The sequence below is a fragment of the Neomonachus schauinslandi genome, chromosome 8, assembly GCF_002201575.2.
Source record: "Neomonachus schauinslandi chromosome 8, ASM220157v2, whole genome shotgun sequence".
NCBI classification, from domain to species: Eukaryota; Metazoa; Chordata; class Mammalia; order Carnivora; family Phocidae; genus Neomonachus; species Neomonachus schauinslandi.
Window position 1 is genome coordinate 15,264,137 of NC_058410.1, and position 144,179 is coordinate 15,408,315.

The 144,179-nt window shown below is 41.0% G+C and overlaps 1 protein-coding gene across 1 annotated transcript; it reads right to left on the reverse strand.

Moving 5' to 3' along the window:
* Positions 1-45,805: 45,805 nt before the first annotated feature.
* Positions 45,806-102,679, reverse strand: CCDC170 (coiled-coil domain containing 170). Its single transcript, XM_021693244.2, has 11 exons — positions 102,675-102,679; positions 101,668-101,860; positions 100,082-100,338; positions 95,842-95,986; positions 89,560-89,745; positions 78,950-79,267; positions 70,551-70,751; positions 64,182-64,355; positions 61,378-61,611; positions 48,019-48,255; positions 45,806-46,006 (listed from the first exon to the last, which is right to left on the reverse strand). Exons 1-11 carry the CDS (start codon positions 102,677-102,679, stop codon positions 45,806-45,808), a joined length of 2,151 nt encoding a protein of 716 aa, XP_021548919.2.
* Positions 102,680-144,179: the final 41,500 nt, after the last annotated feature.

The window sequence follows — 144,179 nt, forward strand, 5'->3', positions numbered from 1 at the left end:
TCCTCAGGAAGCCTGCTTCTCCCTCCCCCACTCCCCCTGCTTGTGTCCCCTCTCTCGCTGTCTCTCTCTGTCGAATAAATAAATAAAATCTTAAAAAAAAAAAGAAAAGAAAAATCTTTTGGTTGTAACTAATGTCCAAATTAAGCATATTGGGAATAGACAGTTTTTTAAGAATAGAAAAGACTTAAATGGAATTTTTTAGAGATTATCTGAATAAACTCAAGACTGAGATATACAGTCTTAGAAAGATAAATCCAAAGGCCCACTACTACATGAAAGAAGTAGAGGTGCCTATCAGCTATGAACAAGAGTAACATTAATACCATGGCGTTTTAATTAGTTATGAAAAAATTGACCAAACAAGATAAAGAGGGATATTATGAATATAAAGGTACATGTTTACAAAAGAGATATAAAAGTCAATAAACTGGAGGGCCCAAACAACAGAGCAGCTAAATCTACAAAGCAAAGCTATTTAGAAGTGAAGAACTTGATTGATTAAAAAGCACTTGCAGTGGGAGATGCGAATACATCTTTTTCAGAAGTGATTCAATATTACATTCCTTTATCTACATTTAATAGTCATATAGGGATCCTGACATTTTTCAACTAGAGAATTTTTGTTCACTTATCCATCAACAATTTATAAAGTTTGATTATGAACTTGGGCACAAAGATTATGTTTAAAATGTTTGCAAAATACAGGTTTACATGACAAAAAACCTCATAAAAATCCAACACAACCTGAATAAAAAGAGATAAACAATCTTTACCTGAAAATTAGAGTATATATACCTAACTAAACTCTAAAAGTGAAGAAATCAGGGTGCCTGGGTGGCTCAGTCGGTTAAGCATCTGCCTTCGGCTTGGGTCATGATCTCAGGGTCCTGGGTTCGAACCCTATGTCAGGTTCCCTGCTCATCAGGGAACCTGTTTCTCCGTCTCCCTCTTTCCTCCCCTGCTCGTGCTTTCTCCCTCTCTCTCTCTCTCACTCTCAAAGAAATAAATAAAGTCTTTCAAAAAAATTAAAAAACTAAAATTGAAGAAATCAAAATGATATTCAAACTGCCTTGAAGGCAATGATAAAGATGCTTCAGACCAAAACCTATGGGTCACAAAAGAAACTGACTTAACTGAAGTTTTATATATATATCATGTATATGATACATATAATGATATCTAAATATCTATATAAATTATATAAATTATATAATTATAGATAATTATGTAAAATACATATGTATGAAATATATAATAATATATAATATAAAGTACAATATAATAACATAATATATGTTATATATTACACATTATACATATAATAATCCCCACATAAAACTGGGAATTCCCAGGCCTCCTCTTCAAGAACTTTCTTCTCCACTCCCTGGGGGTATAGCTGCCCCCCCAGCTTAATCTCTGTGCACCACTCCATGTCCTCTTTGATTCCTTATGACAATCTCCTGAGGGGCGCCTGGGTGGCTCAGTCGGTTAAGCATCTACCTTCGGCTCACGTCATGATCCCAGGGTCCTCGGATCGAGTCCTACATCGGGCTCCTTGCTTAGTAGGGAACCTGCTTCTCCCTCTCCCCCTGCCTGCCGCTCCCCCTACTTGTACGCTAGCTCTCTCTCTCAAATAAATAGAATCTTAAAAAAAAAAAAAAAAAAAAGATTAAAAAAAAGAAAAGACAATCTTCTGAGATCTATTCTGAGCCCAGAGCCTCAATCTCACCCCCCCTCCTTTCTTTTTAATTTTTTTTCTCCTTCCCCTGCACCGGCATGGCCCCATTTCCAGAAACTGGCACCCCAACCCAGACCTCAGTGTCATAGCTTCCACTCGGGTCCCACCCCCAGCTCCCAGCTGCCCCACCACCGCCAGAGATCCTTCAGAAGCCCAGCTACCACCAACACCCTGCTCAGATATCTGCTCTGAGCCCACATTGCCTACGGATCAAAGTCCAGGGGCCTTTAGCCTGGTCACAACCTGCCTTTCCAAAGAATTTGCCACAAGCCAGTTTCACGTAATCCCTGGAGCTGAATGAACTCCCACCATTCCCGGAAATGCCAGGTGCTTTTCCACTGGCCTTGCTTCTCTCTACTTGGAATGCCACCTCTAATCTCTAAATGCCCAAAACCTGCCAGTCTTAAAGGCCAAGCTCAAATTCCACTTCTTTTATAAGATGTGGCAGGAGGTAACATTTCTTTCCTTTTAAAGCCCTAACAAACAGGAAAGCCAAGCGGGGAGAACTGACAGAAAAATGGAATACCTGTCTTATCCCAGTTCACATCGTCTTTGCTATATTTTCAGTATGCATATGCCTTTCTTCCCCAACCAGATTTCATTATCCTTGAAGTCTGATTTATCTTCATCCCCTTAGCACTGGCCCAAGAATACAGTCAATAGTATTTTCTGACCAAATGAATATATACATACAGCAGTATATGCATATAGACTTAATTCATTGCTCTCTTCTTTTCTGGATCATTCTCTCTTATCACTCTGAAGGATCAGGCTTGTCTCTGCAGTGAACTTGCCAAAGTTCATCAACATATCTTCATGTCCACGATAGATGTATGGGCAACTCGGTCTTTCCATAGAAATGACTTGTTGCTCTCTTCCTCTCCCTGATAATAAGGACTGGTCCTACCCTCTATTTTGTACCACCACCATCCCACCCTGGCCCAGTCCAAGGTCCTGTATAAACAGTCTACCAGGCAGTCACAGTTTGTATTACAAGATCTTCAGCATCTTGGGGCACCTGGGTGGCTCAGTCCTTAAGCGTCTGCCTTCGGCTCAGGTCATGATCCCAGGGTCTTGGGATCAAGCCCCTCATCGGGCTCCCTGCAACGCGGGAGGCCTGCTTCTCCTTCTCCCACTCCCCCTGCTTGTGTTCCCTCTCTCACTGTGTCTCTTTGTCAAATAAATAAACAAAATCTTTAAAAAATAAAAATAAAAAATAAAAGATCTTCAGCATCTTTACAAACAACATCCCTGTCTTCTTGGGTACCATGTAGGTACGAAGTCATAGAAGACCAGTGCTAGGCTGGGATGTTGATTTATCAACCTGACCACCACCTTCATAGTGCAGATGAGGACCGTGCAGTCCAGAAACCTAAAATGACTTGCCCAAAATGCTAGGCTTTCAACAAATATTTAGTTACTTACTATGGACAGCAATCACTGTGCTAGGTGCTAGGGTCATCATGATAAAAAAAAAGATAGACTCTTCATGAAGTTGCTGTCTAACAGGAAAGAAACCTAACAAAAAGCAAACTTCATAAAATGTCAACAAATGTTCTGATATGCAGAGTATAGATTTCCATGAGAAAATACAGCCTCCCTGCAGAAGAAAAGATGGAAGTAAAGGGTGAACAGAGATGAGTCAGCAAAAGGGAGGCAGGAAGGTTCTAGCTAGCTAGTGAGAGCTGGGCCAGGTAGCAACTCCATGAACTTCTGTCTTTTGCACTCTGTTTTTGACTCTAGCTCTTTCCCACTCTCTAATTCTCCCCTCCTAGCTCTGCATTCCTATGGCACTTCAACTACTCTCTCATCTTTCCTCCGCCTCCCTCCCTTCCTCCTTTCCTGCCTCTCCCCCAACCCCTCCCATCCAGCCTCCATGTATTCCCAGAGCATGCAGCAATCTCTACACAAAGAGTTAAAGATCCTTTGCTGAGTTGAGGTATTCTGAGTGATAACAGAGCCTTCTTCCTCTAGCACGTGCAGTGATCACTCCACAAACACTCACTGCCAACCACGTGTCTCCTGGGGGAAGTAGACACCTCATCAGAGTGGATAGGAATCTGCCAAGTGAAGGTCGGTTTCACAGTGGCCGTCCTTCTGGCCACAGAAGTAGATGTGTGAAGACCAGGAGCCCTGGCATCTTCGAGGAACTCAGAGATCATAGAGCTAGATCAAGCTGAAGACTGCAGTAGGGCTGGCAAGTCAGCAGAGGTCTGATGGAGGAGACAGTAGCCCAGGGGCAGAGGGTGCCTCTGTCATATTCATCCACTGGGAGCCTGATTATTGCTTCCACAGGACAGCAGGAACATGCAGTTTTCTCTACAGAAATAGTTGAGATTATTAACCAAAAATGCTCTTTAAAAATACTTTTCAATATAATAACTGCTAAAGGAAGCGTGTGTCTCCCTCCACACCAGATTTGTGACTTTTTTTCTCACTTCTGAACCAAAGGGCCAGTATTTGGGATCCTCTGGGCCTGGGACTTGTTTTTTTAGTATCTCTAAACTTAAGATTTAATTTTTTTCAATGTAGCTTTTCTTCCTCTCTACAGCTTGAAATCAATTTCAAAATGTCAGTTACTTAGGGCAGATACATTTCAACAATTTTCTATGAAAAGCCCAAAGAAAGACACTGAAATTAGCCAATTTCTTCTGATCATGATAGTTGTGCTAATGGAATTCTTTTTCAATAATTTCTTAGTTTTTCAATGCAATTCTTTAGGCCCCGACAAAGTAAAATATAATTTTTAAGTGATACAAGAAAATACAGAAGGAAATAACTGTCCAAGAGATTTGGAGGAATTGAAATAAAATAACTGACATGATTTGAGAAGTAGAATGGTGCAAAATTCTTGTCTCTGTCTCTTCAGAGTGATAATTTGAGATAATGTCTCTATATCCCTAAAAGAGACTATGGATTAGAATGAAATCACTTCTTAATATGCCATTCTGATTTTGGAAATGTGATAAAACATTTTATGTTAGTAGTCTGAAGTGATTTGGAAATCATTTATTTTTCAAGTATTTGAAACCTTGAAGTCTTGCCACTGGAAAAGGGAGGGAAGAGGTATTTTTTTAAAAAGAAGAAGGTCATTTAAAAGCCACGGGGAATGGTGGAAAGACCAGAGCTGGCCTGGTGGGATGACGGGGCGGCCAGCCATCCCTGTCCCTATGACCAGCTGGCTGTCACACCTTCCCCAGCTCCCTCACCTCCAATTAGGGCATTGATAAAAAGAGCTGAACACTAGTTCAATATTTATCCAAAATCAAAGTTCACCCCGAATATAAAATAAGCTGTCAACATGTAGTCCCACCACGCTCCAGGTGGGCTGAGAGAGGAGGCAAGAGCAACCCTCAGTAAAGGTTGTGCAGAAGGGAGAAGGCCACACCGACAGCAAACCAACCTGTGGGCCCAGCCCCGGGGGCTGGAGCTGCACCTGCCTGTGCAGGTTCTGGGGCTCCCAGCTCTGGAATCCTGTGCTTCCCAGTTCAGAGCTCAGGATTCTCTAACTGCATTGTCTCTTTATGTTTTTTTTAAGATTTTTATTTATTTATTTGACAGAGAGAGACACAGCGAGAGAGGGAACACAAGCAGGGGGGCAGTGGGAGAGGGAGAAGCAGGCTTCCCGCTGAGCAGGGAGCCTGATGGGGGGGGCTCGAACCCAGGACCCCAGGATCGCGACCTGAGCTGAAGGCAGACGCTTAACGACTGAGCCACCCAGGCGCCCCTGCATTGTCTCTTTAAAACAAAATTTCTCGAAAGCCAGTTTAATGATGGCATTAACAGTGATTTATATGTCATGACAGACTCTTCTAAAAAACAAACCACTTAAAAAAAAATCAGTGGACTGGAAGACGCTTGAGTTCAAGTCCAATTCCCTGTTACCCTGCTATGTCTCTGACCACCCCGGCCCCCCACACACCTTGTTTTCTTGTTTAATAGAGGGGGCTCCCAGCCAGGAAAATGAGATCATGAAAGCAACTGTGCAGGACACAGCTGTGTGCAGGGAAGAACATTATTTCTGCTAATTCTAAACTACCCCCCCCCACACACACACAAATGGAATTTGGGGTGTTTGCAAAACTTCATTTGATTTTTATCACTGCTATTTCTGTTTATAGTAATAATAGTAAGGCTACAAAAAATATTTTAGAGACTGCAAGATATTTGGCAATTAGATCTGGCATGGTTTTTTTTACCTATTTTACAACTGAAGTCAGTAATTTGGAAAATGCTTATTACTTTGTAAACCCAAACTCTTCATAACAATAAAACAATTATGAGCATTCTCTCTTTTTTTTTTATTCTGAGACCATTTTAGAGACAATTCATTGTCTTCCTTTCCTATTTCCTTCTCAATCTAGAAATGAGAGAGTTCTGTGAGAGGTGTTTAAAAGAAAGAGTTGAAGGCAGAAAAAAGCAGGCACGTCACATTCATCTTCACTGACGCTCAGAACAACACTGGTTGGTCTCTAACGTGAAAAAAAGAAAACAAAAATTTGCATACAGGATAGAGAAATTCAGCGCATTGTTTTCCAAACTTTAAGGAAATGGTGCAATTTGGGTCGGGAAAAACAATTTCACTGTTTTTGTCAGGCAGGTGCTGTGTGTATGAACTTGTTTGGGTGTTCAGTCATTGACCTTTATCAGATGGGCTGGAGAGCAAGGATTTGGGCAGGTCATGCTGTCAAAGATAAATCTGTGCCTGGTATTTTTCTGCCTAAAGAAAAATTACCTTCTCATGTTATCTAAAGCTTTGTCCTTATCGTAACCTGCTACATTTGAAATAGTTCTTTCTTGGTAATAGTTTTCCAATAAGCTACTGGGTTTAATAGTAGATCATTTGGAAACTATGATAAGATCGGTATTACTTAAGTTCTCTAAATTAATTTACTTGAAAATATGATAATGGTGTCCTTGTTTATTTGCTCATACAGAAGGTTGACCTTCTCCCAGTAATCCGTAAAAGCAGTGTTCACTTCAGCTGGTGGTAATATGAGTTTCCAGCATGGCCTACAATCTAAAATAAATATGATTTCTCCATGGGATCTATATTTCCTCAGCTCCAAATCACCATTTTAATCTCTTTCTTTAATTGTCCTTCCAAGTATGCTTACCTTTACTCACCTATCAAGAGTGTCATGTAACCGGCATGGCATCAAAGAATCTAAACCAAAGGGCGGTGGGGAAACTGCAGAAACACACCCACGATCCTTCAGGGAAAGGACATCTCTGAAGAACAGTGTCTGTTCAAAGGGTGACAACACAGCCACCACAAAGAGAAGCCCACACCCAACAATAAGGCTTCGATGAAAACATACATGCTCTGACTTCTGTTTTAATTCATTTCACTTTTAGGTTTCAGAGTCTTATTTCTTCACAATCTGGAAGAATTGGTGATTTGTTTCAGACCATAGTCATAAAGCACACACAATCCAAACTTCCGTTATGTGTCATTCTCCTGTCTTCTGTTCTTCTTCCCTAATTGCTCCCTGTGTGAGGCTTCTTGTTCCAACAAGATTGTCATCTCCTTGAATATAAGACTGTACCTTTTCAGACCACTGTTAGCACATCACACAGGTCTAGGGACACAGTGAACGCTCTAACAGGAAATGAAAGGAATTGAATGAAGAAGTAGAACAAACATGATTTTCCTGTCAGTGATTAATAACCCAAAGAAACGGCATGAATGTTTCAATCATCATGAGCAATTAATGTGAAAAAAATTGGAAACTAAAGGCACCAACCCTTTGGAGGGATCAAAGTCTACATCTGTACTAACCTAGCTCTTACTAAATGTCCTGAGCCAAGTACTGACAGACGATTGTCCGGAACTCTCAGTCACAGCAAAAGAAAAGGTCTTGAAATAAAAGTGATGAGCGGCTAAATATGAATGGGATTTTGAAGTACCTAACCCATGTAATGATCCACAGGCCCTGAATTAATTAATTTCTAAACCAACGCCTTTCAATAGTGGAGACACAGGTTTGACCCCATGCGTCCCAGGCACTGTATAAAACACTCTCCTTTTGTTGCAACATGTCATTGAATAATCACCAAGAAGGAAACTGAGGCTCAACTATGTGAGAAAACGTGCATGCAGTCAGGTCCCCTTACCAGTAGACTAGCCCAAGCCCTGTGTTCAATGGGTGAGAATCACGAAGCTCAGGTAGTTTAAGCCACTTGGCCAGTGGCAGTGAACTAGGGACTGAACCATTCCTAACACCGGGTCTCCTGACTCACAGTTCAGGCACGCTTTCCATTACATCGAATAAACAATGACTTCATTTACTAGCTGCACGGAAGTTTAACAAGAATTTTCCAGAGAAGCATGGGAACACTCCACTTATTTTTTTAATAAACAAAAGTCTTTGTTTTCTAAATACATGCTAAACACTTCTGATTTTAAGAGAGAGAGAGAACGCGCGTGGGGCGTTTGGGGGGTGGGGGGGAGCTGTGGCCGGAGGTAGAGAGAGAGAATCTTAAGCAGCCTCTGCACTAAGCATGTAACCTGATGCGGGGCTGGATCTCACGACCCTGAGATCATGACCTGAGCTGAAACCAAGAGTCGGGGCGCTTAACTGACTACACCACCCAGGTGCTCCTTTGCTAAAGACTTTCAAATTTATTCTTTTTTTTAAATTCAATTGAGTTAACACATAATGTATTACTAGTTTCAGGGGAAGAGCCTACTTCACAACTAATTTCGAACAGAAACTGAGAAGTCGTGCCGTTGTTACTCCTTTCTACTTCCTGCACCGGGGTGGGGGGCCGAGGGCTGCTCCACAGAAGGGAGGGCAGAGCCTCCAAGCGCTTCTCCCCTTCCGGCTGCTCTGCGGCGGTCGCTCAGCATCCTGGCCTGCAGCCTTCTCTGCGTTTCGCCTCCCGGCGCCCAGATGCGCTGATGCAGACGTGAGGCGCGAGCAGCCGGGGGGGGGGGCCACCGCACTCCTGCACAGCATGGCGCCCGCTCCGAGCTCAGCCCGGGCCTCGCCCAGACCTGAGTTTGAAGTCTGCTTCTCTCCCTTCCCGACTCATGACTGGGGGCAAGTTATTTATCTGTTTCCTCCTTCTTTAAAATAATGCCTGGGCGCCTGGGTGGCTCAGTTGGTTAAGCGACTGCCTTCGGCTCAGGTCATGATCCTGGAGTCCCTGGATTGAGTCCCGCATCGGGCTCCCTGCTCGGCGGGGACCCTGCTTCTCCCTCTGACCCTCCCCCATCTCGTGCTCTCTCTCTCTGTCTCATTCTCTTTCAAGTAAATAAATAAAATCTTTAGAAAAATAAAAATAAAATAATGCTTATGCCAAAGTTTGGTGTGGGGCTGAAACGGAACGATGGGTTCTCAAGAAGTGTGAACTGTGACTATTATGTCCCCAGAACTGGAAGGAAAGCAGTGCTGTGGTCCATAAACTGTATCCTAGTGGATAAACAAAAGCAGAAAGAAAGGGTATAGAACCCGGGGTTCCGTGATAAGTGGCGGGCAGAGCTAATAAGTACCCTGTACGCACCAGGAAGGCCATGCGGGGGGTTAAAATATCAAAATATCCGCACCGGGGGTTAAAGGGCCACTAACTCAACCCCCCCCCCCCCCGGGGGCTTGCTCTTCTGTGCCACCCCAGCTGCCATGGCCCCTCCCATCTAACTCCACCCAGGAGCCCAAGGGTTTGCACCTGGCACAGGGGAAGATGAGCAGTGGGGGGAAGACACCCCAGATCCTGCTTAGGTGCCACTGGCCACATCCCTGCTGGTCGGTTGGTACTTATACTAAGCAGGCTGTACCTGTAACTATTTTGAATATTTATTTGTGTCTCAGAGAATATTTTGTGACATTCAGTAGTAGTCTTAAGCACCAAAATGAATTCGATGCCCATGGGACCTAAGTAAGCAGGCACCTTTGGAAGCTTTGTGCTAACGAGAAAAACTACTTCCTGCCCTTGGACGCAACCCCACACCAGGAGACACACGTTGGGGAGATACACTTCGGGGAGCCGGCTAGACTTTAGCCAGCACTTACCTTTCATCTAGACACCCTGTTGCAAAGCATGGTCTCATACAGCAAGTCTCCACTTGCCACCCTAATCCCCTGAATACATACTTCAAACGAGAAGCAACACTAAGCCTCAAAATCTTTGTAAGGAAGTCCAACAAAGTAATGGTTTTTCCCATGACATCTACATGGGTGCTTTTTTAAAATCTGCAATATTGAACTAGTTTAATTAGTGCCTATTGCACTAATTCTTATAAAGTAAGTCCAGTATTGGTTAATCTTAACTTCACATTAGAATCACATGGGAAGCTTTTATACAAAATGTTGATGTCTGGTCCCAGCCCCAAGTCAATTAAATCAGATTGGGGTGGAACCCGAGCATCAGTATATGGGTTAAAGCTCGTCAGGAGTATCCAATGCTCAGCCAAGATTTAAAACCACTGTCCTACAAACCACTAGAAATATAAAACAGAGTACCGGGGCTTACCAGTGTGTGTGTGTGTGTGTGCACGCGCGTGTGTATGTGTGTGTGTGTTCTAGCAGCCCCCTCAGTTGTAGTCATAAATATTTATTGTGAGTGAAATATACATACTAAATGTAAATATACATATATGTCCCACATGACATATGTCTATGTTTTTTAAAAAAAGAATACCCAAAGTACTCAACTAGTTGCGTCCACTCAACTAAAGAAATGGAACATTTCAAAATCTGTAAAGCTTATTTTTTTGTTCCCCATTTTAGTATTCTTTCTTCTCTCTGGCCAGGTAACCACTACCCAGAATTTTGCTTCTATCTTTCCCTTTTTTTCCTTTATGATTTTTTTCATAGATTTTGTACTTTCAAACAAAATATTGTTTGCTTCGGCCTGTTTTCAAATTTTTATAACTGATTCCTACTAGATACATTCTTCTGTGTCTTGTCATTTTTTTGCTCAATATTATGTTCTGACGAATTTTATACGTATTTCATTTAATGCCCCCCAACGGCCCCACAAATGAGTTTTACAGGTGAGCACACCGAGGCTTGAAAGAGCAAGTACTTTGACCAGAGTCACATTCTAATAGGAGCAGACATGGAGTCAGAACATAGATCTGTCCCTCTCAGAGCTTACCCATTGAACTATCCTGGCTAACCATTGTGCTGCACTTGACACAAAATTGTGAGGAATATGAGAAGTCAAGTCTCTGGATAACAGAGTTGAGAATTTAAAAACACAAATTACGCTATTTCACCATGCCTACACGATGCTATGTTCACCAAAATTGCCAGAGCAAGTCATAAAATCCTGTGCAGAGTCTATTGGGCATTTACAACTTCCCATATAATGGATATGTACATTTCACCTACCAGGCAAGTGTATACAACTGATGTCCATTCTGATTTCTTTGAAACTACTGAACTTTAAAGTGCTAAACTGATGACTATATAGACATGTCTATTATTAGGTGGATATATTGCATATAGATAAATGTTATCAATTCTCTTATCCTTTTTACCATATTAAATAAGGATAAGTTTTTCCCACAAGCAACTGTGAATAGTAAATGTGTTGAAGGCAAATTATGCCTAATAATTCCTTTTGTTTCCATATCTGTTGCCTCCTCAATTTGGCTTAATGATCAGCCATAATCTGCTATAAATTTCAGGGGTAAACAGTATGACTTAACGTATGTATCACGTACATTCTTTTCTGGGTTGTTGTTTTTTCGCTTTTTTGTTTTTACTTAGTTGAGATTCACACTATAAACCTTCAAACTGTTGTTTTGAATAGAAAGTTCTTGGTGAGGTTGGAGTGTTGACCAAGAAGACATTTGTTTTGATGAATTACTCCAGTCAAGGATCTAACCCGCAGACCTTGCCTACAGGTAGGGAGTGGAAGCTTCTTTCACAGGCTGGTTTACAGAGTCCTACAGATAAACCCAAATACCAACTTACTCCTTAGCCATGAGACATTCAATGATTAAAAGTCTGGTACACCTGCATCATTGGGCAAACCAAATAGGAAACCATTTCATGTTTCCTATTGCTGGCGGATTCTATGTAGGAAAGGCTTGCCACTGGGACTGAAAAAGTGTGGGGTTCTGGTCTCCCCGTTTACTGGTCAATGTTTGGCTTAGCATTTCCTGGTTGATGCTCCTTGTGCTTCCCTTTAGTAAGCCCTGAGCTGGCTATTTTCAGGAAAACCTTTTCTAGCTTAATCTATGCACATTTGAATTGTAGTATTTAAAATTGGATTCAGATGCGGGCTTGGCTGCTTTGCTAACTTTGTGATCATAGTTAGACATAAAGGCTGTAAGTCTGGGTTTCCTTATCTATAAAGCGAGAATAATATTCCTTCCTTTCAGGATTGCATGAGGATTAAATGAGATAATAACTTTAATGCACCTAGAACAGTGCCCACAACATACCAGGGTGCTTACTGTATGACATCTACTATTATTTTTAAAAACCAGTTTTTAAATAATAGATATTATTTACAAACACATATTTAATATTGGCACCTAACTTTTTCACAGAAGGGAAAACAAAGCAATGTTTTGGGCTCATTGAAATGAACAACAGTCCTTAGAATAGTGCTTTGTGCAGTACTGGCGATCACTGATTTTTATTAAATAAGGAATATTTATGGGTACAATTTTAATAAAAGAAGAAAACAACAGCACTAATTGTGTTTGTGTGTAAGGATTATAAAATACTTCTTAAATTCAGAGTTCAGAAATACAGAAAGGAAAAAGGACTGCAGAGTCAAGAGGTGCTTTTGTGGGTCATTTCATCTACATGAAAGAGAATATTTAGAGAAACTAAGAAGGTCAAACTAACCTGAACTCAAATTTTATTGACAAAAGTTTAAGCTACCTTTAGCATATGTCGTCACACCATAATCAGGGCCATCAACAAATATTTACTGAGGGCCTGCTGCACTCACAACATTTATGGTTAAGTGATTTGGAGAATTACTAAGAAGACTACAATAAGGTACCTGTCTTGAATGATTACAATCTAATTTGAGGAGACAGAGCATAACATAAAAATAAATCTGTAAAAAAAAAAAAAAGTGAAAAAAAACAGCCTGCAAAATTTTCCAATGTTGTTTTAGAATGTGCCTTTATTACTCTAATGTAGAGAAAATATTTTAAAACATAAAGCTTACGAGAGAAAGAATAAGCAGTTCTCTAGCCATCACAGATTTTTTGTCAATAACCTCACAAAAGAAAGATGTTAGATCGAATGTTATGAAAAACGCCAATTTCAGCCATTTTTTCCACATGGGCAACTAGAAGTTTTGTATGGTTCAAACTTCATTTCAGTGAGTTTTGTTTTGTTTTGTTTTTAAGTCAAACACATATTGGTCTATCCTATCCACTCTAAACTCCTGCTTATTTCTTCTGGAGCCTTTTCAGATTTGAGGGAAATTTGGGGAGGAAAAATATTACATCATGTTTAAACTCAGGGATTGAAAAACTAGCACAAAAAGTTGATCAGTGATGCAGAAAAATTTCACCCAACACATTTCATAAAGAACAAAAACTTAAATGCACAGGGTAGATCCATTCCATTAAACCATGTTAGTGCAGTGATATAATCTACCAATCAAATTGAAAATAATGTCCCTCCAAAAAGAATTCATATTGCTTAGAAGATTATGCAGATTGTTAACATTTATGGAATACAATTGCCACCCCAAATATTTAACTTCACAATAAATAGCAAATTGTTTCAATTTTCCATATAATGGAAAAAGTTTTATTTTTAAAGGTTCATATCTTCAGAAGTTGTCCAATTTGACCAATGTCCCTTTTTCCATGGTGCAGTGGGTCTTAAAATCTGAAACTCATCTATATCTTGCTATGTATTTTCAAAACGATTTTAAATTCCCACACAACATTATTTGCAACCATAAATCTAAAATCTGAATTTTTAAGAATGACAGGTGAGAACCTTACCCGAATAAAAAAAAAAATTCAAGCAAGCAAGCAAACAAAAGACATTGACTTATTTAATATAGTTAAAAAGTTGTTTGCTCTCATTCCTTGATAATCTAAAAATTCTTCTAATGTGAAAGACTGCCATCATAATTTATGAGCTCTGAAAATCTAGGAACCATGAATCAGGTCCTTAAAGACACCAACCACTGTGTCCATACATATCCCACACTCATGTCTCAGCATCACTTTATAAGAGACAAATGCTTTTTCTGCTTTATGTGATTTTAACACAATATTCAAGGCTTTGGTCTGATGACAGCTTTTCCTTGCAGCTGTAATATTAGCTTATCTGAGGTAAATTTAATAACATAGAAAAAAAATACTAAAACTTACCTTCTTTGAGAGCTAGAGAATAGACTTCCTAATCAAATGGATTGGCATCAGATTCTGAAAATATTTGAAGCTACGTGCTCATTTATCTGACTGACCAGAACCCTAGAACCTACCAAAATAAGATCTATAAGTCAAATATTTTTTTTGGACAAAGCTAACACTGTTTATTTAGGCATTGATAGCATTCCCGGGAGATTCATTTCTGCTTTTAGATAAATTTTGTTGACTAAAAGAAAGCACAGAACAACTATCTCAAAAAAACACCAGTATTTTTTTTTTTCAAAAGATGGCAAATGTGCTCTTCACAGGGAAGGGAGGTGCTGACTGCCACTAGTATTCATGGGACATACACCACAAGCTAGTGAAAAAGTGGAGTAGCAAGTAACAAGTATTTTGTATTCTGAGCCGTGGAGGTGAAAACGTGTATTGAGAAAAGAGATGCTGCAAAATACTAATTATAATGGACAATGGGTTAATATTTTTAATATATAAAGTGATCTTTAAAATCTTTTTTTTTTAGAAGATTTTACTTATCCATTGAGAGAGAGAGAGAGAGAGAGTGCGAGCAGGGGGAGGGGCAGAGGGAGAGCGAAAGAGAGGATCCCAAGCAGACTCCACGCAGAGCTGGGAGCCCAACTGCCGGCTCGATCGCCCAACCCCGAGATCATGACCCAAGCCGAATCCAAGAGTCAGACATGTAACCAACTGAAGCCACCCAGGCACCCCTGAAATCTATTTTTAAAATGGACCATGTGAACAGAAAAACTAGCAAAAGACAGAATACCAAAGGCTAATGAGCAGAATTTTTTAAAGTTCAACCCCACTGGTAATCAAAGAATTACAAATTTTTAAAGCTGTATGTGACCAGTTTTGAAATCCCATTTATGGTTTGATGATGTAGGAAATAGGCACTCTGGAACGCTACTGGCGGAAACACAAATCCTTATAGCCTTCCTAGAGAGAACTGACTTCAGCTCAAAATCTCAACACATGGAAGAAAAAAAAAGCTTTCCTATTGTCTCATCTACATTTCAAAATAATATAATTGAAAAAATACCTCATTCATGAAAGCAAAAAAAAAAAAAATCCTTTACAAACACATAAAGAAAATCTCTAAAAATATACAATGTTTTAGACTCAGAAATTTAATATTATAAATGTATTTTTATTTACAAAATGAGTTTCTAAATTAAGGCCTCCTACAGGAATAAGCATATGAGAATAGCCTAAACATATCTCAAGGAATAAAAAGAGAGTTACCCCCAAGTTACAGTCAAGCATTATTTTACAACTAAGAACTAAGATTGAGGCAGTGAAAGTTCATTAATGTGACCAAATTATAAGTGTGGGGTTCTTTTCTTTGTTTTTTAAAGTAGCCTCCACGCCCAGTTGTGGAGCCCAATGCAGGGCCTGAACTCACAACCCTGAGATCAAAACCTTGAGCTGAGATCAAGAGTCAGACACTTAACCAACTGAGGCACCCAGGTGCCCCCAAATTACAAGTTTAAAACGGAACTGTCATGGACTAAATTGTATCCCCCCAAAATTCATAAGTACGTCAGAATATTGATTTTATTTGGGGATAAACTCTTTAAATAGGTAATTACTACATCTGAAACTAATGATGTACTATATGTTGGCTAATTGAATTTAAATTTAAAAAAAGAAATTTCAAAACCCCTAAAAAATAATAATAATAAATAAATAGGTAATTAAGTTAAAAAGAGGTCATTAGGGTGGGCCCTAACCCAATAGGACTGACATCCTTATGAGAAGAGGAAATTAAGATGTAAAACCTGGCAAAACAAGAATAATGTCTATAATTCCATTAATAGCACTTTACCAATGGCAGTTTCTTTATTGTAATAATGTGCTATGGTCATATGAGATATTATTGGGGGAAACCAAATAAATGCTACACAGGAACGCTCTGTCCTATTTCTGTAACTTCTTGTAAGTCTAAATTTATTCTAAAAGAAAAATATTTTAGAAGTATACGTTGTAATAGACAATTCTGGGGTGAAGGAGGAGGCCTGCTTAGCAGCCATTCCTCCTTTCTGAAGTCACTTAATTTCCTTTTGGAGAAAAATGGTATAAATATTTCCCCACTGCATATAGACAGACAATGGAAATCTAAATCAAGGAGCTTTTATATGTCCAAGCCAAATGCATCTATATTGGCCATCACATATGACTTCAGCAGGAACACTCCTCTCAAAGCCACGGCCTAGGGACATGATCCAAGCTGGTCTAATCAGACTCTCTCCAGGGCTTTTCATCTGAATCAGTGATGTAACGAAGGAAAGACAGTCAGAGGTTATTAGTTCCTAAGTGCTCCCATGGCACTTGTCACCCTGGTCTTCCAATGTCTTGTGACCCTGTGATCTACTGAACAATCTTCCAGGATATTATTCCCTTTTGTTTGAGTTAGCTGAAGCTGGTAAACAAGGAACTATAACTAAATAAATGGTGTCTTATCCAGGCTTATTTTAAGTAAAGAGTTAAGTGAACTTGTCCTCCTGTGAATTCCACTCCATTTAGGGACAACTGGTCACCGATTCTCATTTCTTTGAATAAAAGCTCTAATTAAAATATTTCCAACTCTGCCGAAAATTAACAACAGAGTCTTACCGTTTATGTCTCCAGACTGAAACTTTCACCAAGCAGTTTTGTCTACCAGATCAATTTTTTGCATTTTTTTAAAAGATTTTATTTATTTATTTGAAACAGAGAGAATGAGAGACAGAGAGCATGAGAGGGAGGAGGGTCAGAGGGAGAAGCAGACTCCCTGCCGAGCAGGGAGCCCAATGCGGGACTCGATCCCGGGACTCCAGGATCATGACCTGAGCCGAAGGCAGTCGCTTAACCAACTGAGCCACTCAGGCGCCCTACCAGATCAATTTTTTGGTCAGACGGTCTTAAGATCATTGGTTTCACCTCAGGAAAATTCTCTACTAAAACTAAAACATTTCAAGACTTTTGCTTACAATTCTCCAGCACTTAGTTTAAGCAAAGGAAATCAATAAATTGATCGCAAGTAAGACTACAGACTTTGGAATCTGACAGACCTGACTGGAGGTTTATCAATCACCGTGTGCTGGTTTTCAGAGCTTGTGCAACAGACCTGACCTCTTGGAGCTTGTTTCCTTCTTCAGAAATGAAAGGTAATATCATTATCTTGTGGATTATCTGGAGTATTAAAGAAGAATTTCTCTAATACTCCTGAAACTATCAGGCACAAAGTAAATATTCCTTAAGCCTTTGGCTACACATCAGGCAACTTAAAGAAGAAGAGGAAGAAGAGAAGGAGGAATGAAGAAAAAAAAAAAATGCTTCTTCCTGTCCCCTAAAGACAAAAGAACTTACAATGCTTTAAGTTTTCATGTCACTTTATATACATTATCTCATTGTGTCCTTGCAACAGATACATGAAATAAAGCAAGTATTCTTTTTCCTACTATAACAGGGAGAAACTGAGGCATCATGTTGAGTGAGGGGCAGAACCAAGTCCAAAATCAAAGTTCTGACCCCACTTCTCTGATTTCCTCTGCCTGGTCCATATTTTTTTGGAGCAATTATTTTTGACACACCTGCAACCAGAAATATCCATCTCCCCATGCCAAAAATCAGGATATAACTCACTGGTATTGTGACTCAAACAATTTCTTTGGCTATGTGCGCAAAAAATAAAAAATAGTTTTATATGTGTATAAAAGCAATAGATATGAAAATTGTCCCCTAGTCTAGTCATAAAACTGGGACAGTCATATACAAAATATTTCAGATTATGTTACCTAAAGGACATAAGCCGCAATGGTACTCAATGAGGATGGCATATTCTATGATGTATCGTTCTGGGCTGCCCCAGCTGTCAAATAGGCATGGGCATTTGACTGTGTGACAGTATCAGGCTAGAACAAAATCTGACTTCTTAGTGCTCCTCTGTTAGAGGAAAGATGGCCCCGTAAAAAATTATCTCTCCATATTTTGTATTTTGTGATTTCAATAATATCCCATTTGGGGTAGGAAAAGCAGATCATTCTAGCAAATGTATCTTGCAATAAATACAGCAATGAAAGGAGACATAGACCATAGAATAGTAGCTGGCTCTCATCACGATTTCAATAATACAGTTAAGAGCCCAGAGTAATTTATCAAAATGTTTAATCTATAAATGGAGATACAATTCAAGGTAGGCTCATAAAATGTTAGATTTGAAGAAACATTAGAAATGATTACTTTACCATCATCCCCCTCCTCTATTTTTAGATCATGAAGCTGAAGATCAGAGAGGTTACATAACTTTCCAAGGTAACACAGACCCAGAGCAGTAAGATGGTGGGAAGATTTCAAGATTTGGAATCTGGAATTTGAGTTGTGTCTCTGCTTCATGCCACTTCCATCACCTTTCATGTTTCATTTAATAATCTATACATAATCTGTAATAATTTATATTTTGGCACTTGGGAGAAAATAGTCCAACTGTTTCCTCATAGCAAAATGGTATAATGATGAAAAAACACAAAAATAATACCTACATCTTAGGTTATAGTGAGAATTAACAAAAATGCCCTTCATATTATAAAGCACTTTGTAACCAATAAATTTCCATACAAATGTTGGTTATTAGTAATAGGACACTAAGTAATGGAAATTTCTGACTGTTTTCTCAACCTGTTGGATTCCACTGAGAGTTCCTGAAGAGCCAAGATTGTCTTATTCATCACTGTGTCCTGAAAACCTATCACCGTGCCTGGCATGCAGAAGGCAGTCAACAACTATTTGTCAAATCAGTATGTTATCTTTGGAAATTATGTAGTCAGATTGAGATAGAATAAATCTTGTTTCCATAATTCACATTACTAGATAATTCTCTGATGATTTTTCTTTTTGATCTCAAGGAAAATCTATGTCTGCCAGAACAGGTATTTTAATTAGGTGGGAGGGAAACAAGATGGTGGAATGAACTGCCTCTTCCCAAATACATATCCCTAAAAATGAGGGGGGAAAAAAGGTAAGGTTCAGTTCCTACTTCTTTTTTTAAAAATGTCCCATGAGCTGCATTCTGAGAAAATTCTTTGACCTGATTTTCTAGCTCACTAGCTTATTCCTCATCTGGTCTTGGATTCTGTTATTCTTCTCATCTATTGAAGTTTTTTGTTTCTCAACATCACATTTGTATTTTCTCTTTTTTTTTTTTTAAAGATTTTATTTATTTATTTGAGAGAGAGAATGAGAGACAGAGAGCGCAAGAGGGAAGAGGGCAGAGGGAGAAGCAGACTCCCCGCCGAGCAGGGAGCCCGATGCGGGACTCGATCCAGGGACTCCAGGATCATGACCTGAGCCGAAGGCAGTCGCCTAACCAACTGAGCCACCCAGGCGCCCCACATTTGTATTTTCTAAAGTCTTTATTTTTTCTCTCTTATGGACACGGTATCACTCACATCTCCCTGAAATATTTAAAGATACGTGATAGTACATGTCCTAAAGTCTGGTTCTATTTGTTCTATTAACTATTTTCTCTCTTTGTTGAGGTTGAAGCCTTTTTCCTTCCCCCCTACATGTTTAATCTTGCTCTCATACTTACCTTTTAGTTTGAGCTTTGTCATTAGTTTGTGAATGCTTTATCTTTTTACCAAAACTTCCTCCTGGAGATGTGGGAGAGTGGAATATGTTGCCACAGGTAAAGTAATTACTAGGTTTGGGTCATGATGCTCCCCATTACTCTTAGGTGATACCTGATTGCCAGGGCACTTCATGTCTATTCCAGCCAAGCATCCACATTCACAGTTTCTTCTGTAGGATGACAATTTTGTCACCTGTTACTTGGCTGTTACCTGTCTCTTCCTGGAGCTGTTCCTCAATCAGGCAGCCTCTCCTGTGTCTTCTTAGTCCCACCTTTGATTAGGGGCACATCTAGGGCCTCTTCTACCTTGCTAGCGCTCCACCCCTGTACATGTCTTGGGCAGTATTTTCCTCCTACATGTTCATCTGAGAACATCTGTTTGGTATGTCTGGGCCTTCTCATAGCACCTGACCTACCAAGGGCACCCATTCTATTTCTAGCATGGCTATTGATTAATTTTTTTATTTCACTTTTAGGCTAGATTTAAAAATTCAAGTATTTGAAAATAGGACTTCCTGAAGGAGAGAATGGAGAAAATGGAAGAGAAGAAATACTCAATGTAGTAACAGAAATATCCAGAACAAACCAAAAAACTCAAGACTGAATAAAAAAATGAATCACACCATACATTACTGTAAAAATTTCAGTATACCACATACACAGAAAATCCTGATGTCTTACAAAAAGAGAGAAAAAATAAAAACAGGTCATCAGCTAAGAAAACAGAATCGTATTGACATCAGACTTTTCTTCAGTAACTGAATGCAAGATGACAGTAAATAGACATTTCAAAGGTGGAATACAAATATTTCTAAGCCCAACCAAGATGTTAGAGCAAACAAACACATTATCAAACTTGCAAGGTCATAGAAAATTCATTAGCCACCAACTATCTTTTAAAGCATTATTGGAGATGTTTTAAAGAAAAGAAATAATCCAAGACAGAGATGTGAGACCAAAAGCCAATGATGATGAGCGTAATGAGAGACACGGATCAATAGAATAGAACTGGAAGTCCAGAAATAAACACATGCAGTTATGGTCAATTGATGTCGATAAGATTTTCAGTGAGAAAAAAAGAAGAATTTTTCAATGGGGTATTTCTAGACAGTGACATGCAAAAGAAGTTGGACAACTACCTTACTCCATATACAAAAAATTAACTCAAAATAGATAAAATACCTAAATGTAAAAGCTAAAATTATAAAACTCTCAGAAGAAATCAGAGGTGCAAATCTTCATGGCCTTGGATATGGTGTCTTAAATATGACACCAAAAGCAAACAATAAATTAAAAATGATAATTTGGACTTCACCTAAATTAAAATCTTTGGATTCAAGGATACTACCAAGACAATGAAAATAGCATAAAGAATGATAGAAGATATTTTCAAACCATATTTCTGATAAGAGACTTGTATCTAAAGAGCTACACTGGGCGTTATACGAAAACAATGAATCGTGGATCACTACATCAAAAACTAATGATGTATTGTATGATGACTAACATAATAAAATAAAATTTTTAAAAAATAATAAAAATAAAGAGTTACAACTCAATAATAAAAAGACAACCCAATTTTATAAATGGCCAAAAGCTCTGAACAGGCATATCTCTAAAGAAGATATACAAATGGCCAATGAGCAGCTGAAATGTGCTGAATATCACAAGTCTTTAGAGAAATTCAAATCAAAACCCCAATGAGATATTACTTCACACTCACTAAAGGGACTACAGTCAAAAAGATGGACAACAGCAGGCACTGGAGAGGATGTGGAGAAATTGGAAGCCTCATGCATTGCTGGTGGGAATGTATCACAAGGAAGCTGTTTGGCAGTTCCTCAAAAAGATAAACATAGAGCTACCCAATGACCCAGCAATTGCATTCCTAGGTATAGAAACAGGAGAAATGAAAACAGGTATCTACAAAAAAACTTGTACAAAATGTTATAGCAACACAACTCACAATAACCAAAAAGTTAAAATAATCCATATGTTCACCAACAGATAAACAGATTTTAAATGCATTGTATTATCCATACAATAGAATAATATTTGGCCATAAAAAGAGAGTGAAGTACTGAAGCATGCTACAACATGGATGAAACTTAAAAATGTTATACTAAGTGAAAGAAGCCAGTTATAAACGGCCACGTGTTATAGGATTGCATTTATATGAAACATCCAGAATAGGTAAAAAAAGTAGATTAGTGGTGGCTCAGGAGTGGGGAAAGTGGAAAGGAGGGAGGTAATGAGGTTTCTTTTAGGGAAGACAAAAATATTCTAAAATTAGATTGTGGCGATGGTTGTACATGCTGTGAATATGCTAAAAAATTGAATTCTACATTTTAAATGGGCAAATTGTATATCATATGAATTATATCTCAATAAAGCTGTTTTTTAAATAACTAGATAGTTACATAGATAGTATTGTGAGCATTGGTGTATGTTGAAAAGGATTACAAAAAACTATGAAGAGGGGAAAGCCAAGGGTGTGCCACTAAAGCCATATTCAGAGGAAAAGTCAGTGCCTTAAATGTATTCATTAGAAAACAAAAAAGACTAAAAAAGAAAGGAGCAAGACGGCAGAAGAGTAGGAGACCTAAATTTCTTCTGGTCGCAGGAATTCAGCTAGATAGTTATCAAACCATTCAGAACACCTACAGTCTCAACAGGAGATCGAAGAAAAGAATAGCAGCAACTCTCTGAACAGAAAAGCGACCACTTTCTGGAAGTTGTATTTTTCTTCTTTCCTTTTTCAACCAACATCTTATCAATTCCTTTTTTAAAATCTTTTTAAATTTTTCATTTTTACAGTCATATTCTATCTCTTCATTGTATTTAACCTTATTTTTGTATATGTATGTTTTTCTTTCTTTAAAATTTTGGGATCCAGTTTCTTCTAACAGACCAAAATATACCCTAAATTGTCCTCGTCTCCTGCCTGATCACATTCTCTCTCTTTTTTTTCTTTAATTTTTTTCATTCTTTTTTCAACCAACTTCTTATCTTATCAATTCCTTTTCTAAAATCCTTTTTAATTTTCATCTTTACAGTCATATTCCATCGCTTCATCATATTGAGCCTTATTTTTGTATATATACATATATACACATGTATATATATAAGTTTTTCTTTCTTTAAAATTTTGGGAGGCAATTTCTTCTAACAGACCAAAATACAACCAAAATCTAATGTGTGGCTCTGTTATATTCACCAGCCTGATCATATTCTTTTTTTGCCCCCTTTCTTTTCCCCCCCAGTTTCGGGTCTCTTCTGATTTGTTTAGTGTATATTTTTCTGGGGTTGTTGTTACACTTTTAGCATTTTTTTCTGTCATTCATCTATTCTCCTCTGGACAAAATGACAAGACGGAAAAACTCACCTCAAAAAAAAAGAACAAGAGGCAGTGCCAACTGCCAGGGACCTAATCAATATGGACATTAGTAAGATGTTGGAACTAGAGTTCAGAATGACGATTATAAAGAAACTAGCTGGGCTTGAAAAAAGTATAGACAATACTAGAGAATCCCTTTCTGGAGAAATAAAAGACCTAAAATCTAACCAAGTCGAAATCAAAAAGGCTATTAATGAGGTGCAATCAAAAATGGAGGCTCTAGGGGCGCCTGGGTGGCTCAGTCGTTAAGCGTCTGCCTTCGGCTCAGGTCATGATCTCAGGGTCCTGGGATCGAGCCCCGCATTGGGCTCCCTGCTCCATGGGAAGCCTGCTTCTCCCTCTCCCACTCCCCCTGCTTCTGTTCCCTCTCTCACTGCCTCTCTCTGTCAAATAAATAAATAAAATCTTCAAAAAAAAAAATGGAGGCTCTAACTGCTAGGATAAATGAGGCAGAAGAGAGAATTAGTGATATAGAAGACCAAATGATGGAAAATAAAGAAGCTGAGAAAAAGAGATAAACTACTGGATCATGAGGGGAGAATTCGAGAGATTAAGTGATACCATAAAGCAAAACAACATTAGAATAATTGGGATCCCAGAAGAAGAAGAAAGAGAGAGGGGGCAGAAGGTATATTGGAGCAAATTATAGCAGAGAACTTCCCTAATTTGGGGAAGGAAATGGGCATCAAAATCCAGGAGGCACAGAGAACCCCCCTCAAAATCAATAAAAATAGGTCAACACCCCAACATCTAATAGTAAAACTTACGAGTCTCAAAGACAAAGAGAAAATCCTGAAAGCAGCTCAGGAGAAGAGATCTGTAACCTACAATGGTAGAAACATTAGATTGACAGCAGACCTATCCACAGAGACCCAGCAGGCCAAAAGGACTGGCACAATATAGTCAGAGCATTAATGAGAAAAATATGCAGCCAAGAATACTATATCCAACTAGGCTGTCATTGAAAATAGAAGGAGAAATAAAAAGCTTCCAGGACAAACAAAAATTAAAAGAATTTGCAAACAGCCCTATAAGAAATGTTGAAAGGGGTCCTCTAAGCAAAGAAAGAGCCTAAAAGTAACATAGACCAGAAAGGAACACAGACAATATACAGTAACAGTCACCTTACAGGCAATACAATCGCACTAAATTTGTATCTTTCAATAATAACCCTGAATGTAAATGGGCTAAATGCCCCAATCAAAAGACACAGGGTATCAGATTGGATAAAAAAAAAAGACCCACTGATATGCTGTCTGCAAGAGACTCATTTTAGATGCAAAGACACCTCCAAATTTAAAGTGAGGGGGTGGAAAACCATTTACCATGATAATGGACATCAAAAGAAATCTGGAGTGGCAATCCTTATATCAGACAAATTAGATTTTAAACCAAAGACTATAATAGAGATGAGGAAGGACACTACATCATACTTAAAGGGTCTATCCAACAAGATCTAACAATTTTAAATATCTATGCCCCTAACATGGGAGCAGCCAATTATATAAGCCAGTTAATAACAAAATCAAAGAAACATGCTGACAACAATACAATAATAGTAGGGGACTTTAACAAACCCTTTCTGAAATGGAGAGATCATCTAAGCAAAAGATTAACAAAGAAATAAAGGCTTTAAGTGACACACTGGACCAGATGAACTTCACAGATAGATTCAGAACAGTCCACCCCAAAGCAACAGAATACACATTCTTCTCTAGGGCACATGGAACATTCTCCAGAATAGATCATATTCTGGGTCACAAATCAGGTCTCAACTGGTACCAAAAGATTGGGATCATTCCCTGCCTATTTTCAGACCACAGTGGTTTGAAACTAGAACTCAATCACAAGAGGAAATCTGGAAAGAACTCAAATACATGGAGGCTAAAGAGCATCCTACTAAAGAATGAATGGGTCAACCAGGAAATTAAAGAAGAATTAAAAAAAATTCATGGAAACAAATGAAAATGAAAACACAACTGTTCAAAATCTTTGGGATGCAGCAAAGGTGGTCCTAAGAGGAAAGTATATAGCAATACAGGCCTTTCTCAAGAAACAAGAAAGGTCTCAAATACACAACCTAACTCTACACCTAAAGGAGCTGGGAAAGAACAGCAAGTAAAGCCTAAACCCAGCAGGAGAAGAGAAATAATAAAGATCAGAGCAGAAATCAATGAAATAGAAACCAAAAGAACAGTAGAACAGATCAACAAAACTAGAAGCTGGTTCTTTGAAAGAATTAATAAGATTGATAAACCCCTGGCCAGACTTATCAAAAAGAAAGGAGAAAGGACCCAAATAAATAAAATCATGAATGAAAGAGGAGAGATCACAACCAACACCAAAGAAATACAAACAATTATAAGAACATATTATGAGCAACTCTATGCCAGCAAATTAGATAATCAGGAAGAAATGGATGCATTCCTAGAGAGGTATAAACTACCAAAACTGCACCAAGAAGAAATAGAAAACCTGAACAGACCCATAACCACTAAGGAAATTGAAGCAGTAATCAAAAATCTCCCAAGAAACAAGAGCCCAGGGCCAGATGGCTTCCCAGGGGAATTCTACCAAACATTTAAAGAAGACTTAATACCTATTCTTCTGAAGCTGTTTCAAAGAATAGAAATGGAAGGAAAACTTCCAAACTCATTTTACAAGGCCAGCATTACCTTGATCCCAAAACTAGACAAAGACCCCATCAGAAAGGAGAACTACAGACCAATATCCCTGATGAACACAGATGCAAAAATTCCCACCAAAATAGAGCCAATAGGATCCAACAGTACATTAAAAGGATTGTTCACCACGACCAAGTGGGATTTATTCCTGGGATGCAAGGGTGGTTCAACGTCTGCAAGTCAATCAATGTGATACAAGACATTAATAAAAGAAAGAACAAGAACCAAATAATCCTCTAAATAGATGCAGAAAAAGCATTTGACAAAATACAACATCCTTTCTTGATTAAAACTCTTCACAGTGTAGGGATAGAGGGTACATACCTCAATATCATAAAAGCCATCTATGAAAAACCCACAGTGAATATCATACTCAATGGGGAAAAACTGAGAGCTTTTCCCCTAAGGTCAGGAACACAGCAGGGATGTCCACTATCACCACTTCTGTTCAACATAGTACTAGAAGTCCTAGCCTCAGCAATCAGACAACAAAAAGAAATAAAGGGCATCCGAATCGGCAAAGCAGAAGTGAAACTCCCACTCTTTGCAGATGATATAATACTTTATGTGGAATACCCAAAAGACTCCACCCCAAAACTGCTAGAACTCATATAGGAATTCAGTAAAGTGGCAGGATATAAAATCAATGCACAGAAATCAATTGCATTTCTATACACCAACAACAAGAGAGCAGAAAGAGAAATTAAGAAGTCAATCTCATTTACAATTATACCCAAAACCATAAGATACCTAGGAATAAATCTAACCAAAGAGGCAAAGAATCTGTACTCAGAAAACTATAGAATATGAAAGAAATTGAGGAAGACACAAAGAAATGGGAAAACATTCTATGCTCATGGATTGGAATAACAAATATTGTGGAAATGTCTATGCTAACTAGAGCAATCTACACATTTAATGCAATCCCTATCAAAATACCATCCACTTTTTTCAAAGAAATGGAACAAATAATCCTAAAATTTGTATGGAACCAGAAAAGACCCTGAATATCCCAAGGACTGTTGAAAAAGAAAAGCAAAGCCGGTGGAATCACAATTCCGGACTTCAAGCTCTATTACAAAGCTGTCATCATCAAGACAGTATGGTACTGGCACAAAAACAGACACATAGATCAATGGAACAGAATAGAGAGCCCAGAAATGGACCCTCAACTCTGTGGTCAACTAATCTTCGACAAAGCAGGAAAGAATGTCCAATGGAAAAAAGACAGTCTCTTCAACAAATGGTGTTGGGAAAATTGGACAGCCACAAGCAGAAGAATGAAACTGGACCATTTCCTTACACCACACACAAAAATAGACTCAAAATGGATGAAAGACCTAAATGTGAGACAGGAATCCATCAAAATCCTTGAGGAGAACACAGGCAGCAACCTCTTCGACCTCAGCCACAGCAACTTCTTCCTAGAAATATCGCCAAAGGCAAGGGAAGCAAGGGCAAAAATGAACTATTGGGACTTCATCAGGATAAAAAGCTTTTGCACAGCAAAGGAAACAGTCAACAAAACCAAAAGACAACCGACAGAATGGGAGAAGATATTTGCAAATGACATATCAGATAAAGGGCTAGTATCCAAAATCTATAAAGAACTTGTCAAAACTCAACACCCAAAGAACAAATAATCCAATCAAGAAATTGGCAGAAGACATGAACAGACATTTCTGCAAAGAAGACATCCAAATGACCAACAGACACATGAAAAATTGCTCAACATCACTCGGCATCAGGGAAATCCAAATCAAAACCTCAATGAGATACCGCCTCACACCAGTCAGAATGGCTAAAATTAACAAGTCAGGAAACACAGATGTTGGTGAGGATGCAGAGAAAGGGGAACCCTCCTACACTGTTGGTGGGAATGCAAGCTGGTGCAGCCACTCTGGAAAACAGTATGGAGGTTCCTCAAAAAGTTGAAAATAGAGCTACCTTACGACCCAGCAATTGCTCTACTGGGTATTTACCCCAAAGATACAAATGTAGTGATCCGAAGGGGCACATGCACCCCAATGTTTATAGCAGCAATGTCCACAATAGCCAAACTATGGAAAGAGCCTAGATGTCCATCAACAGATGAATGTATAATGAAGATGTGGTATATATATATACAATGGCATATTATACAGTCATCAAAAATGAAATCTTGCCCTTTGCAATGATGTGGATGGAACTAGAGGGTATTATGCTAAGCAAAATAAGTCAATCAGAGAAAGACAAGTATCATATGATCTCACTGATATGAGGAATTTGAGAAACAAGACAGAGGATCATAGGGGAAGGGAGGGAAAAATGAAACAAGACGAAACCAGAGAGGGAGACAAACCATAAGAGACGCTTAATCTCAGGAAACAAACTGAGGATTGGTGGAATGGAGGGGGGTGGGAGAGATGGGGTGGCTGGGTGATGGACATTGGGGAGCATAGGTACTATGGTGAGCACTGTGAATTATGTAAGACTGATGAATCACAGACCTGTACCCCTGAAACAAATAATAAATTATATGTTAATTTAAAAAATTTTTAAAACATAAATTCACAAAATGTCAAAAAAAGACTAAAAAAGAAAGAAAGAAAACCACAAAGACTAAAAATAAATGAAGTAAGCCTTCAACTCAAGAAATCTAAAGAACAACAAAATACCCCCTCCAAAAAAAGTACAAGAAAGGCATGAATAAATAGAAAGGCAGAAATCAATAAATCTACAAATAAAACTAAATGGTTAATTTTTAGATGGCTGACCAATCAGACTTACAGCTTTTTTTTCCCCTTTGAAAAGAACAGTAAGGTCGGCATAATAATATGAGGAAGTGCTCTCTGTAGGAGTTGCTTTTCTTCTATCCTCTCTCTGCAACCCTCTCTCCAAAGCACTGTCCTCACACAATGTACCCCTCCCCCAACCCTGCAAAATCAGCATCTATGTGCTTTCACCACCACCTCCCATGATGCTGGGGGAAACCACCTCAGCCACTGGGAAAGTTCTCCCACATCACAATGTCCTGAAGGTGGTGAAAGGGCACTGCGCAGAGGGAGAGGCAAAGACGGTCAGTGGGCTGGCGGGGGCCACCCATGAGCCCTCACTGTGAGACCCCTCCGCTGAAGTTCTGAGGGCGGAGCCACAGACAGCACCTCCACCTCCAGTTTTGACGTAGTTGTGAACCGGCATTTGCTGAATTTCACAAAAGAAATTCAAAAAGCACATCAACGATTACATAAAAATCAAAGACACCCTCAAGGAAACAAAACCATATGGAGTGCAAACTTTACAAAGCAGAGCTGCAGGACGAATAATACACCAACAATAGGTAGCACTTAGCTGTACCAGACACAGTTTTAAGTTCCTTACATGCATTAACTCATGTAATTGTCACAATGTGGCCATATAAATGCTATGATGAATTCCATTTGACAAATAAGAGAACCTGGACGGCACGGGTCGTTTATTTGCACTACTTCACACCACTAGTAAATGGTAGTCAGGATTCGCATGCAAGCCCTCTGGCTCCAGAAGCAGTGCTCTTAGCCACTCTAAATATCCCCAGTAATTTAAAAAGCGACAACCGACATGAATCCAAATGGCAGTAGAACACCATAACTCAATAAAGGACTTTATTTATGAAGAGTTTTAAAAAAGAAAAATATCAACAAATTTGGCTGAGAAAATGTCATAACTGGCTCTTGCATCTCCTCATCCACAGAACATCAAGATTTAGACAAATGAATTGATATTTCACCTTGAGTTCTATACATTAATTTTGATTTATATTTGCTTGTAATTGAAGCTTTTTAAAAGATTTCATGTTGTTCATCCAAAATAAAACTTTTTTTTTTAAGATTTTATTTTTTGACAGTGAGAGAGGGAACAGAGGCAGGGGGAGTGGGAGAGGGAAAAGCAAGCTTCCTGATGAGCAGGGAGCCCGATGCGGGGCTCGATCCCAGGACCCTGGGACCATGACCTGAGCCGAAGGCAGACGCTTGACTGAGCCACCCAGATGGCATCAATTTTTAAAAAATGAAATAAAAAAGACGGTAAACATAGAGATTTTGAAAAGTAAGGGCACTTGAGGTAAAAACTGGTAGCAAGAAAAGTGAAACCTATGTATTATGGTTAAACTTCAAAAAATATGAATTATCAATATTGGTAAATAAAGTTAAACACTGCAGTAATTACAGAATAAATAAGAAAGTCAAAGTCTATCTCCTAAGAAAAACACTGGGTCTGAATTGTTTTACAGACAAGTTCTACAAAATTCTCAAGTAATGGGCACTATAAATATAAAATACCAAGCGTCCAGAAACCACAGCATAGGTTGGCTGCTTTTGTAAATAAAGTTTTATCGGAACACAGCCACACCCAGTCATTTTGCACATAGGCGAGGCTGCTTTACTGCTACAATGACAGAGGCCTAAAGTACTTACCATGTGACCCTCTACAGAAAGACCTTACCTAGAGGAAGGAAATCCAATGGTCAATAAACATGTGGTGGCCATGAAAACGCACCACTCAGATCTTCTGCTGTGGGGGGCACAGTTGACAGACATCCTGGCTGTTATGGCTGAATCCACTGCTGTGTTCACACTGGGGCCACGATTCACTTATACTGCTTCAAGCCAGTGACTAAGAAAGGCAGAGCTGCTGGGCACAGATGTCCTGCAAGGACAGGCACAGGATTCCTCTGACAGGTGACTTTGGCTCAAGGGCTCCACATCAGCTTGGGTGAAGTGTTCTTAGAACCACACTGTAGCCTGAGAGGCTGCCTCCCCCACCTTCCTTCTCCCTTGCCCTCCTCCTCTCCCTCTCGCTTTCATGGACCTAACCCTGCATGGCAGTCTGACCACATCCTTTGCTCTCTCCCCTTTTCTCCTCACAAGCATTTTCCCTAATAAACCTCTTGCACATTGAACCTAGTTTTGGTTCCTGCTTTCAGAGGACCTGAATTGGCATCGCCAGTAAAAATTGCTATCCCTGATTATTCTTGCATCAGGGAAATGCAAAATTAAACAACCACACACCGTTTTTCACTCACTCAGATTAGCAAAATCTCTAAATTTCTAAATATCAATTGTTGGTGACTGTGGAGACATGGATTTTCTCATACTCTTCTGGAAGTGAACTAGTTCAGCCACATAGGAAAGCAACTTGAGAAGTGAGTACACACGTTAACTCAGCCATTCTGCATCTCCATAACCATCCTAGAGAAACATGCACGATGAGCATGCATTAGGTGTTTCACTGCAACATTGTTGGTAATCATGAAAAACTGGGAATATCCAACAGTATCATCACACAGGTTATGAAATATCTATGTTATGAAATACCATGCAGGATACCATGGGAAGGAAGATAGATCTATACATATTGAAAGATCTCCAGGACATCGTATTAAGTGATGACAGTAAGATGTAGAGTAATAGATACTATGTAATACCATTTATGTTTACAATACATTCAAAAATCTATACCTCTCTCTTCCTCCCTCCTCCCTCTCTCTCTCTCTCTCTCTCACACACACACACACACACATTTACAAACTAGTATCAGTGATTATATTTAGGTAGAGGAATGGAACTAGGGGTGGTGAAGGAAATTTTACTTTACCTGATATTTTGTTAATATTCACAAGGAGAATCTATTCATTTATTATTTTCATGGGAAAAAAAATTTTTTTTTAAATTCAAGTGATAGCAATTCTTCTCTTCTTTCTCTCCATGGAGCACTGGGCAATATCTGAGGCTCCATAAACACTGCATGTAATGGAGTATATTAAACATGTAGGATCTAGTAACTTCTTCAAAGATCAAGGTTGCAATGAAATCACATTATCTAGGAGTTCTGTGTCTACTAATTCAACAGAAAAACACTGCATGGTTATCAGAGAAGAATCCATAGAACACCTACTTCCAGCAAACTCTATAATAGGTAAGAGGATTCATTCAAGATAAGTAGGTAGGTGGATGGATAGATAGATAGATAGATAGATAGATAGATAGATAGATAGATATAGATAGATAGATAGATAGACACATAAATGATAGCAAGAAGAAACACATATTCATAACTATCTAGATACATCAAAATATACATTACACTACTGTTTGTAATTTGTAGTCCTTGTGACCCAGGCTAAGCATCAGGTAGAAAAACCTGACAGGTCATGGGCTGTAAGAACCACTGGCTGTCTTTGAATGTGGTAAATGCTTCTGTCCTTGAGACTCATAAGTAGATAAAGCATTTGGTGAGAACAAGCCTGGAAGCACAGAACCTTACCCAGACTGGATGTCAGTTCCTTCTCTACTTAAGCGGCCTCACTTTCACGGGACTCTTTACTGAAGAGGAGATAATTTATCTGCCTGCAGTTATCCATCTGCCCCTTTTATCTCTCCAGTGAAACCTTTTAATACTACATGAGCTGCACATCAATTCCTAATAGCAGCAAAAGCACATATCTTGGCTTCCTCTGTAAAAACATCAGTAACTCTAATGGTTAACTTCTTGTCACCCTTAGCACTCTCTTCCATATTAGGCCACAGAGTAGACTATGGAGCAGGACTGAAAATCATGGAAGCAACAAGGTTTTCTTAGTGTTTGGGGTTTTATGACTGTTGATAACAAACTAAGAGATCACTGGTTATTATGAATCCATCTGAATCCCAGGGGCTGGGGACTCGGGGTCCTGTAGGAGCCTTATCGGGTCTCTAAGGACTAGTGGGTCACTGCAGGCTGGCAGTGACTTCTAGGAATGAAGTTGGCTCATAACCTTGTTCCTTTACCCACTCTTGCCCTGCCTACAGTTAGACTAAGCTTGTGCCACAGGAATCTATAAGTGCAGTGTCCTTGGCCTAAAGTCAACTACGATATAAAGAATATGAGCAGAGGGCGCCTGGGTGGCTCAGTCGGTTAAGCGACTGCCTTCGGCTCAGGTCATGATCCTGGAGTCCCGGGATCGAGTCCCGCATCGGGCTCCTTGCTCAGCGAGGAGTCTGCTTCTCCCTCTGACCCTCCCCCACTCATGCTCTCTCTCTCAAATAAATAAATAAAATCTTTAAAAAAAAAAAAAGAATATGAGCAGAAAGATATGCTCACCCAGTGCACCCTGTGCCAAAGCAAGGTGCACTCCTGCCTCGTAGCATTTTGTCTTATTCTAACTGTATTTTTGGATTCCTGTCCCTACCAGCGGTTTGCCTGCTCCTACCAGAGAGAGTTGCCATTCCTCCTTCAGCTTGTGCAAACACAATTTTATTATTGTTTATGCATCAGGTTAGTCTATTTTATTTATAATAATGACTAACATCTGAGCCCCTACCATAGGACAGGCAATTTCCGCCATTCATTCATTGCTGGTGGGGATGCAAAATGGTACAACTCCTTTGGAAGACAGATTGGCTGTTTCTTTCAAAACTAAATATGCTCTTACCATATGAGCCAACAACTATGATTTTTAGTATTTACCCAAAGGATTTGAAAACGTGTCCACACGAAAACCTGCACCCAGATGTTCATAGCACCATTATTTGTAACTGCCAAAACGTGGAGCAACCAAGATGTTCTATGAGTAGGTGAATGGATAAATAAACTGTGGTAAACCAGACAAGGGAATATTATTCAGTGCTAAAAAGAAATGAGCCTACCAAGTCATCAAAAGACATGGAAAAATCTTAAATGCATATTTCTAAGTGTAAGAAGCCAATCTGGAAAGGATACATACCATATGATTCCAACTATATGACATTCTGGGAAAAAAACTATGGAGAAAGTAAAAAAAAAAAAAGATCAATGGTTTTCAGGGGTTGAGGGGAGAGAGAGATTAATAGGTGGAACATGGAGGATTTGTAGTGCAGTGAAACTACTCTGTATGCTACTAAAATGATGGGTATGTGTCATTAGGCATCTGTCAAAACTTCATAGAATGTACAAAAGCAAGAGAGAACCCTAATGTAAGCTATGGACTTGGGTGATAATGGTGTGCCAATGTTGGTTCATTGATTATAACAAATGTACCACTCTGGAGGGAGATTTTGGTAGTCAGGGAGGCTGGGCAAGTGGGGGGAGGAGAGGGGAGGAGAGAGTATGTGAGAAATTTCTGTAACTTCCACTCAGTTTTGCTATGAACCTAAAACTCCTCCAAAAAGTAAAGTCTATTTTATTTTATTTTATTTTATTTTATTTTTAAAGATTTTATTTATTTATTTGAGAGAGAGAATGAAAGAGAGAGAGCATGAGAGGGGGGAGGGTCAGAGGGAGAAGCAGGCTTCCCGCCAAGCAGGGAGCCCGATGCGGGACTCGATCCTGGGACTCCAGGATCATGACCTGAGCCGAAGGCAGTCGCTTAACCAACTGAGCCACCCAGGCACCCAGTAAAGTCTATTTTTAAAAAAAACTGTTTATTCAAAATTTATTTTTTTTAATTTATTCTATCCTAGTCAAGGATGAAATGTATTTTTCCCCTAAGGATTTATAATCCTTTCCACTGTCCAAACCATTCAGTTCATTTCAGCTAAATACAATGAATAAGAGCAGTTCCAGAAAGGGAATCTGAGTCATTGAGACCAGTACGGTTCAGTGCATGTACCTGAGTCGGCCCATGTAGCAAGATTAAGTCGCATGTCACATCTCTTCAGGAGCCACGTACAAACAAGCTCTCATCGCTTCGAATCCAAGAACATCCAATATTATTTAGTCAACTTCTTAGAGCTCTCTGGAAATGACTGAGTCCTTACTCTACTCTTCTTACTAACCACATTGTTTTGGAAAAATACCATTAGGGTGCAATTGGCACTGATATTTTCCAAATAAAACATTTATTTCTGTTGTAAGCACTGGTTTTGTTGGCCAATGGAAATATGAGTTGCAATTATTGTGGCAAGGCAGTTGGAGTGCCTGTGGGTTTTTTTCACGGCCACAGTGATGGCTTTCCCATCAAGCAGGAGTCCTGGCAACTCCCCAGGTACCTTCTGATAGATTTCTTGGCAACAGGACATGGGCCCAGGATGCAGATGTGCTACTTTAAGTTCTTTGAAAACTCCTTCTTTCTCCATAGCCATGCATCTGCCATCGGGATGATAGTATTCGTGCTGTATTTTTATTACTACAGGTTTGGTAAACAGCCATATTTCACAGTGTTATGCACGCATCACAGAGGATGCTTCAATCATCTATTGCTGCATAACGAACCACTCCCCAAAAATCAGTGGCTTGAGACAATACCGATGTTATTTCTCATGATTTTGTGGGTTGTCTGGGAACTCCTCCTGTTCATTACTGGAGTCCACCATGTAGTTGCATTCAGCCGAAAGATTGGCTCAGGGTTGGACCCAACCAGAACACTGGGATGGCTTTGCTTCACCCTCCATGTGATCTTAGTATCTCTCTCCAAAAGACCGGCCAGATCTGGTCTTTCTTGCATGGCATCTGAGTTTCAAGAGGGCAAGCCCCAGTGTATAAGTGCTCATCAAACTTTTGTTTACACCACCCCTGCTGATGTCCCATTGTCCAAAGCAAGTCACGTGGCCAAGCCCAAGGACTATACAAGGGCATCAATCCTGGGAGGTGTGATTCATTGGTGGCCATCCATGTATCGGTCTACGCAGAGGGAGGAAAAAATAATTATCTGATTGAACGGATTTGGTTTGGGAACAAAGGCATTAAATATGAAAACATAATGATTGGACATATAAGGGCTTAATATCAATAACAACTAATATGTAAATGGACAGTTATGACACACCAGGCACTGGACTAAACATTTCACATTCATTATTCCACTTTACCCTCATACCAACTGTACAAGATTGGTACCATTACAAATCCTCATCTCATGGACAACAGAACCAATGCCCAGAAATGGAAACAAGCAGTAAAAGGTAGGGTTCAGGGTGAGAGTCCAGTGAGTACAACTCCGAAGTTCATACTCTTTACCCCCATATTATCATACTTCTAAACAGATGGTATAGAGGTCCCCACTGTAATGACAGTGGCATGTCTTTCAAAATGCACCTTCAACATTAAATTGAAGTCAATCATCCTAAGTCCCAAGCTACTGAGTCAGAATGGCCTCCTGTCAACAAAGCTCTCTGCTGAGCAGACTTCTTTTCTGCTTGTCCAATTCGCCTAGATTTCTGGCTAATACACAGGCCCAGATACCATTTCCTCTCATTTAAGGTAGAACACAACCTGGCCAGCCACCTGCCCCCCTTTCAGAGCCTGGCAACAGGCTCCTCTGTGGAGGAGGCAGAATAGCCCAGGAGGAAAACCACTGGTTAGACCACCCAGAGAATGATCTGACACCAGTTACTTAACCTCCCTTAGACTGTTTCTTCAGCTTTAAAAAGAGGCTAATAACAGTGTCTGCCTCAGAGAGTTTAGGGGAAGATTAAATTAGATAAAGCTTACAGGGAGCTCAACTGCAGCCTCTAGTACATAAATAAATGGTAACTATTGTTATTAAGATTAAGTGCTTTCCAGACCTTCTCTGGAAGCTGCCTTTTCCTTGCCAGTCATATACTTTGAGAAAAGCATCCCAGGGGCTTTATCATCTCTGTGGGGGACCTTCTAAGGACAATCAGCAGAACCATGTAGACTCTATGTTAGCTTATTCATAAGAAATAATAAGAAGAAAAGTTTTAAAGAAGCTACTTGACTTGGCCAGGAAAAAAAAAAGGCAACGTGATTCTCCAAAGTATGTGAACCATGTTTCACAAAGTCATTTATTATATATCCTGTCCGTTTGTATGTCAGCTTAACCTCTGTACTGAGGATAATAAAATCAAATCACATGGGTGAGGAATCACATTGAAATGCATTCTTTTAAATCTAACATTTTACTTAATTTTATGTATTCTTGCTAAAAGAAGAAAAATTCAAAAACAAATATTGAGTTAAAAGTCTCTTGTTTAAAGACACATAAACATTTGTAGATATTCTTTTTTCATGCATTTTACAAGGTTAGCAATCCTCACATTGCTCCAACCGTGCACAACTAGGGTTCCCCATGTTTGACCTCCATTGCACCAAAATGGAGGTGCCTAGGGTAGTGTTTTACGTCACGCACAAACTCTTCCGGTCCCTTTCAACACCACCACAAGCAAAAGGAAGCCACGGAAGATATAAAACCAGAATAATGCCCACAAATAATCTCCACAGTTCCCTGTTGCTTACGGAAATCAAGGTCCCCTAAAGACTGAAGGGTGGTTTAGGAAATTTTTAAATAAAATGGGAAACTTAAGTATCCAATCAAATGTCTCTTTGTCTAAAACAGGAAAATCTCAGTCTTCTCAATAAAGTCTGTTTTGAGTATTTTTTTTCACTTTCACACACCTGGAACAAATATGAAAGCAATAGAGACATCCTGGTACAGGAAAGAAAAGCAAGAGCTCAGTCTGCCAGAACTAAGTACAAGCTCCACATTCTTGCACTTGCTAGTTTAATGACCAAGAGTGAGCCCCATTATCTGTAAAAATGAGAACCATAATTCCTCCTTTAAGAATTAATGTGAGGATTACATGAGTCATTGTAGATGAAAATGCTTGGTACACCAGTTGGCACAGAATAGGCATTCATTAAATGTTTATTTTGTTCTGCCTTCTCAATAGGCTTTTCTTTCTTAACACCAATTACCTTCAAACCTACAGCATATTAGAAAAAAAGTCCTTATGAAAGCCTTAGTCATTGGCAAATATAAGCTTTTACCTAAAAGCTCTACATTAAGAGATTAAATTCTTTGCAAACCGTAACAGCAAAATTAACAGCCTCCTTCCAAACGTGGGGCAGGTGAACTAATCATACGGTTCATATTCAATATACACCATCATGCTTTTTAAATGAGTCATGAGATTTTACGCCTATGTGCATAACCAGGAACTTAATTAAAGCCAACTAATATTTTTTAGGAGTACAACAGTTGATGCACAAGTGCATTTGCTGCCAAGATGACCTTGTGAGTTTCATCCATCTTCTACCAAAAAAATCCCAAGATACCAATCACCCTTTCCCTCATTTTTTCCAGGTATGGGTCCGGTGGGTCATTAGCACACAGAGCTATTGCAATGCTCTCATTTACAGAAGGAGAGACAGCTGCTGGAAGGACTGGAACCCATTCTCCTGATTCTCAGTCCACTACACACTATGTCATATCACTAAGTCCCTCTATGAGCAGCCTTCAATCCTTTTTGTTAACTTAGGGGCAGGAGAGGGAACAGTATAGCATAGTGGATATTGTTGATTGGCACTCAATATCCACTCCTCCCTTCTTGTGGTCCAGTATTTTTTTTTCCAAACTGCTAGTTGCCATCCACTAGCCCATCATGAAATCAACTTAGGGGGTCAAGATTGACATTTCTTAATGAAGTGGCATAGCCTAGAGTAGCACTGAATTGCACAGCAAAGACTAGAATAGAATCTATCAGGGCATCCCATTGTCTTGTGAATCTTTTATCTCAGGTAGACGTGAATGTGACTGTGTGTATGGGTGAGTTGAATTTTAGAGTTTATCAAGTAGTTTGAAAAACATTGTATATGGCGCTCTAGTTGTTGGACCATCGACTACATTCCAGTTTCTGAGATGTATGATTGTTCCTCACTGAGTTCTGACGGTGAGGTCAAGATTCCCTGGGTAAGTTGAATTTTAGAGTTTATCAAGTAGTTTGAAAAACATTGTTCTGGCATACCTCTGACATGGAGAAGCTGAATACTATGTTTCCCAGAATACCTCCAGAAAAGATTCCAGGTGCAATTTGGGTTTTGACAGTTAGATGCCCGAGTGTGAGATCTGGAAGATGACAGTGGTCACACCTCTACTCCACAGCTATTTCTTTTTTTTTTTTTAAGATTTTATTTATTTATTTGAGAGAGAGAATGAGATAGAGAGAGCATGAGGGGGGGAGGGTCAGAGAGAGAAGCAGACTCCCTGCTGAGCAGGGAGCCTGATGTGGGACTCGATCCTGGGACTCCAGGATCATGACCTGAGCCGAAGGCAGTCGCTTAACCAACTGAGCCACCCAGGCGCCCTCCACAGCTATTTCTGTTGGCAAGCAATGTGATGGACACTTGTGGCTTTCTGTGGCATCATTGGCAGAAGACCCAGCATTCAGTCACAAGATGTTTGGATTCTGGGAGGCAAGGCACAAGGCATCCATTTCCTACTGGCCCAGATGGCAGCAGGAAAGAGAGTTAGCAGCAGGAGGGGAGGCACAGTAAAAGTGGTAGCTTCCAGATCTTGGTAGTATCAATGAGATTCTGGATCCTCTGGCTTTCTGACTACAGAAGTAGCAGCAGCAATCTTGGTCGTTTCATTCTATGGTGTGCCTTTGGGAATCGCTATGGAAAACTCAACCTCAAGTCTATTCTTCAGCCCTCACATGATTCTGCAAGCCACTTAATACCCTATAATAAATCCTTTCTTGGTTAAGCTACTTGGAGTAGTGTCTCTTCTGTACTCTACAGTGCTAAAACTAACAGGAAATGGAAAAATAGAATAAAATCTTCTTTCGGTACTCAACACTATATTGGAACCTAGTTATGTATCTCGACAGAGAATTCTGAAAAGAAAGAAAAGGCCAAATCGTTTAAGTCATAGATATTTGGGGGGTTTTTTCATTGTTGTTCTGGTTTTTGTGGGTCCTATATCACCAAGCGATCAATAAACACTTGTTCATTGATAAAACCACATGATGGAAAAACACCAAATGGCTTCATACTTTCATGACTAGTTGCAAGGAGAATGAATGAATCTGTCTAAGGTCGGAGAGACCTAAGACCCTAAAAAAAGGGTCCTGGAAAGACCCTGAGATGGGAATTTGGAGGCAGGGGTTTGTTGAATTGCACACTTAGAACAAAACCTGTAAGAAAGTAAGAAAACAAGACCGGGCAGAGGAAGCAGTTGAAGTGTGATGAAGTTGCCACAGAGGCCTTGGCTGATTTGTGGGGGGGGGGGGGGAGGGGAAAAGTGGGTGGGGGGCATAGTTCTGATTCTGACATGACCCTTCAGAGTGGTTCTGAATTAAAGAAAGAAGGTCAGGTCTTTGTACCCCCACATTGACCAGTCACTAGATACAAACTGCCTCAGGGTAAAGTCTGTGACCCAGGATGAGGTAGCTCCCTTCAGCCAAGGGCAAGTCCTTGCCAGGAACTCAGCTATGGGTTGTCAAGAGCCAACAGCTCTGGGCAGCTGAAAAGGAGTGCTTCGGTCCTAGAGGGGGGCCTGGGTAGTGAATCACAGCATCTGCTCAGAACCCAGGGAAGTCTGAGTGAGTGAGAGATAATGAGGTATAAACTACTAGTGTTCATGTGGAAGAAAGAGTAGATAGATGAGGGAGAATACAGGAGGTAGAGCAGACACCAGCTGTGGGAAGAGGGAGAGGGACAAGTCAGAGTTCCCTCCCTAAACCCAGCCTCAGACACTTGAGCAGATGCCAGGCCATTGGCTGAGGCAGGAAGCCCAGGAGAAAAGTAGGTTATTGGCAAGAAGAGGATGGAGGCAAAAATTACAAATTCAATGTTGCCTATGTTGAGTGTGAGATACCTGTAGGATATAACAACATTCACTGAGCACTTGTGACGTCCATGTTCTGAGCTACGCACCTTATATACATCGACTCATTGAATCCTTATATAAGGATTCTTCTATGAGGAAACTAGTCTTGTTATTCCTATTCTTGTCCTGAAGCACATTGGTTTTCAAAGTGGTAAATCACCTGGGCCAAGTCACTCAGCAGAGCTTATATTTGAACCCAAGTCTCTTTTGCTCAATTCCTACAGGGGTCCTCTCCACACCATCCTATAGATGAGAAGAGAAGTACAGGAATCTGATCTAGAGAGATAATTGTTCTGGGAGAAGATCAGGACAGGAACCTGATCTAGAGAGATAACAGTTGGCATCATCATTGCATAGATGATAATTAAAGCCCCAAGAATAGGTGAAACTAGTTATCGATATTTACAATAGCAATATTATTTGCTAACATGCGCCAAGTATTCCCCACATGCCAGGATATCTTCTAAATGCTCTATGTTATTTAAACCTAAGCAATCTTGTAAGATGAGGCCTAGGCTCCCAGGGCTGCGTTAACGAAGTTCCACAAACCGCATGGTTTACACAACATAAATGTCTTGTCACGCAGTTCTGAAGGCCAGGCGTCTGAGATACCAGCTGAAGCAGTAGAAGCAGAGACAGAGGGAAGTTGAGTTTTCATGGCATTAAAGGAAACCAGGATGCATGGGATAAGCAAGAGCACCCAGCCGTGAGAGCCACACTGGATCCTGTATATGGCGCTCTAGTTGTTGGACCATCGACTACATTCCGGTTTCTGAGATGTATGATTGTTCCTCACTGAGTTCTGACGGTGAGGTCAAGATTCCCACCCACGCTCATATCCACACTTATCCTTACATTAAACGCTTATTTCACTTCTGTTTCTTATAACCTTAAAATAATCTGACTCAAGAACCCAGAGAGGCAGAGGGAAAAAAATGAATTGAATGCCACATCATGGAAGCTAATGCAAAAGAATGATTTGAGAAGGAAATGGTCAACTGTATTACATGTTACAGAAAGATCAAGCAAAACAAGCACTTTAAAACTAACAGAGGTTTGCTAACAAAAAATGCAAGAGCTGGGTAAGTGGTGACCGAAGCCAGGCTGCGGCGGACAATGACAGGAATGAGAGGTAAGACCAGAAAGACAGCCATAGAAACCACACTTTCAAGTGGTTCGACTGTGAAGAAAGAGAGGGAAGTGAGGCCCTACACAGAAGTTGTTGCAGAGTAGAAGGACTGATTTAAGATGAACACATTTGAATGCAGAGGGAAAGGACCATATGAATGTGAGGTTGAAGAGAGGACAACTGATGGGATGAGGTTGCTTGGATGCAAGCAGCCGGGGGGAGGAAAGAGTCCAAGGCAGGAAGAGGGAAGGAGGCAATGAGGGGTGTGCACACATAGCAGGCTATTTTAGGATCTGATATTGAAGATATTTCCTGTAATGGCTTCTATTTCGTGGGTGAAATAGGAGACAAGATTATCTGCTGACAGTGAAGAAAGAGAAAGGTTAAGAGCCTTGAGGAAGAGAAAAAGATTTGCAAGAGTCATTTCAGAAAATGGCAGTGAGCTCTAAGCGGAACACTGTGGAGGATTACTGGTTAGTACAGAGGGCTCAGGTGAGACCAACAGACCTGAGTGTGGCATGCCCACCTGTGATTTCCCCCAGTCTCATCGGGTGGGGCAGGAAAAGCAGCAGAAACATTGTTAGTTGGGATTAATTGAAATCTGAGGGGAGAGGGGCAAGGGCACAAGGAGTTCAAGGTGTTGGGAAAAGAATGATTGAAGAAAGGAACCAGAGGATCTCTGCTGACCCCAGATGCCAAGGCTAGTAGGGAGAAAAATAGGAGAACCAAGGAGACTCAAAGAACAACTGTGTAGGGGTAAAGAGATAGAGGTCTGCAGTGGTAAGAGTTTATGGAGATTTGAAGATTTCAGAGGTGGAGAAGTTGTAGGTGATTAGAAGATTCTAAATTGGACCATGTGTCATAGACGTGTGTTGTGTGCCTGTCCAGCTTCTCTTCCTTTGGGGAGTTTTCCTTCTGTCATTACATGTGCTTTTGGTTGAACAGATCACCCTGGAACTTCATCCCACCCCGCCTCTGCTACAGGAGTTGGCATGGGATGCAGGCCAATGAGTTTATCCCCTGCCTAAAGTGCTTGGTTGAGGGATGAGTACATGACCAAGAAGAGATGATCAGACTCTTCTTTCCTGACATTCTTTCCCTGAATGTTGGAGGCAGAGTCTCTCATTTCCTCAGCTATGAGTTGTAAAGATCACATAGCTGCTTGTGGCCATCTTTCCAGCAGCATGGAGGAACCACCTCCAGAAGGAGAAAGTGAGACCAACATGCAAAGACAAGCAAATCAAGGAGAAATGAAAGACGGGTAGAAGTGAGAAGAATCCAAATAACAATTTTAAATCACTGGATCTAACCATGCTGAAGCTAGTCTACCTGAATCTTTCAAATGAGCCCCCCACCACCACCAAATTCTCTTTGGGTGAAGTTAGTCTAAATATAATTTTTTAAAGATTTTATTTATTTTTGAGAGAGAGAGCACAAACGGGGTGTGGGGGAGGAGCAGAGAGAGAAGCAGACTTCCCACTGAGCAGGGAGCCTGATGCAGGACTCAATCCCCAAACCCTGGAATCATGACCTGTGCCGAAGGCAGATGCTTAACCAACTGAGGCACCCAGGCGCCCCAACTGAAGGTAGTCTAAGTTGAATTACTATAAACTGCAATCTAAGGTTTAAGTAGCTGAAACTAAAGGAGGTAAATGTATGGGGGTCAAGAAGGCCAAGAAACTAAAGATAGGGTGTTGTATGAGTTTTCCTTATGGGCACTAAAGTCATCCAAGATGAAGGCAGTACTTAACAGGGTGAAGAAGACACCAATGAACCATCTGCAATAGTCTTAAGTAGGAAGAAAAGACAGGATGTTAGTAGGTAACTGCAATGAAGACCAGAAGAAAGTTATATATCTGTTAATAGGAGTCTCAAATGAGCGATGGTTTTTATACAAAGGTGCAGGCATAACGGTATGGAGGCTGCATAGGGGAGAGAGAAGCATCCAGACCACACTTACTGATGAGAAGCTAAGTGGAGTTGTGCAATAATGTGGATAAGATCGTTACTGCATAGAGCGGGCAGAGCCTTCCCGATTCAAGGTTATATAACCATGAAATGCTTCCCAGTGAAGAATAAACTCCACTTCTAAGTCCTAAGTATTATTACAATATAAATAATGGAGACACTGTTTAACCACTTTTCAGCCCATCACCCCTTGACCTTGAATCACTCACGTTCATCAGTAAGACAGACTACAAGGTAGAACTGAAAATTTAGATGGCTCAGGCTTCTTTTTTTTCCCTAATTGAGAATTAGGGGGAAACCCTAATTAATAAAACCCTGATCCTAATTGAGATGTTTTATGCATATACTTAAATGTCTCAATGACCAGAATAATAATCTCAAAGGCAATTATCACTCAAGTGTATTTGGTAGAAGAGTTGGTGTTAAATATTTTAAAGCCCTATTTAGAAAATCTCATCAATCTAACACATTTTATTGGACAACATAAAATATACATGGGTATTATGGAAGAACAAAAATCTAACACAAAAATGTGAGCCTGGGTTGCCAATTCTAGAATGAATGCCACAGAGGGAAAGCCAACGATCAACTGGCATTTCAACAAGGAAAGAAATGGCTTTATTAAGGGATTTGAATTTATCCGAATGACAAATAGTTACTGTGTCTTATGGACTACATATATAAACAGAACTTCTTTTTCTTATGCCGTGTGTAGTCTTTCCACCAGAAATGGAAACATATTATTATGCCAGTTCATGGTTTTAAAGTGATGCTGTTAAAAGTATCTCTGAATAGCGTCGAAAATGAAATTTACAGAGAAAATAAGTGAAGTTCACTAAAGATTGTATTTGGAGAATGAAAACAGAGGGAAGGTATAAAAACAATCCCTCCATCTCTAAACACCCTCCACCTTTCCATGGCGTGGATAAAACACAGCCACTCAGCAATTCAGTCCTCTAGAGACCCAACTGGTAAAGTCGCCTCTACCTCTCTGGGTGAGTGTGGGTCCAGACCAGTAGCCATTGCATCTTTGGAGTGTGGTGGGGGGGAGGGATCTCCAGAGACCACAGCCCTTCTGCTGGGAAAATACAAGGCCAAGTCTCCTGCCTGTTGCAGCCCTAGCTCATGTCCTCAGTCATGGCTGTGCAGGTATATTTAATCAGTCACAAATGCTTCTTCATACTGTCCTTGCACACGAGGGAGAAAGCCAGGCAACCCTGACCCATTCCCCAGGGGACATCCTCAGTCATTCTCCCTCTGTGTGATCTGTCATCCAGCCTCTAAGTGTCAAACTCCTTTTCTTTCCTCTAGAATTTACTTTTTCTCTTAATGTTTGAATGTAATCTCTTTTCCCCCCTCCTTTAATTAGACACCAATGCTTTTTTCCAGACATATTTTCATATGGCAAAAATAAGATAATCACCCAAAAAAGTAAAAGTTTTTCTCAATAAAGTTAAGAATATGGTTTCCTGAAAAACACTTGTGAAATAGAAATTTAAAAAGAAGGCAGAAAGTGATGGAAATTTGTAATAAAACCCTGATCCTAAAAAAGTACTCTTGCTGTCAGTACATGTAATATATTGGTGAGTAAACCTGGGGAGGATTTCTTCATCTTATCGGTTTCACATTAAAGGTTTCACTTTTAAAGGACTGAGACCAACCCTGTTCAAACATGAAAAATTACCACCAAATATGATCTGGCAGCAACATTTAAAACCGGTAGGTTTCTCATAGGACCTCAGACCTACGTATGTTTTATCCAAATAATTAGTTGTAATGCTTTTTAAAGAAATCATATGCGTGACACTCATGAATCTCAGTCACTTTTTGGACTTGATTGAATGTATGAATGTTTGCCCTCCTTTATGGGGGCAATTTTCACCAGGATCACAGGATTTCAGGAGAAACTGGAGGAGTGTAGAGTAGCAGAGAAGGCACCGCCTTTGATCAAGGGCCAACGTGGTAAGGCTGCTCATTCAATCACTAACCAACTACAATCTTGGGTAGGTAACACCCTCTCTGAGCCCCAGAGAGGTTGTAAAATAAAACATTAAAGCTTCTCCACATGACCATTATGAGAATTAAATTGGGTAGTAAAGCCCCTGACCCATAAAAAAAGAATCCCATAAATGTTAATCTCCTACCACCATTGCCCATTCTAGATATGCAATCTACTGGACTTCTTCTGGGTCCCAAAGTGCTAGCAAATAAAATAACAGGTGTTCTTAGTGTCAAACATTAACCTACAGCTGGCACCTCTGAGATCCTTTTTTGCAAATGACGGATTCACGCGCACAGTCATCGAAATATATGGTATTCACACACTGATCAATGTCAAAGGCTTGGGGAATTTGTGAAATTGACAGTTGTGTCCCATCTCTTAGCTCCACCTCCCCCAAGAGAGATGGTATTCAATGAAGGAGTTTTAAGTGACTCTGTGGTTGCCTATCTCCCCCGGGCATCACATCTTTGAGGCAGGCACAGGTGACAAAGTGATGCTGATGTGAATGGATCAGTCTTTCAAGACATTTGATGATTTCATAGTCTGGAAGCGCAAGACTGGTCACGTTCAAGCCCAGCATCTGGGAAACCACCTCCCTGAAGTCCACCAGCTGTAATATCAAACACACACACAAAGGGTGAGAACAAAATGTATCAACTACTGCTAGTCCAAATGCAACCAACCAACCAAACAAAAAAAACCCATGGAAAGCCCAGGTGTGCATGAGGTAGGCAAATCACTTACTGTCTTTAACCTCAGTCCTCTCACTTATAAAATAGGAAGGTGCCATCTACTAAATTACCTCTAATATGCTTTCATCCCCAACTTTCCGTGATTTCATAACCTCTTTTCTGATGAGCCAGTTAGTGTGGCATTGGCTACCAGGTCAAGAATCTCGGTTAGGCAACCATGAATGAGACCCTGACCTAAGACTCCATGTTCTCACTTCCCGGTGGGAATAACCATACACCTACTTCTCAGGGCTGTTCTGAAATTTGGATCCAATGAAACAATGACTGTGTATGTGTTCTATATACTAAGAAGTGCTTTACAAAGGTGTGGTTGTATCCATGGGTGATAAGTACTTACCCACTAGAATTTTAACTGGGCATGGAAACTTTTTTTTTAAGATTTTATTTATTTATTTATTTATTTATTTATTTATTTATTTATTTGAGAGAGAGAGTGTGTGAGTGTGTGTGTGTGTGTGTGTGAGATGGGGCGGCAGAGGGAGAGAGAATCTCCAGCAGACTCCACGATGATTGTGGAGCCCAATGTGGGGCTCGATCTCACAACCCTGAGATCATGACCTGAGCCAAAACCAACAGTCAGGCGCTTACCTGACTGAGCCACCCATGTGCCCCTGGGCATGGAAACTCTTAAGCTAAAGGAAGAACAAAGGGCAAGAAACTATGAGCTGATAAAAACAGAAGGACTACTAAAAAAATGACCAGATCACATCACATGACAGCCTCCTTCACAACCCATAACAGTAGACTCTTTGGGACTACTCTCCGTCCATCACAAAAGGAAAAATGGAGAGGTGGGGAGGTTGGAGACCATGGATGCAAATGTGCCTCAGACCCCTTAAATTCTCGTACGCTGGTTGCTGTGATTCTGTGCTAGAGCAGAAGCAGGTAAGTCAGGGCTATCTGGGAAACCGCTTGCTAGAAGTACCTTCCATTTTGGAAAGATGTGACCCAATAGATGTTGCCTCCAGGAAGAGTGCCTTCCAAACATTCTCACCCTGTCTTCCTTCACTTCCCAACCTCCTTCCCATGCTGAGTCCAGTTTGGGGGAACACAATACCCTCTCCAGCCTAGTGTCCCTGATGAAAAAGTTCCCCTCAAACTTTTCTCCCCTTTCACATATGGTCAAGTCTCTTCATTCCTGAGAGGTTTCCGTCTGCGAACACACACTTTATAGTTTGGCCTTCCTCAACGTTGCCTGACACATGAGCCAAAGCAGAGGCAGCCGAAGAGGAAAAAAAAAAGAAAATCCTAAGATCAGAGTCCACTCTCTGCCCTTTTGAGCTTCAGCAAGAGAGGGAGATGAAAGCCAAAAGCAATGGGGGTCAGGCTGCCCGGGACAGTTTCTTTATGCCTGACCTCCTGATGTGCTCACCAGATAAAACTCTCCTCCTTACAACCAGTCAGCGAGTGAGTACGGTTTATAGCTTACATCTGGGCAAGGCTGGCCATCGAGTCTGGGTGCCACTGTTTGAGAGTTGGGACAGTTTCCTGACACTGATCTCTGCTGGAGATAAGCTTTCCCTCCTGAGGTTGAAGCCTGGGATGATGCAAACTTCAGAGGCAATCAGTGAACCTAATCAAAACCTCTCCACAACCAGAACCTGGCTTTCCACAGCCTTTCCACTGCTTTGATGAGAAGGTCTTTTTCTTTCCTACGATTCGTGCCATCAAACTGTGAATTATTTTTCTTAGCAGAGTAAATCATAATGGTCATTTTAATTCCAGAAAGATGTGAGAGGGCAAGCAGATACATTGAAACGATAAAGAAAGCTTTGTAAATTGTTTTTGAAGAAACGTACGAAAAATTATCAAGCTTTTGAATTGTCCCATCTTTTCCTAAACAAGATTTCACCCCCAGATTTCTACCCACCTGCTTTTCTCTTGTTTCTGCTTCTTCCAGACATTTTTTTAGTGTCTTCATTTCGCTGGTTACCACTTCCATCATATTCCTGGCCCTCTCTTTATCCTCCTGAGCCTCGTGCTCTGCGGTATCCAGTTCTGGCTTGACAGACATTAACTTTTTCTCAGCTTTCTCCTTCATCTTCTCAAGTTTGTCTCTGGACTTATTTAGGTCTTCAGTGGCTTTGGTCTGTTCCAAAGTTTTAATCTACGAAGTCAAGAGAACGCTAATAATTTCTTTCGTATTTGTTTTGGACAATTGTATCAACAAGATAAACTAGAAGTCAATGAAATTCACTTAATAACTTTTTTATAAATAAAGAATGGAATCCATCCCAGTTATACAGACTTTGCTAAGCATACACGCTGGACAAACATGCCTTAAGGCAGTTACAGTTTATAAACATGTCAGAGTACTATTATTTGGAAAACCAATGAGACAAATGGTAGATAGCACAATTCTGGGGTTAAATATTAAAATAAAGTCTGCTGGTACCTACACACAGACTCTAATGAACTCCATAGGCAAAAGCAACTTGCACTTTGGGCCCTACAAAAGGGTCGTCCCCAGCATAGAAACACTAGGAAAAGTAAAATATCTCCTCTGTTAGTGGTCTATGACAAGGGAGCCCAACTAAAATCCCCTTAGTAAGTCTTCACTACTGCCATAAGGAAAATCTAGAACAGCAATATTTCAGAAGAAATGCCTTCTGACTTGACCAATGAGTATGGGAGGCATGAGGTGCCCATAGCATTCCACTACAAAGAAGAGGAAAGGGGCGCCTGGGTGGCTCAGTCGGTTAAGCGTCTGCCTTCGGCTCAGGTCATGATCTCAGGGTCCTGGGATCAAGTCCCACATCGGGCTCCCTGCTCAGTGGGGAGCCTGCTTCTCCCTCTCCCTCTGCTGCTTCCCCCTGCTTGTGCTCTCTCCCTGTCAAAAAAAAAAAAAAAGTCTCAAAGAAGAGGAAAGGGGTGGGGGTGCCTCTCTCTAGGAAGCAGTCCCAGGATCTTAAAGTCAACACAAAGAGCATTTTCTTTATTAGCTTAGTATTTAAAATTTTGCCAGATCTGCTTACAAAAAAGAATTTGAAATCAAAAACTAATGATGTAATGTATGGTGATTAACATAATAAAATAAAATTTTTTTTAAAAGTTTGAAATTCTGACCAATACTACAACATGGGTGAACTTTGGACATTACAACAAATAAGATAAGCCAGACACAAAAGGATAGATATTGCATAATTCCATTTATAGGAGGTACCCAAGATAGGCTAATTCATTATAGAATTCCATCCCCAAGGGAGGAATGGGGAGTTATTTAATGGGCACTGAGTTTCAGTTTAGGATGATAAAAAGTTCTGGAAATGGATGGTGGTGATGGTTGCACAATACTGTGAACGTACTTAATGCCACTGAATTGTACACTTAAAAATGGCTCAAATGGTAACTTTTATGTTATGGATATTTTACCACATTAAAAAAAAAAGAATTGGAGGTAGTTTTACATATTTGGCACAAAATTTTTAACACTGACCATTAAAAATAAATATGAACAAGCTACCATTTAACATCCTCAGGGATGGCTACAGTCAAAAAGAGAGACAGTCACAAGTGTTGACAAGGGTGTAGAGAAACTGGAACCCTCACGTGCTGCTGGTGGGAGGGCAAAATGGTGCAGCTATGAGAAACAGTTTTCCAGTTTTCAAAATGTTAAGCTCAGAGTTAACACATGAGCTAGCAATTCCACTTCTAGGTTTATATATTCCAGAGAATTGAAAACTTCTGTCACACAAAACCTGCCCACAAATGTTCACAGAAGGACTATTCATAATCACCAAAAAGTAACAACAACCCAAATATCCATCAACCAACGAGTAGATAAATGAAATGTTGTAGATCCATACAACGGAATGTTATTCGCCAATAAGAAGGAATGAAGTACTGATACATGCTATGGATGAACACTGAAAAAAACGTCTGCTAAGAGAAAAGCCAGTCATGAAAGACCACTTATTGTATTTTTCCATTCATATGAAAGATCTAAAAAAGGCTATGGACTGGTGGGAGGGGAGACTGGGGAGTAATTGCCAATGGGCTGTTTTTAGGGGTGATGAAAATGTTCTGAAATTAGATAACGGAAATTTGCTTTCCTCTACTATAACACAACCTCTGAAGAAATTTAGTTTCTTTTCCCACAGAGAGGAGGCCGATGGCAGCCATGCCTGGACAAGTTCAAAGCTTTGAACTGGCTCCATGCAGGAGAAAGGAAATCCTCGGGAAACTGACAGCTGCTGTGGGACTTGCGATCAAGAAGGCATAAAAACCACCACTGCAGGGCGCCTGGGTGGCTCAGTCCTTAAGCGTCTGCCTTCGGCTCAGGTCATGATCCCAGGGTCCTGGGATCGAGCCCCGCATCGGGCTCCCTGCTCAGCGGGAAGCCTGCTTCTCCCTCTCCCACTCCCCCTGCTTGTGTTCCTGCTCTCGCTATGTCTCTCTCTGTCAAAAAAATAAATAAAATCTTTAAAAAAAAAAAAAAAAAAAACCACCACTGCAGCTTGAGAAATCCGCGGGCGAGACAATGCCAACCACAGTTGAGGGAAGGAACCCGGAGTCAGTTTTTGAGCCAATGAAATGGCATTAGAAGACCCAGCACTTAAGCCAAGTTACTACCACCCACTAAGTGCAGGTCTGCAGAGGCTGACCTTGCGGATCATTCATGGATTCCAGGAAGGAACCCGGAGTCAGTTTTTGAGCCAATGAAATGGCATTAGAAGACCCAGCACCTGAGCCAAGTTACTGCCACCCACTAAGTGCAGGTCTGCAGAGGCTGACCTTGCGGATCATTCATGGATTCCAGGTTATCAGAACCCATACTGGAAAATGAACAGTGTATTGGATTCAGCATAAAAGAGTATTGCCTCAACGTTGCTTCCTGGGTGTGATGATATACAGGGGTCACATCAAAGAATACTCTTGCTCTTAAGAGATACCTGGTATTTAGGGGTGACGTGTCATGATGCATGTAACTTATTCCCAAATGGTTCAGCAAAAAAGAAAACCTCCTGCCCTCATTAGGCAAAACAGAGCAATTGGTAAAAATGTTAAGTTATTATGTAAATCATTATGTGAAGAATAAAATACTGTCCATTATACTATTCTTGCAACTGTTCTCTAGATTTGAAATTTTTCAAAACAAAAAGTCGGGAAAGGGAACCATCCCACGCGTGATCAATACAACGTGCATCCTCTCCGTAAACGTTTTTGAACATATATGTATACTTATTTATAAATTAGAAAAGCAGCTGCTCTGGGCGCCTGGGTGGCTCAGTTGGTTAAGCCACTGCCTTCAGCTCAGGTCATGATCCTGGAGTCCCGGGATCGAGTCCTGCATCGGGCTCCCTGCTCAACAGGGAGTCTGCTTCTCCCTCTGACCCTCCCCCTTCTCATGCTCTCTCTCTCTCTCTCTCTCTCATTCTCTCTCTCAAATAAATAAATAAAATCTTTAAAAAAAAAAAAAAAAGAAAAGCAGCTGCTCTAAATAATATAGTCTGTCGACTATCAAACATATTACAAACTGGGGGACATGACACGAATGAAATGTTTATCAATTTTAAAACAAAGGTATCTCCTTTTAAAACAAAGAGATTCCCTTCATGTGCAAATTATCACATTGCTGCAGAGAGACTATGTGGCCAAGAGGGAATTTGCTGGGATTGGGATACTGAATTCAAAAGCTTATATGAAAGGATACTTTCAGCCTTTCTGCTCAGATTGGAAAAACATTTACAGTGGGCTATCTACCAAAAGTGACGGAACACAGCTTGGAGAGCTAGAAGTCCATAAATCAGGTCCTAATGAGAAGAATTCATAGCCAAAAATTTCTGAAAAATATGAGACTTTATCACAATCCTAAAGGCTGCCTCAATTCTTGCCATCGGGGAGCAAAGGAAAGTCATGGAGCTCTGAGCCAAGCCACCAGAACAGAACTAAAAGCCAGGGGATGACAGAGACCTTGGGGTCCTAAATCAAACCCAACAAACGAGATTCCTGGAAGTGGGGTATGCCTAAGCTGGTTTCTTTCTTTTTTTTTTTTAAGATTTTATTTATTTATTTGACAGAGAGAGACACAGCGAGAGAGGGAACACAAGCAGGGGGAGTAAGAGAGGGAGAAGCAGGCTTCCCCGCGGAGCAGGGAGCCCAATGCAGGGCTCGATCCCAGGACCCTGGGATCATGACCTGAGCCGAAGGCAGACGCTTAAGGACTGAGCCACCCAGGCGCCCCCTAAGCTGGTTTCTTAATCCTCCGGAAGGAGCTTCCCGAATCCAGCCCAGAGTTCAGCAAGGGCCTGTGCTCCTAATGGTCTTCCAGTGGGGCAGAACTGGTCATCAACAAGACCAATGTCCCACCCAGACTCCAGCAGGGATAGAGAAGGCTCCGAGTGGCCTTTACGTCCAGGGAACACCCTATCTAGTGTCAGCCTCCTTGAGTGAAAAAAAGTCAAAATCTGGTAAATAATTTTCTCTCGTGTTAAAAGGGCCCAAGGCCCTGAAAGAGATGGTTATTGAACTTAAAATCTGATAGGTTGAATCCCACAGAGGATTTAAATTCTCTAACTGGAGGGCTTTTGAGAAGCCGCATTGAAAATGCAACCCTGCAGGAGCTAGGCACTGCACGCAGGAGCTAGGCACTGCACGCAGGTGCCCTGAAGACAAAGTGGGAGAGTGTCCCTGTGGCCCAAATACATGCTGCGCCCCTCCTAAAGAGAACCACAAGGATTTCAGCAGAAGGAAACTGAAGCAGAAAACAGAGGAAGGTGTTCAACTTGGCAGTGTGAGCACACCTCCACTCCCATCATTCCACAGCCCAAGAAGTTCTTCCTTGTAGGTTATGCTTGGTGCACACATTCAAAGTAGGGAGAGCTCAAACTCAATCCCAATCTACTATTGGAGATCCACTGAGCCCAAGATGGTAGGTTACAAGAAATATATATAAAGAAAGGCTGCACTGACCGGGTTGGGGAAAGTTCTGGAGTGGAGAAGGAGCATGGGGAGCAGCTGTCTTGCATGGGAGATAATCAAGAGAGGTAGCAAGAGGGAGCGACCTTTGCTGCTGGCTAAAGAATGTTATTCCTTTTAGTGTTTACTTGAGAGACTACAATGAAGATAACAATGGCTTTTCACTAATTTTTGGTTATCTGACTACTGATTTGGGGGCACAGCTCCCTACTAAAACTGGGCCATGGAGTGGCCCAGAGGTGACACTCCCTTCTTTCTTTCGTTCTTACTGCCCAGAATAGACCCATTTCTCAAGCCGACTTCATCTAAGGGAGGCCCAGGGACTAAGTTCTGGCCAATGGAGATACGAAGCATTGTACTGTTCCTGGAAAGTGCCCTGCAGGGTGTCCTCCTGCATTTCCTCCTCGCTGGTGGCTGGAATGAGGCCGGAGCCCCGGCAGCTAGCTTGTGTTAGGAAGCAGCATTGAGGATGAAAGCTATTACTAGAACAGTGAGGCAGGATTGCTGATGACCACAGAGCCATCCTGCTAAGCATGGCATGTCTTCTTTTCCGTGACAGAGGAATAAACATCTCTTCTGTCTAAGCCACTGTTACTACAGGGGTGTTCCAATATATTTAGCTGAAACTAATCATAACCGACACAGGCTGAGAAGCAACTGGTGTTAGAGGAGCTACACAAAGCATTTTCTGGATCCTCTGGAGTTCTTCCACATGATTTCAGTGCCTGTATTTGCATTTGTGCAAAGACCTACATTTGTGCCAACTAGTAGTGCTACTTTAATTATTCTAGGTTGATGAGAAAAGAGGAAAGGTGGAGTTAATACATAATACATAATAATGTGTTCATGCCAAGGGAAGGCCAAACTACGTCACATTGTGTGTACAAACAACGTATCTGCAGCATTCAGTTAAAGCACAGGGTGTCCTTAGGCGACATACACCACAGGTATGCCAGACTTCAGAAGAACCTGGGCCACAAGCAATTGATAGTATACCTTCTCATGAATGGCGACTGTAGTGAAATAACATAATCTAGCACACTGAATTAATATCGTTAATATTTTCAATTCGACTTTTACACCTCATTTCGCTTTCTCAATTGGTCTGAATTTTACAATGGTAAAAATGTAGCAAGATTGGGGCACCTGTGTGGCTCAGTCAGTTGGGCTGACTCTGGGTTTTGGCTCCGGTCATCATCTCAGGATCGTGAGATCAAGCCTCCGTCAGGCTCTGTGCTCAGTGGGGACTGTGCTTGAGATTCTCTCCCCCTCCCTTTCCTCCCTCTCTGCTCCTCCACCCCCAACTCATGTGCTCTCTCTCTCTAAAATAAATAAATAAAATTTTTTAAATGATGAAAAAAATCTGTTGATCACTTTTTAAAAAATGTAGCAAGATTAAGAAATTTTTATACAGTGTTAAGTTTGTATATATGAAAGCAATATTATACTAAAATTATTTTGACTCAACACAGGGAGGGTAATCTATAAAAGAATATTTTTCTTTCCAAAAGAGATTTTCTACAGTAATCATGTTTGCCTGCCAACTTAAAATTTAATAGTTATCTGGAAAGGTCTACACTTTCCTGGTTGAGAATTCAGGGGGAAATGTAGTGCAAGAGTCTTAAAAAGGGAGACTGGGATAACCTAGGAGTCAAGGTCTTCAAGCATGGTTTTGCAACAGACAGAGAAATGCGCATAAAAACTCCACACAAATGCTCCTAACAGCCTTGCTCATAATAGCCAAAAAGTGAAAACAATCATAATGTCCATCAAATGCTGAATGCATAAACAATGTGTGGTATATCCAAACGACGGAATATTATTAGGCATAAAAAGGAATTGCGATGGTTAATATTATGCGTCACCTGGGTTGGCCCACAGAACCCAGATATTTGGTGAAACATGGGTATTTCTGTGAGGGTGTCCTGTGGAGAGATTAACATTTAAGTTAGTGGACTTTCAGTAAAAGTAGATTTCCCTTCCATAGCGTGGGTGGGCTTCATCCAGTCCGTGGAAGGCCTGAACAGAACAAAAGTGACGCTCCCTGAGCAAGAGGGAATTCTACCAGAATCCAACCTTTAGACTAGAACTGCAACATCAGGTCGTCCCGCCAGCCAAGCCTGCAGATTTTGAACTTGCCAAATTCCATAATCACATGAGCCAATTTCTTAAAATCAATCAGTCTCCCTGTGGCCCTCCCTCTCTCTCCTCCTCCCTCCATGATATAATATATATGAAATATATATGTGCACAACATGGATGAACCCTGAAAACAGACGAAGTGAAAGAAGCCAAAGGCAAAAGGCCACATATTATACGATTCCGTTTATATGAAATGCCTAGAGGAGGAAAATCCGTAAGACAGAAAATAAATTAGTGGTTTCCAGACGTTGGGGAAGGGGAAAAAAGGGAGTAACTGGGATAGGTATGGGATTTTGGGGGGGGGGGTCCTGGAAATGTTTTAGAATTAGGAAGTGGTGATGCCTGCACAACCCCCCCCAATGTATTAAAAACAGTGAACTGTGGGGTCGGCTCAGTCGGCTAAGCGTCTGCCTTCGGCTCGGGTCGTGATCCCAGGACCCTGGAATCGAGCTCTGCGTCAGGCTCCCGGCTCAGAGGGGAGTCTGCTTCTCCCTCTCCTTCTGCCCCTCCCCCTGCCTGTGCTCTTTTTCTCTCAAATAAATAAATAAATAAATAAATAAACTCTTAAGAAAAAAGCCGGTGAACTGTACACTTTAAAAGGCTGAATTTTAGGGGTGCCTGGGTGGCTCAGTCGTTAAGCGTCTGCCTTCGGCTCAGGTCATGATCCCAGGGTCCTGGGATCGAGCCCCGCACTGGGCTCCTTGCTTGGTGGGAAGCCTGCTTCTCCCTCTCTCACTCCCCCTGCTTGTGTTCCCTCTCTCGCTGTGCCTCTCTCTGTCAAATAAATAAATAAAAATCTTAAAAAAAAAAAAAAAGGCTGAATTTTATGGCCTGAATTTTTTAAGGCAAAGAAACGTAGTTCATATTAGTATCTTTTATATCGACCTTCCATAAATGGTGAAATTAATTCTTAATTTAATAAGTGTAGTGGGTTGAACTGTGTCCCTCTCCCCCCCCAAAAAATAAATACATATCCACCCAGAACCTCAGAATGTGACCTTACTTGGAATAAGGGCCTTTGCAGGTATCATTAAGGTTAAGGATCTCACGATGAGATCATCCGGGAATAGGGTGGCCCCTAAAAGCAATGGTGGGTGTCCTTACAAGAAACAGAGAAGGAGGGACACACGAGGGGACAGTCACCTAAGGGTGGCAGCAGAGAAGAATCCCGCAGGTGCAAGCAGCAAGCAGAAGCCCAGAGAGAGGATGGAGCGGATGGGCCCTCATTCCCCAAAAGGAATCAACCTTGCCAACACTTTGCTGTCAGGCTCCTGGCCTCCAAAATTATGAGAGAAAAATTTCTATCGTATTAAGCCACCCAATTCGTGATCACTGGTTATGGCAGCCATAGAAAATGATAAAAAGGCCATCTTAGCTAACATTCAGAAATGTTATCTGATGAATAATAAAGTCAGTACGGGGATGAGCACAGGCAATGTACAAAGATAAATAGTTGATATCATTATTCTGTCTTAGACACTAATATGTCTCCAACAAAAAAATAAAAAGTCATTTGTAGCTAAAATCTCTGAAATTCATGAAGTTAGCATTCACTCTGTTAGTAAGTTAGAGAGATCTCTGTGCTCTAGTGGAAGGCAGACTTAGCATCCCATGTCCGTGGTGAAGGGCCTGAGTCATTCCTGAGTCAGTCAAATCCCACCTCTCCTATACCTTTCCTATAACCTTAGCTAGTAAAAAAAGTGGATCTCTTTACGCAAAATAAAGCTCTCCCCCCATGTTTCTGTTTCTTTTTAGTCTCTTCCCTGATGATTTCACTCTCCCGTCTGAAAGTCTGCAATGACTCCCCAGGACCCAGAAGACAAGTCCAAGCATCTTAGGAGACACACAAGGCCCTGGGTGATCTGGCCCCTGTCCGCTGCCCAGCTTCTCCCGCCACCGCCCCGTGACTCTGGACATCAGCATGGTGTCAGGAACAGCTGACCAAGCTTTTGTCCACCTGCTGATTGCATCTGGTTATCACTGGGATCATCCCCTTCTTCAGTCTATTCGTCTATACTTCAGTTTCTCCCATTCCACATCCACAATTTTTCCCATATCCACATATAACCTATGGTCATCATTTTTTTTTCTTTAACTCAACCATCTTTTGAACTTACCTGAATTTATTTCTATGAAAAGGAATTTTGTATGATTTCAGTAGAATTTGCCACAACTGGAAGATAACAATAAAGCAAACACTGTACAATGACCATGAGGAGCCCTGAGTCAGTATGGAACAGTTGATCACTATATTATACACCTGAAACTAATATAACTATGTGTTAATTCTACTAGAATTAAAATTTTTTTAAAAAGAAGAAAAAAAACCCCACTGTACAATGAAAACAAAACAGTACAACTAGGTACTATTGCTTGTACTCAGCCCTGAGCTTAAGGTTTATTCTTTATTTAAAATGTAGACTAGTATATGTTCTAGAGGCATAAAGACATAATAACCTCTAATTAAGATTTTCTCCTTGATAGTGAAGGAATTGGAAGAAAAATTAAAGGGAACCCATTTTTCACCTTATGATTGAACATTAGTGACCTGTCATGCAGCACCTAGTATTTTATGTGTCCCAAGAGCTATGTGCCCCACACCTGAAAATGTTGCTTTCCCCCATGGACACTAGAAGAAGAAACTGGTAAACCTGACATTATCACCAGAACGACACGTTGCATAATCACGTCGCCCAAAGAGCAAAACTTAATTACAAGAATCAGGCTTGCTTTGTGAAAGGTTAAGTGGAAAGACCACTTACAGACAATTATCATCATCTAGGCGAAATACGATGCAGATGTGAGGCAGATATTGTTGCGACCAAATGGGAACGTACTCCTCAGATACAGGGCTCAATTTCCACCAGCTGTTTTCCCCCTTCTGCTACAGAAAGCGTGGGCTCCTCTCTCCCCAGCACCATCTCCAGCTTATAGGGCTGTCTTGGCTAAGGGTCTCAGCACTACTCTCAATACATGTAGCCGGGAAGATGCCCTCCTCAGACCCACACCCCCAAGGTGCCATTCACCAGGAGCCGGCCCACTTCCAAAGCCACCCTTTCTCCACTCTCACCCAGCAGGTGCTGGACCCTGTTCCTGGGCGTCGCCGATGGGGAATCCCCTGTCCATCATCACCTCGTTGGCTGCTAGACTGTGAGCTGCCATGCTCCATGCAGGCCAACGTTACTCAGGCTCCGGAGGCGTGTGGTAAGTCTAAAGGCTCCTCCAGCCCCACAGTACAAACTGCCACCCTCAGCAGTGATAAAATTAGCTACAATGGCAACTAATATTTGTACCCGGCTTTATAGTATATTCATTCACCATAGTATTCTATTTTAGCTGTACGGTATCTGGCCACATGCGGAGAGCTAGCTGGGACCTGCCAGTTAATGTCCCTGAGTCCTGACAGCCCTTCGTCGGGCCCAGCCCAGGTCATTCGGAGACGGGAGCTCAGTTCTTAGAAACTGGCAAAAGCAAGGCAGGCCTCCAGTATCAGGGGAAGCAAGGGGCTTTGAGATGATAAGGGGATGGGCGGGGTAGAAAGAGCACAGCTGCAACCCAATTATGGAGAAGAGATGCTCAGCCTCGGAAGCCGTGTAGATTTCACAATGAGGTTAGCAGTGAAATAAGCAGCAAGATTGAGTCAACCCTGACTTTTTAAATTAAGCTTCTTAATTTCTCCCAAGGACAGAAAAGTACACTATATGAGAAGGGGGAAATTTGTTGGTAGGGACCAGATGTCCCCAGCCGCAGGGTGGAGGGAACGAGGGAAAAGAAGCCATGCAACTCACACGGTACCTTCCAGCACCACCGCACCTTGTTTCCGAAACACAGTGTGGTCTTATTAGGAAATGCTCCCTCAGGTCCTTCCTCTGGGATGCCATCAGGCATCATCAGGCCTCCCCAATGTCCCCCCCACTTAGTCATCCTTAGCAATCACCCAGACTGCTCCATGTCATTCTCTTCTCCTCTTCTTCTCCAGCTCGGTGTATGAAAATCCCCAGTGCTATTTACCCTTCCTTCCTATCACAGATTTCTTTGAGGAATTTGAACTATTCCATTGACACATGCTTACAATGAAACATGTCCCTTTCTTTTTTTTTTTTTTTTTTTTTTTAAAGATTTTATTTATTTATTTGAGAGAGAGAATGAGAGAGAGCACATGAGAGGGGGGAGGGTCAGAGGGAGAAGCAGACTCCCCGCGGAGCAGGGAGCCCGATGCGGGACTCGATCCCGGGACTCCAGGATCATGACCTGAGCTGAAGGCAGTCGCTTAACCAACTGAGCCACCCAGGCGCCCGAAACATGTCCCTTTCTTTATGACCGAATTTACTTCCCCGTTTTGAAATCCGAGTTCACTTTATTTATCATTCCTAGTCTATGTTTTGCTACCTGCCTATTTAACACCAATTATGGGAATTATTCTCATCTCTCCTCCCACATGAGGAAGCCAGTGAATAGAACTGATTCTTCCCAAGTCCAAGGCTATAATAGTAGTCAAGTAGTAAATAATTGTAGTAAAGACATAATAACTTCTAATTAAAATTTTCTCCTTGACAATGGGAAGAATTGGAAGAAAAAACTAAAGGGAACCCATTTTTCACTTCAGGACTGAACATTATATAATGCCCTGTCACGCACCACCTAGAAACACTTTGTATCCACCACAGGACATTTGAAAACCTGGCTTTACATCACAGATGCTGCCTCAGCACCCCGGCAGCCCCTTCCGACCAGGGTGGGAGCAGTGGCTTGTGGACCCCCACCCCAACACCCCCCCCAAAGATCAGTCTCAAGGTGTGAGGGGGTGTGCAAGGTACCTACCTCGATATTTGCTCCCCAGTTTTTGCACCCCATCAGATGCTTTCCCTTGTTTCCTGCTTTCCTTATTTTTAAATATGTTCCCTCCCCTGGCCTGTGTCTGCCCTTTTTCTCCTCGAGGGAAATAAGCCTCAACTCAGAAGGGCTTCAGGGGAAAAGAGCTAATGACTCAGAAGAAAAAAAATACAATAGGAAATATTTCCTAAAATACTGTCCCCACCATACATATTTAAGTGCTAGCTTAATGCCAGGCTCCTTTTCCCTCTTGGTCTGTTTCCAGATCCAGAAACATTCCAGAAGTCCAGTTCAGAGCGCTCATCTGCAAAGAGCCAGGACATTATTCACATCTGTATTCACAATATGCATATCTGCCAGAAGTGGTATGTGCCTGTGAAGTCACATACCCGTTCCAGGGGGCACACATACAGGACATTTAAAGATTCTGATTAAATTTGTTTAAGTTGTCATTCCTTTCTTCTCTGTCGTGATTAGAAGTGGAACACTTCATGGGGCGCCTGGGTGGCTCAGTTGGTTAAGCGACTGCCTTCGGCTCAGGTCATGATCCTGGAGTCCCGGGATCGAGTCCCGCATCGGACTCCCTGCTCGGCAGGGAGTCTGCTTCTCCCTCTCCCGCACCCCCCTCTTGTGCTCTCTCTCTCTCTCACTCTCTCTCTCAAATAAATAAATAAAATCTTTAAAAAAAAAAAAAAAAGAAGTGGAACACTTCAAATCCAGGAAGCACACTTCCCTTATCTGAGTACCTTCCTACCTTCCGGGGATAAGGCATCTCACTGAGCTCATGAAACACTGTTTCCTGCCTGACTCTTCTCAGTGAAGGGCTGTGCTCATTTGCTCACTTCTTCCTAAGCAGATTCCCACGTGATAGCTCCCTACGTGATCCCAAATACCACAGTCACCCACACTTGGAAGAAATACTTATATTTTCTCTACGTCACATCACCCCTTTTCTTTTTTTCCTTGAATTCCAGGATAGTTCATATACGGTGTTCTAGTCCTTCCACGTGTACAATATAGGGACTCTACACTTCCACATCCTACTCAGTGCTCATCACGGGAAGTGGCCTCTTCATCCCCTCCACCTACATCACCCTTTTTTGATGGAATTTTCACGCAGCAGCCATGGCTTGGGTTCAACTATCGAGGAGACTCTACAATGATCTAATATGCTGATTTGTGTAGCTTTTGCATTTCCCCCACAACTCTAGAAAACCAGAGGAAGCTTTTGTCCCTGTTTCTCTTCTTCTGTGTCTGTTGTGAGACTTCCACTCTTTCACATAAACTAAAGGGGTAACTTGCAAAAAGCAACAAGGGAACCAAGCTGAGCACTTGCCTGCAGCTCAGCCAGCTTGGCTTTGAGCTCTGTGTTCGCTTCTCGACGCGCACTCAGCTCCTTCTGCAGCCTCTCCACCCTCTTCTGCAACTTTCTTAGGGTGAGATTGGCCTCGTCCCTCTCCACAGCCAAGGCCGAACGCACCTGCTTCTCCTCCTCCAGCTGGGCGATTTTCTGCCGCAGGAGGCCCATATGTAGTTCTTTGCTCTCCAGCCTTTCTTTCTGAGTCCTGAGCTGATTTGAGACAAACAGGGATTTTTTAAAAAAATAATCACTGAACAGTCAGTAAATATAAATGAATCACTCGGATCATGTTGATCTTTATCTACACTTCAATAAGACTAATTTGTAAACCACCAAAAAAGGTTATTGGATTCCTTTTCCCGATTACATGTTTTATTCCTATTTTTCCAAGAATTAATTCTGTAGCTGCAAAGGATGAGACAAAAGAGCCACAGAAGACACAGAGAGAAGTAGGCTTTCAACATCTGATTCCCTCCCACAGTATGTACAGCATAATAGACACATAAAATTACTTTTAAAACTACTAAAATGGGCTTATCAAGATCAGAATAGGGTAGAGGGACAAAATCCTCTCCACCACACCATGGCAACTATATTACACTGGTCTTTTCTAAAGGAAGCCAGAGTGCAGGTTAGTACCAAAAACCTAGACTGGCTAATTTCAATCCCTTAGAACCAGACTGAGCAACACCAAACATGAGACTTGATCTATTTTTAAAGTAAGCTATACCAGGGAGAGTTTAGAGAAACCTTTGCTTACATGTTTAAAATCTTTAAAATAGAAGGGACATCAAGAAGGTTTTAGTTCATTGGTATCTTTATGATACGCCTGGCCTATACCATCCACAAACCAAGCAGAGAACAAGTTCTTCAAACAGCACTTATCACTCACAGTCAAACTTGATGAAGGAAATTATGGTGGTTTTTAAAAAAAGATTATGGACTCTAAGGGGGGAAAAAAAATCCTCGTAGGCTTCAAATGTCATATTTAGTGAGTGGAATATTAAGTACAGAACCCTCCTTCATCTGTTGCGAACACTGGGCATTGGAATCGTGTAGAATTCTAGAACGTTAGAGCTGAAGACTGTCGCATTTTCCCTAATTATATACTCCGCATTTGTAAAGTGTTCAGAGATGTGAAGGGCAGACTGAAACGCAGGCTTGTCTAACTATGACAGCATGGTCCATACCCAGATCCATCTTTAACAAAGCCCTTTTCGTGTTTCTCTAGCCAAATTCCCTTCCTTGAGCTTTTTCACGTCAAATTCCACTCTACTGCAAAATTACACTGGTAAGTTCTGTACACTGGTAATTTTAATAATTATACAATACCTAAGAAGGAATGGTGTTGGATAAAGAGGAAGAAATCCGTTATCTGAGGAGAACTCAAAGAACTATAGCTCAATTCAATGTCTCTGATGGTAATAGGGTTATCTGCTTTTTTTTTAATAAAATATTCCTAAAAATCCAGTAAATGGAGGTCAAATGTGAATAGACTACAGTCTATAAGCCAAGAGTTTAAACATGTATTTTATTAAAAATGAACAACCTCATGAGGAAGATGTTATCCCCATCTAAAATATGAGGAAACAGAGACAGAGAGGTATGTAATTTGTCCAAGGTCACAGAGCTTCGTGGAACCAAACTGGGATCCCAGATGTGACTCATTACACAGCCTATACGCTGTAACTCCACCACAGAATTTTCTCCTAAGAACTATTACAAGAACACATCTGTGTTTTGCTCTTTCTTTCACCAATGCCAATAATTATATAACTAATCATTATATTTTTATCCTTTTCATCCACTCATTCATTTATTTCGTCTAAACTGTTTCTCTTCTTTTGAGTGAGTGGAAAATTAGCTCTTCTCGCTTTACTATCCAATGCAAGAGAGTTTATTCAGGGGCGCCTGGGTGGCTCAGTTGGTTAAGCGTCTGCCTTCAGCTCAGGTCATGACCCCAGGGTCCTGGGATCGAGCCTTGCATCGGGCTCCCTGCTCCGACTTCTCCCACTTCTCCCTCTCCCACTGCCCCTGCTTATGTTCCCTCTCTCGCTGTGTCTCTCTCTGTCAAATAAATAAATAAAATCTTTTTTTAAAAAAGAGAGTTTATCCAGTTGGAGACTGCTACATGTTTCCCAGTTCTCCTCATCTCTCTTAAGAATAAACAGTGAGTTTCTTTGCGAGGCAAGTGGCTACCCAGAATAAAGACTACAGTTTCCAGCTTGCCTTGCAGCTAGTTTCAGCCATCAGAATCGTGGGATATAAATACAAGTTTACATAGAAAACTCTGGAAGCCTCCATCAAAAGACAGCTCACACATGCTCTTTTGCATCCCTCTTCTTCATCCCTTTCTTCTCCAAAATCTGTCTGGAACACAGACATGATGATTCTAGGTACAATTTTGAACCACCAGGATGTGGACCACCCTAGGGATGGGAGATTAATGAGCTGAAATCAGCTGGGCTCCTTGAAAACTTTACAGAGCAGACTTGCCACACTCACCCTGAGCCGCCTCCCTCCAGAAATTCATGTGAGGTGGGGGGGCCACTTCTAGCCATTTAAGTCACTTTTATTTGGGGTCTCTATTATTCACAGTCACACATAACCTTAGGTGATATACTTACCATTCCTCAGACTTGAAACAGAGACTCAAATTCTAAATACGTATTTGTATGTTTCCTAACTACAGTGGTAAATAGGAAAGAGGAGTACATTATTTTTCTATATTTAAGTCTCTCCGCAATTCCTTCTCTCAAGCAAGTTTCAATATCCCCTACCTTTCTCTGTAAATTGTGGGCAATAGTCTTGTTTTCAATGACTGCGTTGCTCTCGAGACGGACCAGCTGCTCCGTGCGAGCTAAAACTACATCCAGACGCATGTCAAAGCCAAGTTCAGCAGCCATCTGGTCCAATTTCATTTTCTCTGAGAGCTGATCCAGAAATTTAAGATACTAAACCCAAGAACAAAAATTAAAATGAGACACAAAAACAAAATTATCAGGTGATCTCACAGTATCCCAAGTTTACAGATAGGTCTCATTAAACCCAGTCTGTAGCCCAGCCCGGGACCCCAGTGCCTGGTAATGAATTCCTGAACCACCCTGCCAGTTCCATGTCCTGCTTCTTGTCCAAATTCACTTGACTCTCCTGGTCAGTGATCTTGATGTTCAGCCTAACATTAGACACTCTTCGTCACCCCACCATCGGACAAATCTGGCACCATCCTGACTACATCCGCATGTCTCCGTTTTGGCTACTTGCTGCTACCATGGTGCCCCTTCCAGGTAAATCCAACCCCTGGGATCTACCCACTCACAAAACTTCCATGGCAATTTTTCCCACCTAAGTGGGCCCTGGCCTCAAATGTAAAAAAAAAAAATGACAACAGTTACCACTCCAATCACTCCAAAATCAAAGCTCTCTCCATACAAACACACTTGGACAATGTTTTTGCTTTTTAAGTTAAAATCCTATACAAAAAACATGTCTTTAAGAGTTTTTAATGTATCATACTTTAAGGAATAACATTGTAAAATAGAGCTGTATCAAGGAAGTAAAGGTTCATATTTGAACAGGTTAGCATCACAAAACTGTTCTAGGATCTTCCTCCACTTGATTTCCTTTTTCTTTCTTCCAAGTTTTAATTTAAATTCTAGTTCGTTAACATATAGTATAATATTGGTTTCAGGAGCAGAATTTAGTGATTCATCACTTACATACAACACTCAGTGCTCATCATAAGAGGTGTCCTCCCTAATACCCATCACCCATCTAGCCCATCCCCCGCCCACCTCCCCTCCAGGAACCCTCAGTTTGTTCTCTATAATTAAGAGTCTGTTTTATGGTTTGCCTCTCTTTTTTTCCCCTTAATGTTCATTTGTTTTATTTTTTTTTTAAGATTTTATTTATTTATTTGACAGAGAGAAACACAGTGAGAGAGGGAACACAAGCAGGGGGAGTGGGAGAGGGAGAAGCAGGGAGCCCAATGTGGGGCTCGATCCCAGGACCCTGGGATCATGACCTGAGCCGAAGGCAGATGCTTAACGACTGAGCCACCCAGGTGCCCCTCATTTGTTTTATTTCTTAAATTCCACATATGAGTGAAATCATTTGGTATTTGTCTTTCTCTGACTGACTTATTTCACTTAGCATAATACACTCTAGTTCTATCCGTGTTGTTGCAAATGACAAGATTTCATTCTTTTTTATGGCTGAGTAATATTCCATAACACACACACACACACACACACACACACACACACACACCCCACATCTTCTTTATCCATTCATCAGTCAACATACATTTGGGCTCTTTCCATAATTGGGCTATTGTTAATAATGCTGCTATAAACATTGGGGTGCATGTATCCCTTTGAATCAGTATTTTTTGTATCCTCCATTTGATTTCTGTGGTTTCTGGCCATGCCAGCCAGAGTAAGGCTTCCTAAGTGCTTGCTGGATGAGTGAACCAATCAATGAGTTTTCTGCATCATCACTTCACGATTTGGGTTCTCTCTTTCAAACTAGCCTCACCTTGCAGTAAGTCCTCATCTATCTGGCATCTCTGAGGCAATTATATGTTTAAATAAGTATAATTCCCTGATGACTGAATCATGCCAGTGTGAAGCCCAGAACTATCTATACTCTCAGTCATCAAGATGAAATTGTATTTCCAAATTTTGCTGAATGGCATATCTAAAATTTAATCTCTTCTTTGGGAGGCACAGTCATGGCAAAATATTGCTTATTGGCTGTGTTACAAGACCATAGGTTGCTTTTGTTCTCACATCATCAATTTGTCACTTCTTTTGTTTTTGTTTTTTTTTTGAAGATTTTATTTATTTGACAGAGAGAGACACAGACACAGTGAGAGGAAACACAAGCAGGGGGAGTGGGAGAGGGAGAAGCAGGCTTCCCGCTGAGCAGGGAGCCGGATGCAGGGCTCGATCCCAGGACCCCAGGACCATGACCTGAGCTGAAGGCAGAAGCTTAACAACTGAGCCACCCAGGTGTCCATCAATTTGTCACTTCTTAAAGCTGTATCAGCTCTCCCCTTGGAATTACTCATTTCTTTTTTTTTTTTTTTTGAGAGAGAGTGCGTACATGAGTGAGGGGGAGGGGCAGAGGGAGAGAGAAAAACCTAAGCAGGCTCCACGCCCAGTGTGGAGCCCAACATGGGGCTCCAACTCATGACCCTGAGATCATGACCTGAGCTGAAATCAAGAGTTGGACGCTTAATAGACTGAGCCACCCAGGCGCCCCTGGAATTACTCATTTCTAACATTTGTGAATGAAAGGAAAATAACTGCTATTGTTTGTTTTGTAAATAAAATAGAATCAGTACCTTTCACGTGGAGGTATAAGGCCTCTCTTGCTATGTCTACAGGTGACCCATCCACTTAGCATGCAAAGATCTATAACAGGCATAAAGGGATAAAGACAGGACCAAGCCAACACCCCACAGAACAAGTGCACATTTCAAGGATCTTGGCTATGCCTCAGAAAGCGAGGGTTACTCGAAGGATTTACTGTACAGCTTGTTTCTTTGAGTCACAGATTAGCCTAGATATCTTCTATTCAGTGTGAACCTCAATTACCTATATCTAAATCTCAACTCTGTACAACTTAGCTTTTCTAGTTTACACGCCCATACCCCTCACTAGGATGTGCATGTTGTAGGCGGTTATCTACAGAATAGTCTACCAGGACGGAATCTGTTTACATAATTCGCTTTCATAACTGAGAGTTCTTTTGGCACAGTCTCAACGAAAATTAATGAATCATTACAACGAAAAAAAAAAGGGAAGAGACAATCTACCTAAAATTTTTGCCTTTTACTATGTTTCTTCATAATTTAAATACTATTTATTTAACTCTTCCCTAAGTGCTGGAGAAACCCAGAAAAAAAGAAAATAAAAATATCCCCTGGCCTCAGGAATCTTGGAGTTGACTGGAGAAGATGAATTAAAAACTGAAGAAAGGGGCGGGGGGGGGGGGGGCGGCGCACCTGGGTGGCTCAGTCAGGTAAGTGTCCAACTCTTGGTTTCAGCTTAGGTGGTGATCTCAGGGTCATGAGATCGAGTCCCACAACGGGCTCGATGCTGACTCTCTCTCCCTCTCCCTCTGCGCCTCCCCCATGCACACACGCTCTCTCTCAAATAAATGAATAAATCTTAAAAAAAAAAAAAAAAACCTGAAGATAATAAACCTAAGTGCTGTGACAGACACGGGCACGTGTTGCATGAAGGAAAACTAAGCCTCTAAGGGACTCCCAGAGGAAGTGACTATTGGAGCCAAGTCTTCAAGGGACAGCTACTACCAGGTGAAGGAGTTAAGGAGAACATTCTCTCAGAGAGAACAGCAATGTGCAATATGGGATGCTAAGGGGGCTCTCTCTCTCTCTCTCTTTTTTTTTTTTCCAGGTAAGTGTTTTTTTTACAAATTTGAACATGGATATCTTTGGATTCAATCCCCCCACACCCTTGCAGGGCCCTGTCGGTCCGCAGACGCCTTGAGTTTGCCACCGTGGGCTGGAGAGATGGCAGGGTAATGGGAAGCCTGGAGGGGGGGGACCTGGCCAGGTCACAGAATGCTCAGCCATGGTGAGAAGGAATCTGTAGCTGAGCCTGAGGGCCATAGAGAGCCCCTGCCCAGTTTTAAGATGGAGAAAGGTAAGACTAGACATGCCTCTTATTAAGACCTCCCCGGCACAGTGGGGAGCTGTCAGGTTGCTTCTGGAGTCCATGCAAATGACCATAATGCTCTGAGTCAAAGCACTGCCACTAAATACAGAGTTGGGGGCAGAGGGTATTTGAGATACCTTAAGGAGATGGAATCTACAGTGTTTAGGAATTGCTTAAAAAGAGGGAAGCACTGGGGCATCTAAGTGGCTTAGTCATTAAGCATCTGCCTTCGGCTCAGGTCATGATCCTGGGGTCCTGGGATCGAGCCCCACATCGGGCTCCCTGCTCAGCGGGAAGCCTGCTTCTCCCTCTCCCACTCCCCCTGCTTGTGTTCCCTCTCTGTCAAATAAATAAATAAAATCTTAAAAAAAAAAAAAAAAGAGGGAAGCATTATGGATGACTCTGGGGCTTTTGGCTTGGACACCTGGAGGCAGATGACCTCATCATCCCTGAGGCAGGAGGGGGCAAATCTGTGGAGAGATGACCATTTCCATTTGGAATATGTTTAGTGCAAGGCACACGTGGGACATCCAGGTGGACAGTCCAGCAGTCAGACTTCTTCCAATGTAACATATTGTATTCAGGTGCAACATGTCCTTTCAAACTTAAAATTTCAACAAACACACCTTTTTCAGATACCCTTCACTCTCCCCAATATCTCCAGTCTACCCCTTCATTCATAAAACCACTACTTGGTCCAAATATTTATTAGCTTCCATTCTGCACTATTCTAAGAATCCCTCAGCTGGGCTCTCTGCCTTTAAGTCTCTAGGTCCTCAGAGCCAGTCTGCTTTCAGAGACTCAAAACCCTTTCTTTCTTTTACTTTCTTTTACTCAGAAACTTTCTACGGTGTCCTGTTACCCATAGGATAAAGCCTTGGGAAATTAGCCTTCTCTATGCCAATTATTCCTACATGCTTCTAGAGCCTCCTCATGCCTCTGGCCTCACCATGCACCATGTTCAGTCTCCCCGTGCCCCACTGGCCTCCTGAGCAGCCTGGCACACCTCCGTTCCCTCCTCCTTCCTGCTGTTCCCTGTACCCTGAATCCCTTCCCCACCTCTTCTGCCTGACAAATTCCTACTCATTCTTTAAAGCCTCTCATGAATGCCACCTCCTATGTGAAAAGGGCTCATTTCCTCACACACAGAAATAGGAACTTTACCCAAGTTCCTGTTAAATTTTATACCTATCTCCATTAATTAATTATTGTGTCCTCATTTACCTGTCCCATCCACTTAGACTAGGATTTCCCACAGACCCCTTACGCATCTTTGCCTAGCCAACCCTCAATGCAGGCAAGATGTTTCCTCGGCTTTTTTAAGTACAGAAAAATGAGCATGAATGAGTCTCCAGGGTACAGATTTTTTAACCTAAGCGTGTTTTTCATGCCAAATTCCAATCCCATTCGTCTTTTTCTTCCCATGCAGACTCCTGGGACCCACAAACATGTACCTTCCCATTCCATCCAATGAAACCTTTCTTTGGTCCTCCTGCTACATGTCTCTTTTTCCCTGCTCACCAGACTTCGTAAGAATCTATTTCTACATCTCTAGCCTTCCCTTCTCACTCACCCCTCAACCCAGTGCAAACTGGTCTCTGTTCACCACTCTACTAGAAGGGGGGCCCCTCGTCTTCTCACTCCACTCTCCTCGCCCACGGGGCTAGCGCCATTAGCATTTCTGAGTCTGTCCCTACTGTAACTTCAGCTTCACGGGGACATCACGTCCTCTTTCTAAAACATCACGATGCTCAAAGTCACTTATTAGGCTCCATGTTCTACAAAGCAGAGAACAAAGAATCTTCCTAATCCAAATAAATCTAGTCTTCTCTCTTGCCACAACCCCATCAGGGGTGCAGTGTTGCAGCCAAATGGGAACAATCGCTCTGCACTCTGACCTAACGATGCACCTACAAGCTTTCATGCCCTCGCTCAACCTGTTGGCCCTACAGGATCTGCTCGCCTTCTCCACTAAAATCCGACTTCTCCTCCAAGGATGAACTGCATTATTCTCTCCCCTGTAAAAATCCTCCCCTTATCCAGAAGTTATCATTCCCTTCACTGAATTCCTACAGCATTTCATCAATCAATCCATCTCTTACAACACGTACAGCTTCACCATCATAGCAGATTACTAGAATGTCGGCCTCCTCTACTGAATGATGAGCCTTTTATGATCAAGACTTTTATGAGATTTTATGATCAAGACCTGTGTGTTATTCATACCTTAGCCCTCAAACCATCAGGGTCTCATGTATGATGAGTTTAACTGGATTAATTTGACTCAAGAAAGCCCCCAAGAATGGGAAGATCCCCCAAAACAGTATCAGTTGTTCCTTGACATTTCCTCATTCTTCAGACGTAACCATTCTACTGAAATACTATAAAATTCGGAATATTTTCAGGTAAAATTTTACACTGCAACAGATGTTTCTACCCATGGATATACCGTCAGGTTATTACTTTTTGTTTCTCAAAATTCAAGTGATCCCGCAAAACATCTCCAGAAACCAGCTCTCCCTCTAGCTGTGTCAGCTGACCCTGAAGAGTCTCCAACTTGTTTTCTGCTTTCTGGGCTCTCTGTAGAGCTTTCTGGTGAAACCCAGATTCATTTCCCAACTGTTCCACAAGCTCAGATATTCGGGCTTCAAGCTGGGAAACCATCTGGAAACAAAGAAACAGACAAGGATAAGCCTTGTTTTCAATGCAACAAAGTGTTAAAATCTAGTGCTCAGCCCAAGCAACATAACTATTTATAACACCAACTTCCAGATTCTTTGTAAAAATTAAATTAAAAAACAGGTAATTTGATAGCTGTCTTTGCCTCTCCTTGAAATAAATATGCATTCATTATCTAATAAAATATTTCTATTGGTATTTTTAATTTTTATATAATTCCTTAAACAGGTTACTCGAGAAATTTTATGGATCATACTGACTTACCCCTAAAACTGCCATTCATTTAGGACTTTCAAAGCTTAAAGCTTGAAAAAAAAAAGTTCAGACAGAAAGTGCTTTTAAACCTATGTAAGTGTCATTCTCCAGAGAAATTCTGCCACCAGATATAGTGGATTAAAGATTATACAGTGAGTTAGTTTTGATAGTAAATTTATCGGGAATTCAAGTGCATAAAGATAATTTTTCAAGCTTTTTTTAAATTTTCCATTGAATATTGGTTACTCATGCACCAAACTCCGGCGATGCTGTTTCTGTGCTGTGTACTTAAGTAGTGATGTTATCATTTTAGCATCTGAGAGGTCAAATTTAACACAGCAACTCTATGTACAAGAAGGCAGGAGAATCTGATTGCTACCTCCTCTCCTACAAAATGAAATCACAGTTTCTCCATTAAAGGCCCCACTTCCCTCCACACACCCCTCACTTGCCCAATGCTTCCATCCCTTCCTGAAGTTTCTCTCTGTCCTGATATTCCTTTAACCAAGAACATTAGTTTACCAAACACCTCAGGTACGCTCTGAGAATAATCAAATTGATTCTACCAAATCCAGTTTTCATGAAACATTGAATTCTGTAAAAACACCAAGTTTGGGGTGATAAATTTGTTTTGTTTTGATGGTTTGTTTCAGAAGAGGAAAAGAAAAAAATAGATATTTACATAATACTCAGTACCATTCTTGCAAAACTGAAATAATTTGGGGCATCTGGGGGGGTTCAGTCAGTTAAGCATCTGCCTTCGGCTCAGGTCCTGATCTCAGGGTCCTGGAATCAAGCCCCATGTCAGGCTCCCTGCTTAGAGGGGAGTCTGCTTATCCCTCCCCCTCTGCCCCTCCCCCCGCTTGTGTACGCTCTCTCTCTCTCAAATAAATAAAATAAAATCTTTAAAAATAATTTTTTTAGGGCGCCTGGGTGGCTCAGTTGGTTAAGCGACTGCCTTCAGCTCAGGTCATGATCCTGGAGTCCCGGGATCGAGTCCCGCATCGGGCTCCCTGCTCAGCGGGGAGTCTACTTCTCCCTCTGACCCTCCCCCCTCTCATGCTCTCTCTCTCTATCTCATTCTCTCTCTCAGATAAATAAATAAAATCTTTAAAAAAAAAAAGAAAATATTCTAAAAAAAATAATTTTTTTAATTGAAATAACTTGATGGTTTCAGGTTTACAATTTCAGTTAAAAAAAAAATTCTGCTTATCTATCTATAACCATTTTGTTTTGTTTTTTTAAATAGGCTCCACGCCCAATGTGGGGCTCAAACTCATGACCCTGAGATCAAGGTCCGCATGCTCTACCAACTAAGCCAGCCAGGCACTCCTATCAATAACCATTTTTAAAAGCAAGAAGACACTCAAGCCATCCTCAAATATTTTGAAAGGCTATTATATGGAAGAATAATAAGGTTTGTTCTGAGTCCTCAGAGCTTAAGGACCAACAGATATAAATCAGAGAAATAATTCCACTTCAGTATAAGGAAGAATTTCTCCTGGTCCCCATAATTACAAAGTAATACATGCCCACTATAAAAGATTCATTAAGGATTTTAAAAAGTATAAATAAGAAAAAGAAATAATCCCCACCCAGAGAGAACAACTATTAATGTTTTCAAATAGGGTACCAGGGTTGCTCAATCAGTTAAGTGTCCGACTCTTGATTTCAGCTCAGGTCATGATCTCAGGGTTGTGAGATCGAGCCTCACATTGGGTTCCATGCTGGGCATGGAGTCTGCTTAAGATTCTTTCTCTCTCTCTTTCCCACCTGCTCTATATTTAAATCTATTTTTATGCACTGTTAAAACAGAGTTGAGATACTATATTTGCAATTTTATGTCTTTGTGTTTACCTGATATTTTAAGCATCTTCCCGTGTCTGGCAGTGGATTCCTAGTCACTGGAGATGGTAAGAAATTGGCCAACCATGTGTTAACAGTGTTATGGAGTGGACTGAAGGGCTACAATCAGGAATGTTACACTATCGAATCTCTAAATGCTCTAATCCTGTGCTTCCATGGCTCTCAAGGTCCCAGGTCTGTAATTCAATTAATTCTATACTGCTATGGGTACTTGAAATCAAGTATTTGATGGCAAGCTGCTTAGCACCACATCAAAGGAATTATATTCTCCAAGGGAATTTCAAATTTAATTACAGAGTATGAGCCTCCGAGAACCTCAGGTTGTTTTTTCCTACCATCAGCACTTAACTGATAATAGGTGTGATCTTAATGCAAGAGTCTTGGTACAATACACAAAGTAACTTACAAAACAACAGCCATCAAACAACACCCCAAGATATGGCCTTGGGGGAGGGGGGTGCCGTTTACAGATAATACATTATCTGTATGTATTTCCCCGAAGAAAGCAATGCCTGCCATAGAGATTGATCAGTAAAGACTCCATTTTGAAGATGACCCCTCAGGCACCTACAGGAAGTTAAACTAAGGCAGTGTTAATGACCCTGAAGAAAGAAGAGGACATCTTGATGGAGACCAGACTGTGGCACGGGGTCTTTGGAGTCAGATAGTTCTGGTCTCGAGTGCCCACTCTACTCCTCACCAGCATGTGAACTGAAGCAAGTACTTAACCTCTCTGAAACTCAGCGTCTTTGCTTTGACGATCAGATGATAACTTAGATAATGTGAGTAGCACAGTATTGCACACCCAACTGAAGTTCAACGCACTGCATTCATTCTGATCATCAGTATTTCTACCCCAGTATGCTTTTGTCATAAAGAGTTAAAGGGGCCCTGCAGGAATTGTCCTTTGTCATGTTTCTCCAACCACTGGCAGCCCATAGAACCTGTTTTTCAACTGAAAACCTTTCTGGGAAGCACAAATACGGGACAATGTGCTAAATCAAAGGTGAAAGGGTTCCTCCTGGATCCTCACCCTGAGTGGACCCAAGAGGGTTCCACGGAACTTGAAGACTCAGCATAGTATAACTTTTTTTTTTTAAGATTTTATTTATTTATCTGACAAAGAAAGACAGAGAGAGAGGGAACACAAGCAAGGGGAGTGGGAGAGGGAGAAGCAGGCTTCCCGCTGAGCAGGGAGCCCGACGTGGGGCTCGATTCCAGGACCCTGGGATCATGACCTGAGCTGAAGGCAGACGCTTAATGACTGAGCCACCCAGGCACCCCAGCATAGTATAACTTTTAAAACCACCAGGGTGGAGATGGCTGAACCATGCAGAATCTACAAACTGCCCTGCCAAAAATTCTTGTGTCCAGAGAGGAGCAAACAGCTGAGAAGCTCTCCACATTCTAGGCGACAAAGAACTGAGCTTAGTTAGGTCTCGGTACATGTGAGAGCACCATTTTTTTCTCAGAGCTAAATGTACATAGATTTATTCAAATAAATTAACATCCCAATCTGACTCGGTTCTTGGGAACATCAAATGGGTGCCTGGGTGAATATACGTGTCTTGCCAAAACTGTAAAGATGGGTTGTATTTTTAACACCAAGAACTCCAAAGAATCAGTAAGCTTTTCTTTCTTTATTTTTTTTCTTCTTTTTCTTAGTATCATCTGTTAACATATCCCTGATATTCCGTGGGACAAAATGTGCCAGGGATTTCAACACTAGCGATGTAGGGAATGGCGGGGCGGGGGGGGGTTGGATTATAGTAAAGAAAACATACCTCATAAAACAAAAAAGGCACGGAAGTAAATTATTCTTCAACAACAAGCAGCCTGTTTTTTGGAAGTGAAGTCATAATGCCCTAAAAGAATTAATTCACTTGCGAAGGACAAGTAGTTGTTGATTTCACCAGAGAGGCACTTTTGCCCTAAGATTAAACCAAATGGAAGCACAAGAGTTCTAAACTGAGGAAGAGCCACTTGGGTCACTTAAGGACCAGTGCCTTTTGGACATAAAACTCTTTTCTCCTTATTCAAGCTATAACTTTTACTGAGGAAATATATAAACTATGTTGTCAGGAACCAGCAATAAAATATCAATCAAATTTTCTTTCCTTCTTATCAGTTTGTTTGGGCAACCTTATTGACTGGCTGTCCCCACTCCCTCCACCTTTGTGCATGTCCACTTTTGCTACAGGTTAAATTGGGTCCTCCAACAAAGAGGTATGTTCAAGTCCCCCAGTACCTCAGAATGTGCCCTTATTTGGAAATAGAGTCTTTACAGACCTGGGTCCTAATGCAACACGACTGGTGTCCTTACAAAAAAAAGGAAAAATTGGGACACAGAGACACACACAAATAGAGGGAAAATAATGTGAAGATACAGAGAGAATTCCATCCATAAGCCAAGGACTACCTGAGGCTACCAGAAGCTAGGCGAAAAACCCGAAACAGATTCTCCCTCACAGCCTCGGAAGGAACAAATCCACCATGATTTCAGACTTCTAGCCTCCAGAATTAGGAGACAACACACCTCTATTGTTTAAGCCACCAAGTTAGTGGTACTTTGTTATGGCCATCCTAGGATATCACTATACTGTGATGCTAGAAGAACCAAAATCTCTACCTTTCCACTCTCCCAGACGGCCCTGTCGCCAGGAGTGGCCATATGACATAATTTGGGGCAATGAAATGTAGTGGGAGACTGCCAAAGCTTCTAGGTAAATGTTTGATTTAGTGTATTGGAGGATTAAGAAGAGAGCAGAATGATTAGATCAGATGAGGGAGCAGGGGGGTGTGTGGAGCTCATCTCAGGTCCTTTAGGGCATCAGGCTGGATCCCCACGGCTCCCAGAGAGTCACTGAACCAAGAAACACTCCAGCAGAGGAAAGAAAGCCTTATGTGTGCCTAAAGAAGAACAAAAGAGTTGTCTAGATAAACATTTCTGAGCTTGTATGAATTGTCTTTAACTTAAGAAATGACATAGAAATCAATCATAATCATGTCCTCTCTGTACATAATGATTTCTCATCCAGATGATTAGCAGTTAGGAAACATCTAAAAGCAAGAGAAAAATGTTTGCCTTGAAATTCCACACTAAAATCTGAAAATGGGGCGCCTGGGTGGCTCAGTCGTTAAGCGTCTGCCTTCGGCTCAGGTCGTGATCCCAGGGTCCTGGGATCGAGGCCCGCATCGGGCTCCCTGCTCGGCGGGAAGCCTGCTTCTCCCTTTCCCACTCCCCCTGCTTGTGTTCCCTCTCTAGCTGTCTCTCTCTCTCTGTGTCAAATAAATAAAATCTTTAAAAAAAATAAAATAAAATAAAATAAAATCTGAAAATGTCGCAACTTTCTGTCATTGTGCAAGACATCATTATTTCAAAAACACCTGTTACAAGGGTACTGAAATTTCAAGGCTAAATAACATCTACGCTCATTTAGAATTCCTAGGAACCCAACAGTAGGGCATTCCTCTAGGAGAGCGGTTTCCAACTGGCGATAATCTTACCCTCCAGGGACATTTGTCTGGCGGCATCTTTGGTTGTTACAAATTGAGGGGAAATGGTGCAACTGGTACCTAGTGGGCAGAAGCCAGAGATGCCGCTCTATACCCTACAGTGTACAGAACGGGCCCACGACAAAGGATTATCCAGCCTGAAATGTCAATAGTGCCAAGCCTGAGAAACCCTCCTCCAAGATCTGGTAGCACTTTTAAAAAGAGAATTTGGTTTTGCTATAAGCAGAAAAGCAAGGGACAAGCAGAAATGACTTACTGAAAAAGTGCGGGTGGTGTCCTGAATTCTACAGAGGACTGCAAACACAGGAGAGTCAAAATGAACAGCAACAAGGTAAACAAGAAAAGCAAGGTTCAGAAAGTGCGAATTTGCCAGGCCCCGCCTAAACCCACCCTTGGGCCTCCCCGGGGGTATTACTCAACCGCTGAGTGTGTGTTTAACCAAGGTAACTGTCCAGGGGTGCACAGCCTCCTCAACAAACAGGTTCATCAATTTGTAAATCTCCCAATCTTCAGAAACATTTCTAAGACAATATATGAAATCCATTTTCTCCTAATTTTACTTGAAGATGAGTCACACAAGACCCCAGCTATATGCTTGATTTCAGGCTCTTAAATAGTGAGAACAGCTATTGAAAAAAATTACAGGGTAGAAGAGGCAGACAAAGGCACTAAAAAGACTCTGAATCATTCCGATTTTTATGGGGGGTTGGGGAGAGGAATAGCCAGCTTAACCAATTTACATCATTTTGCTTTAGAAAATAAACATATACATCATGCTGACAATTTTATGCCATGTTTCACATGCTGAATTAAAAGAATTTGAGGAAAACATTTGGGAAAACAGAAGAGGGAAGCAATAAAACAAAATGGTGAAGAACCATTAGCTATTGAAGTACACTGAAGTACCTGCTAGTCAAGGTAAATAACCGACTGAAGTATTTCTCAGTCCTGGAAATAATTTTCTTCTCCAATCCAGTACCAACCACGAGAAAAACTGAGTTACTCTCAGAGACCTGCACATGTCACAGGATGACCATTTTATATCCACAAAAAGAATCCTACACTTGGACAAAAGGGTCACTTGGGTTGCTCCTAAGAACACACATGAATTCTGGAGAATTTTTTTTAAGATTTATTTATTTATTTGAGAGAGAGAAAGAGTGAACGAGAACAGGGAGGGGGACAGAGGAAGAGAGAGAGAGAGCCTCAAGCAGACTCCATGCTGAGTAGGGAGCCCCCCTGGGGCCTTGATCTCACAACCCTGAGATCACGACCGAGCTGAAACCAAGAGCCGGATGCTTAACCAACTGCGCCACCCAGGCACCCTGAATTTTGGAGAACTTTTAAAGGGAACTGAAAATGTTTGATCATTAAAGGAAATTGTCAAATTCAATCGCGAACTCTGAATTAGTGATTTCTCTGGGTATGTTAGAAACATCAAAGGAGGGAAAAATACAATTTCTCCCTCGGACCAGCATGAACTCATGGAAGAAACAGATCACAATGGAATTATACCTAGAATTTGGATACTGTTCACTTTAAAACCTCATTAATAAGGACTTCAATAATTTGGATTTGATGGTAATTTAAACAGAGTCAGGCTGACGTTGACACAGCTAAGCAAAGCTATGTAGTAAAGGAGAATTATTAATAGTAGAAACAAGATAACAAAATTCAACAATCTTCAATCTCATATGTGAATTAAAACATCTTTCTCCATGTGTTAAATAAGTCCCTTAAAAGACTGTTCAGGCACCACTGTGAAGAGGAGGACAGAGAAGAAGAGAAGCAGGGACAGCAAGAGTCAATATTTATCATCATTATTGGCCAGGTAGTGTGTTAAGGACTTCATAACCATTATTTTTCATTTAATGCTTTCAGCAAACAATAACTTTTACTCTTCCAGGTCTAGGAAACCTTGTCTGCAATTCCAAAACCCAAAAGCATCTGAAAACTGATGGCTTTTCCCATCACTCACTTGCTGATAAAGCTTGACCTGACGGGATTTGGCAGCAAACCCTACCCCAAAGTGCCACGAAGCTTATGGTCCTGGTGCAGTCCATGCGATGGAGCTGCCACGGGCTTTGCTGCAGAACGATGAATGTGGTTGATTATGGGGTGCTGCCCCAGACCCCACTGAGGTGGAATGTGTAAGAGCATTCTCTCCATTACCATTCTGTGTTACTATTTTACCTTTCAAAATCCTGAAAAATTCTGAATTCAAAAATACACCAGTCCCCGGCGGGTTCAGATGAGGGATGTGGCCCCAGAGCCTTCCCTGTCCAGTGGATGAGAAAACACAATCTCAGAGGCTGTCATCTTAGGACCCTGCCCACGTCACACCTGGAGTGAGTGAGTGTGCAGTAGAGACAGGATTGAGCACACGTAGCTCTGACTCCAGAACCCACATCGTAGTCAGCTGTCACTTAAGTGACTCTCCAGGCTCCCAAAGTATGCTATATAATTGAAAGTAATAAAAGCCACATTTAAATGATCCAGCAAATTACTGTCCTCAAGAATCTTACAAGCGGCCACCTCCCACTCACCCTTTTCCTGCTCTCTTCCTGGCTGGTCATTTCTCGGATCCTTTCCACAATGGCATCCTCCGTGGGCCCCGTCGTGTCCCCGCTGCCTCTAAGCAGGGCGGCGACTGCCTCCCTAAATGAGGAGTTCTGGGTTCGTGAGGCTGCAGCCGCATCCAGACTGGCCTCCAGACTCTTCTCCAACTCACAAGATCTTTTCTTCAAGAGGCTCAGCTCCTGCTTCGAAGCATCCCAGACCCGCTGGCCAGCAAGCAGCCTTTCTTGGAGGATCCTGACTTCCCTTTCAAGAACTTCTTTGGTCTCTACAGCATGGAGCAAGTCCTGAAACAATTACAGACAGTGAAGACAGGAACCTTAGCAGCCACTGAGGGACACCCGCGTTTGCTTTTTATTTACCTTGCTTACAGACTTCATGGAGTGAGGATTAATTCTTTACATTCCCTGTTTAACTGTAAGCTCCCCACCATCTTTTCCTGCAGTTATTGAATTGTAAAGGCAATGTCAGCTAACTGTAGGGGTCTAAGAAAGAGAAGGGATGTAAAGCCAGAGCTAGGAAAAGAAGGACACTGACTGATAAGCCTTTTCTGTGTGGACCTTGAGAAAGAGTTAATAAAAACAAATTGCTGGCTAGCATGCTGGTAAAAGGCAATCCATAGATAGAAAATGTTTACAAAATTATCTGCTCTAGAGCTTGACATACATGGAAATTGATTCTGACTAAACAGTAAACTTTCAGAGTCCTACCTACTAAAAGTGTCCTATGCACTAAAAATTGTCTGAATAAAGATGCCTCCTTAATACTATTCTAAATAGAGTAGCGTTTTCATAAAAACATCACTGCATAAAGGGAAATCAGATCTTTCTTTCAACATTCATTTACTGTGTATCTCCTTGTCTCATAAAATGGATAGAACCTGAAGAAGAGAGACAGAAATATCCAGCCATTCAGTGGGTGGGAGATTTAAAGGAGAGGGAAATAAAGTACCACACTGAGAATAATAATTTGAAAGGATATAACGTGTATTGTTAGGTCCACAAAAATAAATGAAGGGCATAAGGGAGGCTACCTGTACACCTACTTCTATTTACTATAATCTAGAAGGGTCCAAAGAGGCATAAAAGGGGCATCTTTAAAAGTGATTTTAAAAAAGCAACTTGTTGACAGGGATTTCTAAAATACCCAAGTTCACATTAAATAAGAATAAGCAACTTGTTAACCAGGACTGCTACAGTACTGCAGCCTAGGTAAGTGGCAAAAAAATAAAGAAAGAAAATTTGTTATTTATTACAAATAGTATGTTAGGGTCGAAAGCAACAAAAAAGAAACACTATCTTTGAATAGCAGATTCCATGTCTAAAGAGGCCAGTAACATTTCAGGCTGTCAGTTAAAATGCACTCATCCCTTTTGCACCAGAACTGAACTTCAGAAGGAATTTATCTCCACCAACAGCTTGGAAACAAGAAAGATGTTCCTTGAAATGCTACTTCTTTTCTTTTCTTTTTAACCGATTAAATCTTTATTTTTGCAATTTCCTGTTCTTAGCACGTAGAGAGAAAGACAAATACCCTGGGTGAGAGACAGGAAGACACTAAGACAAATGATTTTATGCCTGTGCAGCTTCTCTCAAGTACACCAAGATAATCATCTGCAAAGTTTTTTTTTAAACCCTTATTTTAAAAGATGCACCCCAATTTAGGCTTGCAAAAAACAGGTTATCATTGGTTATCACATAAGCCTGCTTTTTAAAAAAAATTTTTATTAACATATAATGTATTATTTGTTTCAGGGGTACAGGTCTGTGATTCATCAGTCTTACACAGAGATTAAGAGCCTCTTATGGTTTGTCTCCCTCTCTAGTTTCATCTTGTTTCATTTTTCCTTCTCTTCTATGATCCTCTGTCTTGTTTCTCAAATCTTCATATCAATGAGATCATATGATACTTGTCTTTCTCTGATTGACTTATTTCGCTTGCATAATACCCTCTAGTTTCATCCACGTTGTTGCAAATGGGAAGGTTTCATTTTTTTTGATGGCTGCATAATATTCTAGTGTGTGTGTGTGTGTGTGTGTGTGTGTATGTATGTGTGTGTGTATATATCTATATATATATACCACAACTTCTTTATCCATTCATCTGTCGATGGACATCTTGGCTCTTTCCATAGTTTGGCTATTGTGGACATTGCTGCTATAAACATTGGGGTGCACGTGCCCCTTCGGATCACTACATGTGTATCTTTGGGGTAAATACCCAGTAGTGCAATTGCTGGGTCTACTTCTTTACTTTTTTTAAAAAAGAGAATATCTTACTTTTTTTTTCCTTCTGGTGATTTTTTTTTAAATCAAGGAAGTCCCTGGCATCAATTTGAAATAAAAAGTCATCGAGTGTGGATAGGTCATTAAAGAAAACTGGCCTTTTCAGAAAAGTAATGGCTAAACTAATTGTGGAACCTATTTCGTGAAATGCTTTGCTTCTCAAGGTCCTAGCAACAGTTTCATTTCCCCCTTCCCTTTCGATACCGGTCCTCTGTGGAGAAGCCCCACTGCTGCTAATTAAATTATGGCTCTTAGAGTCAAGGACACTTTATCACAAATACAGTATTTTAACACTTTACAGATCTCTTTTCAGATAGTAATACAATAGCTACTCAATTCAGGTAACCAGTATCAGCACTGGTGATAATAAATTAGGCCCCTACTTTACTTAGAAATGACCATCCAACACGCAATTAGAAAACTGAAGGTCCCAAATTCAATGATGTAGAGATGAAAATTAATTCTAATCCCCTCCAAGCCCTAAAGCCTTCTAGAATATTCTATGTTAACTATCATATGGAAAGAAAACCCCTAATGCAGAAGAGGGGAGTTTCCATGACCCAGAGAGTGATATCTTTAACCACATACAAAAGGTCCTCAAAATACACACAAAAAAATATATCAGATGCTTGAGTACTATAGACTTACTGTCAGTTTGGAGTGTGCTAATCAACTGGCAGCTTACCCCAGGAGACCAATAAACCAGTTAAAATATTCAAGCCATGAGGAATTTGTTCCAACCCCAATATCAGACTATTGTCTCCCTGCCTTTGAGACAAGAGCCCAAACAGTCCCCAACAAATCCAAAGCACAAACCTTTATGACTGGTAAAAATCAGAAAACTGAATTTGTGGTCATAAAATACAGTGGCATGTGGCAGCAGGCCAGATTTCTTTTCTGGACCCGTTTCAGCCCAGTGAGCTGCAGGCCTGGGGAGCCAGGGGCAAGGCCTTAGGGATGGCCCCTGCCTCAGTGCTCTGATTAAGTGCTTCAGGATTTAGGAGCACAGGGCTGATCTGCTATAAACAGAAGTCCTCAGACTACAAACGCAATTACCCACAGAGCTAGCAGAGACAGCACTGGAGTGGAGTCTGGTTGCATGGCTACCTCAAGGACCCACTCAAATAATGTGACATCAGTATCACTGGCCAGGCCCTGGGGACTGCTGTCAGACCACACTGACACACAGAACAAGAAACAAGTAGCACCCTCTGAGCAAAATCAGGGCTGACCTCCACAAAGGAAATCACATTTGCAAAAGAGGACAGCTCCTAGAGAGACAGTGACAGGGATGACTTGTTTAACCAAATTTTTTAACTTTTCATTGGTCCCACCAATGCAAGAAATGAATAATGACCCCTTCACAACCACTTTTAACAAAAGCACTTGTAAATAATATGACTAAGGCATTCGATTTACCTTCCCAGTTGTGTGCATCCCTGTGTTAATTCCCAATTAAATGCATTATGTGATAAAACCATTCAAAGGTTTGTTTTTAAAATGCAATTGTTTCCTATTTTAATGTTGCTAACTACCAAAAATACATGCCTAATTATCATCCAGGTGGAGAACTTCTGGCTTGAGTTTAATTCATCCAACCTTAGAAAAGTTTTGTAAAATGATGGGATGCCCGGGTGGCTCGGTCAGTTGGGCTTCTGCCTTCAGCTCAGGTCATGATCCCAGCATCCTGGGATTGAGTCCCACATCGGGCTCCCTGCTCAGCGGGAAGCCTGCTTCTCCCTCTCCCACTCCCCCTGCTTGTGTTCCCTCTCTCGCTGTCTCTCTCTCTGTTGAAAAATAAATAAAAATCTTTTAAAAAAAATTTTGTAAAATGAAAAACCAGTTGATTTTTTTACCTACTGCATTTAAAGTTAAGAAATAAACACAGAAATTCTCCCCAAATATGTGCTCTTATACATTGTTGGTGGGAGTGTAGATAGGTGTAATTCTGGTATAAACATCTAACAAAATAGAATATGCACATACCCTGTGGTCCTGCAATTCCAGTCCCAAGAATAGATCTGCAGGATAGATTACTGAATATGGAAAATGACATATGTGCAAAGTTATTCCATTACAACTAGAGGGTCTTATGCTAAGCGAAATAAGTCAATCACAGAAAGACAATAATTCATATGATCTTACTGATATGTGGAATTTAAGACAAAACAGAGGATCATAGGGGAAGAAAGGAAAAGATAAAACAAGACGAAACCAGAGAGGGAGACAAACCATAAGAGACTCTTAATCATAGGAAACAAACTGAGGGTTGTTGGAGGGGAGGGGGGTGGCGGAATGGGGTAACTGAGGGATGGACATTAAGGAGGGCATGTGATGTAATGGGCACTGGATATTATATAAGACTGATGAATCGCAGACCTGTACCTCTGAAACCAATAGTACTCTATATGTTAATTAACTGCATTAAAATTTAAAAAAATTTTTTTAAGTTATTCCATTACAGTACAGCAAAAGATCAGGTACTACACAAATATTCACTGATATGTGACCAGTTAAACAAATATGAGACATCTATACCATAGAACATATGTAGTTCCTAAAAAGAACTGAGGAAATTTTTTATGTACTGATATGGAAGATATGGAAGACTCTCCAAGATACAGTCAGTGAAAAAAGTAAGGTGCCTACCATGTGTCTAGTGCCATTGTAAAAAGAGCATCTCTCTAGAAATAAGCACAAGCGACTGCCAGTTCTGATCATCTTTAGAGAAAGGACCTGTAGCTGGGGGGCTAGAAATGGAAGGAAGATATGACAGAGCAGAGACAACTATGAAAACATCCAGGAAATTCTGGTCCATTTAAAGTGCTGAGTCAATAGTGATAGGAACACACACACAGACATACACACCCCTTACGCTGTCCCACCGACATCATCAACCTTGAAAAATAATAAAAATTCAGTGTAAGTTTGAAATTCTCATTATTGACAAACACAATACAAGTTGACAATGAATTTAGCTGCCCGTGAGGCCAGTGTGTTCTGGGCTTCACTATAGTACTACAAACGCTCTGCTCTGAACTGGTCAGATTGTGCCTGGAGGACCATGGACAGTTCCCAGCTGGAACTTTTAAGAGGGACATGTCAAAATTGAATGGGTTCAGCATCACATGCTAGCATTACACCCATAATAAAAACATTTATGTAATTGTGCTATTTAAAATGCTTTTTTATTTATTTTGAATGCATAGAATGAATCTAAAGGCAAAGCATGGAAGATTTAATTATAGTTACAGAACAGAATGTAAATATTACAAACCTTGACAATGTAAATACAATAATAAAGTAAAACTGGGAAGTAGAGAGAGGGAAGTAAAAAAGTAAAAGGCATTAAATTCCTCCACATTGTAGCAAAAAGTCTAAAAATACCATCTCACGTTGGTGAATCAAGAATAGAAATGTATTCCTTTAAAGTCTCAATGGTAACTGTCAGAAGCTAAAATAGGAATGCCCCAGTGAGACTAGAAGTGGAAGGAGAGAGGGTTTTAAATTTTATTTCGGAGTCTTATGAACAGTTTCATTTTTTATAATATGAGAAGATATGATTTTAGTGTTTATTTTCATTTTAATTCCTCACCCAGAGGCTAGAACTCTCCTAACCTCACAGACGATAAGAAAGAAGTTTCAAAGTTTGAGAGATACAGAATGCTTAGCCAAAAGAAAAGACTCAGAAATCCATGATAAATGTCTTCAAATGCTTTAAAGTTAGCCATAAGAAAAAGATTTCAGGGGCACCTGGGTGGCTCAGTTGGTTAAGCGACTGCCTTCGGCTCAGGTCATGATCCCAGGGTCCTGGGATCGAGCCCCGCATCGGGCTCCCTGCTCGGCGGGAAGCCTGCTTCTCCCTCTCCCACTCCCCCTGCTTGTGTTCCCTCTCTCGCTGTCTCTCTCTGTGTCAAGTAAATAAATAAAATTTAAAAAAAAAAAAAAAAAGAAAAGAAAAAGATTTCAATTTATTCTATGAAGTTTCATGAAGACAGAACCATGATGAGGATGTAAATTATGGGGATTCTGACCCCGACGTGCTATAATGAAGAACTGTCAAACAATTAGAACTATACAGAGAGGGCTGCCTGGGTGGTGCAGTCGGTTGAGCGGCCGACTCTTGATTTTGGCTCAGGTCGTGATCTCAGGGTTGTGGGATCAATCCCTGCATTCGGGCTCCACACTCAGCACAGAGTCTGCCTGGGATCCTCTCGCCCTCGCCCTCGCCCTCTGCTCCTCCCACCTGTTTTCTGTCTCTCTCTCTCAAATAAATCTTTAAAAAAAAAAACTACATAGAGAATATGGACCTCCTTGTTCAGTAGTGGGTTCCCTGTCTATGGAAGAGTTCAAGTGAAGGCTGGAAACTAGCTAGGCAGTGACATTTTAAAGATGATTCTGATTTCACATAGAGGGTTACATGATCTAGATTCTAAAAGACCTTAAGGTCACTTCCAACATCATGATTCCAGGATTGTCAAGAGACCTTCAATTTCTTGGGTAATTTATCCTGTCTAATAAAGTCCTCACTTCCAGGAACTTATTTCCATATGCCTATACCCTTAAAATAAATTTGTGTCTTTGGATCCCCGGGTAAACGTAAATAATTAGGAAAAGGAAATAAAAACACTGAGCATCAATTATGTGATGGGCATGTCCTGAGTACTTCGTGTATATTATGTCATCCAGTGCTAAGAATAATTTTAAGAGATGGATCCTTAAATTATTTTTCTATTTTACAGACAAGAAACTGAGGTTCCAAGAGGTAAGATCATATGCCTCAGATCACATAGCCAAATGATTCTGGAGCCCTGATAAAAACCTGAGAGCCTAGCCTCTTAACCACTCTACTCCCCGTGAACTGTCTCAGGCTGTTCTCTCTTCCATTCGCTACTTCATGGTAACAAACCAAACAAGCAGAAAGGACATCCTTCCAAACCAGACCTGCCTGACTCCAAAACCAATATTCTTTCTTAGCTTCAATTCTAGCTACCAGAATTAAAGGTAATGTGAACAGCATGAAGGAAAATAAGCTGTCTGAAATCCAATAAGTAAGTTTAGTTTCTGATCTGGTGATCTGAACTTGTATGGCCCATAGGAAATGCGTGTGTGGCTTGTTTTAGGGGAAGTGCCTACTCTTTTCAACACTGGATTATTTCAAAATAACTGAAAGAAAAAGTGCCAATCTTTGATAGTTGTTAAAACATACTTCAATATTAACTACTTAAGATTTTCAAATAATGTATTTTCCATATATATAATAAATCACCTGGATTTTCATTTGGGAAATTTTCATAAAGTAAAAGTCATAAAGTAAATAGAGCAATTAAGAAAATGAGAAAAGTTGAGTTTTGTAAAAACAGGACCCCAGCCTGCAAATACTACTACTTCCGCAGTCATTCTGGGCTTCACTAATAAAGTAAGTTTCCTACCGCAAAAACAGAGCTTTAGAAGGCATTATGAAGACTCTTCCTGAGGCCATTAATGTGTCAGTAAAACCACTTGACAGTATTTTTCGGTAGTCAATCTTTGGAGTTATAATCCTATGAATGAGCACTTTAAAAAGACCTCAAGTTTTTTATCGCCCATATTTTTTTTTTACAATTTTTATTATTTTGGCAGGAACTTCATCCCAAAATGAATGTGTTTCCAAGTCTGAACAACACTGCATTATTTACAAGTAAAGATACATATAAGAAATAAGTCCCGTTTTTTTTTTAATGTGCTCTTATAACACATTCTCATTTCCTACTGCTTATCTTCAGAAATGCTTTCTTATAGGTAAATGTTAAATTCTGCCTAATTTTCAAGGCTTGATACTTTAATAATTACTATTTGTAATCAAATTCAAGTTATTCATTCACTGAGGAAATTTGCATAGCTACTTACTGTTCTTGTCCTACTGACTTGACAACAAATAACTTGGCATCAGACAGATATGTAGGATATAGCTGTGACCCTACACATGGAAAGGGATTACTGATGATAGCAAAATAATATAATGACCAGGGTTCAAATCCCAGCTTTGCCACTTACGAGCTATGTGAACTTGAGCAAAGTATACTTAGCACAATGACTGTGCTAATGGTAAGTGATTGATAAATGGACTATTATACTAATGATTGCTGACAGTACTAATGTAAAAAATCTGAGAGCCTAAAACTTCACTCAGAAGTCTCACTGGTGGGACGCCTGGGTGGCTCAGTTGATTAAGCAACTGCCTTCGGCTCAGGTCATGATCCTGGAGTCCCTGGATCGAGTCCCGCATCGGGCTCCCTGCTCGGCAGGGAGTCTGCTTCTCCCTCTGACCCTCCCCCCTCTCATGCTCTCTCTCTCTCATTCTCTCTCTCAAATAAATAAATAAAAATATTTAAAAAAAAAAAAAAGAAGTCTCACTGGTAGGTAAGCTATTAAAAGCGTAATTTTGAAATAATTTTATGTATATTGTAAGACAAAGCAAATGAGTAGATATTATGACTAAGATTCAAACGATACTAATATAAAACACAAAGATATTAGGAAAACTCTAAATACCACTTTTAATTTAAAAATACCAGTATTAGTTTATGACTAAAAATGTATTTCTAGCTCTGTCCACCTAAAGAAATGACAGCCCAATAGCAATGAGCACACCGAGAGCCTCGATCTTGGTTTTAAGCACCATTCTTCAGGAAAAGGCACCAACGCTCCCTACAGAACAGGTTGATTTTAGTTCTGTAGTCTGAAAATTCTAAGTGATCCTAAGAGGCCATGTCTTCTGTCAGAAAAAGCAAGGAATTGTTCAAAAGACTAGAGTCAGTTTACAAGGTCACAGAGACCATCTTGAAGGGGCTGCTACTGAGCCAATATAGTGAATTTGGAGCACCAAAAAAAAAAAAAAAAAAAAAGTAATTGATGGTAACACAGTGAGTACATAAAAATCCATGTGTCCATAGAACTGAAAAGAAAAGAAATAAAAAGCTTTTCTTTACAGAAGGATGCCAGCTAATAAGCAGAAGGAATGGTAAAACTGGAATATTACCTTTTTGCCACCCATGATGTAAATTAATCCAGGCAAGAATCAATGATGATAACACCACTCAGTAAAGTCAATGGGGAACAGAAATAATCTGCCAGTTATCAGAAATAATATGCCCAGAGATACCTTACTTAACTGCAGAAGAAAAAAAAAATGTCCCTTTATGCTAAAGAGATGGGCAAACTTAGTGTCAGCAACAAGGAACAATCTAGCATGACTTGCCTATAATATGAAGTCTACAACTTAACCTTTGAAATGCCCTTGCCAAAATCATTTAACCTGAATTCAGTCCAGTCATTACCTAATTTTGAACTACATCTCCTTTACCACTTAATTGTCTCCTATGTACTTTGTTAACTGATTGCATTGGCTCACTTTGGCTTTTGAAAATTCACATTATTAATCCCAAAATTAGTTTGTCACAAAAATATAAAAATAATTGAAAGATTATATAGTGTTAAAAAACATACAGTATTAATTGGCATGCTCAAACAGAGCTTCGGATAATTTGAAAAGATCAAGCAATTCATTGTACAAATAACGGTCTAGCATTGAAGAACTTCCCTTTGATGGTCTCTTCTAAGTAACACTCATCTCCTCCGACCCTGCAAGTATCCTTCTAGGGTTTTGTCTTACTGATACATTCTCATGCATGACAAATAATATAAGATTATTCATAGAAGCCTTGCTTATAATAGTGTGTGGTGTATTACCATTTTGTGTTAAAAAATAAATGAAGGGAAAAAATAATGCACAGCATGTTGCCATTTGTATTAAAATTAAAAAAAGAATAAGTATACACATCAAAGAACATTTCTAGAAAGGTATATAAAAAAATAATTGTTAACAGAGGTTGCCTCTGAGGAGAACGACTGGGTGGCTGGTGGGAGGGGTGGGGGTGGGGAGGATTTTCACCATATACCTTTATGTCTATTTGGAATTTTGTATCTGGTGGATGCATTACCTATTTTTCAAAAAAAGTTAATGTTTGAGTATCAAAAATCCTTAGAGCCTAACTAAAGTAGGACACAAGCCTCTACAAACTCTACTTTTAAATGTGCTGTGTGTCTTTTTTTTTTTTTTTCTAATTAGGAAAAAACTATGTACCCAACGGCCTGCTCGGGTCACTGCGTCCCATTCTGCCCCCAGCCCTCCTGCTGACAGCTGCCTTTTGAAACTGTGGTCAGTAACACCAGTGTGCTCACCCACATCTGGTTTTCAATTTCTGCTTCATAAACATGATCGCAGGTGCACATGCACACTTCACATACTGTACCTGGTTCAGCTTGTCTTTCTCCTCGGTGCAGGAGGCAGCTTTCTTTTGCTCTCTGTTTACTTCTGAAACCAGCCTCATGATGGTTTCTCTGCTAGCTTTTGCTTCCATCTCATGGACATTTATAGTCTCTTCAAGAGTAACAATCTGTCCTTTCACGAATGCATTTTCCTCGCACAGCTCTCTAAGCTGCAGAGAAAGCAATTACAGCTATCCTATAAAAATTAGCAATTTCACACGGCTTCCTCTAAGCAACTCTGATCTATGTACCCCGCTGACTGCATGATCACATGAAACCAGTGAAAGCACTGTCCCTCCATCCACTCAAAAGAACATATTGTCAAAAGCAGCCTCTAAACTCTGTTGTTATGCACAGACCCAGTGATCAAATTAAAATTAATCAAAAGATAGCTCCAGGCAACACTGCTGAAAGTCTTGCCAAAAGCTTCCCGACAGAGCAAGCGTCAGCAAGCCCCTGGCTTAAATAATCGAGGAAAGGTGATGTTCTGCAGAGATTACAGCAGGGGAGGAAGCAAGGGACTTCTATTCAGCCCACGTCCACTGGTGCCAACTGCATGCGAGGCGCTACCTGGCGCAGGGGGAAACACACAGAAGAAAGCGGGACTCTCTTTTTAAAAAGAAAATCCTTCTAATTAATATAAGCATAGAAAAATCCTGAATAACATGCTCAAACAGTGGCTACCATTGGGATTAGCAGAGCTTTTCACTCTCTATGTTGTGCATTTGGGTTGTCAGCTGAAAGCATGAGTAAGATTTGTAAGATTTGTAAGGAGGGAAAATGAAATCAGACAGGCTTATTGGCCAGGGAACCAGCCCTGCAGACAGCTCAGCCTGGAAGGCCATGAGGACGCCTACAGGAAGAGATGAGACCCCACATTACAGAGTCAGTATCGGTGTCGTGACGCTCTGGGGAAGTGGTCAGCCTCAGCACCCAGCCAACATGGCGCCCTGTTCCCAACTCAGGGCTGTTCCCACTCTCCTGAACACTTTTCCGCATATGTGTATGCTCAGTCCCCAACATCTTTCAGAATTCCCCACCTCAGAATGCAAGCTGATGCAGCCACTCTGAAAAACAGTATGGAGGCTCCTCAGCGAATTGAAAATAGAGCTACCCTACAACCCAGCAATTGCACTACTAGGGATTTACCCCAAAGATAAAATGTAGTGATCCAAAGGGTCACCTGCACCCCAATGTTTATAGCAACAATGTCCATAATAGGCAAACTATGGAAAGAGCCCAGATGTCCAACAACAAATGAATGGATAAAGAAGATGTGGCATATATATACAATGGAATACTACTAAGCCATCAAAAAAATGAAATCTTGCCATTTGCAACAACAAGGATGGAACGAGAGGGTATTATGCTAAGGGAAATAAGTCAATCAGAGAAAGACAAGTATCATATGATCTCACTGATATGTGGAATTTAAGAAACAAACCAGAGTATCTTAGGGGAAGGGAGGGAAAAATAAAACAGGACGAAATCAGAGAGGGAGACAAACCATAGGAGACTCTTAATCATAGGAAACAAACAGGGTTGCTGGAGGGGAGGGGGGTGAAGGGATGGGGTAACTGGGTGATGGGCATTAAGGAGGGCACGTGATATAATGAGCACTGGGTATTATATAAGACTGATGAATCACTGACCTCTACCTCTGAAACTAATAATACATTATATGTTAATTAAGTGAACTTAAATTAAAAAAAAAAAAAAGTCCCCACCTCAGAGGGGCATTCCTCGGTCAATCCGCCTAAACTAGCCTGCCACGCCTCTAACCTGCCTCACTCTCTATCCCCACATCCCCATTTACTACATGGGATAATACTGGATATTTGTTTTTTCCTCATTATCTTTATCTCACAATAACGAAACTTCTAGGAGAGCACAGATTTAGGCTTATCTCATTCACTGCGGCACCACCAGCACCCAGAATCGTGTCTAGCATATAGTAGTCACTCACTAAATATCTGTGAAATGGATGTCAACTAAGTCCTTAGGAACGCCTCTTTGGTTTCTTGGGGGGGGGGGGTGCACATGTGGTTGGGAGAGCTGTAAAAGCGAGGAAATGGTTTTGAAATTGAAGGAGTGGTTTTGTTCCAATCCCCAGGGGAACACCTGGTGAGTGTTGATAAGATAGCAACCTTTCAGGGGCGCCTGGGTGGCTCAGTCGTTAAGCGTCTGCCTTCGGCTCAGGTCATGATCCCAGGGTCCTGGGATCGAGTCCCACGTCGGGCTCCCTGCTCGACAGGAAGCCTGCTTCTCGCTCTCCCACTCCCCCTGCTTGTGTTCCTGCTCTCGCTCTCTCTCTGTCAAATAAATAAATAAAATCTTTAAAAAAAAAAAAAAAAAAGATAGCAACCTTTCCACTCTTGGCCAGAGATTTTTTTTTTTTTTTTTGAGATGCTAAAGCCCTAGAATCCCAGTATCTGTTTTAAAATATAGTTTCTTTTGTTATTCAGGTATGGTGTGGTGAACAGATCTGGAGAGAGCTGCCCTTGAAAAACAGTTTGTTAACTCAGTTTTCCAGAAGGGGGGGGGGCACGCCCTGCCATACAAGGCCACGCAGGGAAGCATGGGTCAGTCCGGAGACAGGACAGCAAAGGAAAACAGAGGCAAGAGTCTTTGTTGTGGTTTCCACAGGAGGGAGTGAGCAAGGCGAGGTAAGCAGGTTCAGGACTGGCTAGTTAGTACTCTAAGGAGTTTAAGGGCTGTCCCTAGCTGTCGGGTACCTAGCCCTGTGGTGATCAGGGAAGGCGGAAGGTGGACAGCACCCCAGAGCCTGATACAGAAACCGGCCCAGAACCTGATGTAGAAACTGGCTGGGGATGTGGGGGCGGCTGGTTTGCATATGAAAGCCGGGCTCCCAGGAGGGTCATTGAGGAGGAACTGGCTAACCCTCTGAGTCACTCTCTCCTGGGTCAGCAAGGCCCCAGATGTCAAAGCATTGGAAATACAGAAGACAATAAGGCATAATTAATACAGTATCAACTCCCAGATTAGCACCTGGAGCTAGTCTCTGACAGGGGGAAAGGGTGTCATGAAAGAAGAAGGTTCTTCGTTCTCTTTTCTTCTCCCCATCACGTGGCTTTAAAAACAGTCTCCCAAACTGCACTGCACTGTGGACTTTCACAGCCAGGCTCCTGGTCACAGGTGTGCAACAGGGAAGAGGAGGTGCATCCAGCACCCTCGAGGCTATCAGGCCTGAGCTATCAAAACCCGTCAGCCGAGGACAACATCCTCAAGTGAACGGAAATGATTTTGCAGTTTTCCGGAAGTACAGTTGGGAAGCTTACTAATAAAACTCCGAGATGGGGCTTTTAAGACTGGCTGCATGGATTAATGAAAGAAATTGAAGGAGACACAAATAAATGGAAAGATACTCTGTGCTCATGGACTGGAAGAGTTGATATTGTTAGAAAGTCTGTATTGCTCAAAGCAATCTATAGATTCAACGCAATCCTATCAAAATCCCAATGGCATCTTGCAGAGACACAGAACAGTGATAATGTCTGTATGGAACCACAAAAGAGCCTCAACAGACATAACAATCTTGAGAAAGAAGAACAAAACTGGAGGCGTCCTGTTCCCTGATTGCGAACGATATTACAGAGCTATCATCATCAAAACAGTATGGTAACAACACAAAAGCAGACACACAGATCAACAGAATGGAATAGAGAGACCAGAAATAAACCCACACACACGTGGTCAATTAATTTACAACAAAGGAGGCACAAATATACAATATGGAAAGGACAGTCTCTTTAATAGGGGATGTTCAGAAAACTGGACAGCCACATGCAAAAGAATAAAACTAGACTACTATCTTATAGCACACACAAAAATGAACTCAAAATGGATTAAAGAGTTGACTATAAGAGCTGAAACCATAAAATTCCTGGGAAAAAACAGAGGCAGTAAACTCACTGACATCAGTCTTGGCAATTTTTTTTTTTTTTTGATCTGACTCCAAAAGCAAAGGCAACAAAACAAAAATAAACAAGTGAGACTATACCACACTGAAAAGCTTCTGCATGGCCAAGAAAACCATCAACAAGATGAAAAGGCAACCTACTGAATGGGAAGAAAATATCTGCAAATCATATACCTGACAAGAGGTTAATATCCAAAATATATAGAGAACGCATATAGGGAAAAAATCCAATTTAAAAAAATGGGCAGGGATGCCTGGGTGACTCAGTCAGTTAAGCGTCTGCCTTCGGCTTGGGTCATGATCTCAGGGTCCCAAGATTGAGCCCCACGTCCAGCTCCCTGCTCAGTGGAGTCTGCCTCTCCCTCTCCATCTGCCTCTCCTCGCTGCTCATGTGTGTGCACACGCTCACTCTTTCTCTCTCTCAAATAAATAATAAAATCTTAAAAAAAAAAAATGGGCAGAGGACCCGAATAGCCATTTTTCCAAAGATGACATACAGATGGCAGACACATGAAAAGATGTTCAACATCATTCATCATCCAGGAAATACAAATCAAAACCACATGAGGTTTCAGTTTACATCCATCAGAATGGTTAATACCAAAAAGATAAAAAGTAACTACTGGCGAGGATGTGGAGAAAGAGGAACCCTTGTGCACTGTGGGTGGAAAATGTAAACTGCTACAGCCACTGTGGAAAACAGTGTGGAGGCTCCTCGAAAAATTAAAAAGAGAATTGTCATATGATCCAGCAATTGCACTTCTGAGTATTTACCCCAAGAAAATAAAAACACTATTTAGGAAAGATATATGCGGGCTCCTGGGTGACTCAGTCCATTAAGGGTCCAGCTCTTGATTTTGGCTCAGGTCATGATCTCTGTCTGGACCGTGAGATAGAGCCCCACGTTGGCCTCCGTGCTGGGTGTGGAACCTGCTTAAAATTCTCTCTCTCTCTCCCTCTCTCTCTGCCCCTCCCCCACCACTTGCACTCTCTCTCGCTTAAAAAAAAAGAGAGAATGAAACTTTGCCATTTGTGACAACATGGATGGACTTTGAGAGTATTATGCTACGTGAAATAAGTCAAGAGAAAGACAAATACTCTATGCTTTCACTTATATGTGGAATCTAAAAAACAAATGAGCAAACAAAACAAAACAAAAGCTCATGAATAAGAATAACAGAGTGGTTGTTGCCAGTGGGAAGGGGGTTGGGGGTGCACAGACTTCCAGCTGTGAAATGAATAGGTGATGGAGATGCAGTGTGCAGCATGGTGACTACAGTCAACAGTATCCTAGTACACATTTGAAAGTTGCCAGGAAAGTACATCTTGAAAGTCCCCCTCCCAAGAAAATAAATAAATAAACTTTCTGTAACCTTTCATGGTGACAGATGGTGACCAGACTTACATGGTGATCATTTCACAGTGTATACAAGTGTTGAATCATTATGCTGTACCCCTGAAACTAATATAATGTTGCATGTCAATTATGCCTCAATTTTTTTTTAAAGATTTTTTATTTATTTATTTGAGACAGAGAGAATGAGAGAGACAGAGAGCACATGAGAGGGGGGAGGGTCAGAGGAAGAAGCAGACTCCCTGCTGAGCAGGGAGCCCAATGCGGGACTCGATCCAGGGACTCCAGGATCATGACCTGAGCCGAAGGCAGTCGCCCAACCAACTGAGCCACCCAGGCGCCCAATTATGCCTCAATTTTAATAAATAAGATTGGCTGCAAGGAGATCTGTCAGGAAGCAAGGATACAAAAGGTGTGAAATAAGCAAAGACAGGGTGGGACCTCCAACATTGTCAGGTGCCCTAATGAATCACTATGTGCCAAGTGAATTATTCATTGACATAACTAATTTCCACCTTACTGGCAACCTTTTTGTTATTTGATTTCAATGGAAAATTAAAAAGTACTTTAGAACTAATCTTAACCTTATACTCAGTAAGTATCCCAAAAATGACAGAGCTGGTTTTGGTTTGGGTTGCAGGTGTGTATGCTTCTGTCTGTAACTAAAACAAAAAAACTCCCTAAAACACATTGTTAAGATGAATAATTAATTGTATTTGGCAACCTAAATATATTTTAGACAAAACAATTCATCTTTTCTGGAGAGTAATTAATCCCAAATAATGTTGGAAAGGATTCTGGAATAGAGCTCAGAGAGGTGAAAATGTGTGTCCCAGATCACACATTCAATTAATGCTATACTTGGGCTACTGTCCCATTCTCCTGCCACCCCCAGCCTCAAACACAGCACTTCCGTTCACGGCATATGTCAGAATGACCGCTACATTTATCGTCTTTTTCATGTGCATACACCTTTAGGATTAAATCTTCATCTGATGCCTTTTCATTCTTCTTCTCTGGATCTAAGCAGTCACCAAGTTGAGCTAGAAATTCCTCATGTTTCCTGCAATTCTTCGAGACTTGATTCTTATTCTCCTCATTTTCCTTTAAACACTTTCTATAGGGCAAATAACACATACGTCAAGTTGTAACACTATAGAAGAGATCATTCATCAAACAAAGTTCAGAACTTAAGCTCTCTGATCCAATCATCACTTTCATCACAACACAGTTTCCTGGACACAGAGCACATCATTGTCATGCGAGCCCTGTACAGGAAGGAGAAAAGTCAAAGCCAGACACCTACACTTAGCAGAAATGTACAAAAATCTTCATGGCATCTTAGATCTAGTAACAGCAAAGGAGACAGACTCTCTGCCTCTTGTCCTTGACCATTTAGGATCTGCAGAAGTGGCAGGAAATCTCTAGATCACAATGGATGTATACAGTCATGGGTCTGTGTTGGGTCCTCATGGGGAAGAAGGACAGTACTGCTATATTTCTTCTAGTGTATCACCTTTTGCTTTATTTTCAGACGCTATGCAGTGATCTATAAGGGTTACTTAGGGCATACCCTGGGTCATGGCCAAGCATAACTATAATAAAAAAATACATCACGGGTGCCTGGGTGGCTCAGTCATTAAGCGTCTGCCTTCAGCTCAGGTCATGATCCCAGGGTGCTGGGATCGGGCCCCGCGTCGGGCTTCCCGCTCAGCGGGAAGCCTGCTTCTCCCTCTCCCACTCCCTCTGCTTGTGTTCCCTCTCTCGCTGTGTCTCTCTCTCTCTCTCTGTCAAATAAATAAACAAAATCTTAAAAAAAAAAAAAATACATCAGGAGCAGTGGATGTTCCCCCTCTAGAAGAGAGAGATGTTCAATCACCAGCAAAGACCATTATTAGTTTTCATACATCCAGAGTGTTTAAAGAGTATTGAGATGGGCCAGTCAAGGAAAATCAGTTGATTACGCTCTGCTATGAATATTTCATTTCAAATCTGAGGTAGTTTTGCTGAAATAGCACGGTCTATTTCTAATGCTTTAAATGTCAAGAGACTAAGAGATCATCAAAAAACACACATACTTTAAAGGCAAATTAGAATCATTTCAGTAATTTGGTATCATTTTTTCAGTACCCTAGATAATAAACATGATTATTGCTTTCCCTTTTTACCATGTTGAGTGTTTACTGCAAATTCTTTCACTCTATTCAAAGATTAACAAAGCATGTAATTGCATACACTCAAAAGCATATCATATTTCTATTTAGAAAAATGTATAACAATAAAAGACCAACATCAATATATCTCTAAGTTCTTATTTTCAGCATATAAAAGGTAAAATTGATTCAGTCTCTCTGGCTCATGAAAAGCACAGTTAATGCTATGATGCGGATGGACTGATTTACATGTATGAATCCACCCATTCAATCCAAGGCTTCAATCTTGCTTCTCCATCCCAAGTGTGGCTGAACTGTTCCCACTTGTATTTGCATTTCACTTGGACCCAATAAAGTCCTAGGAATCTACCCTACGGACATAATCACATAAATGTGAAAATATGAATACACTTGGTTTATAATAATTCTTTGAGTGAAACTAACCTGAGTGTCTGCAAGAAATAACAAAAAGAACTGGTAAGTAAATTATGATATGTCAGGCAATGGGTACCATGGGCTATTAAAGATGATACAATGAGTGACTTTTTAAAATATGTACAACATAGGGGCGCCTGGGTGGCTCGTTGGTTAATTGCCCGACTCTTGATTTTGGCTCAGGTCATGATCTCAGGGTTGTGGAATTGAGCCCCACATTGGGCTCCACGCTCAGCACAGAGCCTGCTTGAGATTCTCTCTCTCTCTCCCTCTGCCCTTCCCCCTGCTCCAGATCAGTCAATCAATAAAATCTTAAGAAATATATGTCTACAACATATTATTCAGTAAAAAACAGTTCATTATATGATGTCAACTACCTGAAAACCTGTTCACCAAAATTTGAAGTATAGCTTTTCAGGAATTGTAAGGTCTTGAATAATTTTAGTATTTTTGGCAATTTTCTATATCTTAAAAAAAATTTTTTTACAATTAGTATAGATCACTTGTATTATTCATTTATTTAGTAAATATCTACTGGATACTCACTATGCACCAAGCCCAATCAAAGGTACTACAGATACAGTAGTGAACAAAACAGATGAACATCCCTGCCCTCACGGAGCTTACATTCTAGTCAGGAAGATGGACAGTAATCAAAATCAATGTATGTGAAATGTATACTGTTATAAAAAAACAAAAAAAGCCAGAGAGAAAAAATCAAGCAGGAAAGGGAGGAAGAAATATTTGGCGGGGGAGCAGAGTAAAATTTTAGATGTAGTCACTCGTGGAAGACCGGAGGAAGCGACTTCTGAGTGAAGACCTAAAGGGAGAAGAGGGGCAGCCGTGCCATATCTGGGGGAAGAGCTTTCCAGGCCAAGGGATTAGCAAGTGCAAAAGTCCTGAGGTAGGAACACACCTGTTACATTCGAAGGACAGCAAAGAAGCCAGTGAGCTGAAATGGAAAGAATGGAAAGAGAGAATGGAAGCAAAACCAGGTCAGGATGAGCCTTCTAGGTCATAGAATATCCTTTGTCTTTACCCTGAGAGAGAAGAGAAGTCCTGCAGGCCTCTGAGCAGAGGACCGAAGAGATCTATTGTGTTTTTACAGGATCAATCTGGCTGCGAGGGGCACATGCAGCAGCAGGAAAATCACTTCGGAGGCTACTGCAAACATCCCAGAGAGAGATGGTAGTCCCTGGAATCAGGTTAATGGCAATGAGAGCAACAATGGGAAGTAGTCAAAACGTAGTAGATTTATTCTGCAGGTAGAGATGAGGGGACTTGTTGAAGGATCAGACACAGAGTGTGAAAGAGCAAGAGGACCAAGGATGATGACTAAGGTTGTTGACCTGATGGACTAGAGGAATGGAATTATCACTAGAGATGAGGAAAGGAGCAAGAGGGTTCTGTGGGAACAGCAGGAGCTCCATTTTGGCCATGTTAAGTGTGAGATGCCCATTGGACATCCACATGCCAAGGCCCGGTAGGTAGTAAAAATATGTGGGTCTTCCTTGAGGTCTGAGAAGAGATCCAGGCTAGACATAGAAATGTGGGCATCACTAGCATTTAGATCATACTTAAAGTCATGAGATCACCAAGAGAATGAATTTAGATAGAAACCAGAAGAGATTCAAGGACTGAGTGCCCGGGCACTCCAGTCTTTGGAAGTCAACAAGATGAGACGGGGAAAACAAAAGAGACTATGGCAGGGCAGCTAGGAAGGAAAGATACCAAGTCAGCATGGGGAGTGTCCTAGCAGCCAGAAGAAGCAGGTGGTTCAAGGAGAGAGACCAACTGTGCCTGACATACTGGTAAGTCAAGTGAGACAAAGACTGACTATTTAATCCACAATGTGTGGTCATGGGTCACCTTAGTGAGTGGTTTCAGTGGAGGAGACCCAAGAGAGAAGAGAGAAGAAGAACTGGAGACAATGAGTCTATACAAACATTTTAAGGAGTTTTGCTGTAAATGGGGGGAGAAAAAGAGGACAAGAGTGGCGGTGTTGGGTTTTTTTGTTTTTTTAAGATGGAATTAAGTAAAATAAGTATCAAGTATCTTATTATTAAAGTTATTTATTACACTTAGAATTTTAAAAGTGTATTTTTGGAACAACTAGTTCCCAGTTTTGTCTCAATAATTACCTTTTGCCAGAACTAAGTGTGGAAAACTAAGGTTTCGTGAGTTTTCTGCATAAGTGGGCAATAAAAGCTAATGAGGAGTGTTCAGGGTGGTCTGGAGTGGTCTGGGCTTCCCGGGCAGTTTTATAGCTAGCTTTTGAATAAACACCTCCCTGTGTGTGCCACTTCACTGCCTCTGGTTAAACCTCTACTTACAGAAAATCTTCCACATTCTGTATATGAGCATTTGCAACCCTAATCAATCGGACAGAAACATGCTTAGGACAATGCCTTGTTTGTTAAGATTCCTGGTAACATTTGGAAATGAGCTTGAGAAAAATTTTCAAGACTCCAAAGATATTTGAGCTTCAAGATTTTTTTTTTTTTCAAATTGAGTTTCAGGGCCAAATAAGGCAACAACATGCCAGTACCTTCAAGGGCATATCCTGCTATCAGGAGCTAGTATTTTAATGCTAACAACTACAAAATACATTGAAATACCCTTACTGTAAGTTCTCATCTAGTTCTGCAACTTTCTTCTTTAACTCCTGGTTCTCCTTGATTGCAGTGTGAGCTGTGATTTCGGTTCTAATTCTAGAAGTGGTAAGTGCTGCTGATTCTTCTTCCAGCTCCTGAACTCTGTCTCTCAGGGAGGTGAGGAGAGATGATTTTCTAGCATTATTTTCTTTGTAATTCTCCATTTCAGCTTTCAACTCTTGACAGGAGGCTTCTTTCGAAAGCATCTTGGATCGGAGGTCTCGAAGCTAACATGGAAAAGCCATAAAAAGGAGGAAAAGGATTTCAGTGGCGTTAAGTGTGAAGTACTTTTAAGAAACCCAGAATCATAATTTCAAATGTCACTCTTTTGTTCATGACTTAATCCAACTTTATTTTCTTTTTTTCATATTTGTGTCTACATCACCAGATGGGAACATATGCCTAAACAATGGACCTCATATTCTGTCTCTTTTGAAACCAATTGAGCAATGTCTCGGGGTGATTTAGTGTCACTCAAGAGACATTTGTGGTGTATTTTGCAAAAAGTGATATTTTTCAATGGTAACTCATTTTCTAAATCTGCATTGCTGTTATTGCTGCTGACAGACAATGAAACAAGAAACCTACAAGCTAAGATATTTGTAATTTCATGGCCACAACTGGTTCCTAAGTAGATACAGACTATTTGATATGTCACTGTATTTCTCCCACTTGCCTTCAGGATCCTTATTGTGGGCAATAAAAAAATATTAATGATAAAAAAATAACATTCCGATTTCTGGGGAAAATATGGAAGAAAAGGAAAATCCTTATAGGTTTCATACAAAAGAAACATTTTAACTTTCATGAATTCTGTGGCATCAAAATATTGAACAACGTATATGCCCTATTAAGATGTCAGGGCCACCCTGTAAGAAAACTTTATGAATGCGTGTACTTCTTTGGAACTATGAGTATACATGCATACAATTTTTCACACACACACACAGAAGGTATCAAATCATCTCTCAGTGGACTCCTGGTAGCCCAATGAAAGGGCTAGTTACCTCATAAGCAAGCCCAGGACCCCTCAGGGCCACCAGGCTATGAGCAGAATGGTTCTAGAGAGACTCTCTCAGAAACTCTACAATAGACCTGATCCAGCCCAGAGGGAAGATGGATCCTAATCATCATCCTAGAATTTCCCCCAGCCAATCAGAACTAGCAGTAGGAAGGGATCCATCATTCCATTCTAAGACCTCCAGATTGCAAGCAAACCACATTAAAGGTACATATTCAGGGAGATGCTAAAAATGCTCCAACACCAAGGCAGCTTCAACCAAAGTCATCAGGTGCCTCCAGGTCTGTCAAGGCTGTGAAGCTCCTCGGACATCTGGGAACCAGCCAACGTCACCTTGCTTTGAACCACGGCAAATGCACAACCTTTCAAGAATTCTCTACAACAAGGGGAGTAGATGAACCAGAGGCGTATCACCTTTGCCAAAAGGTGTAAAGCTGTGCCCTCCCGTCCTATTTCTAATCACCTCTACGCTCTGCTTCACTCTAGAAGAAGCTAAAATGGCCCATCTTGAAGTCACGAAGATGCAGAGTCTTACCTCAGACTGAGCACATTCAAATTTGACCAAAGTTGCCGCCAGTTCACTTCGAGCGTTTTCGGCCACATTCCGATAGTGGTTTAGTTGTTCCCGGGTGACCGGGACTTCCAAGGGACGGCCATAAATTTCCCGACAGGGTTCCCCCAAAAGACAAAATATAAAGAAGAGTTTTAAACAATCTTTTTCCATGCAGCTGTGCAGAGCAAGATTAAACACAGAGCATTCTTTGTAGTCCAAATGTCTCAAAAATGCTGCCCAGGCAGTGTCTCGTCCAGATCATCTCACTCTCAAAATTCTGAGGGAGGCGGGAGGCAGCCCAGGAACAAATGATGTGCTCTCCCAAGATGGCATTTAAGGATTGGCCTTTGCCACTTTAGAGAGCTTCCTTCCACCCAACTCAAATGCTACTTGACCTCTGACCAGAACCAATGATAAGAGTCCCCACAAAACTGTCAGAAGAGACGCAATGTGACAAAGTCCACAGCAAAGAGGCAGTTTTCATTGTCCTTCTGTTTCCAGACTACAAAAATGATCAACCCACCTCATATTTTGAATAAAGGGCATCATTTGTTTACCAAAGAGATTGTGTGAGTTGAAGGCAAAAGGCTGCCTCCTTCCTTATTATTCACTATACCATTTATTCTCAATCTCATAGCCTATCTTGGGGTCATGACTCATGAAGGTGACTCAGATGAATGCGGGAGACCACGATAGTGGGGTGGTACCCGAGGAGTCTTCCCCCCATCCGCCAGGCAACAGCTCTCAGTTCCACGGATGGCAGCCAGTGCAGAACTGTGGATCTCCGCGTGGCCAAGTTTTTCCAATTTTTCAAGACAAGTCATATATCCAGACTTTCTGAAGTAAAAATTCCCAGTTTTTTCAGCTTGGCAACTAATTTCAATGTTTAAAAAAAGAAACACTATGATCCAAATAAACACATCTGCAGAGCAGATTTGATGGGTTTGGCCTGTGGGTCATAGTCTGTAACCTCTGGTTCTGTTACTTACGCCATGAGACCAGCTTCTTTCGAGAATTATTCCTGAGCTTGGACAGATACCTACTTCACAGAGGTAGGGATCTGTGAAGTCTCCAAGGCCTGTGCTCTTTGTGAAAGACACACAGGAAAGCCATTCATTTTTGAAGGAATATGAAAGAGGTCACATAAAGGAGGGTTTCCTGGAATTATCTACGAGGCCTCAGGGGACATACTAGTAAAACTGGTTTATGGCTGCCCAGCTACTGAACTGCCAAAGACTACTGTTTGGAAAATGCTCATGAATGCAAAAGTCATCTCAAAGCCCTTAACTTTATAACAAGCGTTCTCATGACTAGTGCGTTTTGATGCACAAAATGCCAAGCAAAACCTTCACTGCACCTAGCAACAGCCCATGTTTGCCAATCACAACATAACCAAGAAGATGGTAGGTATGTACTCCTGGGGAGAAAGCATAAAACGTTTAGCTATATCTAATAAGAGAACCACATCCTGTTCAGCCTCACTTTATATTCAGAAGTGACTTCCCCACCCTAACCACCACAGCAAGATTTCCTAAAACAGGCCACATAAGGACTTTGGTCACTTATGAGAGGTATGAAGTAGAGTGTGTATGGCACATCATTTTATTTATTTTGTGTATTTATTTATTTAAGAGAGAGAGAGCGCAAGCGGGGGGAGGGACAGAGGGAGAGGGAGAGAACCTCAAGTAGACTCCACACTGAGCAAAGAGCCCAACTCAAGGCTCAATCTCACGACCTTGAGATCATGACTTCAGCTGCAATCAAGAGTCAGAACCTTAACCGACTGAGCCTCCCAGGCACTCCTGTATGGCACATCATTTTATAAAATTCATTAGGAAAATAAGTTCTTCAATAGCTATGATTATTTCTTTCAATGACTAGCATCCTTCTTCAGGAAATGATGTAATCATTCCATAATGTTATATCTCCTTCTTATGAAAAAGCAGTGTCCACTGGACAAAATGAATGACACGAGACAGTTCAGATATGGCCCTTCATTTTAGGAGATTACAATCTAAAGCAGAACAATACCGAAAATCATTTACATCTTCAGATGTGCATGGGTGAAAGAAACGACACGTTAAGATCTCATCACAATGCATACCAGGACAGGGCCCACATTAGGCAGACTCCTGATTACTGAGTTTAGAAGACAGTTGCTGAGTCTAAATCACCCTTCAAAGTCCAGCAGCCTGGAGATTATTCATCAACAAATATTTACTGAAAACTTACTCAAGGTCAGGCACTGAGGTTACACCCTACTAAGAAAAAGAACATTTATCAGACAACCACACTAATGATTACATAATTGCAAACTGAAATGCATACAAGAAAGAAAAAAAAAAAGAGAAAACAAAGGAAAGTGACTTACCATCAGAGACATGAGAAGGAAAGATTTCCCTAAAGAAGTGATGACTGAGTAGGTATTAAATAGGCAAGAGGTAATGAAGCAGGGGCAACACACATCATTCAAATAGCCAAAAGTCTGAGCAAGGGTCCTGTGGCAGAAACACACTGTGCGGTCAAAGATCTGAGCAAAGGCAGGGAGGCTGAGGGACAAGAACAACTTAAGAACAGTGGCTTAAAAGGCAGCTCTGAGGGGCGCCTGGGTGGCTCAGATGGTTAAGCGTCTGCCTTCGGCTCAGTGCATGATCCCAGGGTCCTGGGATCGAGTCCCACATCGGGCTTCTTGATCAGCGGGAAGCCTGCTTCTCCCTCTCCTTCTACTGCTCCCCCTGCTTGTGCTCTCTCGCTCTCTCTGTCAAATAAATAAATAAAATCTTTAAAAAAAATAAAAGGCAGCTCTGAGCTCATTCACATATGGTAGTGCCAGGTAGGGCTATTCTAACTTGTGCATTCTGCCATATGAAATTTAGAATCCGCTTATCAAATTCCCAAAAATCCTGTTTGTATTTTCATTGGGATCGTGTTAATTTTATAAATAAACTTAAGGAGAACTGACATCTTTTAAATACCGAAGCTTCCAATGAAAATCCCTTTTTTTTTCCCATTTGTCCAGGAATTCTTCTATGTCTCTTAGTAGCTGTGATGATTAATTTTATGTGTCAACTTGACTGGGTCACAGGGTGTCTAAATATTTGGTTGAACACTATTCTGGTTGTGTTTGTGAAACCGTTCCTGGTGAGTTTAGTATTTGAGCTGGTAGACTAAGTAAAGCAGATTGCCCTCCCCAGTGTGGGTGGGTCTCATCCAATCCACTGAAGGTCTGAATAGAACAAAAAAGGCTGAATAAGGAAGAATTTGCTCTCAGACTGACTTCAAGCTGGGACGTCGGTCTTCCTCTGCCTTTGGACTCAGACTCAGACCGGAACTTACTCCATCAGCTCTCCTGGGTCCCCAGCTTGCTGGTTACAGATCTTGGGATTTTCAGCCTCCATTATGCACAAACCAATTCCTTATCATAAATCTCTTTCTATAGACAATATAGTAAGAGAAAAAAATTATGTAGAGAGAACCCTGACTGAGCACTGGGGACACTTCTGTGCTGAGATGGCTCTGGAATGTGCCACAGAAATCCATTCCTTCAAGACATTCGGAGGTCGCCTAACTGAGAAGAAATGAATGGCAGTAGCAGGAGAGGGTTACAGGGACAAGGAAAGACAATCCAAAAGCTGAAAGAAGAATACATGAATGTATTTCTTTATGACTAAGCTCTTCCATCTCAGCCCTTCAACGACCTGACAGATCCTGATGAAGTGTTTGTACTATCTCCTAGATATCTCCAGTTTGGTTTGGAATTCTTCTTTCACCTGAGTTAAGAGCTGTGTTGTTGTTACGGCTCTTTATTTTCTGGGTTTGTCATGGATTTCTACTTCATTACTCCGTGCTCAGAGCACACTGTCTGCATTCAGGGCTGACGCTCATGGGTGTACTGCAGTGTGGTGGACCAGTTTCCACTCAGATTGGATCTACTCGGGCGGGGCAGTCCCTTTGCTCTACCAGCCATTACCTATTTTCCCCCATCATCCTTGTCTATGTTATTTCTACTTCAGGGAATTTATTGAGGTTTTTGTGAATGCTCAGTTTCATGAAGGTCTTTCGGGCACCTGAAAAGAAGGTGTATTCTCTGTCTTCAGGGCTTGGAGTCCAACATCTATCTTAGATGTACCTTACTCATTACTTTAACTGGGCACTTCTAGCCCAGCCGCATTTCTGTCCTTTACTCTGTCATGAGCTGAGAGGTGAGTTTAACCTCCCAACACTACTGTAAATCTCTATCACCTGGTACCACTTGTTTTCTTGCTTTGGGAGGGCTGGTGCTGTTTGACTTGGTGTAAAGATTCAGAACTTTATCTTCGTGGTGGGTTGTACCATGCAGCATCATAACATGCTCACTTATTCCTTTCTGCTCTGAATCTAGTCTTTTTTCATATTGAGACCATGATCCCTGATTTTTCTTTGTTTGAATCTGACTACCTATACCTCGGTTCCATATTTTTATGTTCATCCCTCCTGGATCACTTTGTTTTTGATGTCTCCTATGTAATACAGCTGTGTTTGGCTTTGCGATCAATCTCAAAATTCTTTTTCCTGTCCTGGATGTCTCCATGACGTTTACACTTGTTCATGTGACAGATAAACTTGGTCTTAGCTCTGCTGCATTATTTTATGTTATGCTTCTTGTTTTGATTGCTCTTCCAAAATCTTTCACCACACATCTGTTTGCTTTGCTTTCTTTGGTCGGACCATTGGGAAGGTTTGTATTTTTGTTCTAGTCTGAAGTTTAACCATAACTTTAAATAATACTTTTTAGACAACATCCACTAATTCACTACAATAGCCTATCTTCCCTTCCTTGCTCCTCTCGTCCCCTCTCTTACAACTTTGAATTTTTGATCTTTATATTCTCATTCTAAATACTTGCCAGTGTAGCCCCAAAGTTACTAGATGGAAGAAACCAAAATGCTTATGCTACCTCTCCCTTCTTCCTCTCTTAAGCTGGCTAGTCTTTTCTTCAGGGGATTCTCATAATGCACGTGCTCAATCTCTTCTCTATGTATTCCATTTTATTCACTTCCTCCCTGTTCTTTTTTAATTCTTTATTTCCATTCCATCTCTCTTATTCTTCCTATTTCTTCTCTATGCTCGCCTGCCTCCCTGTGTCCCATTAGGTCTTGCCTTTATTTCTGCAATGGCTTCACTTTTTTTCTTTTCTCTCCTGAACCCCACCAGGTCACATGTCATCTCCTCTCCTCACCTCGCTGTATCTTTCTTGAAGTCCTGTATCACTGCTTTCCGAATACACTTCAGGCACATGTTGGCTTTATTCAATTGTTTTATTCACGATGAATGTTTGGTCACAAGTTTTCCTGTGTTGTTTCCTCTTTGATTGCTCATTAGAAGGTGAGTGCTCGCTGGGCCAGCTGTGGAAGAGGTCAGTGTGCACACAGGGATGGGAAGGTAAAGTCACTCAGGCTCCAGCCAAGCAGGAGTTTCCGTAAGACTCAGGATTTATATACAATTTCATTTGACTTATCTTTCATTCCAGCCCATGGAGAGGGTTTATCACAATGCAGACTTTCCACGAGCCCCCTGCTCCACAGCTTCCTAGAAATCTGGCTCATGGCATGATTTTTACTTGGCTCTCCCTCTCCTACTTTTTGCAAGTCAGGTAGATGCAGAGAAGCTCCCATTGGCAGTCCACACACCTCCATCCTCTCTTGCAACAAGAGATATTGGCTCGACTCCTCTGAGTTGGCCACTCATCTTTGCAAAATAAGCTTTCCCAGCCCTTCCTACCCTCTGCAGCCGGGGTACCTCCCGCATGCACCTCCCCTCAACCTCTGCTGCTCGGGGGGGAAAAGCTTGCCGCCTACTTTGCGTTACAAGATTTCAGCCATCTCCTGGATGGGCCAACAATGGAAATTGTTTCTCATGGTCTTTGTTGCCTGAGGCTAATTTCCAAGAGTAGAAGGGAGAAATGCTATCTGTATGTCACCATTTTTAAACTAGAAGTACCTAGTTAGATTTTTTTTAGCTAAATGGCCCTTTGGTGGCATTGAGGCATTAAAAAAAAAAAATGCCCTTTTAAAAATTTTGATTTTGAAAAAAAAAAATCTAATTAAAACAATATGATACTCAGCAGGAAATCAACAGAAAGACCAATAGAAACCCCAGGAACAGCTTTTAGTCTCCAGTGCTCAGAAGAATTTAGTGTATGAAGAAAGAGGTTATGCTATAAATAGTGGGGGAGAAAATATTGGTCAATAAATAGTGAAGGGCGCCTGGGTGGCTCAGATGGTTAAGCGTCTGCCTTCGGCTCAGGTCATGATCCCAGAGTCCTGGGATCGAGTCCCACATTGGGCTCCCGGCTCAGCGGGGAGCCTGCTTCTCCCTCTGACCCTTTCCCCTCTCATGCTGTTTCTCTCTCTCTCGCTCTCTAAAAAATAAATAAAATCTTTAAAAAAATAAAAAATAAAAAAAAATAAATAAATAGTGAAGCTAATTACTAAAGAAAAAAAACGAAATTTTAGAGCTGTATTACACATTATAAGCCAAAGTAAATTTAAGATAGACTTAAAGCACTGAATATTAAAAATGCAATCATAAAAAGTACTATCAATTTATATGTATCTTATCTTGAAAAGGATTTTCTAAGCATAGAAGCAATGAAAGAACATCAAGACAAAACTCACATATGACAACAAAATTTTAAAACTTCTATACACTAAAAATATATAAACAGAATTTAAAGTGAAGAACTGTAAAAATATTTGCAAAAGTAATATAGTCAAAACCGTAATATGCAAAGAACCTACTCAAACCAATAAGAAAACAAATACCCTAGAGAAAAATTACATAAAAGAACTAACAATTATCAGAAGAACTATAAATGGCTAATAAATGAGAAGTATCCTTCTTCACTGGTCATCAATTAAATACAAATTATACTATCAGTGAGGTATTATTCCTGATCTTTAAAATTGATATTTTAAATATACTTAATATACTTAATAATTAAGAGACAGTTCTAAAAAAAAAGAGAGAGAAGTAGTTCTGTGAGAAAGACATGCTGACATACTACTCATAGAAAGATAAGCTGGTACAAAATTTCCAGAAAAAAATTTCACAGTATGTATCAATGAAATTTAAATTAATACTATTTGCCCCAATGAGTTTCCTTCTTATAATCTTATCTAAAGAAATGGAAATACACCAAAGATTAAATACAAAGATATTCAGAAGGCAATCATTAGCAAAATTTTCCAAATATATTCAATTGCAAAATTACAGACACAGTTACAGCTCAAGAGAAGCATGTTGAGCTCTAATTGTGCTTGAAGAAAAAAAGAAAAATACACAAAATGTTACATTCACACAATAAAATTATATTCAGTCATTAAAAATCATATTGTTGGAGAATCTTTAATGATAGGGGAAAATGCAATATAATTTTAGTGAAAAAAGACAAAATGTAAAGTTGCACATACAGTTTCATCCCAGTCACATACAAAAATTCATAGATATAGATCACTAAATGACAGACTGAAATTGTTTTGTATGTATCAGATGAAGGACTAAAACATAGAATATTTTTTCAAGATTTATTTATTTATGATTTGAGGGGAGGAGGGGCAAAGGGAGAGAGAGAGAGAGAGAATCTCAAGCAGACTCCCCACTGAGTACAGAGCTAAAACCTAGAATATTTTGAACACCTACAAATTAATAAGAAAATCACAACCCAATAAAATGAGTATACATATAAATAGAGAATTCTCATTAAGAGAAATACGAATGGCTGAAAAATACATAAAAAGATCCTCCAACCACCCTAATAATCAGGTGAATAAGAATTAAAAGAAAGCCACACCATTTTTGGTACATCAGTTTGGAAAAAATAAAAGGTTTGATAATAACAAGTGTTAGCAAAGTATAAGGAAAGGGTTATCTTCATATGTAGCTGCCAGGAATATGAAATGGTTAAGCCCTTTGGATGCTCTACTGTCTTGACTATATTAAAATCAATGTATTGAGGCATCTGGGTGGCTCAGTCAGTTAAGCGTCCGACTCTTGATTTCAGTTCAGGTCGTGATCTTGGGGTCATGGGACTGAGCCCTGTGTTGGGCTCCAAACTGAGAGGGGAGCCTTCTTGAGATTCTCTCTCTCTTTCTCCCTCGATCCCTCCCACCCCTCATGCACACACGTGCATGCTCTCTCTCTCTCAAACAGAAGAAACAGAGTTTAAAATAAAATAAAATCTGGGCGCCTGGGTGGCTCAGTTGGTTAAGCGACTGCCTTCGGCTCAGGTCATGATCCTGGAGTCCCGGGATCGAGTCCCGCATCGGGCTCCCTGCTGAGCAGGGAGCCCGCTTCTCCCTCTGACCCTCCCCCCTCTCATGTGCTCTCTGTCTCTCTCATTCTCTCTGTCTCAAATAAATAAATAAAAAAAATCTTTAAAAAAATAAAATAAAATAAAATAAAATAAAATAAAATCTATGTATTATATTGACTAAATGTAAATATCATCCAACTGAGTAGCTCTACTCTCCAATTAACTCCCCATGAAAAATACTCATACATGTGCATAAAAATATGTATAAGGATATTCATTATAACATTATTTGTAATAGCAAAAGAGGAAAGGGAGGAGGGCTAAAACCATATAAATTTCCACTGACAGGGCAATTACTAAAACAAGGCACTTCCATACTATGGAATACTATGCAACACATAGTATAAGCTAGATCTGTATGTTTGAACATAATGATATCTCCAAGATATATCACTGAACAAAACTAAGAAAGTGTAGATCCATGGTTTGATACTCTTTGTCATAAAACATAAAAAGGGGGGGCGCCTGGGTGGCTCAGTTGGTTAAGCGACTGCCTTCGGCTCAGGTCATGATCCTGGAGTCCCTGGATCGAGTCCCGCATCAGGCTCCCTGCTCGGCAGGGGGTCTGCTTCTCCCTCTGCCCTCTTCCCTCTCATGCTCTCTGTCTCTCATTCTCTCTCTCTCAAATAAATAAATAAAATCTTTAAAAAAAAAAAAACATAAAAAGGGGTTAATATACTATTTATTTTCTATAAATATATAGAGAGAGAGAGAAAAAAAAGAAAAGGTCTGAGAGCACACACATCACCTCAATAACAGTACTTACCTCTGGGGGGTGACACTAGAATTGGAGCTGCAGGTGGGGAGAAGGCAATGGTTTAATTTTTTCAAGAAGGATATATTTATGCATTACTTGTATAATTAAATACAATTTAAAGAAAAGAAAAATATTGGAAAGAAAATGTTAACTGTAGTTATCTTTTAGTTATTGAACTAGATTTTATTTTCCTCTTTATTCTATATTTCTATATTTTCCAAATCCTTTACAATGACCATGTATTACTTTCATAATCAGAATCAATGTCTCCCCCTTAAATTCAGGAAAAAAAAAAAAAGAACAAGGACAAGGATAGACAAAACTCAATAAACCCTATGAGGAAGTGTCTTTATGAGGAACACGAGCACAAAGAAGCAACTCTAGACAGCAAAGAGAACTCAATACACATGACAGCAGACATTTCAGGGGGGTTACTCTCTTAATTAAGCCTTTGTATAGTTAGCAAAGTTTTTTGAAAATTCTTCAACTTTTTCTACAAGTATTAAATAATCTTCACTTCTAAAAAAACTAATTTTACCCTATTCAAAATGGCAAGATTAAAAATTCATCCATTTGTCCTCATGTGAGGATAATCTAAGTTATTAGGTATCTCTCAGCTAAACCATGAAGCAATTTCATATTAATTTTAGAAACCAACTACATATTATTTGATTCTGCTACTGATAGTATTATGATAATGACTGAAATTGACTCACAGGGTAGCTCATAGTATGTTCAGAATAAAGGATAGTTTCAAAGCTCAATGGCACAGAGGAGACATAAATTTATTCATAATTTAGTACACAATGTGCCCAATTACCTGACCTGGGGACAATGTCTTGGGCCAGTCTTGCTACTATGATATTTAGTTGTCTTATTATCCCATGGACAAAAAAATGAGAAGAAGATCACTGTCTGCCTGTGACACACAAAACCTCCTAATCCACTCCTATTTCCCTATGCTATAACCAATCTTCTCTTTGTTCCAGCATTATTCCACACTGCAGTACACAAGTGTGTGAGCAAGGCTCTCCCAGTATGGAGTGCTTCTTGTAGCCTCTCTCTCTCTCCCTCCCCCTTCTTCAAGCTTCCAGTGCTGTCCCAGTGAGCAATCCCTTCTATGACCCCTCCCCTCTCTCCAACTTCTTCTCACCAAGTAAAGTTTCTTCCCTAATTTACAGTGCATAAATGAAGTCTTGCAAATTGTATTTCTCCAACATAATCAGTGCTCTAGTCAATTTTGGACCACTCATCAGTTCTTATCCCTAATTTGAGGGACTTTTCTGGTCCTCTTACTTTTGTTTCTTTGTATATGTGGATTTGGTTTCTGGGGCTCACTAGTGCCTGCAGGGCATAGTGTGATGTGTGCAGAATCCAGGAAATAAATCTTAGCAGCTGTGGGAAAATTTTTAGAAGACATTTCTACACAAAATCAAGTTTTGTGGAAAAGCTGATCTATTATTTTCATATTATTTTCCAATTTCTTGCCTCTTGGATGTCACTGTTATTCATTTAAAAACCCTTCTAAGGAGGATGGAAGCGTAGGAGGACCCTAAACTCACCTCATCCATAGATACAACTAGGTAACAGCCACATCAGTGTAAATAACCCAGAAAATGACCCAAAGACTGGCCAAACAGATTCTCCACAGTTAAATGTAGAGAAGTGGCCTCATAGAAGAGGGTAGGAAAGGCAGAGACAAAGTCAGGAGGAAACAACCTGCAGAACTGTCCCCAGAAGGCGGGGGGAGGGGGGGAACACCACAGGTGCAGAGAGGGAAGAGAAATAGACTTTCACAAGAGGGAGCCTGAACAGGGAAGATGAATCCCCATAACATTTGGCTTTGAAAACCAGAGGGACCAAATTCTATGATTTCTTACAATCAGGGAGGTTTAAAACTTGGAACTTCAAAAACAGCAGGCTTGCGGGAGAGCCAGGAGCACAAGAGGAAACTGAGCCCCTGCACTTAAAGAGATAGAGCAACAAATAACCCCATGGAGATATAGCATGGAAGCAGGAGTTTGAAAAACGCCTGGGGTATATGGAACGGACATTTGTTTACTAATCTCAGAGTATGGGTTAGTGGGGCAGGGATTATTGGGCAACTTCTCCAGGAACACAAGAGCTGGTGGCACCATTTCCCTCCCCTCCTCCTCACCATAAGCACACGAACACCTGTGGGTATCAGCCCTGAGCCAACATTCGATACCTAACCTGCTAACAGTGTGCCCTACCCACACGTCTTCCTGTGGGGCCAGGCCAGTGTAAACCTTGCTAACACCACACAGCCAGCCACCACGCTCTCCTGCAGATCCAACCCAGCTACAGGTCCCCTCCCACCAGTGCAGACCTTGCTGGCACTATGTGCCTCACCCCCCTCCCCCACATTCTCCTGAAGTTCAGTGCTACTGTATCTCTGGTAAACGCCTGATCTGACTCACCTTAAGCCCAACGTGGCCTCAGACTGGCCCACTAACACCACAGAAACCAAACACTGCCCACAACAGGCAAAGGGAGCCACTGCAGATGACGGGACTAATGGCAAATGGGGCCTCAGCCACAACAACAGGGTGCACACAACACACACAGGAGACACCCCTGAAGTGCCAGGTGTTGGTGAACAGGGGACACTGAAGTGCAGGGCACTACAAGACATCTTTATAAGGCCATTATTTTCACTAGCAGAAGACACAGCTGATTTTGGTAACACAGAGAAACAGACACAGAGAGTTAGACAAAATGAGGAGACAGAGGAATATGTCCCAAATGAAAGATTAGGACAAAAATCACAGCAAGAGACCTAAACAAAACAGAGGTAAGTAATATGCCTGGTAGAGAATTTAAAGTAATGGTCATAAAGATATTCACTGGACTTGAGAAAAGAGTGAAGGACCTCAGAGAGACCTTAACAAAGAGATAAAAAACATAAAAAAGAACCAATCAGAGATGAAGAACTCAATATCTAAAATTAAAAATACACTAGATGGAATAAATAGCAGACTACAGAAAGTAAAAGAATGAATTGGTGACCTGGAGGACAGAGTAATGAAAAGAAATCAAGCTGAACAGGAGAGAGAAAAAAAAATAATAATAAATGAAAAGAGACTTAAGGAACTCAGTGATACCATCAAGTGTAATAACATTCACATTATAGGGATTTCACAAGGAGAAGAGAGAGAAAGGGGGGCAAAAAAAAATATTTGAAGAAATAATAGCTGAAAACTTCCAAAATCTAGGGAAGGAAACAGAAATACAGATCTAGGAGGCACAGAGAACCCCCAACAAAATCAACCAAAAGAGGTCCACACCAAGACACATAATAATTAAAATGGCAAAGTGTAGTTATAAGAGAGAATTTTAAAGCGGAAAGAGAAAAGAAACCAATTACATACAAAGGAAACCCCATAAGGCTATTAGGTGATTTTTCAGCAGAAAATTTGCAGGCCAGAAGAGAGTGACATGATATATTCAAAGTGCTGAAAGACAAAAACCTGCAGCCAAGAATACTCTATCCAACAAAGGATATCACTCAGAATAGAAAGAGAGATAAAGAGTTTCCCAGACAAACAAAAGTTAAAGGAGTTCATAATCTAGAAATGTTAAAGGGGACTCTTTGAGTGAAAAGGAAAGACCATAAGCAGGAGTAAGAAAATAGGAAACACAAAAGCAGTAAAAATAAGTATATCTATAAAAATCAGTCAAGGAATTCACAAAATTAAAAGATGTAAAGTATGACATCCTATACTAAAATGTGGGGGAAGAGGAGTGAAGAATGGATTCAAACTTAAGCGACCATTAACTTAACTGGTATATGCATAAGACATCATATATAAACTTAATGGTAACCACAAATCAAAGACCAGTAATAGATATGCAAAAAATAAAGAGAAAGGAATCCAACTATATCACTAAAGAAAGCCAGCAAACCTTGACAGAAGAGAGCAAGAGAAGAAAGGAACAAAGAAGAACTACAAAATGACCATAAAACAAGTAACAAAATGACAATAAGTACATACTTATCAATAATTACTTTGAATGTAAATGGACTGAACACTCCAATCAAAAGACATAGGGTGATGGAATAGATTTTAAAAAGCCAAGACCAGGGGCGCCTGGGTGGCTCAGATGGTTGGGCATCTGCCTTTGGCTCAGGTCATGATCCCAGGTTCCTGGGATCGAGCCCCACATCGGGCTCCTGGCTCAGCGGGGAGTCTGCTTCTCCCTCTCCCTCTGCCTCTCCCACTGCTCATGCTCTCTCTCTCTCTCTCTCTGTCTCAAATGAATAAATAAAATCTTTAAAAAAAAAAAAGCAAGACCCATCTATATACTGCCTACAAGAGACTCATTTCAGACCTAAAGACACATGCAGATTGAAAGTGAAGGGATGGAAAAGCATTTATCATGAAATGGAAGCAAAAAGAAAGCCGGGGTAGCAGTAATTACATTGGACAAAATAGACTTTAAAACAAAGACTGTAACAAGAGACAAAGAAGGGCACTATATAATCATAAGGAGAACAATCCAACAAAAAGATGTATCGATTGTAAATATTTATGCATCCAACATGGGAGCACCCAAATACATAAAGCAGCTAATAACAAATATAATGGAAGTAATCTATAGTAATGCAATAATCATAAAGGACTTTAACACTCCACTTCCAATAATGGATAGATCATCCAAACAGAAAATCAACAAAGAAACAGTGGTTTTGAATGACACATTGCACCAGATGGATCTAATATTCAGAACATTCCATCCTAAAACAGCATATACTTTTCAAGTGCACATGGAACATTCTCCAGAATAGATCATATATTAGGCCACAAAACAAGTCTCAACAAATTCAAAAAGACTGAAGTCATGCCATGCATCTTTTCTGACCACAATGCTATGAAACTAGAAATCAACCACAAAATCAACCACAAGAAAAAATCTGGAAAGAACACAAATACATGGAGGTTAAGTAACATACTTCTAAACAGTGAATGGGTCAACAAAGAAATCAAAGAGGAAATAAAAGAATACATCAAGACAAATGAAAATGAAAACACAACAGTCCAAAACCTTTGAGGTGCAGTAAAAGCTGTTCTAGGAGGGAAATTTATAGCAATACAGGCCTACCTCAAGAAACAAAAAAAAAACAATCTAAAATGAACAATGTAACCTTACACCTAAAGGAGCTAGAAAAAGAACAAACAAAACCAGTAGAAGGAAGGAAATAATAAGATTAGAGCAGAAATAAACAAAATAGAAACTAAAAAAAAAAAAATAGAACAAATCAATGAAACTGGGAGCTGGTTCTTTGAGAAGACCAACAAAATTGATAAAACTTTAGCCAGACTCATTAAAAAGAGAGAGAGAGAGAGAGTCAGGACTCAAATAAACAAAATCAGAAATGAAAGAGGAGAAATAACCAACACCACAGAAATACAAAAGATTATAAGAGAATATTATGAAAAATGATGTGCCAATAAATTGGATGATCTACAGGAAATGGATAAATTCTTAAAAACATATAACCTCCCAAAATTGAATCAGGAAGAAATAAGAAATTTGAACGGACCAATTACCAGCAAAGAAATTGAGTCAGTAATCAAAAAACTCCCAACAGGGGCACCTGGGTGGCTCAGTCGATTAAGTGTCTGCCTTTGGCTCAGGTCATGATCTCAGGGTCCTGGGATCGAGGCCCACATTGGGCTCCCTGCTGGGTGGGAAGTCTGCTTCTCCCTCTTCTCCCTGCTCCTGCCCTCTCTCTTGCTATCTCTGTCTCTGTCTCTCAAATAAATAAATAAATAATATTAAAAAAAAAAAAAACCTCCCAACAAACAAAAGTCCAGGACCAGATGGCTTCACAGGTGAATTCTACCAAACATTTAAAGAAGAGCTAATATCTGTTCTTCTCAAACTATTCCAAAAAAATAGAAGAGGAAGGAAAACTTCCAAATTCATTCTCTGAGGCCAGCATTACCCTGATACCAAAACCAGATAAATACACTAAAAGGAGAGAGAGAAAGAGAACATAAAATATAGGCCAACATCTCTGATGAACATAAATGCAAAAATCCTCAATATTAGCAAACCAAATCCAACAATACATTAAAAAAAAATCATTCACTACCATCAAGTGGGGATTTATTCCTGGGATGCAAGGGTGGTTCAAAACTTGCAAAGAAAATGAAAACACTAATTTTAAAAGATGTACACACCCCTTTATTTATTATAGCATTATTTACAATAGCCAAGACATGAAAGCAACCCAAATGTCCATCAACAGATGAACAGATAAAGACGACGTGGGGTGTGTGTGTGTGTGTAAAGGAATATTATTCGGCCATAAAAAGGAATGAGATTCTTGTCATTTGCAACAACATGGATGGACCCAAAGGGTATAATGCTCAGTGAAATAAGTCAGACAGATATAGACAAATACCATATGATCTCACTTATATGTGGAATCTGAAAAACAAAACAAACAACCAAACAACCAAAAACCAAACAGATTCTTAAATACAGAGAATAAACTGATGGTTGCCAGAGGGGAGGAGGGTGGAGGGATGGATGAAATAGGTGATGGGGATTAAGAAGTACAAACTTCCAGTTATAAAATAAATAAGTCATGGAGATGAAAAGTATAGCTTAGGGAATAGAGTCAATAATATTGTAATAACATTGCATGTGATAGATGGTGACTATACTTACTGTGGTGAGCACTGAGTAATGTACAGAATTGTCAAATAACTGTGTTGTGCACCTGAAACTATTCTAACACTGTATGTCAACTATGCTTCAATAATAAGTTTTTTTTTAAAGCACTATTGTACAATATATACATATAGGAACAGTACTATAAAGAAATGTACCAAAATAGATCAGTAACGTTTCTGATTGGTAATAACGTGGTTGCACAGAGAAATAGTAACCAGAATAGATAAAACAAGATGAGGATTGAGAACAGGAGTGGTAATCAGAATAAAAATTTCTGCCTGGGTGTCCCATGAAAGCTCTGCAGAAAAGCTAATTCCAACTCTGGTCAAGTAGAGAGGGAGCCTGGGAAGAAGGGTAGCAGGTACCACAGGCAAGAAACAGTTATGCTTAAAGATATATGGCAAGCTTAGACAAACCTAATTTTTCCATGTGACTGAAGGTGTGGCTAGATATTAGACATGGGTAATGTGATTCGGCTGACTTAAGGTATCTGTCTATTCCTTACCCTGTCTACAGAGGACAGCCTTTGTCCGCTAGGGGAGGGACCTGGTTAGGTCTGCATGTCATCGCTTCTACTCTGCAGTGCTGAAAAGCTTAGATCAGTACAAAAATGGGAGGAAGGGAGAATAGCCAGGAGGCAACTGAATCAGCCTACATTTATTTTTGAATGAAGCTCTGGCAAGGCCATTTTCAAGCCTCATGTTGAAATGCCTTACAATTATTACATCAGTTTAGAATATATGACAGTTGAAGGTTTGTTAAGTTGGAGTTAGATAGATGAGCCCTCTACCCTCAAGTGACAGGATATACTTCACTGGTCTCAGCAGGAAGCTGGATCCAGCTGATGAGGAATGCAGTCTTCATACCCAGACAAGAGGTTCAGAAATATGTTTCTGGGGCACCTGGGTGGCTCAGTCGTTAAGCGTCTGCCTTCGGCTCAGGTCATGATCCCGGGGTCCTGGGATTGAGTCCCACATTGGGCTCCCTGCTCAGCAGGAAGCCTGCTTCTCCCTCTCCCACTCCCCCTGCTTGTGTTGCTGCTCTTGCTATGTCTCTCTCTGTCAAATAAATAAATAAAAAATCTTTAAAAAAAAAAAAAGAAATATGTTTCTGATATTAACCAAATTAATGGTGTCAAATGGTATTCAGAGGATCGGCTGAAGAATGTGCATTCATGCATTCTATGCTCAACTTCAAAATTATCCTTAAAAAGCCAGAACCTCAGAGAGATGTCTACTTGGACCCCATTGCTTGGACTCTGCTATAAAAGTGCTTTTAATTTTCCCAGCACCATTTATTGAAGAGACTGTCTTTTTTCCATTGGATATTTTTTCCTGCTTTGTCGAAGATTATTTGACCATAGAGTTGAGGGTCCATATCTGGGTTCTCTATTCTGTTCCATTGGTCTTATGTCTGTTTTTGTGCCAGTACCATGCTGTCTTGGTGATCACAGCTTTGTAATATAGCTTGAAATAGGGCAACGTGATGCCCCCAGCTTTGTTTTTCTTTTTCAACACTTCCTTGGCAATTTGGGGTCTTTTCTGATTCCATACAAATTTTAGGATTGTTTGTTCCAGCACTTTGAAAAATGTCATTGGAATTTTGATCGGGATGGCACTGAAGGTATAGATTGCTCTGGGTAGCATAGACATTTTAACAATGTTTATTCTTCCAATCCATGAGCATGGACTATTTTTCCATCTTTTTGTGTCTTGTTCAATTTCTTTCATGAGTGTTCTGTAGTTCCTAGAATACGTATAGATCCTTTACCTCTTTGGTTAGGTTTATTCTGAGGTATCTTATGGTTTTTGGTGCTATTGTAAATGGAATCATTTCTCTAATTTCTCTTTCTACAGTTGCATTGTTAGTGTATAAGAAAGCAACTGATTTCTGTGCATTGACTTTGTATCCTGCCACATTACTGAATTGCTGTATGAGTTCTAGTAATTTGGGGGTGGAGTCTTTTGGGTTTTCCACATAAAGTACCATGTCATCTGCGAAAAGAGAGAGTTTGACTTCTTCTTTGCCAATTTGAATACCTTTTATTTTTTTGTTGTTGTTGTCTGATTGCTGTTGCTAGGACTTCTGGTACTATGTTGAACAATAGTGGCGAGAGCGGGCATCCTTGACGTGTTCCTGATCTTCAGGGAAAGGCTCTCAGCTTTTCCCCATTGAGGATGATATTCGCTGTGGGTTTTTCATAGATGGATTTTATGAACTTGAGGAATGTTCCCTCTATCCCTATACTCTGAAGAGTTTTAATCAGGAAAGGATGCTGTATTTTGTCAAATGCTTTTTCTGCGTCAATTGAGAGGACCATATGGTTCTTCTCTCTCCTCTTATTAATGTGTTCTATCACACTGATTGATTTGCGAATCAATCTAACTCCAACTTAACAAACCTTCAATTGTCATATATTCTAAACTTAATCCCACTTGGTTGTGGTAGATGATCCTTTTAATGTATTGTTGGATCCTATTAGCTAGGATTTTGTTGAGGATTTTGGAATCCATATTCATCAGGGATATCGGTCTGAAATTCTCCTTTTTGATGGGGTTTCTGCCTGGTTTGGGGACACAAAGATAAACTCAAAATGGATGAAAGACCTCAATGTGAGACAGGAATCCATCAAAATCCTAGAGGAGAACATAGGCAGTAACCTCTTTGACATTGGCCACAGCAACTTCTTTCAAGATACATCTCCAAAAGCTAGTGAAACAAAAGCAAAAATGAACTTTTGGGACTTCATCAAGATAAAAAGCTTCTGCACAGCAAAGGAAACAGTCAACAAAACAAAGAGGCAACCCACAGAATGGGAGAAGATATTTGCAAAGGACACTACAGATAAAGAGCTGGTATCCAAGATCTATAAAGAACTTCTCAAACTCAACACCCAAAAAAACAAATAATCAAGTCAAAAAGTGGGCAGAAGATATGAAAAGACACTTCTCTGAAGAAGACATACAAATGGCTAAAGACACATGAAAAAAGGTTCACCATCATTAGTCATGAGGGAAATTCAAATCAAAACCACATTGAGATACCACCTTACACCAGTTACAATGGCAAAAATGGACAGGGCAAGAAACAACAAATGTTGGAGAGGTTGTGGAGAAAGGGGAACCCTCTTACACTGTTGGTGGGAATGCAAGTTGGTATAGCCACTTTGGAAAACAGTGTGGAGGTTCCTCAAAAAGTTAAAAATAGAGCTACCCTATGACCCAGCAATTGCACTACTGGGTATTTACCCCAAAGACACAGATGTAGTGAAAAGAAGGGCCACATGCACCCCAATGTTCATAGCAGCAACATCCGCAATAGCCAAACTGTGGAAAGAGCCGAGATGCCCTTCAACAGACGAATGGATAAAGAAGATGTGGTCCATATATACAATGGAATGTTACTCAGCCATCAGAAAAGATGAATACCCAACTTTTACATCCACATGGATGGGACTGGAGGAGATTATGCTAAGTGAAGTAAGTCAAGCAGAGAAAGTCAATTATCATATGGTTTCACTTATTTGTGGAACAGAAGGAATAGCACGGAGGACATTAGGAGAATGAAGGGCGGGGTGGGGGGGGAATCGGAGGGAGAGATGAACCATGAGAGACTATGGACTCTGAGAAACAAACAGGGTTTTAGAGGGGAGGGGGGTGATGGGTATTAAGGAGGGCACGTACTGCATGGAGCACTGGGTGTTATACAAAAACAATGGATCGTGGATCATCACATCAAAAACTAATGATGTATTGTATGGTGACTAACATAACATAACATAACAAAATTTTAAAAATTAAAAAAAATAAAAGTGCTTTTACTGAACGAGAGCTCATGTTAGGCCACTGAATTGCTTCGTGGGTCTTGAAATTTATCATGGTTTCCTGTAGCGAATAGTTGTGTCGTTACCGAGCAACTTGCTTGCGTTACCTTGCGGTCCCCGTGGATTGTGTGACTCCTGAGGATCTACTTGGAAGAACCAAGTCAAGCAGTGGGGCTGCCTCGTACCAGTGCATAGCCCCAAGAGCGCGTGCGTGATACTCCTTCCCATCCTCTCATGCTTTCCCTCTTTTAATATTTCTTTACTGCATTTACTTTCTTTCATCTTTTTGACACTGGAAGAGAAATAAATCTGAAACTTGGGAGGGAGGTTAGAAATTATTCTGAGATCTGGACCTTTGGTAACCTGCAAAGATTATGGGAAACACCAGAAGGGTGGCGACTTGCTTTTAGTTTGTAATCCTGCCATGGTGTAGAAGTTATTCGGTTATTGGGGAGCATGTTTCAGAACGCCCGCACAGTCAAAAGGAAGGCAACTTTGGTTTGTTAATGCTACTGGAGAGGGACAGGCTGAAATGGGGCAGGGTGGAAGAATCTGTGGGCTTCCTAAACCAGCTCACTGCGGAGGCAGGGGGCTCCGCAGAAGTCAATCAGCCGCAGGGGCTGAGGGAATTTGGTATAGCAGATGAGAACAGGATGAGATTGTAGGGTGAATCAGATGGGAGGACTAGGGTATAGGTAAAAAGAGGGGTCACCCATCGATCCATTCATTCACTTACTCTACAAATAATTACTGAGCATTTTCAGTAAGGTCCTGAGTAGTGCAAGGGACAACTTAGCGAACATCACAGTCTTCTGCGGGAAGGAGGCATTAAATACTTAATTATGCATGTAATTTATTACTTGCTATTGTGTTAAGAACTGTGAAGGAGAAGCCTTGGTTGCTATGGAGAATAGCTGGAAGACAACACTGTGGTCAGAGGGAGTTTTGATTGGTCAGGTTCTGCAGAAAATTAGAGGAAAAATGGGTTAGGAAGACTTTTAAATTGCAAATATGAGAAGAGGGACAGGATTGCTAGGAAGGTGCATACACTGTCCACTACGTGATTTTCTTCCTTGGCTCTGATCCCTATTCCACCTTGCCCAGCTGCCCCCTGCTGTGCACTGAGGATGTGATGCAGCTGCTGGGGAGAACGCCGGATGAGCTCTGGTCACAAAGGAGATTATGGGCTCTATGTTTCAGAAAGAAGGGCTTCCAAAATGGGAGTCTACTCACTTTTGTCTGTCCTACCGAGCGTGCCGAGGACATCCTTATCCTCTTCTTGATAAGCCACGAGAATTGCTAAACTCTGAGGTTTAACGTTTGAAATCTGCTGTTAATCCAATCTATCCTGGACACAAAAGAGAGAAAAATTAATTCTAAAAACTTAATGGTAGAGCACCTGGGTGGCTCAGTTGGTTAAGCGACTGCCTTCGGCTCAGGTCATGATCCTGGAGTCCCAGGATCAAGTCCTGCATCGGGCTCCCTGCTCAGCAGGGAGTCTGCTTCTCCCTCTGACCCCCCCCCCTCTCATGTGCTCTCTCTCTCATTCTCTCTCTCAAATAAATAAATAAAATCTTAAAAAAAAAAAAAAAAACTTAATGGTGGAGCTTACTTTGTCTCCTTGCAGGGATTCTTACAGGAAGGTGACACATGATTTGATTTCTTTCTAAACTGAAACCTGGAGGGATTGATTATATATTGCTAACATTTCCCTGCTATCTTATTATTATTATTATTATTATTATTATTATTATTTTACAAAGCAGGCCTCTGTGGAGGCTTTGTTGCTATCAGGAATGTGTAGGCTGGACCTCATGGCTTCCTTCTCACAGAACAATGCCACAAGAAGTGATGAAGCTGCAGCATTTTTATTGAGTTTTCTTTGGGCGGAGCTAAGGGCCGGCCACCCTGGAAGAGAAAGCAGGGATCTAGTGCAACACACAAGCTATGTAGGTCACTTTCTCCCTCCAGCTTGTGCTTGGTTGGTTGGATATCTTTTTACAGTTAATGAAAACATTAGAAATCACTGAATTCTTGGGCGCCTGGGCAGCTCAGTCGTTCAGCGTCTGCCTTCGGCTCAGGTCATGAAACCAGGGTCCTGGGATCGAGCCCCACATCGGGCTCCCTGCTCGGCGGGAAGCCTGCTTCTCCCTCTCCCACTCCCCCTGCTTGTGTTCCTGCTCTCGCTATTTCTCTCTCTGTCAAATAAATAAATAAAATCTTTAAAAAAAAAAAAAAGAAATCACTGAATTCTCATTTTAATCCTTGAAGACACTTCCTATTCTGGCTATAATATTATTTATATTCCACTTATTTTCATGATGAACTTCCTGTCCCAAATGTAGTCAAAACGTTGTACTTGCGTAACAAATGCATTCCAAGTATTGCTGGGAACTCAGTGATTCTGCTTTCTGCCTCTCCCTTCTTTCTGCACACTGAGGTTCAAGTTTGGGGTTTCCTGTTGCCTCTGCAGCCAGGAAGGAATGCACAAACATAATATTCGCTTTCTTAAGTTTGAAGATTCGGATGTGAAAATTGAGAACCTAGTAAACCAGACTCTTTAAGCATACTTTCAGTGGTCTTTGACTTAATTAAGAAATTAATCTTGGGCGCCTGGGTGGCTCAGTTGGTTAAGCAACTGCCTTCGGCTCAGGTCATGATCCTGGAGTCCCGGGATCGAGTCCCGCATCGGGCTCCCTGCTCGGCAGGGAGCCTGCTTCTCCCTCTGACCCTTCCCCCTCTCATGTGCTCTCTGTCTCTCTCATTCTCTCTGTCTCAAATAAATAAATAAAATCTTTAAAAAAAAAAAGAAATTAATCTTAATATTAAAATTAGAGTCACTTTTCTTTTAAAAATTGGAATATCACAAATGGAGCTACAATTTCCTTTCCCTGTGATCTCTAATCTGGACCCTCTTCCTCCATTCCAGAGGTAATTATTAGAGAAGTTTGGCGAGCATCCGTTAGACCATTAAAAAAATATTTTGGGGGGGCCACCTGGGTGGCTCAGTCCGTTAAGTGTCTGACTCTTGATTTTGGCTCAGATCATGATCTCAGGGTCCTTGGGATAGAGCCCCGTGTTGAGCTCCGTGCTCAGTGGGGAGTCTGCTTCTCCCTCTCCTTCTGCTCCCCCGACCCCCACTCCCTCTCTCTCTCCCACCCTCAAATAAATAAGTCTTTAAAATATTTTTTCCATTTTTACTTATACCTATAGAAGATATATTATTTAACATATATTCTTAACCATAAATAGTATGTTAGCTTTGTTCTCGTTTACTTTATTTTAAAAACAGTATGTTTTTAAGATCTATTCATGTTGCCCTAAATAGACTTAGATTCTTTTTTTTTTTAAGATTTTATTTATTTATTTGACAGAGAGAGACAGTGAGAGAGGGAACACAAGCAGGGGGAGTCGGAGAGGGAGAAGCAGGCTTCTTGCTGAGCAGGGAGCCCAATGCGGGGCTCAATCCTAGGACCCTGGGATCGTGACCTGAGCTGAAAGCAGACGCTTAACGACTGAGCCTCCCAGGTGCCCCAAAATTGAAATATATTCTTAATGAACCTCTCATAAATAATTTTGTGCAACCCTGTAGCCATCAGCCCACTTGGGGGAGCACAGCCCTTACCTTCTACACTTGTTTTTAGGTCTACGCCTTGAATATAAGCTCCACCAGGGCAGACTTCATGTCTGTTTCCGAGCACTGCATCCCCCGTGTCTATAATAATGCTGGGCAGAGTAGGCACTTATGAAATACATGTTGAGTATTAGTAACTGAATAAATGATTTGGCTACAAGGTTGTGGGTTTGAAGGCAAAACCTAGAAATTAATTATATTTGTATCCCTAGTGCCAGGTACCTTTCCTAGGATATGATGAGTACCTCCATAAATTCTGTTGAATGGCTATCCATTCAATATTTGTTAAATAAATGAATGGTTGGAGGAGTAGATGAACAACAGAATGGAAAGGCTTATTCCCCTTTGTTCACATCTCTAAGGTTAGTATATCAAACATAAAAATACCTAGTTGCACTTACTTACTTATTTATAATAACACCTGACTAGCCCTAAACCATGGCCCCTTAGAAGAAGTATAGGTGAGGGACGCCTGGGTGGCTCAGTCGGTTAAGCATCTACCTTCGGCTCAGGTCATGATCCCAGAGTCCTGGGATCGAGTCCCGCATCAGGTTCCTTGCTCAGTGGGGAACCTGCTTTTCCCACTGCCTACAACTCCCCATGCTCGCTCTCTCTCTTTCTGACAAATAAGTAAATAAAATCTTAAAAAAAAAAAAAAGACTTCACTAAGAAAAGAAGAAGAAAAGAAATAGTACCAATAGTAGTAGAAGTATAGGTGGAATTTCACTCATCTCTTATGAAAATAGAAAATAATAAACCTCATGTTTTTAAAACCAGCCCTGGCTAGAGATCAACCTAGAATAGAGATATGAGCTTTAGAAGAAGCTGGAGAGGACAGGAGATAGTTGACCAAGGGGAGGAAAGGCCGTGAATTGTTCATCCACATCTTGTTAGATAAAGATAAAAGTATAAAACATTCATAAAATGCTTCCCTTGAAGGAACCAAAATTATGAATCTCAATCCTTGTTAGGATGAAGGTCCATTTATTTAATTTCTAATTTTTCTGAATCTTGTTATGAAAATATCTTAGCTATTAAGTTTGCAATTATTTCTTTAGCTCGTCCTGCCTTTAGAAGCTTGTTAGGGCCTGAGCAACAGCCAATCTTGATCTCAAGGTTTTATAGACCAGATGTACAAGGTTTTATATATGGGAAATTACATCAGTCAACTCTCTATAACTTCAGTATCTTCATTCTGTAACCTCGCTGATACAAGGCACTTAAATTTACTCATTAGTCAGAAAACATTAAGATCTTTTTCCTTCAGATGTGACTGTAATAAATAACTCATTTCTAAAATTAGCATAAATGTGGAACTTTTCTCTGAAGCTCTTTAAGCAATGATTAGCCCCTCTTTGCTTATTTCCATTCCTACAGTGGATATTATGTAAATGTAAACTCCATGCAGGCATCATTATTACTATTATTTAGAGCCACCAGGTAGTAATTACTTACCATGCTAGGTCTGTATTAAGCATGATTCAAATACAATGTTACTTAATTCCAAGAGCAACTATGTGAAACTGTTACTACTATCTATAATAAGGAAATTTAGATTCAAACAGGAAAAAAATCTAATAAATCTTACAACTGTATTTTTCTGAATTTTCCCCTCCCTTCCCCCCCCCCATCATTCTCTCTTACTCTGGCTCCTCTACCCAAACACCTTATGGCCTGCTTTCAGTCCTTATATTGGCCTTCCCAAGCCTCAATCTAAATGAGTTCTTGTGTTATTTGATTTCATAGCACCCAGTCCTTATCCTTCATATTATAACTATTATTTATATGATTAGTTATTTCATATCTACTTCCCCTGCTAGATTATGAGGTCTACAGGAAGCAGGAAAATGCCTGTTTTGTTCACCACTATGTCCCCAGTGACTGGGTTTCAGTTAAATACTAAAAAACAAATGAAGGACCAAATGAAATGGCACAGCCAAAATCAAAACCAAGTCTGTCTGACTCCAAAGCCCAAGCTCTTAGTTACCATGTTGTTTTCCCATATATATCTGGCTAAATGGTGAAACAATCGTTTCTCCCTAAACTGAATTATTTTCTCACTCTCGATATTGCTGTCTGCGAATCTGGCCGTTGTAATAATGAGCTGCATTTCCATAAGTAATGTTAAGTTCAAAGTATAAAAAAGTATAAATTCATAATTAAATTTTCCAGTTACTTTTTGGAAGGTGCATTCTGTTTTCTACAAGTTCATAAATGTCATACAGGTCAGGTCCAGCCAATTTAGAAGCTAATATTTTAGTTCAATATAAAGTTCTATGAAGTTATTTTTAATCTGTTTGTGTTAGCAAGATAACTTCTCAGACTGGATGCAAGGCAAATCACAGGCAAATTAGTTCACTTTAGGCCAAATTTTAAGTGCTAGCAGTTTTTCAGCATTCATAGTGGATATGGCCCCACGGGAGTACTGGGTTTGGCAGTCAAGGCTAATAATGAATGCAAATTTGAAAACGTCACAAATGGAACAGCTTCTGTGAGAGAAATGGTGGAAACCAAAATTTTCATTGACAACTAGATGGGATATTTTATTTGTCATTATCCTATATACAGCTTTTCACATGCTCAAGATTCTAGAACTCTTTCCAAATGGGATTTTTCCACTCCATGTATTATAAAACACTTGATAAATTACTGTAAAGTGAAAAAGTTTTCAAGAAATAATATTTTAGCTCCTACGTGGAGTAGTGTGCTTCAAACTTTAATAAATTGTTTATTCAAACCAGCTCTTCAGGAATATTTCCCTTAGAAGGGACTTGAGATACAGTCTATCCCATCTTCCAAAAAAGTAATTCTCTAGCACCATAGAATTGTCATGAGGAGACTTCATTTCAGTACTCAACAGTTCCATGTCAGTCTACAGAAGAGTAAGCAATATTAAGATAATTTTTCCATTACCTACCTCTAAGTATTACCTCTTCTATTACTTATTAATGCTTTCTAGACAGTGCTTCTACACAGTTTCATCTCCCTAACATCATAAACTTGAATAAATAGAAATATTTTAATATTGCTTTTAAGGAAATGTCAGCCTACACATTTGCCTTCATGAACAGGAGTATAAGCATTCTTCTCTACCCAGACAGCATGATTTTAAAATCATGAACCAAAAATGGACTTAAAATACTTGGCTAATTATTGGGGCGCCTGGGTGGCTCAGTCGGTTAAGGGTCTGACTCTTGGTTTCAGCTCAAGGCATGATCTCAGGGTCGTGGGATAAGCCCCGTGTGGTGTCAGGCTCGGCACTCCAAGCAGGGAGTCTGCGTGTCCCTCTCCCTCTGCCTCTCCCTCCACTTGGCTCCCTCTCGTTCTCTCAAATAAATAAAAATCCTTAAAATAAAAAACAACTTGGTTAATTACTATAAAAAAAAAAAAAAGAGCCAATATGGCCAAACCCATGATCACTGTTTTTGGCAGCTATTCCCTAAAATTCTAATTGTCGATTCTAGATAATTCCATCCAGTAAGTCAACTCATTCCATTACTTGGAGTATATTATGTGAGTAGATAGAGCCAGCAGGTCCAGGAGAACGTAGCTCGGTCCCCTATTTAGAGGATCCACAGAAGCTTTCAAGAGCTATAATGCTCTGGATTTTCAGACGAGGGCTTTCTGAAAGAGAATGCTTTAAAATATTTAAAATTTCAAAAGCATGGCTTTGCATATAAATAACAAAGCCTTAAGGATTCACGGCATGAAAATTATTCCTTTAGATTGTAGAGTAGAGAACAGTTCATGCTGGAGAATCATTTTCCCACCTGAAAGGTGATGTGTGGCTCCAGGCCCTGGAAAAAGGAGACATGACCTGCACTTAGGTGTTGCCCATCCTCTTGGGACCTAAGACCTGAGATGAGATGAGTGGGGAGGATAATAAAAACTCCTGCTACCTCCCTGGCTTCCCACGATGTTGCCCTTGGAGATGGATACCCGCGGGAGAGCGCTACAGGCAGCAAGCAGTGCAGCTCCTTGGAGTGGAACGAGTGACAATGATTGAGTGACGGGCCCATGGGGCCCGGGGGCAACTCCGCCTTCTGTAGTCACTTCTCAAGCAGGGAAGGGAAACCCTACCCTGGTTCCCCATTTCCCCAAGGAAAGCAACAAGGGAGACAGAGATAAGACTACAGACGTAAAGGGACTTGGGATGGGAATAAGGAACCTGCTGCACGGCTGGACCTTGAGAAGCCAGAGCAAAGCCAAGGACTTCAGCAGAGACCAATGTCCAAGTCCCCAAGGGAAGTCGGAGCCAAGGCGGCAGAGGATGGTCTTCAGCCCAAACGCTCTGCCCCCCGCCCCATGCCAAGCTACTCAAAACCATGCCCATCCCCACCTGCAGAAACTTGGTTCACCTAAGGGAGAGGGGGAGTGAGGAAAACCATTGGAATAAGTTCCCCTGAATTGACAAGATGGTCTTTTTCTTCTAAAGGGAGGAAACAGCGTCTCCTGGGTTAAGCCCAGTTGTTAGAAAAAGTTGCATTTTTGCCAGCCTCGGTTACACACTTTATACTCACACCTATGTCCTCTCTGTACTTGAGGCACGGTCCAGACAGAGCTAGCTATCCTTTGCTCAACACCAAAACAATAAAAAATTTAAATTTAAAAAAATACCCTGATATGTGAGCAAGAAAGTAACAGCAACAGGTTAACTCGATATTGCTCAGGTTCTAGAAATTAGAGGGGCAGAAAGTATTTCTCCAGAGAAGTCACTTCTTTAAGGCAGAGGTTCATGTACTTCAGCTTTAGGGATAAATGTTATGAGAAACCTTCCTATGAAGAAAGGCTCTGCATTAAAGATGCCATCCATTGTGCATCAGCACAATAACACTTCACATTTGTTTGGAAGGCCGTGGCCCGAAGTGAGGAGTGCTGGGTGGTAGTTGTGAAGGTAAGAGTGGGTAGGCTAACTTTAGCAAAGACTGACTGTTGGTCAGGTGGGCTGCTGTAACAAAATACCGCAGATCGGGTGGCTTCAGATACAGATGTTTATTCCTCACAGTTGTGGGAGGCTGGGAAGTCCAAGATCAAGGTGTCGCTGATCTGGCTCCTGGTGAGAACTCGCTTCCCAGCTTGCTGATGGTCATCTTCCTGTGGTGTCCTCAAAGGGCAAAGAAAGTTCCAGTCTCTTCCTCTTCTTATAAGGACACTCATCCCATCATGGGGGCCCAGCCTCATGACCTCATCTAAACCCAGTCACCTCCCGAACGCCTCCTCTCCAATTACCATCACCCTGAGGGTTAGGGCTTCAACATGTGAATTGGGGAGGGACACAAATGTTCAATGAACAATAGACTGCACGTTGAATTGCATAGAGTGGAAACAGGTGAATCCAAAGTAGAAGCAGTTGTGGGGCACTGGGGATTGAAGTAGTTGATTCACATTTCCATTCACCAGTGATGTCTGCCTGATTTCTTCCTACTTCCTAATAATCCAGGTCCACATCTGCCGATTCCAAGCATGGAAACTTCCAGAGGTCTCTGGGAAGAACAGTTCTACCTCCACTGCTGTCTTCTCCTCCTCTGTCATTGATCTACCTGATGATGCCCCTGCCCTTGTATTTTCCAGAATGGTAAAAAAAAAATCTGGTCATATTCCCAGCACTGTTGGGAATGATGCTGTTTTTTATTTTTTCCTCTCTTTTAATGTGGTTCGGAGAAGCAGCAGACAGAAGCACACAAGCTCAGTCTACTATCTAGAGTGAAAAGCCCAGATCAAGTATTAATACTCCAAAGAGGACACTGAGGCCTGGAAGGGTTAAGGGATGTTCACCTTCACCAAACAGTGGAGCTGACTTATGCCATATGTTCTCACTTACTATTTTATATACACTTACTATTTTATATATGTTTCTGGTATAAAATATTTTGGAAATTATGATTAGTTTATTAATATTTCTTAGAAAACTTGAGGTGGAAATGAACCTGAACACATAAAGAAACCAGACCTGGAGAGATTAAGTCAGCTCATTTCAGAGTCAATAATATCCGGGTCTCTTCACTCCAAGGTTAATATTCTTTTGAGGCCAACAAATATTTGGTCAATAAATGAATAAAATTATGAGTAAACAATTTTCTTAACAGGTGCCTATCACAGGAAGAATTTATTCCCTTCGGATCTTTTCAGTTTTCCTGTCTGCTCCCCCTCAACCATTGCATGGTCAAATTCAATGTTTTAAAAATTCCTCCTCACACTCTCCCTGGAAAACCTCTTATTTCAACGGTTGTCTTGAGAGGGGTGCCTGGGTGGCTCAGTTGTTAAGCGTCTGCCTTTGGCTCAGGTCATGATCTCAATGGTTGTCTTGACAAAAAGCAAAAAAAAACAAACAAACAAAAAACACCCTCTTATTTCTCTGGCCTTCCTTTATTTGTGACTTCAAGAACCATCTATGTGCTGAGGTGCCCCACGTATATGACGATGCCCACCTGAAACTTCTCTATTGGGCTCAGGATCTACATCTAACTGCCCAGGGGATATCACCCAGATAGCACAGACACCTCCCACCCAAAATGTCCAATACTGAACTCATGCTACTTTCCCTCAACCTGCTCTTTCTCCATCTCAGCGAATGGCAACAAACACCCACCCAGTTCCTTGAACCAGTAGCCCATACTTTACAACTTCTCTCTCTCTTCTTCCAGTTCCAATGCTTCTGTCTTGATTCTCACACCTAAGCAACACTTCACTTTCAACGTCCGTCTATGCCTGCCATGCTAGTCTATATTGCCACAACAGCCCCCAGAGAGTCTCCTCAACCTCAGACTTACCCCCACCCTACCCTACCCCACCAAGGGGCTAGTCCATTTGTAGCCAAAGGATTCTTTTTATTTTTATTTATTTTCTTAAGTAGGCTCTGGCCCAACATGGGGCTCGAACTCTGGACCCCGAGATCAAGAGTCACATGCTCTACTGACTGAGCCAGCCAGGCGTCCCTAAAGGGACCTTTTTAAAATGCAGAACTGTTCAGGTGCCTGGGTGGCTCAGTTGTTAAGTGTCTGCCTTCGGCTCAGGTCATGATCTCAGAGTCCTGGGATCGAGTCCCACATCGGGCTCCCTGCTCGGCGGGAAGCCTGCTTCTCCCTCTCCCACCCCTCCTGCTTATATTCCTTCTCTCACTGTGTCTCTCTCTGTCAAATAAATAAAATCTTTAAAAATAAATAAATAAATAAATAAATAAATAAATAAATAAATAAATAAAATGCAGAACTGTTCAATATATTCCAAGACTTAAAATTCTCCAGGGGCATCCCTTGCCCTCAGGGCAAAATCCAAATTCCTATAAAGTCCTGTATGATCTGACCCTTGCCTACTTCCCCAGCTTCCACACCCATGACTTCTCACCTCACTGTGCTCTCCAACCACACTCCAGCCACACTGGCCTTCTGTGGCTGCCTGAGTGGACTTTGCTTCCTCCTCTCCCACAGCCAGCATCCATGCTTTGTGCTGTGGAGAAGACGTATCCAACACAACTGCCCCCGATCCTTTGCCTCACTGACTCTTACCTTCCACAGCTCAGCTTAAAGCTCACTTCCTGGGAGAAGACTGCCCTGACCACCAAATCCGGGGAACACTTTTTTTTAATTAGTTTCAGAGGCAGAATTTAGTGATTCATTAGTTGCACATAATACCCAGTGTTCATGACATCAAGTGCCCTCCTTAATGACCGTCACCCAGTTACCCCATCCCCCCACCCACATCCCCTCCAGCAACCCTGTTTGTTTCCTAGAGTTCAGCGTCTTTTATGATTGGCCTCCCTGTTTTCATCTTATTTTTCCTTTTCTTCCCCTATGTTCATGTTTTGTTTCTCCGCATATAAGTGAAATCGTATGGTACTTGTATTTCTCTGACTGACTTGTTTCACTTAGCATAATACCCTCTGGTTCCATCCACATCACTGCAAATGGCATGATTTCATCCCTTCTGATGGCTGAGTAATATTCCATTGTGTATATATACCACATCTTCTTTATCCATTCATCTGTCGATGGACGTCTGGGCTCTTTCCATATTTTGGCTATTGTGGACATTGCTGCTATAAACATCGGAATGCACGTACCCTTCGGATCCCTACATTTGTATCTTTGGGGTAAATGCCCAGTTGTGCAATTGCTGGATCATATGGTAGCTCTATTTTCAACTTTTTGAAGAACCTCCATACTGTTTTCCAGAGTGGCTGCACCAGTTTGCATTCCCACCAATAGTGTAAGAGGGTTTCCAGGGAACACTTTTCCCCCTCCCTGACTTGACCTCCCTTGGGCATGTGCCACACAAAGCACACTCTCCTTGAACTCTCCTTACTCATCTCCCTCACCTCTCTGCATCGCTCCCTCCTCTGACTTACCTGGCCCTCCGCTCGCAGTCCCTCCTGCAGCTCATCCTCCTTCACCACTCCTTAACTTGATATTCTCTGGGGATCTGTCTTCAACCCTCTGTCACCAGAAACACCTTCTCTGGCCAGCTTCCTGCCCTGCTGAGATTTCAGCCAGTCTGATGGCTCCCAAATCTGCACCTCTAGCTAGAGATCCATTTCCAACCATCTACTGAACATTGCCTGCCTGTTCTGCTGGAGCTTCAAAGGCAACATCACCTCCCCCACCACCAGAAGCCAAACTTGCCCAGCTCCATCCTTGCCCCTGGTCTACTAGAGCACCCTGTGTAATTGTTTTTGTATTTCCTGCTAGATCCTTATCTGAGACCATGTCTTTATTCTAGGCATGCTTTCACCATCATTTTTTAAACTTTTATGTGTTACCATTTATTATTTACTGGACTACACTGCAAGCTCAATAGTTAGGAAGAGCGAGTCTTCTACTTTGTCACTCCATTTGTTGCAGGCACATGTTTCTTAAGTTTTATTTCAATCTTACAGTAAAGTTGCAAGAATAATCCAATAAATCCAAGTATATGCTTCACTTGGATTCGCCAACTATGAGAACATTTTGCCACATCTGACCGATTGCTTTCTCCATGAGTTTATTACAACTATGATTGCTGAATCATGGGTAATTTGCCAACATCATGGCCCTTCACCCCCAAATACTTCAGCACGTATCTCCTAAAAGGAAGAACATCCCTTTGCATAAAACAGTCAAATTTAAGGAATTTAACTATGGCATCATATCATTCACCAATTATTTCAGTGATGTTCTTTGGAGCAACTGTAGCTGCAGAGCGTGTGTTGTCAAGTACCTTTAGTCTGTCTGACGTGCAACGGATCCTCAGCCTCTTTTGGACTTTCATAACATCAGTGATGAGATGAACTGACATACGGCTCCTAACATGGTGCACTGAGAATACAACATCTCTCATAGAGAATTACCATAAATGCCAGAAAGGATTAAGCTGAATCTATGAGGGAACACTGGACATACCCCAACTGAGGGACATTCTACAAGCTGGGCTCTTTTTAAGCACATTGCCCTCATTCCTGCCTAAGGGCCTGTAGCTGCCCTTGTGATTACTGAGAACATTCCTTCTTGGGATCATTCACAACTCAGCAAAAACATCATCTCCTTAGGGAGCCCTTCCTACCCACCCTATCCAAAGTAGACCTCACCCTTTACCCCAGCCGATCTTGATCCTGGCATCCTGCCTTAGCTTCTTTTTTGTTGTTGTTTTGTTTTTTTTAAAGATTTTATTTATTTATTTGATGGAGAGACACACAGCCAGAGAGGGAACACAAGCAGGGGGAGTGGGAGAGGGATAAACAGGCTTCCTGCCGAGCAGGGAGCCCGAAGCAGGGCTTGATCCCAGGACCCTGGGATCATGACCTGAGCCGAAGGCAGACACTTAACGGCTGAGCCACCCAGGTGCCCTGTGCCTTAGCTTCTTGTTAAAGCATTTACCACTCTCTCTTTTTTTTTTTTTTACCATAAATTACCTTGCTTATCTATTTCTTTACTTTTCTGTTATTTATTTCCCCCACAAGAATATAACTTTTATGAGAACAAGACTTTATCTAAAACAGTGACTGTTTGGGATGCCTGGGTGGCTCAGTCAGTTACGTGTCTGACTGTGATTCAGGTCATGATCCCAGGATCATCATCCCAGGGTCCTGAGATCAAGCCCCACACTGGGCTCCCTGCTCAGCGGGGAGACTTCTTCTCCCTCTCCTCCCCGCTCCTGCTCTCTCTCGCTATCTCTCTCTCTCAAATAAATAAATAAATAAAATCTTTACCAAAAAAAAAAAAAAAAAGGAAAGAATTTCTGTATCTTCCATGCTAACAAAGAGCCTAGGATTCAATGGGAGGTTGCCAAATAGGTGACTAACATGACATGTGATTCACTAAGCAGAATATTTCTGATTCAGATTTCCTCCCAACTTCTCATTTTTGCTTACTTCAAATGTTCACAAGATGTCAACATCAAGACTTCCTTTTCATATTCTCCTCTACTACCCATTTCTTTTGCCCTGAAGTAGAAGAGACTTAAGGAAATGTGACAATTATAGTCAAATATAAATATAGTCTGAAAATTGTTCCCCTTTGCACTGATACTGAGGTTAGGCTATGATGGTCTGACTATGCTGAAAAATGCATTTCTGCACAAAGTTAACAGGGAAGATTCAAGAAGGAAATCATAGGGTAAATTCCATGAAAAGGAAGTTATTTCAGTTACTCAGAAATACAAGGCATATATTTGTTTTTATAAGCAATATTTAAGATATTTTATTCAAGCACTAATTAAACATATCAATATTGAAGCTACAACCAATAATTATGCTGGTATCAGTAAGAAAAAAGAGTATGGTGCTACTGGTCTACCTCAGCAATGCCTTTGAAGTTCTCTGCCTTAGATCTAAGCCACCAAAGTACCAATTTCTAAAGGGGAAAAAAAACTGGAAGCAAAGCAAGGAGGAAAAAAAAAAAACACCTTGGGTAAAGTACATAGCATAAATAATTCCTAGGGCAGCAAACATTACTCCCTTCCTCAATTAAATGTTTTTACGTTGTCCTTGAACACAGAAAAAGAAAGTCTTTATAATGAGTCAACTTAATTCGAGTACAAACCAAGGAGCACTCACTATTGTTTCAAACATACTACACACTGTATTTGGTAACATTAAGTAAACACACACACATTTAAAAATATGCAAACAAAAACTTGCCCTGTTTGGTGTTCAAAAAGCTCTCCTACTTGTCCTTTGAATGCTTTCTCTCATGCTGCATTCCAAAGCCAGGTGGTCAAAGAGAGATTAGGTAACAGGAGAAACCAAGTGTTGGGAGTTAAAATCAACAAACTTAGATATACAAATAAATTAAGTGGTTATCATCTATTTTTTTAAACATTTTATTCTGAAATCATTTTAGACTTAGAGAAAAGTTGCCAAATTAGAACTGAGTTTCTGTACGTTAATAACCAGGATAAGCAAGGTACATTTATTAAAACCAGGAAACTAACATTGGTACCATACTATTAACTAAGCTACCAGTTTTTCCGCTATTGTTCTCTCTGTGGTCCAGAAACCAGTCTAGGTCCCCTCATCGCATTTGGTGTTGTGTCTCCTTAGTGTCCTTGACACTTTTGAGTCCTGTCAGTTATTTTATAAAAAATCCATCAAGGTGGGTGTGTCTAATGTTTTCATTGATCAGATTGTCATCATTTACTTTTGATAATAGAAAGTCCTTATTTATTTACAAGGGAAAAACATGTAATTACTGATCTAGTTCAATCCCTACCAATAGAGTACATTTTCTAGGATTTCGTCCAATCGATTCCTAGTCTAAAGGTGTTTTTTCCCTTAGACAAAGAGAAAAAGTCATCCTTTTAACTTTCACAGTCATATCCCACATACCTTATATAATTCTTCTTCACAATGACTTAACCAAGCTTGTATCTTTATTTTTTTTAGTAGCTCTCTTACCAAATTTTTGCCTGGTTGCTATTTCAGAGGTTTGTTGAAGAAGTTCTACTGTAGTTTGGATTTGTCTATATGTCCTTATAGATTTTGTTTCTGTCCATTTTTATTTTGCATATTTGAATACCAAGTTTGACATCATGTTATTGCATATACATTTAGAATTCTTACACCTTCCTGTTGAATGAAACTTTTTATTATGAGATACTGATGTAATTTGTATAGTGACTCTCTTTACTTCTAGTAATGCATTTTTGCCTTAAAAGTATTTTGTAGGGGTGCCTGGGTGGCTCAGCGTTAAGCATCTGCCTTCAGCTTGGGTCATGATCCCAGGGTCCTGGGATCGAGCCCCGCATCAGGCTCCCTGCTTGGTGGGAAGCCTGCTTCTCTCTCTCCCACTCCTCCTGCTTGTGTTCCTGCTCTCGCTGTCTCTCTCTCTGTCAAATAAATATATTTTTTTAAAAAGTATTTTATATATTGTTATATCTAATCAGCTTTCTTTTGCTTATTTTTTGCCTGATGAATCTTTTTCTAAAATTTATTTATTTATTTTAGAAAGAAAGACAGTGGGGGTGGGGAGGGGCAGAGACAGAGGGAGAGAGAAACATAAGAAGACTCAGTGCTGAGCCTGGAGCCCACATGGGGCTCAACCTCATGACCCTGAGATCAGGACCTGAGCCGAAACCAAGAGTCAGAGGCTTAACCAACTGTGCCACCCAGGCGCCCCATGCCTGATGAATCTTTTTATAAACCGTGCTCTCAATTTCTCCATATACTACTGTTTATATGTCTTTCATAAATACCATATATACCTAGATCAAAAAAATTCAATCTGACAATTTTGTCAGTTAACTGAGCATTTTGTCCATTCTCCTTTATTGTAATTACTGCTATATTCATATTTATTTCCACCATCATTTTGTTTTTTCTTTTTTCTCTGCTTTTTGTTTCTTTTTTTCTTTCTTGCCTTTTGTTGGGAGATTTAGGTTTTTTTCTTTATACCTAGGATAGGGAGGCTTCTAACTTAAATTCATATGAAGACATGTGATTAGAGTCATATCTTTTCTTAAACTTGAGTTTGAGTAAAAGGAGGAGGGGGAAACAAAATAGCAAACTGGAAGAGGGAAGAAATGAGTCTTTAAAAAGTAGAAATGGGGGGCACCTGGGTGGCTCAGATGGTTAAGCGTCTGCCTTCAGCTCAGGTCACGATCCCAGGGTCCTGGGATCGAGCCCCACATCAGGCTCCTGGCTCAGCCGGGAGTCTGCTTCTCCCTCTCCCTCTGCCTCTCCCCCTGCTCACGCTCTCTCTCTCTCTGTATCTCTGTGTCTCAAATGAATAAATAAAATCTTTAAAAAAAAAAAAAAAAGTAGAAATGGTGGGCGCCTGGGTGGCTCAGTTGGTTAAGCGACTGCCTTCGGCTCAGGTCACGATCCTGGAGTCCCCGGATTGAGTCCCACATTAGGCTCCCTGCTCAGCGGGGAGTCTGCTTCTCCCTCTGACCCTCCTCCCTCTCATGCTCTCTGTCTCTCATTCTCTCTCTCTCAAATAAATAAATAAATAAATCTTTAAAAAAAAAAGTAAAAATGGAGGGGTGCTTTGGTGGCTCAGTCGGTTAAGCTTCTGCCTTCGGCTCAGGTCATGACCTCAGGGTCCTGGGATGGAGCCCCATGTGCTTCTCCCTCTTTCTCTGCCCCTCCCCCTGCTCACGCTTTCTCTCTCTCTCTCAAATAAATATCTTTTTTTAAAAAACTATTTTTAGGGCGCCTGGGTGGCTCAGTCATTAAGTGTCTGCCTTCAGCTCAGGTCACGATCCCAGGACCCTGGGATCGAGCCCCGCATCAGGCTCCCTGCTCCGCGGGAAGCCTGCTTCTCCCTCTCCCACTCCCCCCTGCTTGTGTCCCCTCTCTTGCTGTGTCTCTGTCAAATAAATAAATAAAATCTTTAAAAAAAAAAAACTATTTTTAAAAAGTATAAATGGATGCTACCTCATACCATTGGGATGGCTACTATAAAAAGAAAAAAGAAGGAGGGAGGCAGGAAAGAAAAATGTAAGTGTGGACAAGGATGTAGAGAAATTGGAAACTTCGTGCATTGCTGATGGCAATGTAAAATGGTTCAGCTACTATGGAAAACAGTATGGTATCGCCTCAAAAAATTAAAAATAGAAACATCATTATCATCCAGCACTCCCAAAAGAATTGAAAGCAAGGTCTTGAAGAACTATTTGTGCACCTCTGATCAAAGTAGAATTATTCACTAGAGCCAAAGGTGCAAACAACTCCAGTGTCTGTGCACAGATGAATGGATAAACAAAACATGATATATACATATAATGGAATATTATTCAGCCTTAAAAAGAAAGGAAATTCTGCCATGCTACAACAGGGATGAGTCTTGAGCACATTATGTTAAGTAAATAAGGCAGTCACAAAATGACAAACACTGCATGATCCCACTTATATGAGGTACCTAGTGTTCCAGGGCCAAGGGAGAGAGGGGAATGGGGAGTTATGGGTTAGTGGGTATAGAGTCTCAGTTTTTTGAGATGAAAATGGTTCTAAAAAAATAAGAGTTCTAGACATGGATGGTGGAATGGTTGCAAAATAACATAAATGTACTTACTGCCACTGCACTGTGCACATAAAAATGGGTAAGATGATCTTCTCATAATTTTTTAAAAAGTGGAAATAGTGGGGAAATAAAGGGAAAACTGACTTGACTTCCTTTTTAACTATACTTCACCAGCTCCAGGTCTGTTGTTCTCTGAGGATGTATAGCTGTTGATAAGCTGTTGCTACTTACATTTTCTTCTCAGAACAACCCCATCAGACGGTTAGTTAATTTGTTTCACAGAGAGGAAAGAGACTTGCTCAAAGTCCCAACAGTACTATTTACTGGAGCCTCAACTTTGGTTCAGGTCTTCTAGGTATGTGAAAACACTGACAGAGCAAAGCCATCTCTGATCTGTTTTTACCAAACGACTGTTGTAGCTTTTTGCTCACTGGTATTATTTTAATAATCTGGTAACATTTTTCAGCTTCCATACCTTATTTCTTTTTTTTCCCCATGCCTTATTTCAAATGCACAGCAAAGTTACACTGTTCTGCTCAAAGCTCTGTTTGTAAATTTCCCGGAAGCATGTTTCAGACTTCTGTGCTTGAGCTGTTATACTTCAAGTCACACGACATTGCTCTCAGTATTCATCACATTTTCTAGCCTAGTAAAGCTCTACTGATAATTTGATTAGAGGTAAACCCAACTTGAGAAAAATGCCCCATTAAATTTGGGTCATGGGTGATACCAACGAAAGCCATCTGTTTGTGTGTCTGTTTTTCTTGATTGTGAACTCTTGATTCTTCACTGTGAGCAGAAACTGTCAAATTCATTTTTTTTACCCTCACTACCTCACACAAATCCTCAATTACTGTTTCTTGAGGTGGTGACGGAGGTATTGTTAATGGAGGTATCAGTGATGGCAGTAGGGGGTAGATGCCAAGGCAAATTCCAAAGGTTACAGAGAATAAGAAGAGCTAATATTAATAAGCACTTAACTCTGTCAGTTTGGATGGATTAGATATATTAACTGTGAAATCCCAAAACTACGCTACATGGTAAGGACTCTGATCCCATGTTTCAGATGAAGAAACTATAGTCAGAGACATAAGTAATTTTTTTGCCCATATCATCACAGATAATAAAGGGTATAATCAGGATTGCTTGAACCCAGAACTAGTACCTCTGGTCTCTGCAGTATTCTATGTCCTCATACAGTTGCATACTATTATATTTTATTCTGTTTTCAGGACAGGATGGTGTGGTCAGAAAAGGACTAAACTTTCAAAAGAAAGATATTTAAGTCCCAGCTACAGCAGTTGCTAACTGAGCAAGCCATTTTCACATCCGTATACTGGGAAATTCTTGCCTTGCCTACCTGAGTTTTAAGATTGTCTCAGATGAAGTATTTAGCAAACTGAAAAATTAACTTTAATAAATGCTGATCTTTCAGCTTCTACTTTTAGTGTCAGTAAAATTTAGGTCTTTCAGGTCAATTAAAATCTTGGGCTTGGTGAATATTTTCCTTTTTTTCAAAAAAAAAAAGAAGATTTTATTTATTTAGAGAAAGAGAGCATGCACAGGTGCGGGGAGGGAAGGGGCAGAGGGAGAATCTCAAACTGACTCCAAGCTGAGGATGCAGCCCCATGCTGGGCTCGATCCCATGACACTGAGATCATGACCTGAGCAAAATCAAGAGTTGCATACTTAATCAACTCAGCCACCCATGCACCCCGAATATTTTCCTTTATGTAGGCAGTAAAATTTATCCTAAAAACCTCCATATGAATCAATAAGATTACTCAATATGATCACTTATTTATGGCTAAAGCTTTTTTTTTTTTTTTTCACTTTTACAGTGGAAAACTCTGGCAAATACTACCAATCAGGATCACCAAAAGTGGGACAAAGTGACATCATGCACCTCCTGGTGTGATGCACTGAAACATATCACTTCACAGTATTTCTACCAAAAATCTAATGAAAAACAATCAGACGAACTTATTCTGCAAGACAGATGACCTAGACTCTGTAAAAATATCAGTATCATCAAAAACAAAGAAAGATTGCGGAACTGTTCCAGGTTTATAGAGACTAAAGACACATAACTAAATACAATGCATGATCCTGACATGAAAAAATATTCTGCAGTATATGACATTATTGGGACAATTGGCAAAATTTTTGTAGATAGTATACATTAGATAAAGTTACTGCAGCAATGTCAAATATCCCGCGTTTGATCATTGCATTTTGGTTGGAGAATGCCCTTGCTCTTAGGAGATACCTACTAGAATATTTGGGAATGAAGGGTCATGATGTCTATAATTCACTTTCAATTGTTTCTCCAAACAAATATAAATATAAAAATACTAAATACTTATGCATGGGCTAACATTCTTTTTTTTAAAGATTTATTTATTTATTTGAGAGAGAGAGCACAAGTGGAGGAGGGGCAGAGGGAGAGGGAGAGAGAATCCTCAAGCCAACTCCTGCTGAGCACAGAGATATGGGGGCTGGATCCTTCGACCCTGAGATCATTACCCAGGGAAATCAAGAGTCCGCAGCTCAGCAGACTGAGCCACCCAGGCGCCCCTGGGCTAACATTCTTATTTCACAGAGCATGCCATATTGGGATAAAACTGGCAAAATGTCAAATGAAAGAAAAAAAAAAACACTTTTATTTGTACAATATATTACTAATTTTCCACAATAAGCCAGGAATCAAAGAAATTGAAATATAGGTCAGATGTAAGGCAGCAATCAAAGCTTCTAAGTATTAGAATTCCTAAAACATGTTGGAGAAGCCACCCCATGTTTTGAATCGAAGAGTGTCCCCCAGAGATTTCTGTGGTCCAGTATGGTTAGGCTGAGGACAACTCTTCGGTTAGCAGCTCTGCTGAACACAATTCCTTCCCTGTCTCTAGCAACACCCCAGCACACTATGCCTGGTGGGACCCTGATGCCAGGTCCAAAACGGGATACTTAACCCTGGCTCAGCCAGCCTTAACTTCGTGTGTGTGTGTGTGTGTGTGTGCCCTAACTTCGTGTGTGTGTCTGTCTGTGTGTCTGTGTGTGTGTGTATCTGATGCCCCAAAGACCCCAATGCCTAAGTAATTGAGTAAATGGATCCAAGGACAACTGAATGATTGTTTCTAGGGTGAGTAATTGAGTAAATGGATCCAAAGAAAACTGAATGATTGTTACTAGGGTGACCAGCAACAAAAAGGCCAGCGACTTTGCTCAGGACCGCCATTAATCCTACCACACCAGATTTTGAAGAAATTGCTCTGAATCACTTCTTAGGCAAGTAGTGTAAGTTAAATGAAAGGGGTGGGGGAGTCCGCGGGTCTACAGGAGTTGTCTTTAGCATTTCACCCGTTTCAGCGGTCAGAGAAGCAAACTGAAATTCAGACGCATGTCACAAACTCACGACCTGCCCCTCACTTCCTAAAATTAACCGGCCGCGGGCCGTCCCAGTCCACTTCCAAGGCGGAGCCATACCCACTACGAGGCACCCACGCAGCGCCCGGGCGCCTCGCGGCCGTCCATCCCCGGGTACTCGGCGGCGTTCCGAGAGGCCGCCGGGGCCACCCCCGTGCGCCGCCGGCGGGCTGGGACGTACCTCGGGCGCGGGGGCGCCGTCGCCGGCCGGGTCCGGGCGCCTGGAGCTAGAGGAGCGCAGGCGGCGGGGAGCGGCGGGTGCGGGTGCGGGTGCGGGTGCGCGCGCGTCTCCTCGGGCAACTAGTAAACACGCGCAGACGGCGCAGGCCCGACGCTGGCGGCGCTCGCGGGACCTGACGGCCGGCCGGGCTGCGCACTCGCCGGGTGGCCCCGCAGCCTTGGGCCTCTGAGATGCGTCCCGGGCCGCGGACAGACCCCGAGCCTCTCGACCGTGTCCTCCCGCGCGCGGGCGGCGCTGAGCCGCGGTTTCAGCGGCCCCGGCGGCCCGGTGTGGCCAGACCTAGCCGTTGCTGAGCGGCAGACACTCGCCAGAAGGCTGGGGGTCCCGGGTGGGAGAGGCCGGTCTTCGCCGTGGGACTCCCCGCCCCGCGAGCGCGATTCCAGGTCTTGTCCTTCTGCCTGGCAGGCACAAGTGACAGCGAGTGGTCAGTGTTATGGTCAGCGTTCCGGTGCTGGCGCGCGAGAGCTGTAGGAGCGCGCTGACACAAAGGTGAAGAGGCTTTATTTAGCACCTACTGTATGCAAACGCTCTGCTCCTTCAGGCTCCAGGGCCGGCTTCGAGGGCGTGCAGGCTGTGCGGGAGAGTCCCGCGTTTGATTTAATGTTCGGCTGTTCCAGCCTTGACATTCTTAATGATTTTTGGACACGCGACTCTACATTTTCATTTTGTACGGGGCTCTGCAAATTAAGTAGCCTGTCCCGGTGAGCGTTCTTGCATTTGACCTTCTCAACAACCTGCAGGAAAATAGAAGTAATAGTAATACTGGTGTTAGTAACAGCCGTGGCTTCTAGTTACAAAAGACGTATGTGTTCTTACAAGAGCTATTCTAAGTGCTTTTCCAGGTGTGATCTCATTGAATAAAACAAGAGTATCAAGTGGACATTAGAATAATCCATTTTTAAGATGAGGAAACAATCACAAAGAAATGAAATAAATTGTTCACCAGTATAGAGCTGGTCAGGGGCAGAATGAGGATCAGACCCTAGACCATAAGACTCAAGCACAGAGAAGGTGAGTATCCTGCCGAAGGTCTCACTCTTTGTAGCAGAACCTAAAAATGGAACCCCACTCACCTCACTTGAAGGCCCTTGGTGGACCTGTGTGCTGTTCTAAAATTGAA

Bases quoted from the DNA above. Each gene is read 5' to 3' on its own strand.
- CCDC170 (XM_021693244.2), bottom strand. The intron at 95,987-100,081 runs GTAAGGGTATTT...TTTGCCCTATAG, and splicing joins GAACTAGATGAGAACTTACA to AAAGTGTTTAAAGGAAAATG. The intron at 79,268-89,559 runs GTACAGTATGTG...TAATTGTTTCAG, and splicing joins AGAAAGACAAGCTGAACCAG to GACTTGCTCCATGCTGTAGA.